Here is a 144179-nt window from a genome sequence, read left to right on the forward strand (position 1 = left end):
CAAACCAATAGGCGCTCAGAGATATTCCACAACTGTCCATAAAAATATATATCATATCTGCTGTTAAGCGATCCATAAAAACTAGTTATGCTTTAACACTGTGGCTTTCTTTTAGAGTCAATTATTCACAGTTTTGTTGCGTCTCTATCTTAGATAAAGAGCAGAGATTTACCTGAGGGTGACCAGGAGGATTATTTGACTGTATTTATTGACTGTAACTATGGTCTCATAATAATCTTTAACTGCGCTAAACGTTTTTTATTATTATTATGATTAAACCTTTGTTTATGCAGGATTCTCACTGGAACGTGAGTTCTCATTTCCAGGAAAAAAACTATGACAGGAAATGGAGCTGACACAAGAGGGAGCTGAAGAGACAGCTGAAAAAGGCCTGCTGAGGAAATGTTCCTGGTTTAAGCCTACAAGGGAATTTTAATCAATTAAAAGGTTGAAAAAATTTGGTCATTTAATATAAAATACTTGAATATATAGATTTATTCCACACAGAGTGATGCATTGCAACCATTTAATTATGTTTATCCAGAGGATCAGGATTTACAGCCAGTAACACCAACATTAATATTTGAACAGAAAAGCATATAACATAGACACAGAACAAAATTATTGAAATAAATTAACGATTGATGATATTCTATTTAGTTAATTTTGCCATATATGGTAACAATATGTGACTTAAGCCATTTTATGGAAGATAAACTCACTGTCGTAACATAAAAACACAGTTTCCAGAGATGCTGTTCGTCTCTGAAGCTCAGGTCAGCGGTTCTGATCCGATCCGGGGCCAAGATCATTCGGATCCCGGCGTGGGAAAGTCTCGAAGAAACAGAAGCCTTTATTTACTCGGCCTTCGGGTTAAACACGGCGTGTGTTTTACACTGCATAGTTACCACAGGTGGGTCTGGACGAGGAAACCGCCCTAAAGCACCAAACCAGTGTCTCTTTACTCTCCGCCGTGTATCAGATGGATCATTTCAGGCTTAACAGAGACAGAGAAAACAGAGAGTTAGTGTACAAAAGCTTTTTAAATACCACGAGCTGTGGACACAGATGGGTTTAGACACATTCCTCCTGGATCTGCCAGACAGGTTGGGTTTATTTACTCCTATCACAGCAAGCCTGGGTGGCACTGACAGCTCAAAGAGGCGTTCTCCTCGGGATGGGCTGAAACTGTAGGACGGAGATTTTTGGGAACTGAAGAGATCTCTTCAGTTCAACAGAAATTGGTCTAGACTTCACCCCCTTGATAATTTAAAGACCAATTTAAAGACCTGTGCAAACTAAAAACCACTATGCTCAAAAAACAGGAACATCTTGAACAGTCAAGTACTAAAAATCTGCAAGTAAATAGTTAAATAGTCATTAAATACGTAAAAGAAGGAGAAACCAAAAGGTTTGGTTGTAGCTAACAAGAAAAAGTAGCAAAACAGGAAGTATTCATAGTTGTAATTTTGACATTTAAAATCAATGTAAGCTGCACTGAAATCATTTTTTCTCTGGAAAATGGCATAAAAATAATTCCTGGTGAGGAATAACTTGGATTATAAATCACATCAGGAACACATGATACGTGGTGAAGAAGATTCGCCCGGTTTAAGGCTCAGACGTTTGTCAACTAGCTGTCAACACGTCCAGGTTTGGAAGCAAGTTCACCCTGAGAGTAGACCGCAAGATGCTGAAAGAAGCCTCCAAAGATCCTGACACATCGGCCGGCTCTTAAGGCTGTCTATGTGAAACCTGTCCAGTCAGACAGAGGACAGGGTTAAATCCAGGTGGAGGAAAAACATCCAGGGTCCAGGGTTTGGGGGAATAACGTCATTTGGACAGATGAGTCCATTTGAACAGCTGAACAGAGGACAGGTTTGGCAGAAACCAAACACGGCGTCATATGAACAGTGCCTCATGTTGGGAAGCATGGAGGTGTCACACTTTGGGCATGCTGTGCTCTAGGATCAAAATCCTGTTTATTTATGATGCACATTTCAAAACAGCCAGTTTGCCAAAGTGCTGGTGTTACAGCCCCCCCCCACCACCGAAGGAGGGAGGGTAACACGACAACCACAAATATGAGACGGGAGCCAGGTGAATGTTTTAAAATAAATAACGGGATTTATTGTTTATGCAAAAACAATCCCACCAAAGAAGTTTTACAAACCGAGGGGGGAAGGGGTGGGAGTAAAGAGACCATTAGACTGTGCCAAACAAATCAAAACAACCCTTACCTTCTACCATCTAAGCTAAGCAAAAATAAAAGTAAAAATAAACCTTACTATCCTAAACTAACAAAACAGCTCACAAAACTTTACATAGGTGGCACCAGCCTACTTACCTAGTGTCTCTAACAGAGATTTACCTACGTGCTGGAAATGTATGGGGTCCCCAAACTTACCTAGTCTCTAAACTCCCACCACCACATCTTACACAACCGAGAGCCAAGCAACATCAAAAGTTTGTGTGTTTGCTTGATTGTCAGCCCTCATCCGCCCCTCCAGCTGGCCTCAGCTGAACACCTTATATGGCGGTTGTCTTGAATCTTGATTGGCTCCTTGATTCATGAACCAATTTGGGCAAGTGGCTCCAGCCTGTACACCCAACCTGAGGAGAAAACAAAACAAGAGGGGGAGGGGGAGAAACACCACAAACATGTCCTGAAGACATGTAACACCCCCACCCTTTTAAATCCAAACCAAAACCTTTGGGAAATCCAACATCAAAACGCACGTGACAAGGCATCCGCCAAAACGTTCTCAGACCCTTTTTTATGACAGATCTTTAGGTTGTACTCTTGGGTCATTAAGGCCCATCGCATAAGACGTTGATTTTGATTGTACATCCTGGAAAGAAAGACCAATGGGTTATGGTCAGTGTTTAAATATTTAAATATTAAACATGTAACAGCTGGACACTCTGAGGTAAATAGAAAAGAAACGCCAGCTCACCAATCAAAGAATCAGCCGTGTTTCTGTCATGATCTCGGCACTGATGCTGGTCTTATTACCACCTGACGCACCTGTGAAGCTCCGCCCTCTCCTCATCTACGCTCATCAGATCCACCTGCTCCATCTGCTACATAACCAGCCCTCAGACCAGACACTAGTGCCAGATTATGTCGAGCCTCCGGTGAGTCTAATCCAGCGTTTTCTGTCTGCCTGCCTGCCTGTGATCTGACCCGGTTTTGTCTCCTGATTCTCTGAGCCTGCCTGATCCCTGTCGTACCTGATTACCTGCCTGTTACCTGACCTGTATCTGTGCCCTTCTGATCAGGACTGTCATGGATTTCTGATTGCCTGGCTCAGATTCTGGACTTTCTCCCGGTTTTAAATCTCTGGTGATCCCCTCTGATCTTCCTGCTGAACTCTGCCACCCCGATATTGGCTCTGTGTCTGCATTCTGCAGTTCACCTCCTGAAATCTCAACAGACGTAAACAATGGTGTGACGATAATAAATTATCAATGAACATTTCTAAAACTAAAATGATCATTTTTGGCAAACGACCGAAAGACACTCAAGTAAATGTTCAAATAAACAATATAAATATTGAGAGAGTTAATGAACATGCATTTCTGGGTGTGATTTTAAGTCATGATGTAAGCTGCAAACCCCAAATAGCAAATGTTCAATCAAAAATGGCAAGAAGTATATCAATACCGTCTAGAGTAAGACATCTGCATGATTATATCGCACAACATATCCTCTACATTTCATTAGTTCTTCCATACATTAGTTATTACATAGAGGTTTGGGGTAATGCGTACAAAGATAATCTAAATTCACTTATCAGACTTCAGAAAAAAGCCTTACATTTATAATGTTAGATTCAGAGATCATACTAATGCACTTTTCTTAAAAAACTTACGTAATGAAAATCGAAAACTTAATCAAATTTAAAACTCTTGCTGTAGTGTACAAAGCAAACCATGATCTACTTCCTGGCAATATACAAAAAATGTTCAACAGTAAAGGAGAGAATAATAATTTCAGAGGAGAACTTGTGTTGAGAAGATGTGGCGTTCGCACCACACTTAAAAGTCTGGGGCTCAGCCAAGCAGGAGTTATGTTGTGTAATGGGTTAGGTATAGAAATAAAAAGAATTACCACACTTAGACAATTTAAAAGCAGGTATAAATATGTCATCTTAAAAAGCATATGCAGGTAACCCAAACATTTAAACGTGATTATTTGCAACATTTTTGATAAGTACTACTAGATATCTTCGTCTTTCTGTACAATTGCCTTCAAAATAAGACACTCTGTATTCGTGTAACTGTGCTTTGACTTGTAATGCCTCCTTTTATCAAAAGACCTTATATGTTAAACGTAACCTGAATATTGTAATCTGGGGTAGGTTCTTATAAGTTGCTGGTGAAGATTCTCAGTCATCCAGGTCATGGTCATTCCAAAAAAAGTAAAAAAACTGGACTTTTTGAATTGAGAAATCTTCCTGGAGAGGAATCGAAACGTCTTTAACTACGAAAAACAAGTCCAGTTGCTTTGTTTTTTTACTTTTTTTTGGAAAGTTCTTATAAGTTCTTCAACTTCTACCTACTCATTTTGAGCACCACTAACATGTCTTAACATCTCAGTGTAAGTCTTGCTTTTAGTGTTGCTCAAAGAAATAAATAAATAAATAAACCGTCTTCTGGGTCCTCGGTTTCTGTTTGTGACATTTTCAGCTGTTTCTTGAGCAAAACGTGAGACAGTAGCTCCACAGGGCTGAGTGTCCGGCCACCCCTGCCTTCCCCTCGTCGTGTAATCAAACCTCTGGTGGAAATGTTCCTCCTCCTGTATTTCCTACCACAGCTCCCTGCCATTCGGTGCATCTCTCCCCGGAGGGAAAGCGGCTTTGACCCTCCGGGATTCACAAGCTGCCGCGCCCCCAGCCAACCTGCCAGGCTTGTCATTAAGTCCGCGCTCGTCTGGGATTTGGCATCCGTGCATCGTGTAATCTTTCCCTGGAAACACCACGAAACTGGAGCCCGCAGGAGACGCGTGCAAACCGAAAACCGACACCGACTGTCGGGCCACACCGTTCGTGTGCGGCGATCAGCTAACTACATAAATACAGCCTGCGTGTTCCAAGCCAGGAAACTACCACTTATCTTCTTAGGCCCAAAACTAGGTTTGAACGCATGGAAGGAAAAGCGTTTAAAACATGACGAGTTGTCCCAGGCCAGGAGCTCTGTGGAGTCAGCTTCCTGCTGTCTGATGTGACTATTATTCATTTAAAGAGCTTTCTGACTGACCTTCTGCCCCCAGAACACGTCGCAGAACGCAGAAAAGCAGCTTTTTGTTTCCCAGCCCATTTATCTGTTACTCACAGCCCAGTTGTTACGAATAGCCGCTCCACAGAGACGGAGGAATTTAGTCTGAAGCACGTAGCCGAAGCCTGGCAGCTGATGTAAAATTTGAATAATATATGTTTTATAACGGCATTCTGTCTCAGCTGATGTTGTTTCTCCTTTTTTTTATTTGGTTTAAGCTTTTTCTTTCAATAGATTCTGGTTTAAACTATAACCCCAAGCCTCCTTTAATGTCGTCGTAAACCCCTGGGAGAGCATCTTCCTGTCCAGACGGATCATCGTCTCTGATAAAAAGTCTGGAAACGACGGCAGACCCATTCCACCAAGTCTGGAGGACGCAGACGCAGCTTTCCTGTCTCGCTGTGTCCTCTGGGAGAGTCCCAGTTTAAATGAGGGGGTCACAGGCGTGTAATTAAACATGCTAACGACACGCTCCACGTCTCTGTTCTCAGTTTCTGGGCCGAGACCAAAAGCTCTGATCAGCTTTGCTTTCCTTGCAAGGCCGGCTGCCTCCAAACGTCCTTATTTTCCCGTCAGCGTTGCCCGGCTGATTTGATTTGCTTTGACAGCGGCTCAGTGGGAATCAGAGCTCGGCTGCCCACACGCAGAGAAGCACATCGGGGCCCATTTCTGTCGCCTCTGACGGCGCTGCAGCTTCACGGTCCAGCAGATCTGAGGCTCCATCCTGGTCCGATGGGAGTCCGGTTTCATGCCCTCAGAAAACACACAGCATACCAAGTCCTTCTAATTGACTGTTAAAATATTAGTTATTAACATTTAAAAGGCCTTTAGTCGTCAGTCCAAGAACATCTGGACTCTCTTCGGCTTGTTTTCTCCCGTCACGACTTTAGATTTCCTCTGGAGAAGGAGATAAAACGCAAAAATCAAAGAGACGATGCAGCAAAAGGTTTAAATAGTGAAATAACAATGATAACAAATATCAACATAAAAATCTAAATGAGCAGGGGAAAAAAAAGAATTTAAATCTGGAATTCATAAATAATGAAATATATACATACATAGTAAACACTTTTTTTTACTAAAGTAAAACACAAAACAGAAAATATAACAATTTAAATAAATTAGGTGTAGAATAAAGATCTAATGAATAAGTTAAACTATTCAATTCAATTTCAATTAAATTTATTTATATAGCCCCAATTCATGAAACATGTCATCTCGAGGCACTTTACAAAGTCAAACTCAATCATCTTATACAGATTGGTCAAAAGTTTCCTATATAAGGGAACCTATTTGAAATAACCAAAAAGAATGTAAAAATCCAAAGAAGTGCCTAAAATCAACGGAACAATCCGGAACCCTGATACATAAATAATGAAAAATCCAATACATTACAATAAAGCACTGATTCATAAATGAGAAACAAACCAAACAAAATGATGAAGACATTCTTAAAATTCCAAAAAGCTTTTATCATTTTACTACAGGTAAAAATAAACAACTGAATCTATGAACTACCAGCGAAAGAAAGAATTTTTTTCATAAATGAACAAAACAGTCCATCCATCCATCGTGTTCTGCTTATCCAAGGTCGGGTCGTGGGGGCAGCAGGTCGCGCTTTTACTTTTGGGTTTAATTCAGCATTAAACAAGCTGCTGGTGCTTCTCCCGCTGTCTTTTATTCCCTCCTGCCTGCAATTAAATTGATAGCAAGGTCTGACATCATGTCTTTCACCTCGGACCGTGTTTGTCTTAAAAGACTGAGAGCGGAGAGCTGGCAGGGGGAGCGGAAGGTCAGGAAACGTGCAGAGCTGGAGGCGACATGATCAGAGCATCAGCTCAGCTTCAGCGGCTCCTCCCTCTCTGAATTATCTCGGATGTTTATCCTAAAGCCTGCAGATACAGAACAACGCTAAAAGCAATGCAACATAAAACAGCTGTGCAACAAAAAAATAAAAACCAGTAATCATCAGAACATTCAGGATCTGAGCAGTCCTGAATGCTCTGATGATTATCTTCTAAACCCAGGAATGGGTCAGGATTATATCATGTGTTGCCTCAAACAAACAAATCTTCTCTGGATCGTCAAAAATCCTGTTGACTCAACTGACTTTTCGCCGCTTCTGTCAGCTACAGGTTGGGCGTGAGAGAAAAACACGCAGCCTTTACTGCCCTGAAAGCTTCCCTGATGCACAAACAAGCCCAGAAGCAGCATGGTCACAATCATCTAAGCCCCATTTTGTCCTGCTTAACTCACCAGCAGGAGTTTCAGCAAATCTGCTCAGGAAGGTCGACCAATCCATGAGTTTTAACGGGATGTATGGAAAATTAGCAGGAAACTACACATGCCTTTCAAGTTTTACATCCTCGGGTGTTTTGCTTCTTTAGTTTTTAATCAAATCCAATGCTAACAATCACTTTCCCATCACCCACAGGTGGAGCACCCCAGTGGCTAAGCATGAGGTGGCAGCATCATGCTGTGTAGATGCTACTGCTACTTTTCATGCCTACTTTTGGTTTGCCGTTTCACAAAAGCCCTGCAGGAAACCCTGCTCTGGTCCAATGGGATCAAAGCAAAGCTTTATTTAAAACACAATACCCTTAACACAGCACCCCCCCCCACCCCCCACAGAGACACATGGTGGCATCTTCAGCTTCACGAACATGCGCTGGTTTGTGTCGCTCCATCAACCAAAGTTCTAGAAACCTAGCCTCGTGAGACCATCCTGATCTCGCGAGCTTTCAAGGTTTCACTCGCAGATCAGTCTGGCTACCCTCCGTTAAAGAAAATTTGGAGCCGTTCACCAAACGAACGTCCAATCAGCGTTGGCTTTGAGGCGGGTTGAGGTGTGACGCAACGAGAAGCGCGACAGTTCAGTCTAAAGAACATGGCGGCTTCAGCCGATGAAACTAGCGTTAGCGTGGCTATCGAGCAAGTTTTATCAGAATTACAGAGTATTTCTTCACTGAAAGAAGAGCAAAATGCTGCTCTGGAGGCTTTTGTCAGAGGAAAAGATGTTTTTGCTCTTCTCCCGACTGGTTTCGGCAAGAGCTTGATCTATCAATTGGCTCCTCTTGTCGTGTTAGTACGTCATATGCTTCATTGATCTGATTGGTTTATTTGGCCCGTCTATCACCAACATAGGCCAATCAGCTAACCAGTATTTTCGCCCCTTCCCAAAATTACTTCAACCAAAGGTTTCCAGATGGATATGCGGAGCAAATCTATCTGGCGGAGTCAGGTTACTAGAAACCCCCCCGAGATCCACTCAAAGTTTCCCCTCAGAAATGAGTAAACACGCTCTTCCTCCTTGCGCCTGATTCACCGCAGGCACAAACGGCCCCGTTTCAAGAGCACACCGTCACGTAAACATCGTTCCTCCACCCCGCGGTCACTCTCTGACGTGACGTGGCCTTCCAGGAACGTGACTCCAGTAATTATGTGACTGGAGACATCTGGTCTGGCAACACGGTGGCGGCAGAAAGGTGTGTTTGGCGCGAGGCACCAACAAAGACCGCAAACATCTACTTCTGTCCTCAACTGCCTGCTATTTTCAGCTATTTTTAGGATTCCTGGTCATGATTCCTAAAAGAAAACAGGAAATGAGATGACTGGACATGACAAGAAGCTGACATAAACTTTAAATAGTTGGGTTATCAGTATGCGTACAAGCTTTTCCCCATCAAATTAATGCAATTTCAATGCTCCCGAGTACTGGCATAAAGTGTTTCTGCCTCAGAGAGAAATTAAAGTCTTACACTGACAACAAACAAGAGTTGATTTATAAAGACTTTAATCCCAAAAATACTATTTTCTTTTTGTACATTTTGGCACATAACACATAGTTTGGTCTCGCTGTATTTTGGCTTTAACACACTTCCATGGCGTTAGATATTGTCTGAAAAGAGCGGCTGTCATGCAGGAACGACCATGCCTGCCGTCGGGTGGGTTAGCTACGAGTAAGACGGGCTTTTTTTTTTCCATTCAGGGTTAACGGTCATTTGTGACCGACATGCTGTAGAGGAGTGGTCCAGGTACGACGGGAAAGCTGCAGAGATGCTTTCACGTTCTACCAGTTTACATCAAATGCTAATTTCTCAACAATTCTGCGAACTTCCTGAGAAAAAAGAAATGTACAGTTGGGTACGGAGCGTTCACACAAATGAAGGAAGTCTATAATAAAATATAGATGCATTAAGGGGGGGGGGGGGAGAAAACAGGTTCCAGCCTGCAGGTTTGCATAACTACATCATTATCAAAGGAAGACTCTTGCAGTCCTGACGACACGTTAAGTGACTACTTCTCACTTTGGGTGAACCGAATGCAACCTAAAATTAACTTTACACATCTGGACGACCTTCTTTTCCAGTTGTGCCATGCTCACACACAGAACCAGGCTAGAGTAAAACCCCAGAATACATTTCAGAGACTGTGGAGCAGAAATGAATCCAGACTGTGCGTCAAAGAGAATCTGAATTAGGTTCTAGGTAATTGCAGAATCACCCTGTATGCTGACGACGTTGTGATGAACAGCCCCTGAATTTGATCTGCTTAATGTTTCAATTTTCTCAGCTGCTCTTCTCCAAGCAGGCAGAAAATGATGTAATATGTTGTTAGTGTCGCTGTCAAACTCTTTTACTGTTGCTGTGTTTACTGCAGTATTTTAGATTTCCTGGTCATAAAAGCCCATCTAGGCATGAGCGCTGTTGTCCACAACACAATCCACTTATGGGACTACTGCTTTCTCAGTTTGCCTTTGTTTTTGTGTATCTGTCCCCATCAAAAAAAACAAAAAAAAAACCTCAACTGACTAAATAAACAAATCAATTAATTATCGATGGTGATAATTTTGAAACTGAAACAATATTGGGACAATGGCTAAAACAGTGCTAGGCTAAATATTGTCAGAAAGCAATTGTAGTTCATGTCTTCCATGACATCATTTTACATTTTTTTTTGAAAAACACTAAATTTAGTGAACCTTCGTTTAACTTTTCCGGCTTTATGCGCAAAAAAGTATCTTTATATGCCGACGACTTTGTGCTATTGCTTTTTAGCTGAATGGAATCTGGTAATTTTGTGTCTATGAAACAATAACCCAACCACCACTAAATGTATCTCTGTTTTTATATCTCACATTTATGGCTGAAATTAATTAAAAAGACCAAGATATGTTTTCAGTGGCCTGATTGGCTCAAATGAATGATAGACAGTTAGCTAGCAACGTTTCTGACTGCAACAGCATCACATACCACTTTGTCAGGACTGCTTTGGTGTAAACAAAATTAAAGCTGTCATTTTGTGATGGGTTTTAACCCAAAACATAAGAATTTTATCTGGTTTCTCAATGATGCTGTGTGAATAATATATTCAACAATGACGGAAAATTAAACAATGAACTATTAGGATCTTATGTTTCATTTCATATTCCCAGCGTTTTGGTCTACAAGTAAGAAATCAGCCAAGAGATCACCGCTGCCGGTAATTTGATGCCCAGATGACATGTGGGGAACAATTTCACGGTTTTAGTTACATTTCTCCATCTTTACCACTGAAAAATCCCACTTAGGTAAATTTCAATTTACATTCTCTATTAGAAATGTCAAATTTCAGTTAACTTTATTAATTTTTTTCTACGTCCGTCTCGAGTCTCGACAAAGCCTTATCTCTAAACTTGGAATCCATGTATATGTTGCACCTTCAAACCTGTATTAGAAAAGCTAAGAAGACATTCTGCAATGACTGAAGAACATTTGGTTAAAATAAAAATGACCTAAAATGTGCAAAAATAGGATAAATAAGTAGAAATTGTTACCTGTGGTCTAAACTTAGGCATCTGGTTGGATTTGTATAGTAGGACAATTACGGATGCAAAGGGTTGGAAAATGTCCAGAAACTGGAATTTTGGAAATTTAGTCCAAACCAGAAACATGAGATATAAGGGAAATTAGCTGGAAATTGGGGGTAATTTCAGCAAACTATTATATCCGAACATAAATATAAATAGCTAGACATTTATTTTGCATTTGCAAGTTAAACATTAAAGCCCCATATCTCTAAAATGTATTTTGACTTGTTGGACTGATGTTTCCTCTAGCCGGGCCTTTCTAAAGCCATCTGTGTGTAACTGATGGACGAACATTTCAGATTCATTCACATCAACATTTACGCTTTCATTTAAACAAGAAGCTTCCGAATCTGTGTAAAAAATCTCAGCAGTGACACCTTTAACAACCCAGACATGTCTCCCATGTCTCAGCCTGCAGTTTTTTTTTGTTTTAGACGTTCTCACCAGAGAGGAACCAAAAAGGCCCCATGAGCACAAAACAGATCTGAAAATAAGTCAAATATTCTTAAAGTTTGTGTTTCTGTCGTAGATTTGAGCAGGTAAATAAGATTATCTGCCAATGGAATGAGTATTTTGACCCCTAAAATGAGATAATTAGACATCCTGAACTTGAAATAAGATGATGGAGATGAATTGTTCCTATTTTAAGTGCAAAACTCTTATTCCATTGGCAGATCATCTTATTTACCTGCTCAAATCAAGGGCAGATACTCATTTTAAGAACATTTTTACTTATTTTTAGTTCCGTTTTTGCAGCGTGAGCACCCAGCCTGCTCCTCCCTCTGCAGCAGCTCCAACAGCAGAAGCTTTAGGAGGAAACATTCACATCCTTCTCCTCCTCTGCTACATTCTGACTATATATATGTCATGTTTTAAGGGAAATAATGGGATAATTTGTGTCCACAAACAGCGCCTCTCACTGCTTCTTCTTCCTCTGCTTCAGCGTCTTCCTCCTCTTCACGATCATCTCGTACAGCTTGTCCATGCCCTCGTCCAGCCCCTCTCCGATGATGGCGCAGGCCGGCTGGACGTGGTACGGCGTGGAGGGGCTGAGCTCGCGCAGGGCCAGCTGCCTCTCGATCTCCGCCACGTCCAGGGCCCGCGGCAGGTCCTGCTTGTTGGCCACCACCAGCAGCGGCGTGCCCAGGTTCTCCTGGAAGCGGGTGATGCGGTGCAGCTCGGCCCGCGCCTCCTCCAGCCGCTCCGCGTCCACGGAGTCCACCACGTACACGATGCCGTCCGCGCAGCGGCTGTAGGGCTTCCACAGCGGCCGCAGCTTCTCCTGGCCCCCGACGTCCCAGAAGTGGCAGCTGATGCCCCTGGAGGCCCCGGGGCCCCCCAGCCGGATGCGCTCCGTGTTGAAGCCGATGGTGGGCACCGTGTTGACGAACTCGTTGAACTTGAGCCGGTACAGGACCGTGGTCTTGCCCGCCGAGTCCAAGCCCAGCATGACGATGTGCAGGGACTGGAAGGCTGCCAGGCTGGACAGACCGGCCCCCATCTCACAGACCGGCGGGAGTCTGGAGAAGGCTCAGGCGGAGGTGGCGCGGCGGCACCCCGGCAGCCAGAGCATGCCCAAAAAAGCCGCTCCAAGTGCAGCCGTGCGCAAAAGAAAAAAAGGTTCAGATCGGCGCGAGGGCAGCGGCGCGCTCACCGAGGCTCCAAATGCGCAACGCGCCCCATCAGCAGCGTCCCGTCCGCTCACCTTCAGGCGTGGGAACATAAACATGCCCCACGGATGCGGCGTGACGCGTGGACCCGCCTCTAAGAGCGCGTCATGGCCCCGTCGGAGCCGCGCGTCGGGTCCGCATCCGGCGGCAGCTTCAAAAATAAAAGCGTTTGGTTTGGTTTTAATGCGGTACCGCGCACGTGACGTCACCGTCTCAAGAGCAACGCCCCTTTTGCCGCTTAGGTAGGGCATACAGGAGAGAACGCATACAGGAGAGAACGCACGGATAACAGATATGACCGACTTTACAGCCGTTAAACTTTCCCAAGACGATGTCCCAGGCGCACGGATTACTGGTCGCACTGTCGAAGAACACACCAACCTTCAGCTCAAACGATGGCTTGAGGTTCGAGGGCTTAAAAAAAGACTGGAAAACTGGCCGAGTTGATGAACGGTAAGCTTTGTTTTTTTTTTTTCCTGCGCGGCGATCATGGCAGCGTCGGCCGTTTTTTTTTTGTTGTTGTTTGCAATCACCGTCCAGGAATGGGTATATGTTTAATGTTTGTCTCATTTGAAATGTTTTTGAGTAAGCTATCCTGGTAGCAGGGTATCATGTTAGCGCCTGCTACCATGATAGCCTGTATGCTGTCATGGTAGCAGGCGCTACTTTATTAACATGTCGGCCACCAAAATACTCTTACCTTGACTTGATGTCGCTGGAATTGGGTCAGGATGTTCTTCGGTTGTGCCCTTTCCTCCGACAAAATGCTTGCTACATATGTACTTGAATTTGGTAACTTTTTCCGGGTTGAACTGTTGTGTAGGCCGACCGCCCCGGTGTTCCAAGCGCACACATTTCTCCTTGGCAGTCTTGAAGAAAACATCCTTCATATGCGGCCGATCAGCGTAACTCGAGTCGCTGTTGCACGTTCCATAGCAACAATGTTTAAAAACCATGGTCTTAGATTTGGAAAAAGCAGTCGTTTACCGAGTAAAACCAAGGGTAACGCACGTCTCTTTTACAGCGACACAGCGGCGGACTATGCAAGCATGCCCTACTGCGTACCACGTGATGTGACGTCATCGTGACGTTGTGTTTCTAAAAATAGCTCGCGCGCGGTACCGCATTTGAAAGACAAGCGCAACGCTGCCCCCTGGTGTCCGATCCTGGCAACCACAGGTGTAGGCAGGGGTGAAAGTTAAACTTAAATGAGATAAATTAGTTGATTTGATACCCAAAAAATAAATAAAAATAAAAAAATGATGCAGTTACTCATTAGAATCGACTTTTGTATAATTAGCATGTAAAAAACTGTAAAAAAAACAGCAAACATGTGGAAGAAGTGTCCAAAACCCACGGTCTCCACAGTGACATGGGGGTGGCAGTATCATGCTGTGGGAGGAGGAGCTGAAGAAAGACCAATCCTGCAGAGAAAGACTTGACACTGGGGTGGAGTTTTACCGTGGGATGTATCAGACCGTCAGGTGTTAGAACGGCATAGTCAAAGTCCAGGCCGCAGACCAGCTGTTCGCAGATGTTCTTCATCCAGTCTGAGCTGGCTGGAGTTAGGCTGAAGGACCTAAAGGGGCCAAAGTGTCGGCGTTTAGATGTGAAAAACTGTGAAAACCCACAAACTGGTCACTCAGGTGTTTATCAGTCAGCCACGAGATACGAATGTTTCAATATTTAATCCATGTAATTAATACTTGAGACACTGTGAATGCCAGTTAATGTCCTAAAACAAAAACTTTTGACTAAACCAGCGGCTCTTTGCTGCCCCCCCCCCCCTTTAGCTAAATATGATAAAGAATATACTAATGTTTTTAAATCCTGGTCTAATCATTTTTAATGGGATAATTGCACTGAACTTCTACCACAGCAGGACACAAACAGATGTAGTAGTAAAACATATTCTGCTCTATTTTTTTTTTGTTTGTCACTAGGATGGAAACTCTGAGCCTTTTTACATCCTTTTCCACAAACGTACTACAGGAAAACAATGTAGCAGCTTTTTACGTTTGCCTTTATTGTAAAACCTAAATAATAATAATAATAATAACACGACAGCTCTTTAAAAATGATCTCGTGTTTCCTAAAGTAGACACTGATCAAAAATGAGAACTTGCCTTTCCTCATCAGAGGTAATATTTGGGGCTCTAAATGAGTTTTATTCAGCTGGACTGAGGGCCACAAAGGCTCTTTGGACTAAACGGACCCACCTGCAGTTCCAGCTGAGCGCCTCTAGGTGGCAGCACAGATCACGACAGCCCGGCTTTCTGCTCTGTTCTCCACCAGGTCCTTAAAATCCAGCCGCTTTACATCAATGTTGTCCTTTAGATGCAGAAACCGGTGAATTTTCCTGATGAATTGTTGACTTTGCCTCCAGATGCAATCAGCTCTTCATTATTAATTTAGGCCAGAATGGGACTGCAGACCTGAGACAGGCCCGGCTTCAGCCACTCCTCAGTTTCAGACAGCAACCAGGCTTCTTTCTGCTTCTGTACCACCATGGACACTTTTCATTATTTTACATTCCTGGAAAAAAAAAACCTGTAAATTCTTTTAAAAAATGCTTGAAACGTGGTTTTAAGTTGATCAGCAGCTAGTTAGTAACCCGTGTCTTCATGTCTGCTGGGGGTATAAATACGATAAAAGGGGAAAGACAGGAGAACATGAGGGTTCATCATGTTCTGCTCATATCTGCAGACCAACAATTAACCATCTCTCTACCTAGAATGTGTATTTTGATGCATGTTTGTGTTCTTTCTTTGATATTTATTCAATTGCCTTGACTCAGATATGCTTCTTTCACTGGGACTAAGGGGCCAAGCGCTTTGTATTTCGGCTTGGAAGCAGCTGGAAACTCCCTCCATGAAGCTCTCTGCGCTGTTCCAGCTAATCTGAAGGCTGCATGAAGTCCGGAGGCGTGTAGTGATGCACTGAGTGATGAGTGAGTTCCCTGACCTGCGGACAGCGACCCGTTGTCTCACAAATGTTTATTAAAAACAGTCTGCGTGCCTAGGTGCTTGATTTTATACACCTGTGGGGCTGGAAAGGATTGGAACAGCTGATTCCAGTCATTCAGAAGGGGGAGATCTGTTTTAAATATATAATCAACACTAAAAACACTAAAACCCTGCCTAGTATATGTATATATTAGGGCTGGGCAACGATTAAAATATTTAATCGCGATTAATCGCACTGATTAATCGCGATTAATCGCGATTAATCGCATTGTATTTACAAACTCCAAGAATGAATTCAAAAGTAGTGTAAAGAGCACTTTTATTTTAATGTTCTGCTGCCATATGAACAAAAGTGTTGTAACATTTGTAGCACTTATCAGTAACACATATTTAGTGTAAAGCTCAACTTAAACATGTAAAACAAAAAATAGCAATAATAATAAATTAAAGCTTATTGCCACTGACAGGGAATTCTCTTTATGGGGAAAAAATCTACCAAAAACAGGCAATTTCTGAGGTAACAGCAGGGAGCAGCATTACCATTTTATGTTCAATACCAAAGTTTAACTTGGCAGTGGTTCCAACTAACTTGTTTCTGTCATATTCCATGCTGGAAGAACTTTAAACTGAAATGCTTGCGTTTATTTGACGTTGACACGCGGTTTTTTGATGTTGCTTTCTCGCGCGCATATAGTGAATGGCAGGGGGAAAACAGGCAAAAATACATGGATACTTTGAAACGAGAAGCGACTTCACCGACGGCGTCTAAGCAGACCCCCCCCCCCCCGCTCCGCTCCGCACAAAACTTGTTCCGGCCGCCAACTCACCGCCTCGCCTAAGCTCGCTCGCGGTACCTGCGGGAAACACCGCCTTCCGCATGTCAGCTGTGTTTTTTTCCGGCCAGCACCTTTCTTCCTCTTTGAATCTGAGGCTGGGCTGACAGCGAGGTTATTGGCGCATTATCGCCACCTACTGTTCTGATTCAAACCCCTACACCGCAGCAACAGACCTTCACAAAATAAAAGCATGTGACCAACATGTGTTAACGCGCGTTAAAGAAAATATCGCCGTTAATAGTCTAATGAGTTAACGCAAAATTAACGCGTTAACTTGCCCAGCCCTAGTATATATATATGTATATTAGGGCTGGGCAACGATTAAAATATTTAATCGCGATTAATCGCCCTGATTAATCGCGATTAATCGCGATTAATCGCATTGTATTTACAAACTCCAAGAATGAATTCAAAAGTAGTGTAAAGAGCACTTTTATTTTAATGTTCTGCTGCCATATGAACAAAAGTGTTGTAACATTTGTAGCACTTATTTTATACTGGATATTTTCAACCCATCTATTGAATTTAGTGCACTAGTTGATCTTTTCTTCATAAGAGAACAGCAGCACTGCAGCCAAAATATGGCCTTTTTTGACCTGCTGTATATTAGCCAGTCCCTAAGCTTGATGTATCATGAAACTGTTGACCTTTTGGGTTTTGTGGTTTTTATTTTATTATTACAATTAAATAATAATAATAATAATAATAATAATAATGTTATGTTCAGTGTTTTTTCGCTAATCCACCTCTTATATATTTCAATCCTTATGTAATTTTGTCTGTGTTGTGTGCACCTGCCTGTTGCTTTAATCCTATAAATTTCCCCGTCGTGGGATAAAAAAAGGATTAGCTAATGTTATCTTATCTTAAATAACACTTTTTAATATATGTACTGGGTTCTTTCAAGGTCTTGATTACATGTTATGTGTGGGCTCCAGTAACATCCATCCATCCATCCATCCATCCATCCATCCACTGATCTACCTGGATGTTCCCTGGAGGACTGAAACGCCTCAGTCAGAGACATCAGTCTGTGGGTCTGTCGGGGCAATGAGAGAAGTTTCGTCTCCTCTCTCCGTTTCTGGGGCTCGACGTTTTCATGTTTTTTCACGTGCTTAGATAAATTTGCTGTGTTTCCACTGAAATGAACCGGCTTTTTACAAAACATACAGCTTGATTTCATTTACGGTATTAAAATAAAGCCAAACGGTGCTACTTCCTCTGTTCATGTTTTTTCGCTGCTGCGGTCTCTCTCAGCTGTTTGTTTGTCAAGTTTGTGTGAGAGCTGAGTGGGCGGGCCAGGCTGAGCCTGCGTGCTGATTGGCTGGCGCCGCTGAGCCATGTACGAGAGGGGAGGGGAAGCGGGAGAGTGCTGCCGTGACAGCGCGCTGCAGTCAGCACGCCTGCTGACTGACACTGACTGAAAGCATGTGAGCAACATGCGTTAATGCGCGATAAAATAAATATCGCCGTTAATAGTCTAATGAATTAACGCGGAATTAACGCGTTAACTTGCCCAGCCCTAATGTATATATTTCTATTACTTTGTGTGGAACGTTGTAAATATTTATATAAAAATGTGTGTATATCTGAAGCATGTAACAAAAGTAATTTCCCTCTATAGTATGTCTGATTCTGATTCTGATAGATGTATCACCATGGAGAGATTTAAATGTCCTACATACGTTATATTTTTAAATATAAAAGAGCGTTTTTTTTTTTGCACCCTGACTGGTAATAAGGCACAAATACGCTCCTCAACAGGTTCGAATATTGCTGAAAATGTTATTTATTTTGGTTATTTCACTTGAAAAGCCAAACTCTTATACTGTTGAATCACAGGTGTCAAACTCAAGGCGCGCGGGCCAAATCCGGCCCTCAAGGTAAGTTATCCGGCCCTCAAGAGCCAAAAAAAAAGCATATCATGTCATAAAGTAGAGGCATATATCCTTTTAAAGTGTATAAAGTGGCTAAAACTGTGCCTCCTGTAAGTGTAACTCACCCCAATATCAACTTTTTTGCAGATAAACTGTATAAACTGGGCCTAAGGTTGCTACTTTTATGTCACTGTGCATTTTTTTATACTTCTATCTGAACTGGAATGAAATTATGAAATGAAAAGTATCGTCTATCCACGTGTAACCGGTCCTTTTCATGACTTCATGACGCCAAAGTGGCCCCATATAGAAATGAGTTTGACACCCCTGTGTTAAATAGATTAATTTCACACCTTTAACTGTGGAAGTGAGTATTTTGTCAGAATCCGAATTAATATACCCAAACTGAAGGCTGGCTTTTGATCAAATTCTTCAGTGTACGATTATGCTGCTGCAACAGAAACATCATTTAAGTACTCTTATGGCTCTCTCCTCCTAACTTTGTCTCATTTTTCTGCGGTTTCAGTTTGCCCGATAGAAAGGCTGAATCAAGCGGCCTAATTGCGCAGAACAAACGTTGCTGCGCGTCGTTCAGGAAGCAGCAGCGTTAGCAGGAGGAAGAAGGAAATCCACCTGAGTCATCACTGATTGTCCTCCACCGCCATCGATTCCTCTCCTAATCAGGCTGGCTGTGTGATCAATAAGGGGCTGTAGAAACAGGCTGAAAACGGCAAAAAGAAGAGGCTAAATTATTAACTTAATTTAAGCCCAAACCACATTTGAACCTGAGGTAAAAGCACTTTGCTCAGAGCCTGAAAATGGAAAGCCTTGGGCGCGTTTCGAGAAGAATTTAACCTCTTTAAAGAGACGGATCTCCTGGAGAGGTGATAACGTTTTATCCGTCAGAGCCCCCAGCTGACGGGGAAGGGGAGATAATCGTCACGTCTGAGCTGCTGGAGGCCCGGGACGTGAGAAACAGCAGATGAAGGGCTTTTCCTTTATCCTTGGAGGACCCTTCCTGCTCTAAAACCCGAGATGAAACGCGCTGACCGCTCGTCCCCGAGCTTTTCATCTCACCACCTGCTCTGCATTTTCAAAAGCTGCTTGAATTAATTAATGAAAAGGAAGGGGGGGGGTATGTTTTCTCTGTGTGTCTCCAGGCGAGGCGTGTTTTTTTTGTGTTAGATTCTGCTTCTCCTGCAGAAAACATCCCAATAAAGGGATGCTTCAGGTGGCAGGAACAGTCTGCTCTGATTCTGCCTCCCTAAGGGAAGCGCCTTAAGGATCTGGAAAAAAAAAATGAGCCGGATTCTTTTTTCTATCTCCCTAAAAATGTTACGAATGCAGAGAAAGAACTTCAAGGGTTTCTAAAGATTTGTTTCAGGTGCCCAGAAATGAACAGGGCAACCAGAAGGTTAGTCACTGCAGGTGCTTTGGGGGTATGTCTCTACCAGCTTTGAACATCTACAGGCTGAAAGTTTTGCCCAGTCTTTGTAAAATGATATATAATGCAGGTCTGGACTCATGAATCCTGACCCAGTCTCAGGTCTTCTGCAGCCTCTAGCAGGTTCTCTCCCAGGATTATCCTGGATTTAGCTCCAGCCGTCCTACCAGCAGCTTTGGCCAGCTTCCCTGTCCCTGCTGGTGAAAAGTTTCACTCACAGAACGCCGCCGCCGTGATTTAACCTTTAAAGTTCTGAACTGCAACCGTGTCCTAGATCTGCAAATTCCACGCAAATCAAGACACCGACTTCCCCGTTACTGGTCTGCACGTGAGCCAATGAACACGAACAAAGGGAGCGCCCCCGAATTCTGATTTGATCGAGAACAAATTTATTTTGGCGGAGCATCTCACTGTTCTGGTAGGGATAGTGTCATCCCACACAGAAGTTTATAAAGTCAGTCATGACATTTGTGTCCTCTCCATGTGGCTACGACGGGGCATCCCAGTCAATTGTCTCAAAACAACTAAAGGTTTCTTCAGGTTCCCGTGACCATCGTCTCACGGTTCTCTTGACTGCAGGTTGCCTCTGAAAGAGGGGAGTATGTTCTGAATCTTTGATATTTGCATAAAGCATGTCCAGAGTTTTGTTTGAGCAGGTGACAAACTGTTGAAAAGTTGGAAGAGTAGCACAGAGCAAGGCGCGATCACCAGATGTTGCCACAAACGTGTCGGGGTGTTGTGTGTGTAGCAGTGTTGGCAACAGCTGACGGCAGAATGTAGAAAATAACGCCGGTGAACCCTCTGGGTAAATAATAAGCCAAAGTCTCCCCACCAACACTTCAACGCCCAGGCTGCAGAGAAGAAGCTTCACAGTAACATGTCCTGAATGGCAGCATCTCTTGTTCACGAGCACTGCCAATCCACCACCTTTGCTTTTGCCACCCTTCTTTAAATCGTATGGTCAGAAAGCCTGGCAGAGAGACGCTGGAGTCAGGGATCTGATCCTGCAGCCATGTTTCCCCCTTATCTTCTGGAACTTTTAAAATTTCAGCCCATGTCCAGAACCCTACGTTCAAATAATCAGCTTTTACTAACAGTTTCTCGGACCAGACTTAAGAGGAAAGGAGATCGGGCTTTATCTGCTGTTGCTCCTTCTCTGTGGAACAATCTACCTTTCCACAGCCAGGATCATTTTAAATTGCTTCTTAAAACTTATTTTTATTCTTTGGCATTTAATTAAACTAGTGTTTGATACTTTGTTTTTATTCATTTGTGTTGTTGTCACTCTTGTACAGCACTTTGGCGCAGTTCTATGCCTGTTTTAAAGTGCTATATAAATAAATTTGACATTGACATTGACATGTTTCTGTGAAACACATAACGCTGCATTCCCTGTGTTCTGGCTGGGTCCTTGTAAAGGCTTGGAGTTCATCCGTGTTTCCCAAAAATGTCACATTATAACAAAAAGTCTAAAGATTGGATTTAAAATCGGCTGAGCAGTCTGCTATGTGGGCCATCTTTTGAGCTCAGGAGACTATTAGACTTGAATATTTTCTAAATGACAGCATGCGTGAAAGTGGTCAGACACTGGACTGCAGAAAAAAAACAGTCCAAATCCAAAGAAATGGTTTCAGAAGGCTTGAAGATCAACTAATTTCAGATACTCCAAACAAAACAAAAAAAGTGGTTTGGGAGCAAAATTGAAAAAAAACCCCACTTTGGACAAGGCTGTGTGTAAATCCAACAACAACGTTAAACCAAATCATTTATCTGTGGATTGACCCCACAAACAGAAACAGCCTCGGCGTTTAGTTTTCAAAGTGTATCCAGGAGACGAGCAGGAATGTGGAGGGTGAGTCATCGAGAGGCGAAGGACGCCTGTGAAGGTGGCCCGTCCTCTGAGGGAGAATAATTATCTGCTTTAATTAAGTCCATCAAACTCTCTGCGAGCGTTTGTGTGTGTCTGTGTGTGCGAAAGACGGGGGATTACTCTGCAAAATAAAGCATACGAGGAAGGATTCACGAGCGTTCATGTGCAACATCCCAACCCTTTGGTGCTTTTATGCGACGCTAAATAACAAAAACATCTGCATGGCGATGAACCCCGACATGCAGAGACAGAACCACAATAGGTGGAGGATTCACTCTCTTTGTTGCCAGTGATTGAAAAAGACACCCGGTGTGCAGAATAACAAGCGCTATTAGTCTGGGGGGAGAGTGAAACATGTGGCGTGATGGGCTGCAGGTAGACAGGATATAAATTCACTGTGAGGGCACAAAAATAGAAAACCTGCATTTTAATCTGTATTCAAATGCAGATAGAAATAAATGTTATTTTTAAATCTGTGCAATTTAAAGCTCAGTTCAACTTGTTTTAGTGTCATGGAATAAAATTAGACCTCAGCTGATGGCTGGCATGTTTATTGTTGACATGGGATTATGATATTTTGATTTCTTTTCTTCTTTTTTTTTTTTGGTTTGAAGAAATTTGGAAATATTTGCAACCATTGGTTTTGCAATGTTTTGTTGTTCATGACGTAATTCACCATGCCACGCGTACAGTAGGGGTTTAAAACACAGCTCAGAGGGGTTAAAGCAACCAGAACAGTTTCAGAATAAAACCAGGTCATCATCAAGTATTTGCATTCTAGGTTTCTGTGGAGGATCATCGTAGTAGGGGAAGATCTACTTTTCCCTTCAAACAGCTTTTGAGCTCTTACCTTTATTTAGAAATAGCATATTTAAGGATAGATACATGACTGTGTGTATGTATGGAAGAATGAGTCTGCCTCCGGAGCGGATGGAGAAAATGAAAACTAGTATGCACACATGTATTCATTACATTCCCATTTTATTGATACTTTCTAAACAGTAATACTGAACTGAATTCTGATACGCTCTCCATCACAGGTTGTTCTCAGTAAAAATATATAAACTTCTCACACATTTCCTCTTCAGATTGTGTAAATATTCAAAGCACTGCAGAGGTCACAAAAATACCAGGAGAAACATCAACATGACAAATCATATTACCAGTTAATAGACAATAAGCATATAAACTAGAAGATTATTGTTGCTGAAATTACATTCAGAAATGTATTACAGCAGAAAGTGTCCCTCTAATTGAAATTGTAACAAAGAATTAGCAACTTGTTTTGCCAATGTAGTTTTTTTAAAGGTATAACTGCACCCGAGTCAATAACCCTTTAACAATATTTGACAAGTTCTTATGTGAAATGATTGTGTCCCTGAAAGATTACAAGTCTATTCTAGAGACATGCTGTGTGTTCATTATGTCGTTGGTGTTTCTGTAGTTTTGACAGACGCTGAGTTCTGAAAAGCCACACAAAGCTTTTGCTAAAGAGTCAAAATTTTGGCTAAGGTTTTCTGTTATCAGTTGCTTTACCTTATTCCAGTACTGATTTGTAACTAGAAAATAGTGTGTATTTATATCATAATTAAAGGTTAAATAATCTGGAGAGCAGAAGATGTACTTGTGTGCTAGTTTACCAGCTAGTTGTTGTCAGATTGGCTTTTACAGCAAAACTGTAAAGCAAAATTGTGCTAACTATAAAGTTAGCATTAGCATTGTGCTAACTATAAAGTTAGCATTAGCATTGTGCTAACTATAAAGTTAGCATTAGCATTGTGCTAACTATAAAGTTAGCATTAGCTTAATTTATTTTAAATATAGGACAAAGCCTATTTCAAATACAATCAATGTGCTGATCTTCAACTAAAAGTCATGTGATTCAAGTCAAAATTAAGAATCATGTTCTGAGAAGTATATGGTGCATTTGCAAATAATCCTTGCTAGCTAACTGGCTAGCTAATTTTGATAAGCTTTCACATAAAAACTGGTTATCATCAACACAATTTTAGGGGGAATGAACTGTTTTGTCTTGTAGGGTGTGTCTACTGCCGACAATATAACACATATATGATTAAAATTTATTTAGTTGCATCAACTATAAATGTTGGTTTATGTTTTTATGTGATAAAGAATGACTATAACCTGGATATTGGATGCTATGCTCCCAATGCACCCCTGTTAGCTTACTAGCTAGCTAAGTGTGGATTTGCTTTCAAAATGTATTGTAATTCTCCATCAAAACAAACTTTGTCTCTTCAGAACACTGACGTTTTAAACTCAAAATTAAGTACACTCGTTCATGAAATAATTACACAAACAGACAGCAACTCTCTTACCACATAGATTCCAAATGCTAACGGTTAATGCTAACTGTAACATTACCCAAGCAGTGTTTGGCATTTTGGTTTCTAAAAAAATAATCTTAATGTTAATGTTTGAAATTAAGCTAAAATGTATTTATTTAATTGCTTATGGTTCATTTTGATCACATTTTTTTTTTAATATGGAACATTGCCTTGAAAGTCATTGAGTGACAATAAAACCTGCTCATAATGGGGGTTAACGTAAACAGGTATAAGTTCTGCTGGAAACTCAAATTGTTTTACACAGACAGTTTGCAGCGTTGTTTTCTTTTTTACTGTGGTAAGTGAGGTCTCCGATGTTCTCCTGAGGGTAAAGAAAGGGAAATATATTGGGACAAACAACAAACTGGTGTCAGATTGTGACAGGAGTTATTTACAAAGTAGAAAAAGGACACAAGTACACCAAAGGAAGAAGTAGTAATAAGTAGAAAACCAAGATGTAGACAGAAAATAAAGATGGGTTAGAAACAAATGCAGCAGGGCTGCTAGCTAAAGTTTCCGTATGTCCTGAAGATCAGGTGCTGATCAGAACCCTTGAGATTTGGACACATTTTTGCTTCAGAGCTGGGTTAGAGTAACTTCCACCATCCACTGGAGAGCTTAAAATGTTTTCCAAGGCAGAACATAATGTTCAAACTGCAAAGTCCCCATAACCGGTGGGACAGAAGGCGGCACTGCGGAGGCTATCGAGGCAGTTTACGAGGATCAGCGCACCGGTCAGGTGTTTCCACCTCTTAGTGATGGGGTTCCTCATTTTGTCCAGACCATGATGGAGTTCCTGGATCACGTCCCGGTAGCTGTCACCTACGTGGGCGGCCCACGTCAGCAGAAAATCGTAGGCTGGTTTCCACATAGACTGAAGGTTAAGAAAAAAAAGAGATGGTTTACCAAACATTGGACTTCTGACAAAGACTAGGCTTTAACTGAAGTTTCCTCACCTCATTGTCGAGGACGCCGTTCTTGTCACGATGTGGCGCCTCGTATGCCTCCATCTGCTGCCTGGACACCCGGGCCAGTTTCTCAGCCAGCTCTCTCCACCTTGACGCCACCTCCACCGCCGTGGTCAACAAAACAAAGTCCAGGACCAACTTAGCAACCAGACCCTGGCAGTCCATCTTCAGCAACGCCTGATGGGTGAAAAATGGACAGTATAAGCATGAAAGCACGTCCACGACTGCAATATATAAAAAAACTGACCCAGGAGCTGTTTTCAGAAGGTCATTTATTTGTTACCAATGATTGACAGACAAACAAAAGCAGCTTTTAGGATTGGATGAGGTTTTTTACTGGGGGGAAAAAAACACGTCTAGTTCATCTTGCAAAGTGTACATGACCCACCCTGAGATTAGATAAGCTGTGAAACACGACCACATGAATGGTTAGGGGGCCTCTCATTGTCACAAAGAGAAATTCAAGACTTGACATGCAACAGATCCCCGGAAAACCAACCGGAGGAGTTAAACTAAATGCCACAAACATCAGCAGGAGGATGAGCCTCAGATGAAATGAACAGTTCATGTATTAATCCTCCTAGACCCCAGGACATTTTTTAATTTTTATTTCTTATAATGTTGAAGCTTCAGCATAGAGGTTTGCCACATTGTGAATCTTGGGCGAAATTTTTATTGTCTTTATTTTCCTTCAAACCTTTCAGAAGCCTTTTAAACTAAACAGACCGGCCTATTTTTCTTCCACTGACTCCAATTCAAAAGGCATTCTATAAACACACTACCACTACAATTTGGATTATAAAACCTGAGAAGAAGACTGACAAATGATGTGGTATTATAGAAATAAATGTGCTCAGAACAAAATTATAGAAACAAAGCAAATTGCTGCAAATCTGTTGAAGTATAGTAAGAAAATTAAAGAATATTATCTTTAATTAATTTATTTTTTTATCCCTTGGTCTCAAAATCTTTTTAAAATATTATCTTTTAGACTTTTCCACCAGATTAAAATATTATGGAATCTAAAAAGCGACTTACTCATCAAGTAGTCACAATTTAATTTAGGTTGTATATTGTGCATTTTAAAATAAAGATAAGGTCAAATAAATCTACTAAAGTGCATTTAAACAATTTCTAGGATAAAAGCAAACCCTTCAAATTTTGGACAGCTTTTTAACTCCTTCACTCCCTCCACTCCCAAAAAATGTCGATTTGCATACATGGTACAGAGAAAAGCAATGTTTTAAACTGTCTCTAAAGATAAATCTATATATTTGTCCTATTTCATTTATATTTAAACGAGGTGAAGATATTTTTATGTACTATGTATCTACTAAGTTGCATACTTGGGATGTGGAAATAAAATCTACCATTTGTGTTTTTTTTCTTCCAGAACAAAGACTTGACCCACTAAAACTGGCAATTACGGGGTTAATTGTTCAAAGTATCCATGAAGAGTGTCGGTAATAATGACATTCGTTAAAGGTATACAGCCACGTTGTATGCTTAAAACAAGACCAAAAACCATTTGATCACGATAAAAGAAGGTTATATACACCAAGCATCCATCCTGATAGCGTTGTGATGGTTCTTTTGGAGCCTAAATAGCCCCAGCACCAGGCATTATGAGCAGATATAAACAGATGTGGCGCCATCTAGCAACAGTACTGCAGAACTATCAGAAAGCCAGGTGGCTTAATTTTTAAATCACCTGTCAATAATGCCGGACTGAGCCTGACCCTCTGCAATTCCTCACAGTAAAGCAGCAGCTCGGCGTGATTAAATACCAAAGTTATTAATTAAATAAACCGATCTACAGCAACTTTAAGAGCCTCATATCAGAACATTTACTCACGTCAGTCAACTCTGCGTCACATCTGAGCCTCGGCAGGGTTAGCACTAACACTGTATTCCCAGCGACATTCCAGTCTTTTCCCTCTTGGAATCATTTGTATTTTCTTTTTTCGCTGGATCTTGGACCGTTCTGCATTGTTTCGTCTGGAGATGCTAATAGCCGTTAGCCACTTCCTTGTTTTATGCCCTGCTGCGCATACGCGGTGATGCACCTCCGTAGTTATAATAAATAAAGACGAAAGGCTTTATTTACTAACAAATTGCACATAACAAAGCATAAAACACCAAAATAACAACTGATACGCCAGCAGGACGTGATAATCTTTCATAAAAACTTTGTATGCAAACAGAGTGAGCTACCGACGTATAAATAAAAAAAGAGTCAAATAACGTGGCTGTGCACCTTTAAGTAAAAGCAAAATATTACTACATTATATTTTTCATGGTGATTTCTGAACATTTTGTGTATCCAAGGGACAGATGGGGTTAGACAGAGCAAAGCAATCTAGATCGGTTCGTGATTTATACTTTACTTTAAAGGTTCTGACTAAACCATACCCCCTTCATTTATAAAGCACTTTAAAATAACAAAGGTCATAAAAGTGTTATAACTGAAAATAACAGTGAAATTAAAATAGATAAGTAAAACACAGACAAGCTTAAATAGAAAAACAAGATTATACTGAGTAATTAAAAATAATGACTGTGGACACATCAACTTTCCCAAATGTCCCTGTGACACTACAGATTGATAACGATGAACCTAATGATAGAAACAATTAACTCCGGTGTCGCTTCGTTAGTCAAAGCTAATTGGTGCAGAGAAGCAGGAGCGCAACCTCACACCCATTAAACACATTTAACAGGATTAAAGGGGTAGGTCATATTTTAAGGGGGTTAAAAGAGGTTAATAACTTTTAAAACCTGCTGACAGGAAAATTGGCTCCAGGAAGATAAGTTTTTCTAGAAAAGAAACAGAGTGGCAGCTGAGAAGGTTGTCCTCTCACTGAGCAGAACGATGAAATGTGTCCCAACCAGGGATGAGGGCACTACACTGCAAAAACAGAACTAAAAGTAAGTGAATTTTTCTTGAAATCATTGTAATATTCCTTGATTTCAGCAGGTAAATAAGACTATTTGCCAATGGAATAAGATTTTTGCACTTAAAATAGAAACAATTCACCGTCTTATTTCAAGTGCAGGATGTCTAATTATCTTATTTTAGAGATGAATTGTTCCTATTTAAGTGCAAAGATCTCATTCCATTGGCAAATAGTCTTATCTACCTGCTCTAATCAAGGAAAAATACACTAATTTCAAGACATTTTTGCTTATTTTTAGTTCCCTTTTTGCAGTGTACACAGTAACTGTGCAGATTAATATCCCAAATCATATTCCAAATTAAATTACTGGTTTTAGAGTGAAAAGTGAAGTTTAGAGACGTGGAGGAAAGTTTCATTAAATCCCGACATAAAACCAAACATTTCAAAAGTCTACAGTATCTAGAAAAATCACGGTATTAAACGAGACGTCTCTAAAAGTTTGTTTCCATTATTCAACGCTTCTGAAATTATTTTCTGTAACATTTTCACATTTAAAAACAAGAAAACACAGCAGTTGTTTACTAAATGCTCACCAACCTTAGGGGACTTTATTTTGAACATTTATGTAGTTTTTTGCACAATAAATAGTAAACAGCAACAGAAATAAACAGTTTATTCTGGGTTTTATATATCTGTGTGACAGTTTTATTTGCTATTTTATGATTATTGGCGTAACCGTGAAGCCGCTGGGTCAGATACTGTCGTCTTGAACTGCGCCATTTGACACCGACAGTAAGGAAACGTTTCTTTATCCTTTTTTTTTTAATGTGGTGTTTTGTCCAAAAAAAAACCCCAAAAAAAACTTTATTAGAAAATTTTGATTGCTTTTGTGTTTTATTTATTTATTTATTGAACATTTTTTCCTTTAAGGCTGATTTTCCAAAAAACAAACAAAAAAAACCCCAAATGTTTAGTAGAGATTAAAATCAGGTTGTAGATAGATAGATAGATAGATAGATAGATAGATAGATAGATAGATAGATAGATAGATAGATAGATAGATAGATAGATAGATAGATAGATAGATAGATAGATAGATAGATAGATAGATAGATAGATAGATAGATAGATAGATAGATAGATAGATAGATAGATAGATAGATAAATAGATAGATTGCTTTATTTGTCATTTTGTATGTCGAAAAAAAAAACAACTAAAAAAACTTTATTAGAAAATTTTGTTTGCTTTTGTGTGTTATTTATTTATTTATTGAACATTTTTCCTTCACGGCTGATTTTCCAAAAAAGAAGGGGAAAAAAAGGCAATGTTTAGTAGAGATTAAAATCAGGTTTTAGATAGATAGATAGATAGATAGATAGATAGATAGATAGATAGATAGATAGATAGCTTTATTTGTCATTTTGTATGCACAAAGTGTGTACAGAACAAAATTTCATTTGCATACATCTTGAAAAATCACAGTAGATTGCAATTATTTTCAGGATAAATATGCAGCAGCGATTTATGTAAACAATTTAAATGTAAAAAAAATTGTAACAATGTAAACAATGCATGGGAAATAGACAGTACATCCTTACAGAAAGGATGGACATACACGTGTAAAACAACAACGTTGACCTATAACGTGATGAACTTCTCCCTGGTGATAGAAACCGATCAGGAGAAAACGTAGTTGCTTCATATTGAACAGACTTTAAAAAGAGACCTCCCTGTATTAAAAGCAGCGTAGTTTGCTTTCTCCGCCTTTACGGCAACGCTGCAGCTGTAATCAGGGTCAGGGGAACCTTCTACGCTGCTGTTCCTGGAAACGCTCTCAGTGGCAGTCCAGTCATCTGATCGCGGCCGCTCGGCGGATTAATTATCCACGTCACGCGACACAGGAGTTCTTTTTACAACTCTGGCTGCCCGTGAAACTTACTGTCGAACCACTAAAGAGAGTAAAGTTGAACTTTCTAGAAAAAAAAAAACATCCATTTCTTCATATTGGGTAAAACCTCCAAGCAGAAAGTTCCCTGGCTGTGGTTTTAATCTGGGACCTTAATGCTAGCAGTGCAACAACGCAGCCCTAAACTATGGACACAGGTGGAGTAAACTGATTTAAAGCTGGATGCACGTTTAGAGATACTGAGAATGAGGAAAGCATTCAAGTCTGTATTCTCTAATATATTATTATTAAGGAACCCTGTTTATTCCTTCTTTTTTCTTTAATGCAGTTACTTGAAAATTACCCACACCGTCTTCACATCCAGCCTACCCGCGGTCCTCTTTGTCCAAATATAGACTCTTTGAAGACGAACCCGATCAAAAGGTGTCAGCTGCTAACGAACACGAGGGGCTCGCATGGAAATGAGAGGCGGCGGAGACGTGTCGTTGAAGCCAGGAGGGTTTACAGCTGGGAGGACCTCGGCCGGGGCAGAATAAAAGCCAAACGGGGTCAGCAGGGCAGACAGACGGGATGTCTGGAAGGAGATAAGAGCCGCGAAGCTCTGAGGTGAGAGCTAAAGCAGACGGGGGATCAAAGATCAGCGCCTTGCTTAAGAACTCTGTCCTCTGAGCGTCATATAAATCCTCAGGTGTCGAGACCCGTTTGAAGGCTTATTCTCATAATCGCTCTAAGTAGAGGCTGTCTTCTATTTTTCCACCTCGTTTCACACATTTATGAATTGATTCTCCTCCTCAAACTGCTTCTAGGCTAACAGAGGGAGCCAAGGCCCGCAGGATGACTCCTCCACCACCGTGCAGGACAACTGGAAACATCTGTACAGTAGAACAGTAGTAAAGGCGCCAAAGTGAGGTGAAATGGAACTAAAAAAAGTACAAATTTCTTGAAATGAATGTATTTTTCCTTGATTTGAGCAGGTAACTATGACTATTTGCCAATGGAATAAGATTTTTGCACTCAAAATTGGACCAATTCATCTCTAAAATAAGATAATTAGATATCCTGCACTTGAAATAAGACGATGGAGATGAATTGTTCCTATTTTAAGTGCAAAAATCTTATTCCATTGGCAAATAATCTTATTTACCTGCTCAAATCAAGGAAAATTACAATGATTTCATAAAAATTTCACTTACTTTTACCTCCCTTTTTGCCGTGTAGGTGGTATGTTTCTTTTTTGCTGTTGCGGATCATGTGGATGCACTGCAAAAGCGGAACTGAAAATAAGTAATATTTTCTTAAAATGAGTGTATCTGTCCTTGATTTGAGCAGGTAAATAAAATGATTTGCCAATGGAAGGAGATTTTTGCACTTATAATAGGAACAACTCATCTCCATCATCTTATTTCAAGTGCAGGATGTCTAATTATCTTATTTTAGGGGTCAAAATACTAATTTCATTGGCAGATAGTCTTATTTACCTGCTCAAATCAAGGACAAAAACACAAATTTTAAGAACATTTTACTTATTTTTAGTTCGTTTTTGCAGTGTAGATTTGGTGGCGGTTGGTCGTTTATTTGCTGTCTGGCTAAAATAGCGGGCAGAAGATTCTTCAGGGCCTGTCCTGCATGCATGCGTGCCTAAGTGGCTACGTCCTTAACTCCAACCATTCTGCTAAACCCGTGACTTCCTTTGGGTCGTAGCTAGATTCAGCTCCTCTGCACCTGCTCATGTGTGTTTTTTTCAAATCTTTAATCTTTTTACTTTGTGCTCTGGCCAAAAAAGGAACAGAAATACCTTCAGGAAACCCGGACAACCAATTGATCCGATCAGTTTAAAGGATTACTAGGAGGTGCGAGGGGGCAATGAGCTGTGGTTTAAAACCTGTGCACGGTTCTCTACACTGCAAACACAGAACTAAAAATAAGTAAAACAAATTCTTGAAATTAGTGCATCTGTCCTTGATTTGAGAAGGTAAATAATATTATCTGCCAATGGAATGAGTATTTTTACCCCTAAAATAAGATAATTAGATATGCTGCACTTGAAATAAGAAGATGGGGATGAGTTCTTCCTATTTTAAGTGCAAATATCTTATTCCATTGGAAAATCATCTTATTTACCTGCTCAAATCAAGGACAAATACACTAATTTCAAGAAAATGTTAGTTATTTTTAGTTCCGTTTTTGCAGTGTACTTGAGGCGTTTCATGATCTCAACGGCTCCATAAATCTGCTCACTGCAAAAACAGACTAATCTAAACTAAAAATAAGTACAATTTTCTTGAAATTAGTGTATTTGTACTTTATTTGAGCAACTAAATAAGATTATCTGACAATGGAATAAGATGTTTGCACTTAAAATAGGAAGAACTCATCTCCATCAACTTATTTCCTTTGCATTATATCCAATTATCTTATTTTAGGGGTAAAAATACTCTTTCCATAGGCAGATAATCTTATTTAGCTGTTTAAATAAAGGACAAATATGCTCATTTGAAGAAAATGGTACTTATTTTTAGTTCTGTTAGTGCAGATAAAATGAATGAACATAAAGGGCGAAGCGGAGAAATAGATGATCTGCAGCTGGGCTCGTGTGTTCAGAGGCGGCGGCGCCACAGAGGATCCCTTCATCTGTTTCCAGCCTGGTTTAGTCTCCCGCCTATCAAACAACAACACGGTGGGGATCTAAAAATAGAAAACGCTCTGCTGCACCAGGGGAATACAGCATCGGTACGAGATGATGCAGGAAGTCCCTGCAGCGGACGCACAGACGGCGCTGACAGCTGTCCTTTTCCACGACTGCGGAGAGGCTGACAGGTAGAAATGAGGCTGAGGAGGAAGAGGAGCAACACGAAGCAGAAAAAACAAAACAAAGAAATCTGCAGATTTATGATCTTTAGCTGCAGATTATTTTTTTATTTTTTTTCTGCAATATTTTCTGCCACTAATCTCAGAAAAAGGAAATTCACACATTAAATAGCATCATTACACACAGAGTGATCTACTCCAAGCCAAGATAACACAAACCTGAGATTCAGTGATTCAGAAAATGTGAAAACTGTGAAAAACTTTAGATTGGAAACTCATGGCGCCACACCCTCCTCGACTCAACGCCCCTAAAAAAGGTGTCCTGGGCCTTTAAACAGGCGGACACCGGGTCACAATGATGCAGTGCAAAAACAGAACTAAAAATAAGTAATATTTTCTCGAAATTAGTGCATTTGTCCTAGATTTGAGCAGGTAAATAAGATTATCTGCCAATGGAATGAGTATTTTAACCCCAAAAATAAGATAATTAGATATAATTCACTTGAAAAAAGGTGATGGAGATGAGTTCTTCCTATTTTAAGTGCAAACATCTTATTCCATTGGCAGATTCTTTTATTTACCTGCTCAAATCAAGTATAAATACACTAATTTCAAGAAAAATTACTTATTTTTAGTAGGGCTGGGCGATAAATCGATTTAATCGATTAATCCGAATTTACAATTCTTTAAGATTTCATTTTTGGAAAATCTGGATTTTATTTTGCCAATACACTCATTGGGTATCCATGAAGAGAACAGCATGTGATGCTGAATATATGTTTAGGCAAATATATTGTCAAAATATTGTTAAGTGGAAACTTTTTTTTACCATAATACAAGGTACTTCATTTACTTATTTACTTTTTTTTTTAACTTAGTTTGAAGTTCACAAGTGCAGTGAAGCCTGTTCTTAGCTCAATGTGTAATACCACTAGCAGCAAATGTTTTGTTATATTTTCATTGTTTATAATGGCACGGCTGCCATCTTGTTTTACAAGCATGTTTCACAGCTTGTTTTTAGTTGCACTTTGAATTCAGGTCAACTCCCTGACGAAATGCTTGACATAAAAAGCAAGGTTTTAAAATAAGTTCTTTTTATGAAACAAAAAGGAGGAAAAAAATCAATTAATCGGATTTGGTATGATAAAATCGGAGATTTATTTTTTAATCCATATCGCCCAGCCCTAATTTTTAGTTCCGTTTTTGCAGTGTGGGAAGACACACAGTTCTGTGTCCAAGCATATCAACAGAAAGTTGGGTGGAAGGACGAAGTGCCCTTAAGGAGTGGACCGAGGCTGAAGTCGGTGCATCAAGGGCCGCCACACACAGACGAACGCTAGACACGGGGGCACAAATGTCACGTTTGTCGTGTCGGACCACTCCTAAGCCAGAGACGACGTCAGAAGGTCGAACTTTGGCCAGAGAGAAAAAGAACTGGATTGTTGCTCAATGGTCCAAAGTCCTGTTTTCAGATAAATGTAAATTCTGGATTTATTTGGAAATGAAGGTCCCAGAGTCTAGAGCAGGGGTGTCAAACTCATTTTGGTTTAGGGGCCGCATTCAGCTTAATGTGATCTCAAGAGGGCCACACAAGTAAAGTCATTGCAAGATTAGATAGAACTAATAAAAGTGGACTTTTTGTTGACTTTTATATTAAATGAATTTCACTTTTACACAATATATTATGAATAACCTCAGCGATTTTAAGAAAAGTATGTGCAATTTCAACAATACTTTTACTCAGTTAAACATTTACTTGTGCATTATGCATAAGAACTGATCACAGTGATTGTACAATGATGAAAAACATTTATTCACATTTTTTGGAACTTAAAAACACTGTCCTGCATGACAAAATACATCAAACAGATAAAAATTAAGAAACGATTTAAAATCAATTTTCCACATCTGAAGCTCAGTGCTACCATCTGCTGATTAAAACACAGCGCCCCTCGTGGACAATATAGGAACTGCAGATTTTCAATTAAACGAAGTACATGTTTTTTTTCCAATAATTGTTTTATCATTCTCTTCTTTTTATCTCCTCTTTCTTTCACCTTTTCTTTTTTCTTCTTGTTCTTCCTTTCCTCTCCTACTTTCCCATTGTAGTGTCCATATCATTTGAGATATTCCCCACATGAATCATAATAAAACTATTCACATTCATAAATCAAGTGGAGCACTATGGCTAAAGCAGTACTGCTCCACTTGTGAAAGTCAAATCTGATGAGCTCTTTTTGGCATTAAGACAACAATTCTTATTGCCACATTGCCAGACAGGACACTGGGGGGGGGGGGGAAATTGTTTTAAATTTTTTTAATAATGATAATGCATTTAGCCACTGGGCCGGACAAAATTGTTCGGCGGGCCGGATTCGGCCCGCGGGCCGTATGTTTGACACCCCTGTTCTAGAGGAAGAGTGGAGAGGCTCAGAATCCACCCTGGTTGAGTTTTTCACGGTGATTTTATTTTCCAGCAGGGCTTTGCACCTACCCACACTGCCCAAGGTACCAAAAGCTGGTCCAATGACCACCGTGTGGCTGTCTCTGGTTGGATATTAAAGCGTCTTCTTCTACAGGCACGGCCTATTTTCTCGTAGCCACTTCCTGGCCTAAAGGCTAACAAAGGTGCTGAGTCGTCCTTTTCATGCCCCCAGAGAAACGACGAGTCATGGACGGCTAATTAAAGCTCCTACAATCAATCTGGGTAAAATGGTGCCGGTATTTGTTATAGCGAAACATAATTAATTGTATTTTTTCCCCCCCCGCTGATTAAAAGTACTTTGTTTAAAGATTGTTATTTTGTCCTCTAAAGGTTTTAGTGAGATTCTGCTGCTGCATAAAGGATTAATGTATTTTATTATCTCTACTGTATAATTGATTTAACACGCCCAAAATAATAATAATAATAAAAAAATGACCAAGCCATATTGTGAAACAATATAAATACCACATATATATGATTTTAAAGTCACCTGTGGATCTTTCAGTTTCTGTAAATAACTATTAAACAGGGATACGGTAAAAGTTATAACTATGAATTAACTGATATGTTTATTTCCAAAATGTATATATTTCAAATTTTAGCCTGAAGTTGAAGGTATCCATCTTGAAGAGTTTATATATAAATGTCTTCTAAAAATTAATAGTTCTTGATTTTGTTCAGGCTTGACTTTAATTTAGTTGACTGTCAGGTAAATAATAATAAAAAAACAACAAAAGTAAACGGATACATCTAAAAACCCTAAAGGATTAACAGAAACATAAAGAAAAACATTAAAAATAAAAAGAATGTTAATAAAAAGCATAGAGTAAGGAACAATTATTGACAAAGAGCATATTAAATAAAAAAATATTAAAAAAGGATTTATAGAAACAAAGAAAATTTAAAAACAATAAAAAGTTAAAAATAAAAAGAATGTTAATAAAAAGCATAGATTTAGAAACAATTATTGACAAAGAGCATATTTAATAAAAAAATAATTAAAAAAGGATTAATAGAAACAAAGAAAATTTAAAAACAATAAAATGTTAAAAAAAAGAATGTTAATAAAAAGCATAAATTTAGAAACAATTATTGACAAAGACCATATTTAATAAAAAAATAAATAAAAAAGGATTAATAGAAACAAAGAAAATTTAAAAATGTAAAAGTTAAAAATAAAAAGAATGTTAATAAAAAGCATAAATTTAGAAACAATTTTTGACAAACAGCATATTTAATAAAAAAATAAAAATAAAAAAAAGGTTTATAACCGTGATGATAATACAATAAAAATTAGTTTTCCCAGACGCCCCACATTCCATAGGTTTTTTTTAGCTATTTCTGTAAACTTTATTGTATTTTTATGAGGCTAGCTGTCTTCCTGGGTGGAGCTGAAGTCTCAGAAAGACTCCATAACAAAGATAAAGCATGTTTGGTTTACACTGCAGCCAAATCTGGATCATAATTGGTTAATTAGTGAGATTTAAGAAGCAGTTTGAGTACGCTAACTCTGTCTGAGCGTCCATCACATCCAGGAGTGACTCTCCCTGCCTCACAGCCTCCATCTATTATTAACGGCCTCTCCACGGCTGGCAAACACCAGCTTTCTTAGTCCGTCCCTTCGTAACCCGACACGCTGCGATGAAAGGATCCGCCGGGGCGGTGTCGGATGCCCCGCCGGGCCTCCGAGGCTGCCCTGATCAATGCCTGCTCCAATTTCACATGGGAGCACCTGTCGGCTGGTGGGGAGGGGAACAGCTCCTGCTTTTGGCTCGAAACGCTGCGAATCTAAGCGCTCGCTGGGAGAAAAGCTGTCCACTCTGCACTGCAAAAATAGACCTAAAAATAAGAAATTTTTTCTTGAAATTAAAGTATTTTTCCTTGATTTGAGCAGATAAATAGGACTATTTGCCAATGGAATAAGATTTTTGCACTTAAAATAGGAACAACTCATCTCCATCACCTTATTTCAAGTGTAGGATGTCTAATTATCTTATTTTAGGGGTAAAAATACTCATTCCATTGGCAGATAATCTTATTTACCTTATCGAATCTAGGACAAAAACATTCATTTCAAGAAAATTGTACTTATTTTTAGTTCTCTTTTTGCAGTGTGCAGCAGCAGGAAGAAACCCACCGATCCCAAACAGCTAAAATCTCAACTTTAAACAAGAAAACTTCACTGACGTTCCAGCCCTGAGAATGTTTTCCACTCTAATTTAATCTGTAAACCACATTCACACTGCAAAAACGTATCTAAAAATAAGTAAAAGGTTAAAATTTGTGTTTCGATATGAGCAGGTAAATAAGATTATCTGCCAATGGAACGAGTATTTTTACCCCTAAAATAAGATAATTAGATATAATGCACTTGAAATAAGATGATAGAGATGAGTTGTTCCCATTTTAAGTGCAAAAATCTTATCCCATTGGCAGATCATCTTGTTTACCTGCTCAAATAAAGGACAGATACACTCATTTTAAGAAAATATTACTTATTTTCAGTTCCGTTTTTGCAGTGCATCCACATGATCCGCAACAGCAAAAAAGAAACATAACCACCTACACTGCAAAAAGGGAGGTAAAAGTAAGTGAAATTTTCATGAAATCATTGTAATTTTCCTTGATTTGAGCAGGTAAATAAGACTATTTGCCAGTGGAATAAGATTTTTGTACTTAAAATGGGAACAACTCATCTCCATCGTCTTATTTCAAGTGCAGGATATCTAATTATCTTATTTTAGAGATGAATTGGTCCAATTTTGAGTGCAAAAATCTTATTCCATTGGCAAATAGTCTTATTTACCTGCTCAAATCAAGGAAAAATACACTCATTTGAAGAAATTTGTACTTTTTTTTTAGTTCCATTTTTGCAGTGTATTATTGTAAAGTTTAATAATTCAGTCCAGCTTCCCAATAACAGGCCGACCTGTTCACCTCACTTTGGCGCCTTTACTACTGTTCGCTCCCGTTTTCATCGCCACAGATTTCTCATTACAGAGGCCACAACTAATTAGGACTTCTAGAGTTCAGGCGTCATCAATCATCAGCCGCTGATCCTTTTAATCAGCACACAGAAGTGGTATTTAATGAAGTCAGGCTCTTCAGATCATATCTTTAAAGGCAACGGGGACAACTTATGGAGCTGCTCTCTGATTCACAAACTCAGATTATTGTGGTTCTGGCGTTGTGCCGCGGGCCTTTTTAACGGATACAGTGAAAACCAGGTCAGCAGGAAACAACGGCGTTTTCCTAACGGGCGACTTTACAGCCACGGCTTTCCACTGCTAGGAATGTCTGATTGGGTAACAACTGCAGGAGATTTCTTCTCGTTTGTTTAATCCGAGGCTGCGTGGCGTACCGGACTGCGACGGTCACGCCTCTCCTCAGGGAGAAACATTACGTAAGACCGGTTGAAGCAGGAGCGTTTAGATGTGAGCAGACGTGAAGTCAGGGTTAATCAGAACCTTTCAAGTCCACCTAGTCTTTAAAGAAAATACCCAGAAAAAGGAGCAAACCAGCTAACAAGAGAATACCTCAATATCAGTTTATTTTGATGCTTTGGCTCACAGGCCAGCGATGTTTGAGAATGGACCGCTGCACTGCAAAAACAGACTAAAAATAAGTAATATTTTCTTAAAATGAGTGTATCTGTCCTTGATTTGAGCAGATAAATAAGATTATCTGCCAATGGAATAAGATTTTTGCACTTAAAATAGGAACAACTCATCTCCATCATCTTATTTCAAGTGCATTATATCTAATTATCTTATTTTAGGGGTCAAAATACTCACTCCATTGGCAGATAATATTATTTACCTGCTCAAATGAGCAAACCACCGATTTGTAGAAAGTAGATTTATTTTTAAAAAATCAATAAAATTTAACAGAGAAATGTTACGGCCACGCTATGGTCGACACAACCACGGGAAACACTGCTGACTTGGATTGTCAGGAAGCTGGATGTTTACAGATTTATGGATCCAAGCTCGTTGGTGGAAAGTTTGGTGGAAGGAAGAAAAACTGCGACAGCGATAACTGTAGCCTGGAGAACATTGTCTGAGGGATCTAATCACCGTGCAGCCGGGTTCTACACAACCCCGCTAATAATGACCTTGTTACGGGATTCGGATGAGATGCATGTGACACCTGTACGACATGAGATTAATAAAACAAACTGAGGAAGAAAAAAAAACCTGAAATTGTTGGACATAAAATGTGTCGTCTTGAATATTGTGAAAAAAAAAAACGATCTAGGTCAACCCTAAGTAGCAAAGGAGTGGTTCCTGAAAAGGAGGAACTGCTAATAAAGAGCTTCCTCTTTAACGCTAAAATTAGAAAAACAGTTTTATAACAAGAGCTTCAACATATGTCAGTGTTTTTCCTTCTAAACTGTTTGAACTTATTATATTTTAATGCGTTTCTGTTTGTTTCTCTTTGTGTTTTATTTGAATTATTCAGCTCACTGGGTTGCATGTTAGTAGGTAGACAATCAAAAGACCATAAAATGAATTACACGAGCATTACAGCGTAAACTATAACCGTCAGTAACCTTTAATGTGATTTCCAGCAGCTCATACACCAGGAAATCTGCAAAAAACAAGTTCAGAGCTGCTGTTATTCAGGCTTAAACCCTTAGATGGGACGTAAACAACGACCGTACGGACATCTGCAACTCTTTGAACCTCATGAAGGTCAGCGGACAAAAACCTCGCTGATGAAAGCCTCTCTGACTTCAGAGGGAAATTACAGGACCAGGCTGGAGCATATCAGGCAGCAAACCTCATAAAACAGAGCAACCTCAGAGAAGCGAGGCACAGAGAACGGCTCAGAGATAGCAAGCAGGACCCAGAGGGTCAAAAAGCCTCGGCACAGCTGGCAGGATAAAAGCCGGCCTCTGATTATTAGACGGACAACAGGGAAAGGTGCGACGGTGGCAGGTGAGCGGCTCCGGTTAGCGCCGTGAGGGGAAAACACATCTATAGCTGCTCAAACCTGCACGCTTCATCAACCCCATCAACGCTCAAAGAGCAGTAACGCCGCTAAAGTGCTTCGGGATAAAAGCGTTGTGGAGAAAACTCATTCAGGATCACTTTAGCGCTACATGACGGCTTGTCTCGCCACCTCGGGGCTCCGAGATGAGCTGTTTACCGTTTACACGTTCACGTGACTGAGTGTCACGGCGGAAATCAGGTTGTTTTTACACAATGCAGATCCTGCTGCAAATAAAACACGTGATTCTAGGAGGAAATTAGGAGTAACTTCACAAAGCGTCAGCTTTAACATCCATTTTGACTCACCTTTGCTTCTAATTCTCACTATACTGGCCACTAAAAGGGGGTTTTGGTGTCTCCTTTCATAAAACTTCCCCATTTATTTGCTTGATTCCTGATTTTGTTAAAGCTCTGGCCTACTAACTGTAAGCGTTAGTATTATCTGGGTGTATTTCCTGTATAAAACAGCCCCCTTTAATTCAAGAGTTTTTCCAAAAGTTCTCTAATTTCAGCGAAGACTGAAAGTTTGAGCCAATGAAAGTGAAGAACTTAGCTTCGGCCTAAATGGACTCGGTTCTGACCGATGTTTAAGGTACAGCCCGCCTCTAACAATGACTTGTGCTTTTTCAGACTTTGTGGTTAAACACCTCTGTGACTTGACAAAAATGAAGTGGCTTCACTAAAAAATTAACCAAATTAAAAATAATTAAAAAAAAATTTCACATACCATTCAAAAAGCAGCCAAAGACTAAAGAAAGTTCAGGGTTTCCTGCCTGGCTTTACTCGGCCCCCCGCTAGGCTAAGCGTCGTTGGTTTATTTGAAAACCTCCTGGTGTAAATAAGCTAACGCGCTAGCTGTTATTAGCTTGACGAACACCGAGGTTCATGCTACGCCCCTTGTTCGAGCTGCATGACGTGACGCTCGTTGCGCTTCTCCAGTTCCGCAAACAACATCTCCCCAACCCAATAGCCCCCCCCCCCCCCCCCCAAACCCCTTACCCCCCACGGTTACCTGCGGACCTCCCGCAACTCACCACAGCACCTACTGCCAGGATTACCCCATTTTCTGGGGGCAACCCCGAAGATCTTCTGAAATTATGAAAAACTGTTGACTAAAACCATTTAAAAGTTACAACCATTGATTTAAAGCAAAACCTAAGGAAACCGTAAAGGAAGTGATTGAATGACATTGTAGAAGCTCTGGCTGTTTCGCCCCAACACACTCAGGTCTGCAGATACAAAAGGATGTCTCACCATCATGAGTTCCCGCTGGAAGGACTTCCTCTCCTTGTTCTCCATGTTAGTGCACTCCTCCTTCAGCTTCTCCAGAACCGACGCCACCTTCTCCGGCTCGTTGTCCAGCTCGGTCCGACAAAAGTAATTCAGCGGCAGGTTCCCGTATCCAAGAGCGTCCGCAAACGCCCTCCAGCTGCCAACGTTCTCCATCAGGACGGTCCTCACAGTCGCGTAGATGTAGGTGAGAAACTTGCAAGGCTTCAGGATCTGATCCAACAACATCGTGGTGGTGAGGTCTGGCCCACACCAATAAATGGGCTTGACCTTACCGAGAACTAGAACGTTCTTGGCGTGCACCAGCCCCATCTTTCCCTGGTAGTATCCAATGTACCACTCCTTGGTCCTCAGCTGCCCTCGCAGTTTGATTTTCTCCTCGCTGAGTAAAGCGATCACGTCCCCCTTCTTGTACTCCAGCAGGTACGTGCTCTTGTGCTGCCTGATCACCGTTTTAATCAGTTTACCAAACTTCAGGTTAGTAATGCACCGATCCTGAAACTTTGGGTGCTTTGACGTGACGGCCAGAGGCGACAGTACGATCTTATCGACCTCGCTCTTTTTCAGAAACCTCCGCTGGCCGGTGATCCTCGCCCCGGTTTTCGGTGGCGGCTGTGGAGTCTGGACACAGAACTGGGTCAGGATGCAGTCTAGAGCGTCCTTAACCTGGACCCTGAGAGTGAAGTCTGAGATACTGTCGGGGTTGTGCGACGTGATCATGAAGAGCAGCCTGCTAACCTTCCCCAGTTTTAGCTGGAATCCCCGAATTATCCCGGCTCCTTCGCTCGGCTTCACCTGGTAGTTGGACATGTTGGAGTACAGTCCAATCTGCAGGTCCTGCGGGAAAGTCAGCACGAACTGATGCTTCCCCCACAGCTGGAGCGCCACTGGTGGAGTGGAGGCCCCCTGCCATGTCACGTCATTCACCAACAATGTCTTGGGGGCGCAGTCATGCCCAAACATGGCCACGACTGTCTTGAATGAAGGGTGGATATGTTTGGGTCCGTATACCCCCAGAGTGACTTTTCTCTGCATGTGGTCCCAGACCGTCGTGTTGTGGCTGATGTATTGTGATTGCACCACGACAGCTACGTACATGCAAGGCTCCAGACTACCCAGCTGCACCTGCACTGTATCTTTGTAAATGTAGGCATTGGGTATTGGGGTGTAAGGCCCTTCTTTGCAATCACTGCGAACACAAAGCACATCGGCAACGTGACAACTCTCCTTCCTCACAGCTACCGATACTTTTATCTCCAGTGTTATAAACGACTTTGTCTCCATATTGCTGAGCTTGAGCTCCACCACGGGACTTACGGTGGAGCAGTGGTTGCCGTTCAGCTCCAGAGGAGGGTCCAGTAAGGCTTTCATGGAGATCTGCTGGAAGTCACCGGGACTGACGTGCCCCTCAGGGATGTGTACGCTGATGTGGGTGTCGGGAAGCTGAACCACGCCTCCGTTACAGTCCAGCCGGCAAACGATGTTGGTCTCCACCGGTTGGGTCTGACCCCATCCGGGACTCTGGCCCAAAGAGTCGAGGTCGTGGCAGGACCTCGCTAGTTTTCTGTGGTTCAACCAGGCGGTCCTGAAGTCCTCTCTGCTCTGAAACTGTTCCGGTAAAGGAGCTGTCAGGCCCGTAAAGAATCCAGACGACGGTAGAGTTGGATTTGACTGTTGCTGCAGGACGGACAGTTCGGACAGACTGTGCGAACGTTTGCTCTTGAAAAAGGGATTGTCTCTCTGGAAGTTGGGTGAAACCTCTTGGTTTGGGCTGGTTGAGTCGAGGTCATTGATATGGAAGCTGCTAAACCCATTGCTTGTAATTGTGCAGCTGTTTGAACAAGATGACGGTGATGCCAGAGAGTCCAAGTAAATAAGATCCGCCGAGTTCCTCACACCCACGTCTTTGGAGTTTTGATTCAACGGACAGACAAAGGGGTTCACTGAAAAAGGAGTGTTGTTGTAAATGCTGGCGGGCTTCAGGCTCATCCCCATCCACTCCCCAAGACCTCTAAACTCCTTCCCCCCGTCCTCATACCCTTCCCCGAGGCTGTCGATCATCCCGCTGTCGCTTAGCGAAGAGTTCCTGAGGTTGAGCGGCGTGACGTAAGCGGCTGGAATGTATCCCATCTCCGTGTTGTTGTGGGCGTACCACCACTCTCCCCCCGACGTGTCCAGCACGTAGAGGCGATCCCCTTTGGAGAACTTCAGTGTGGTGAAGCTGCTCGGGCAGTAATCCTTGATAGCAACCACCTCCTGTGCAGCTCCCAGCGAGTCTTGAGTGTCCAGCTTTAAGGCACTGGAAGATGGCACTGAAAAGAAAGAAGAGCACAATCAAGTTTGTCCCGATTACAGACAGTTTTGTCTTTCTTAGGATAAATCCACCTTATCTGTGGATCATTTAAAATGCTGCAGTCCTCCTACCATATTCAAACACCAGCTGAAGTAATGAGTTGGTGGTAATTTGGGTCGCAAAATACTTTCTTGACATAATGCTGATTATCAGGACACAATAATAAACATTCTCTCTTCCAGCTTTTAGCTATTTCAATCTAACCTCAATCATACCAAACAAATAACAGATCCACTTTTGTTGTCTTTAAAAAGCTGAAATGAAAAAGCTATATGTGAAAAAATAAGTGCACCCATGACTCGACAGCTATTAGAACCGTCTTTAACAGCAATATCTCTGAGTGGTTGTTTGTTTCACACATCGTTGAGGAGGATTTCTGTCTCTTAACCTCTTTCCAACTTTGCTTCAGTCCATTAAGGTTTGAAGACATTAGTTTCCCTTCACAGTATTTCAACCAGGCTGAGGTCTGGACTTTGGCTGGACTAAAGACTAATCATTCTGTTGTTGGTGACCCTGTTTGGACCAAGCTTCAGCTGTTGGACAGATGGACTCAGATGGACTCTAGGATAGTTCGGCATGCAGGAGACTTTATGAGCGACTCAACTACAACAAGAAGACGAGGTCCTGTGGCTGTAAAAGTAGCCCATGCTTGACAGATGTGTTTTAGCTGATTTGCTGTCTTTAGGTTTCTTAACATATTCTCTCTGGTCTTGCCTGTGCATAGTACATTTTTCCAGAAGTTTTGTTATTTATTCAGATTCTATGTTGCAAACCTAAGTCATGTTGCTATTCTTGTTTTTCTAATGGTTCTGTCATAAGATTTAATCTTTCACATGCAAACTGTGTTCAATAGAGTCTGAGATGGAGCTCTTGAGTTTTTTTGTCCTTTCTCTGAGACTTTTCACTGTTTGATCTTGGAGTTTATTTTCAAGGACGTCCACTCCTGGAAGGATTGTTAGCTGTCTTAAAGCTATAGTTGGTAATCCTGCTCAGAAACACTTTATGTTAAACCGGATAAAATCATTCTTCCATCCTAGTAGTGATTAATATATTATGTAATACATAATGCCAGTGTTTGTGCTTGTTCCTCGTTAGTTCCGCTTGCTGGCTGCTCATGCGCATTTCTAGTGTTTATGCATCCAGTTAGCTTAGCGGTTAGCTTAGCAGTTAGCTTAGCAGTTAGCTTCGGTGTTAGCCTTTCATTGAATCTCCACTACTCTCACCGTATACTTTGAACATGGCTGAGAGTCGCAAGAAGCAAACCGTGTTCATGTTTATGAGAAGAAGCGGAAGGCCTCAGTAGAAAGAAACAAGACCAGAGTGGATTTGGGAGATTTTGTTTCACGCGAACCATTAGTGGAGCGGAAGAGCATGTGCAGTTATTCACAAAGGGACTGGGGAAACTTCCGGAAAAATCGCAGACTCTAGCCTTTTTGTTAACTCTCAATGGGTCGAGGCAGATGAGCGTTCACACTGAGCCTGGTTCTGGTTCTGCTGGAGGTTTTTCCTTCCCGTTAAAGGGGAGTTTTCCTCTCCACTGTCGCTTCATGCTTGCTCAGTATGAGGGATTGCTGCAAAGCCACCAACAATGCAGACGACTGTCCACTGTGGCTCTACACTCTTTCAGGAGGAGTGAATGCTGCTTGGAGAGACTTGATGCAACCTGCTGGGTTTCCTTAGAGAGGAAACTTTCTGACCAACCTGGAGAATCTGATTGTATTCGACTTTGGAAAGTGCCTTGAGATGACATGTTTCATGAATTGGTGCTATATAAATAAAACAGAATTGAATTGTTTTCCGCTTGTGAATAAGTGAAAAAATCTAAATAAGACGATTGGCTTCAAACATATTTTAAAAGGCCTTCAGCAGCTGCTTCTCTGAGGTTATTGCTGCTGCTGTTCCTTTTTGGCATTGTGTTGCTGTTGTATGTTGTTTGAATCATTTTAAAACTCCTTCAAATCATGTTTCTTTTGTACGGAGACTGAGTTGGGAGAACTCTACACGGGGATTATTTTCATGTAAAAAAATTACTTTTTCAGAATCAGTTTCCACGAGTTCTCTGTACTTTACATTCATTATAAAATCTAAAATACTAAAATTCAGGAGGAATTAGTGGCAGATGTCCCACACAAACTGTAAGTAAAGAAGGACACAACATTTAGTCAGTGAAACATAGAATAAAGCGTTTTTCCACACCTATCCAGATCAGGATGAGACTGAATTAAAATTCTAGACGTTTCCAGACTACATATGAACCCTGGCTATAAATCCCAGAGCAACTGAGGTGGAAGTGCAGCGAGACACTGACCTTTAACATCATTGAGACTGGCCCCAGACACTCCTTCACTGAGGTCGATGAGCGTCCCCTCAGACTTACAGCGAGGCAGGATGTGGTTGTTGCTCACTCGGACGATTCGATGGGCAGCCATGGCCGCTGCTTATGAAATCATGGGCTCATTGGCAGCTTTCAGCCTGGAAGGGGACACAAACACACCGAGAGTTTCAGGGTGGCGGTCACGTGTGCTGGAATTACTTCCAAACCCTGCTGCTGATTTCCTAGATCAGCAACGATATCAAAGGTCAAAGCTGCGGCACTAGAGAACAAGATTCGGAGAGAAATTAGTTATTTCTGAATCGATGGAAAGAGCAGCAGAGCTGAAAGCAAAGAGGAAAGCAGCGATCGAAAAGCAACCGGAGGAGACTAATACCCTGAAAGAGCAGTCGGGAATGAAATAAACACTGAAAATACTGTCCAAATACCAGGCAACTAAAAACACCACAATCATTTAGGCGTGCAATGCAGACTGTGGAAGTTGCAGCGGTATTAAAGTTAAAACAGCGCCATTAATTTCAGTTAAATGCCCAAACTGAGCTCCATCTATTATCCTTTAACGGCCCAGACTCAGGGCATAAAACAAAGACGCTACAGTAAGTCCTCAGCTTTAGAAACGCACTCTACACCTGTTAGTTTAAATCACCTGTAATACAATCAGGGATTGATTAGGAGACCACCATCCATAGTATACTAGATCATTAAATGATCTTAGCCAACGCCTGGATATGCAAAATGTGTGTTTTAGACACCAAGCTGAAGCATAAAACCGTTAAACCCGTTCATTTTACATCTAGGACCGCATTAAGCTAGTCAACAACTTCCTGACTCCACTGAGCTGTGATTGAATTCACACACGACGCCGCAGTCAGCGGAGCACTTTAACGGCGTCAGAAACACAGCGAGAATCTGTTTGGATGGCAAACTTCCCCCGGTTGCCTTTTATTGCGCCTGCAGGGCGCGGCCAGCATGAACGGATGTGTATTTGCACACATAATGACGGCGTTTTAATTTGATTAGAGCGACGCAGGCTGGCGGAGCTGCTGTGAAAAACCCTTCAGCTGATTATCGTCATTAGAGGCATAACGTGGGGAGAGGAAAGACTTTCCTTCACACGCAGGTGCTTGTTTTCACAAAGCAGTGATTTACAGTTAATATTCAGGGCAGCAAACAGTGAGTTAGAAACTAAGTAACATTTGCTCTGAACCTCATGGTAAAAATAGTCAGGGCTCCACTTAGATCTCATTATTTTTACTTTACTTTACTTTTACTGCAAAAATGGATCTAAAAACAAGTAAATGTTCTTAAAGTTAGTCTATTCGTCCTTGATTTGAGCCAGTAAATAAGATTATCTGCCAATGGAATGAGTATTTTTGCCCCTAAAATAAGATAATTAGACATCCTGCCCTTGAAATAAGATGATGGAGATGAATTGTTCATATTTTAAGTGGGAAAATCTTATTCTATTGGAAAATCATCTTATTTACCTGCTCAAATCAAGGACAAATACACTCATTTAAAGAAAATGTTACTTATTTTTAGTTCTGTTTTTGCAGTGAGAGTTGAGCCATTAAAATGAGCAGACCTCTAACTCAGTGTAGCTCTAGGCTGTGAAGGGTCAGTCATCAATGCCCGAATAAATGCAATTATAAGCTCTTTACCCTTTAAGCACAGATGTTTTGACTGAAAGGACAGGTTAGTTGCTCCGCTTTATGAACTTCCACTGCAGCCGACTTTAATTGAAGTTTGTCCTGCTGCCAGAATGACAGCGATGTGCTGCAAGTTTTGACAAAACAGAGAAGCGTAAATCCGATGCTGCAAAACGTACAAACCAGGTTGATAGCAGAGATAGTCCAAACACGCATTCGCCCTGTCAGTCTAAGTGGAGCCGATAGATTTAGGACTGGAGATGGTTTTAAATATTCATGGACTGACTATTTTGGGAATTTTATCAGGCCAGACAAGCGCAGTCCAGTGTCTCAGGTCCTTCATCTCCGTCTTTGCAGAGATTAGGTTATAGAGGTGGCAGGTTCAGGAGGGAAACTCAGAAATCCCCTTTCCCTGCAACATTCTCCAACTTATCATGGGTGATACTCAGGGATTCACAGAACAGAAGAGATTGAAATAGTTTAGTCCCTCAGATGAGTTCTAAGTCTGTCCAAGACCCTCCTCCCAGAGAACATACAAAGGAAAGCACCCAGGATGCATTCTGCTTTACCACTCTCTAGCTACGTTTACACGGACAAAAGTAATCGAAATAAATGTCCGATCGGAGTAAAAATGCGTCATGTAAACAAGTCAATCGGAATATTGTGATCAGATTAAGATCAATCAAAATTAAATTGTATCCGGAATGAGAGGGGTGGTTTATGCCTGATTGATAATTCGATCAACGTTCATATAAATGCTTTTCAGGCTCAAGTAATTCCGAATGTGGCAAACTGACCAGAGTGCACATGTGCGCCCAGACTTAATGTGACGTGTTTCCCCGTTGTTGAGTGGTGGAAATAAGTATGACGGGAAGTAAGACTGTCAGAGCTCCCGATACAACTTTTCTGTTTAAAAAAATTAAAGAGCTCAAAATTATTATTTATTCAGTACCGTTTCAACCGTAATTAGAAGTTGGTGCAAGTCCAGCCTGGGCGCTCCGAAGACAAATGAACTCATATAATATAATAATACTGATTTGTTTACTATTTTTTGTTGTGTAGCAAAGACTGAAGCACTTCTTCTGTGGCTTATTTTAGGGCAAATTATATAACTACATGTCAGAGTGGTTCAATTCTGAATGACGCCAGGTGCATAAACACGCACATTATGATCGGATTGATTGATTGAGTGCCCATTTAAATGGTACTACCCGATTATTTAATCCGAATTCATTTTAATACGATTGTGAAATTTTGTTCATGAAAACATAGCTAGTGCTTGGATGATGGAAGGATGGATGGAAGGATGGATGTACAGTTGGATGATGGATGGATGGATGATTGAAGGATGGTTGGATGGATGAATGAATGGATGATGGACGGATGGTTGGATGGATGGATGATGGATGGTTGGATGATGTATGATGGATGGATGGATGATGATGGAAGGATGGTTCGATTGATGTACAGTTGGATGACGGATGGATGATGGAAGCATGGATGTACGGTTGGATGGATGGATGGATGGATGATGGATGGAAGGATGGATGGAAGGATGGATGGATGATGGATAGATGATGGAAGGATGGTTGGATTGATGGATGGATGATGGAAAGATGGATGGATGATGGATGGACAGTTGGATGGATGAATGGATGATGGAAGGATGGTTGGATGGATGGATGGATGGATGGATGGATGGAAGGATGGATGATGGAAGGATGAATGTACGGTTTGATGGATGGATGATGGATAGATGATGGAAGGATGGTTGGATGGATGATGGAAGGATGGATGGATGGATGATGGAAGGATGGATGGACAGTTGGATGGATGAATGGATGATTGAAGGATGGTTGGATGGATGGATGAATGGATGGAAGGATGGTTGGATGGATGGATGATGGATGGATGGATGGATGATGGAAGAATGGATGTATGGTTGGATAGATGGATGGATGGATGGATGGACGATGGATAGATGATGGAAGGATGGTTGGATTGATGGATGGATGATGGAAGGATGGATGGATGAATGATGGATAGATGATGGAAGGATGGTTGGATTGATGGATGGATGATGGAAGGATGGATGGATGAATGATGGATAGATGATGGAAGGATGGTTGGATTGATGGATGGATGATGGAAGGATGAATGGATGATGGAAGGATGGATGGATGATGGATGGATGATGGATGGATGAATGATGGAAGGATGGATGAACAGAATCTGAGGTTTTAATCTGTGCTGCACTGGATTAGAGCTGAACCCATTAACTGTCTCTAACAGTTCTGCTGGGTGACTTTATTTGTTGCTCTTTGCTTTATAAATAAACTAAACTTTTTAAACACACATTTCCTCCCACAATGAAAAAGATCCAGTGAGGCCATCGATCACACATCTCCTTCTGAGGGGAAAATGAGCGCCACTGGTGTGTGATCAATGAGCCCGACTCAGACAGAGATGTCGCCTCCCGCCTTGAAGCGATCAAAGGTAAATACAGGACAGGTGAGTGCAGCATTTATCAATACAGCAACAAAGGAGCTGCTACCTGCAGTCTGATGGATCCGATCGCTGGTGAAATTAACTCCCTGAAAAAAGATGAAAACTTTCCTGTTTTCTCTCATCTGTGGAGGCCCGTGCAGAACGGCAGCATGGACAGATTTCCCTTTTGTTTCCATTACTAGGGCTGGGTATCAATCTAGGATGAGCAGATTCGATACGGTTCTCGATACACAGTTCACGATACAATATGATTCTCGATATACAGCTCACAATCCAATACGATTCTTGATACACAGCTCACATTACAATATGATTCTCGATATACAGTTCACGATCCAATACCATTCTCGATACACAGCTCACGATCCAATACGATTCTCGATACACAGCTTGCGATCCAATACGATTCTCCATACACAGCTCACGATCCAATACGATTCTCCATACACAGCTCACGATACAATACGATTCTCGATACACAGCTCATGACAATACGATTCTCGACAGATAGCTCACAATCCAATACGATTCTCGATACACAGCTCACGATCCAATACGATTCTCGATACACAGCTCACGATCCAATACGATTCTCGATACACAGCTCACAATCCAATACGATTCTCGATATACAGCTCACGATCCAATACGATTCTCGATATACAGCTCACAATCCAATACGATTCTCGATATACAGCTCACAATCCAATACGATTCTCGATATACAGCTCACGATCCAATACGATTCTCGATACACAGCTCACAATCCAATACGATTCTCGATACACAGCTCACAATCCAATACGATTCTCGATATACAGCTCACGATCCAATACGATTCTCGATACACAGCTCACAATCCAATACGATTCTCGATATACAGCTCACAATCCAATACGATTCTCGATACACAGCTCACGATCCAATACGATTCTCGATATACAGCTCACAATCCAATACGATTCTCGATATACAGCTCACAATCCAATACGATTCTCGATACACAGCTCACGATCCAATACGATTCTCGATACACAGCTCACGATCCAATACGATTCTCGATACACAGCTCACGATACAAAACGATTCTCGATACACAGCTCACGATACAATACGATTCTCGATACACAACTCACGATATATCACGAGTCTCGATACACAGCTCACGATCCAATACGATTCTCGATACACAGCTCACGATATATTACGAGTCTCGATACACAGCTCACGATACAATACGATTCTCGGTACACAGCTCACGATACAATACGATTCTCGGTACACAGCTCACGATACAATAGGTTCGATACAGTTTTCGATACAATACGATTCTCGATACACAGCTCATGACAATACGATTCTCGACAGATAGCTCACGATCCAATACGATACTCGATACACAGCTCACGATACAATACAATTCTTGATATAGCTCAGCTTGATTTGACTCCAATATCGATATTCATTATTTAATGCTCAATGTCATTCAATCAACACAACCAACCAAATATTATATTTATATTCAATTTGTTGAACACTGATATATTAACAGGAAAATAAAGTGCATTTGGTTTAATACATTTAATGTATCACAGAAACCAAAAATGTGCCCAAACGTCTGATTTTAGGGACGAAGACGCTTCTAATATCCTGTCGGTCATTCTGCAAATTCGTCTTGCACTTCCTCGCTATGAGCAGTAATGGCGCGCTGTAACAACACCCCCTACGGGTTGGGAGGTATATCGATATTGACAGCCAGAATATCTTTTTAAAACATCAATATTAATCTTTGTATCAATTTTTATGCACACCCATCCATCACATCAGCAGAGACATTTCCACTACAGAGGAGACACGCTTTGCAGCACGCCGCCAGGAGAGCTGGTGGGGTTTGACTCGGTTGAAAAATGCAAACAGGGCTCACATGCGAGTCGGTGCGTTATGAACTCATTTCCAGTCAGGCTGAGAGAGCCGAGGAGCGGAGAGCATGTCGAGGAGTTTAATTAACCACGAGTCGGCTGGTCCTAATCCCCGAGTGACTCTTATTACAATAACTGCTTCTAGGAGCCAGAAGCCGGTGGAGAGTTTGTCCTTCTAGCCGCTTCACAGCTGGAAATGAGACACCGCAGCAGATATCACCGTTATTAGGCAATATCTTGAATTCCCAGAGCTACTTTATTCATCAATCCATCCATCCATCCATCCATCCATCCATCCATCCATCCATCCATCCATCCATACATCCATCCATCCATCCATCGTCTGTATCAGCTCTTCAGTGCAGGTTCACAGGGTCTACCCTGGATAGGTCTGCAGTTCATCCCAGGGACACGTAGAGGCAAACAGCCATGCAAAGACTCACACCTCAGGGCTCATAAGGAGACAGATTAACTGAACAGTCGTGTTTTTGGACTGAGGGAGGAACCCGGAGTACCCAGAGAGAACCCACACAGGGAGAACATGCAGAGATAACATGTCCTTTTCACGACTTTTCCCTATTTAGCTGTGTTTCGGCTCGTAGTTCACGGGAGTTACATTGATTTCCATGTTCGGATTGGGAAATATGTAAAAAGTAAAAAAGAAAAAGACAGCCTACAATCCATAAAGCTGTAAAGTTTACATTACCTGTTTGACAGAAATAATTAGATTTTAGGCTCAAACAAACAGTTTCATGTTTGATTCCTTCCTCTCTACAACCTGCAGTACTCGTTTAGATTGTCTGCGTTTGTTCGATTAGGAAAGCTGAATCATAAAAACTAAAGATCGGTTTTCATTTTTTCTGTCAGAGCACAGTTGTTGCCCCGCAGCAAGAAGGTCCTGGGTTCAAATCCTAGCATGTTCTCCCTGCGCATGCACCCTAAATAGATGCTAAAATATATTTAATGTTAATAACCAGTCAGAACGATATAGTTATGGACATAAAGGTCCTTTAGAACGGCTAATGGGTGTTTATATAAATAAAATGTACTTTACTATATTTCCTGCATAAATCTCTTTTTGCTTCGATAACAAAGATGAGAGTATGAGCTGCTTCAAAGAGAAATGCCTCGGTGCTTGGATCTGCCCTCGCCTAAAACCTGCAGCAATAATAAAGCGACAAATAATAAACTTTCATCATTCAATTTTCCGCCCGATGCCACCAAGAAGGTTCCCTCCATCACAGCTGCTGCTGCCCGTCATCCCAAGGCTGAAAATACCTCCAGGCTACAAAAGTGGCCCGCTCAGAGTTTATCACTGCGGCTATTTGTCAAGTTAGATTAGGTTAAATCGGATCAAGCCGGGAATATTATTTCCTGCTTGCATTTACATTTTCGTTTTCCCTCCATAAGCTGATGGTTTCCACCTAAAGAACTCTGCAGCAGCATCCTGGAGGAGGAAGGAGGAACCAGAGGGAAGGGGTTGGAGAAAAGGGAAGAAATGACAGATAAAGTCGAGGATAAAATAAGAGAGATGTAGGCAGAGTTGTCTGCAGGATTTAGGAGGAAGCAGGAGTCCTTGGGTTGGAGAGAGAAGAGGACCAGGGGGATGAAGGAGGAGGAGGAGGAGGTGGAGGAGGAAGAGGCAGGGGATTTTCAGCTTATCAGATGACCTTATTGGCACAACTGAGAAGGCTCTGGACCATTGTGTTCACAGACATTATCCTGCTGCTGTCAGCGCAGCCGCTTCTCCTCCACCTACATCTGCTGCTGAGCGTTTCTGTCACAAACCTTTCAATGTACGCAGAAAATAAACACTGGGTGGAAATTATTGCGCGTGTTACCTAAAAAAATAATATATATTTATTTACACAAAAACAGCACAAGTATTCGTGGAAAACAAAATGATTTACACCCCAACCACCGTGTCACTATCAGGATTCCAGACGCGCACAAAGTGGATAAATCTATTATTATAGGCGCCGGTGCAGAGAGGCGAACACGTTTAGCGGCGCCGATTTGATCCGAACCAGTTGATCTGTTGAACGAACAGAGCAAACGGAGGCGGAGGAGAAAGCTAACTAAGGGAGGAGAAGGAAGCTGTTAAATTGCCGATAATTTGAACTGACCTCTGGCTCGCTGGAAGCGCTCCCGGCTCAAAGTGTCGGGACCCGGCGGAGAGGAAGACCGCTACTCCTCTGCCTCGCTTTTATGGTTTCTCCCCGGTCGGATTGTCTTCAGGAGGGAGGATAAAGCAAACACCGGACCAAAGTGAGGAGTTTAGTACGCGAGAAGTTTGTTTTTTAACGGGGACAACTGCGCAGACGCACCTGAAGTGGCCATCACCGCTCCGCTTTAACGGAGAACTGAACGACAGACGCTCTCTCTGCTGGAGGAGAGTGAGTGATGTCACGATGGGGGGCGGGGCCTGAACACAGGTACGTCAGCACGCATGCAGACGGCTATGTTTAAATTAAAACGTATTGCTAATTTAATCACGTCTAAAGTATTTAAAAAGAATACTTTTAATTTAGTTCTGTTTGTTTATATAGCATCGACTCTGACGTCCTCTCACGGCGCTTTAAACAAAGTCGATTCGTAAATCCATCAAATCGATCCATCGGACAACGCCGATAAGTTCGGTTTACTCTCCCAGTGGGTTAAAACGTGTACATCCTCCTGGATGCATGCAGCCACAGTGGACAGGTGTTTGTGTCATCGTTGGTTTTGCAGCAACGCCTCATACTGAGCATGCATGTGGCGAAGGTGGAGAGGAAAAACTGCCCTTTAACAGGGCTGGAGGGATGGAGACTAGCAACATAAATGGAGCTGGACTAAGAAAGAAAGAAACCACTAAAGTTTTCCTCTTGTGGCGTGATTCTTGCTGGATATTTGTCAACTCTTCTTGGCATTAATGGCAGAATGTACTTAAATTAGTGGATTTCCTGGCTCACCGGCAGATATATAAGTATAGTCTACAAATTATCAGCACACATGAGATCAGGGATCTCCAGGAGCTTAACGTTTGCCTGCCTGATTGTCCTAAACCCTGTATGTGTGGGTTTTGGGTCATTGTCCAATTGAAGAACCCAGTTACGGTTCAACCATCTGACCCAAAATGTTATCATCAGGTAAAATGTATTAGCTCAGCAGGTCTTGGAACAAAGCAAACAGGAAAAATCAAGAAAATATCACGAAGCAACAGAGTAACCGACGGGAGGATCAAGCAAAGAACAATGACAATCAGAGAGCTTATCTACTGAGGGACGAGTGGAGAATGGCATTGAACGAGTCAATCCAGATGATGTGGAGCAACTGAGGCAGAAGAAGAGCAGGGAGGCTGAGGGATGGAGACTATTAACATAAATGGAGCTGGACTAAGAAAGAAAGAAACCAGTAAACCAGCAGAACATAACTAACAGAGATCCAGGGGAGATAAATCCAAATATAGAAAGAACAGAACACGAGAATAAACTAAGACACAGAGGAATGAACAAATATGGCAACATGTTACTGGAAACAATTAACATAGGGAAATAGACTCAATAAGGCAAGAACTTTAGAACATAAATAAACAGCAAGGAAATAACATAAAATACATAAAAGTAAACCCAAACACTTGTAAGTCAGAAGATTTATGGTCGGAGGAGACAAAGACCTTTAACATTTTCTTGTTTTGATGTACAGCACTTTGGTCACCCATGTGGTTTTTAAACTGTGCTTTAGAAATAAAGCTGATTGATTGAAATATTACATCCGCAGGAGTGTGTGTGTGCAGGTTGTGTTTTTAGGGAGGTTGTCTTGCCTCCTTTGATTGCAGATGCCTCACACCGAGCATGCATGTGGCAACAGTGGAGAGGAAAAACCGCCCTTTAACAGGAAGAACCAGGTGTTTCAGTGTGAAACGGAGACAAACAGAACACAGAAGCACTGATCTAGGGATACTTTCAATATGAGGAAATAAAGTAAAAGGGTGTTGGCAGTGGAGGCGCCTTTAGAGGCTTCATCTAAACCGAGCCAATTATTTATCCTCAGGTAAAGATTTCCAGATATAAATGGCTGGCACAGAAAAAGGTTTTAGGAAAAGGTACCTTACAGTTCTTGCTCCGAGTTACTGAACCTACAGATCTGAGAGGAACTGATGGTCATTGAACACCTTTTGAAAATTTAGAGATTATGAACACATTACAACATTTAAAAAAGATGTCAAACTTCATCACATTCATTATTTTTAAGAATAAATATTTAATATCCCTTCTTTTAAAAACAAATAATCACATCAAGGAGTCATAGATTTTCAACATCCACTATAGAAATCACTACATGATAGTAAATTATGAATAACATAATAAAAATAATCGCGATACATTCCCAAAAAAATGTAAATTACTGCATGAATGCAAATGAAATTCAAGATTAAGAAGTCATAATTGATCCCATCAGAAAGTCATAGGTATTACTGTAGAACATCTGTAAAATCAAGACTTAATAAAATAATATCTAAAAATGCCAGACCTGCTTTGTCTTGAGTAAAACACTGCAACAGTAAAAAAAAAAAAATTATTTTGCTAAATTAATCAAAAGAAGATCAAATTCATGATAAAATAAATGACAAATGTAAATTGAATATTGACATTACCAAAACACCTTTAAGTAATTGTGTTCCAATAAATAATAAGAAAACGTTTTGCGATAAAAATGATATAAAAGCTCATAACTGATGTCATAAAATGAATGATCTGTTCTGCTTTACCTTGATGAGCAGAAAGGGATTTTCATCAATGCCTGGTGCTGAAAGAAAGCCACATGTTCTGCACGTTTAGTGACAAATGCTGCACGCGTTTCTCGATAAATAAAAGGGAAAGTTTAATGATGTGTGCAGCTGGACGGTCCAGTTAATGAGCCGTGGTTCACCGAGGGTCAGGTGATTAAACGCTGTCGGCCCGCTAAACTCCCCGTGTGATGCCACTGACGAATCCAAAATGCAGCAGAAAACCACCAAACATCTCCGGATTCTTACAAAAGCAGAAATGCTTGAATTTTCCGCCGCCTCATAAAGTAGGACCTACATTTATATTGTGAGTTTTTTCTCTTATTTGGGGGAAATGATTCAAATCTTTTGGTGTGCCTTACGATAAAGTCACACATCTAAAAAAAGGCATCTCCCGTTTGCCAGTTTTGACTCCTATTAGACACTGGATCCACTCTAAATAAATGAATGGTATTTTTACTTCTATAATAGGTTGATTCATCAAAGATTTGGCAGAAGTTAGTTAAAAAGGCCTGACAAATGTAGGATCGGTCGTGTATTTTGTTCCTCAGACTGCAGCCTTACGAGATAAACAAGATTTAACCCTTTTTCTGATGATGAAACCATAAAAATTGGTGAATGAGAGCAGCTGTTTTGGGATTTCGCCGTCAAAGATTACAGTTTATGTGAGGAAAGAGAACAGGAGAGAATAAAACTGATGCTCAGCAGCTTCATAATCCACTAATCTGTGATTAATACGCACACAAACACACACAAATCAATTTGTTTTAACCCAGCTGAACTGTTTTAGGAAAAGTTCTTCCTAAGGATGAACTTTCCCAACGAACCCCGTCAAAACTGCATGGTTGCATTCCTCTAAGACAAATGAAAAAATCATTTGAAGCTTCTTTCTGTTGTCCTTCACACTTCTGTCACATCTCCAAAAGTGCAACATCTTTTTCTATCCGTACGCAGATGGTTTGATAGATTCTGCAGCAGCGTCTCCATTCTGACAGAGCGCTGTGATTTATTCATTTTTCTCTGTCAGGGGAACACGATGAATACCCACCAAGGCCAGCAATGAAGAGACCGCAGATAAAAGCGTGACTCCGATATCTGCTCAACAACCTGGTGTCACCTTGGAGCTGCTCCTCTCCATGTGACACAGCTAAATAATAAGAATAAAAAAAAATACATTTTCAATTACTCCTCGGGATTAAAAACATGAACCTGGCTGAGATTAATATGATCAGATACAACAGCTCATGTTTGGTTAAAAAAATAATAATCGCTTAATAGAAATACAGCAGACATTTACCACACGAGTAAAATATAGCTTTAGAAAGGGAAATCTCACATGAGTTAACTGAAAAAAAAAAAATGCTTTCAGTGTTTTTGGATGACGTGAATCTAATCTACAGATCGGGTGAAACGTTTCCATCTGCTCATCGTGTGCATGAATATGAAATTAATTTTAGCCAATTAATGATTTATACAAGAGTTGAATAATTTTGCAACAAATAAATGCAGTAACCTTAAAAACGCGTAAATCTTTGGGTTTATTCTGGGTTTACTCCACATTTGGTAAAAGTTTTCCTCTTGTGGCGTGATTCTTGCTGGATATTTGTCAACTCTTCTTGGCATTAATGGCAGACTGTACTTAAATTGGTTGATTTCCCGGCTCACAGCCAGATATATAAGTATAGTCCACAAATTATGAGTACACATGAGATCAGGGATCTCCAGGAGCTTAACGTTTGCCTGCCTGATTGTCCTAAACCCCGTATGTGTGGGTTTTGGGTCATTGTCCAATTGAAGAACCCAGTTACGGTTCAACCATCTGACCCAAACTGTTATCAGGTAAAATGTAATAGCTTAGCAGGTCTTGGAACAAAGCAAACAAGGAAAATCAAGAAAATATCACCAAGCAACAGAGTAACAAACGGTAGGATCAAGCAAAGAACAATGACAGTCAGAGAGCTTATATACTGAGGGACGAGTGGAGAATGGCATTGAACGAGTCAATCAGGGGATGATGTGGAGCAACTGAGGCAGAAGGAGAGCAGGGAGGCTGAGGGATGGAGACTATTAACATAAATGGAGCTGGACTAAGAAAGAAAGAAACCAGTAAACCAGTGGAAAATAACTAACAGAGATCCAGGGGAGATAAATCCAAATATACAAGGAACAAAACACGAGAATAAACTAAGACACAGAGGAGTGAACAAATATGGCAACACGTTACTGGAAACAATTAGGGAAACAGACTCAATAAGGCAAGAACTTTAGAACATAAATAAACAGCAAGGAAATAACACAAAATACATAAAAGTAAACCCAAACACTTGGAAGTCATAAGATTTATGGTCGGACGAGACAAAGACCTTTAACCTTTTCTTGTTTTGATGTACAGCACTTTGGTCGCCCGTGTGGTTTTTAAAACTGTACTTTAGAAATAAAGCTGATTGATTGAAAGATTACATCCGCAGGGGTGTGTGTGCAGGTTGTGTTGTGTTGCCTTGCCTCCTTTGATTGCAGGGTAGGATCAGTAGGTGTGTCCTCACAGCCGGTGCTCATCATGGTCTGATTCGGAAGACCTTTAAGAGGAACACATCCCTTGATGCAGATGCGTACGGTTCCAACCCACTGAGTGCTAATCAGGTTTCTTCCTAGCTTAATGTTCTCTTCCAGGAAATCAGAATCCAATCTATGGTCTGCTCCAGAGGTCCCGGTTCTTTGGCTCCTTGTTCCTGGAGGTCACAAGAAAACCCATCTTAGGATCCCTTCAGCTGATCTCCTCACCACACCTCTGGATCCGATGTCTGGACTCACCTTCACTCCACCACTAACACTCCCCTGCCTGTCCAGTCCTAGTGAAACAGTCCCACAGCATGATGCCACCACCACCATGCAAAATGTATCTCTCCAATATCGGGTTGCTGATGCTGATTTTAGAGATAAAGGTTTGTATGATTTGCAGCACTATTACTACTCTATCATTTACGACTCACACTGTGAAAACATTTCTCTTTTATGTAAGACATAAATCCAATTTTAAAGAAGTTTGTGTTTAGCCGAGGTATTAAAATTAAGATAATATGGCATTTGTGAGGGAATCTGGAGTAAGATCCTTGCCACGAAGTGTTGAACATTTCCCGCTGGATATAAAATGCTTGAAACAGCCGTTGTTGACCCCAGAGATCGTCTCTGATTAGAAACCCCAGACTAGTTTGGAAGCATCTATTCATCCAGGCTGAATGGGGAACTGTGCGACGCATAAGAAAAAAAAAGCGGGGCCTTCTATTCATCTCTTTATCAAGGAGCCTCGCTATCAGCGTGCCTCACTTTGCATCAGAATAACTGGATGTTTGCTTGTCAAGCAGGTTGGTTATGGGAAAGAACACCAGGAATTTGGCAGGGTGCAAGCCTAAAAAAAAAAAAAAAAAAAAAAGAAACCCCTTAAAAGCGCAGAGAAGAAGTTGTTCTCCCAAGCACAGCTAAGCATTTCTTGTAATTCCATGAAAATTAATAAAAATGCAAAAAAAGAAAAAAAGACTTGCACCATGAATAATTTATCCAAACTTTGCAACACTTTCCCTGACTTCCTCTGCTACCCCTGTCTAACTCTTCTGCTTATGCTGCACAACCTGTTCATCTGAAATTGGGTATTCATCACTTAGGCTGCTAAAAAAAGATTGGATTGGAGGGCTGCACATGTTTGCTCCTTATGCAGCATTTTCTAGGATTTCCCGGTAAATCCTGATTGCAAATTTGCATTTTAAGGAGAGCGCACTTAATTCAGAGAATGCTTCAAGCGTCGGGACGAATTACTGCCAGCTGTATTTTTGTCAGTTCATTTTAGATTTCAGGGTGTTTTCTTTAATCTTCTCCAAACGAGGCTTGAGATAACCCAGTCGATAACAGGCAGCAGCATTTAATTCTGCAAAACCTCTGGATGTCTTTACAGTTAAGGTGAGGTGGATTTGGTGCTTCTCCCAAGGACTCTCAGTTCAGATGCTGATACAAGAGCAATGATGTGAGATGGATATATTCATTCACAGCTTTCTCAGATCCTACAGAAGTTAATTTCTTGTAACATTTTTAATTATTATTTAGAATGCACTCTTGTTGCCTTTGGGTTTCAGGTTTCCCACAGCTTCCATCGTAGACAGGTATGCCAAATGCACTTCTTTTACTGATTAGAGTCAAACTAACAGGCACCGTTCAAGAGAAGTTATTCTCCGTTCATAAAATCCATTCTTCCACCTATCGTCTATTAATTTGAACTAAAAGCATTTCAATATTTCAAAAACAATGAGCAGGTAATGCAGTTTCTTTTTATATTTTTATGTTTTTCACCATTTTCTCCACCAAACATCTGCATTGTGTTACAGGTCAATTGCTACAGTAAATGTATGTAATATACATACTACTAAAACAACTACTGTGGACCAGCTAAATCATCAAGGGTATTGACTATTAATTGACATGATTATCTGTTATTCTACCTTTGTTAATCTTCTTGCTTGACTTTAATTAGGCGGAAATTTTGGGTCTGGTTAGTAGTAGCTTGACTCAAATGAACTTTCAGCTTGAATCTCTTGAGGTATTATTTTTATTCTGATTACTCCTTAGTTTACCCCAATTAGCTCTGTTATCTTAGCTCTGATTACCTGCTAGCTTAAGTCTAATTAGCTGTTAATTTGGCTCTGCTAGTTTTAAACTTGACTGTGTTAGTTTACCTTCGATTACTCCTCAGTTTGATGCTAATTAGCTATTAGATTGACTCAAACTAACTTTTTTTCATATGTTTAGCTGTTACCTTGACTTTAATTAGTTGTTAGAATTATTCTAAATTGTTACCATGATTTTAATTAGCAATTAGCTTAACTCTGACAAGTTCTCATCTTGACTCTGATTAGCTATTAGCCTTAATCTGATTAGCTATTAGTTGGGGGCCGGTATGATGGCGCGCTAGTTGCAACAAGCTAGCATAATAGCTGTTGTCACACACATTTTGACCTCATTCATAAAACACTGAAATCATGGACATTTCTGAAGACAGTTTTAGCCGGGGACAGATTCTCCAAAATAAGGACATCTGGTCACCCTACTTTAAATTGATTACTTGCTAGCTTGAATCTGATTAGCTGTTAGCTTAACTCTGATTACTTGTTAGCTTGAATCTGATTAGCTGTTAGCTTAACTCTGATTACTTGTTAGCTTGAATCTAATTAGCTGTTAGCTTAACTCTGATTACTTGTTAGCTTGAATCTAATTAGCTGTTAGTTTAACTCTGATTAGCTGTTAGCCTGAATCTGATTAGCTGTTAGCTTAACTCTGATTACTTGTTAGTTTGAATCTAATTAGCTGTTAGTTTAACTCTGATTAGCTGTTAGCCTGAATCTGATTAGCTGTTAGCTTAACTCTGATTACTTGTTAGTTTGAATCTAATTAGCTGTTAGTTTAACTCTGATTAGCTGTTAGCCTGAATCTGATTAGCTGTTATTTGGGGGCCGGTATGATGGCGCGCTAGTTGCAACCAGCTAGCATAATAGCTGTTGTCACACACAACATTTTGACCTCATTCATAAAACACTGAAATCATGGACATTTCTGAAGACAGCTTTACCTGGGGACAGATTCTCCCAATTGGGGACGTCTGGTCACCCAACTTTAAATTGATTACTCTGATTGATTAGTCTGATTACTAGTTAGCTTGACTCTGATTAGTCTGATTACTAGTTAGCTTGACGCTCAGACTGTAATGCAAAAGTCATGATTAGTGTGATTCTCAAAACTTGGACCAATCTCGCTACTATCTACTGTAGGCAACATGCTGATTACTCATAAAAACACCAACGCAACACACCTTATACATATTCATTTGAAAAATATCTCCAAAGTTCTTGGACAACAAAAACTGTATTCTTTTTTTGAATGTGAGAATTTTGTTAACATGTAAGTTCCTTTGAATCTGCAATGAAAAGGCTATGATTCAGAGATTGGCAGCCTGTGTGATTATAGTTCTTATTTACTTGAGTTAAAGCACCAACACGCTCACTCAGTCACTTTTTGCACTATTAATCTAAAACCCGCCCTGATGCTTTCAGCTAAATTTATTTTGGCCACAGTCTGCCTTAGACCTTCCCCCCATCGATCACAATTATCAGCCTTGATTGATGAAGCTGCTGAGAAAGCAAGACATCTATTTCACAAGGGCGGTCACTTTCAGTGTAGCAATCCATCTGTAAATTCATCAAGAGAAGAGTGTGGTAAACCAATGTTTGACTCCCATAAATCCCTTTTACTGCCGTCTTGAGTGATCCGGAGGTCAGGATAGAATTAAAGCACTATAAAAAGGTTAAATGGTTGGTCCATACTGTAATCAGGCATGGGGGACAAGGCTGCAGATAGATGATGGAGAAGTTTGAACATGAAATTTAAAGAAATGCTGGTGAAAGCAGTTATCATACGTCAAAAGTCACCGCTAAAAGAAAACGTTTGCCCATTAAAATCATGTTCATAGCAGAAGTGACAGTGATTGTTGCCTTTTTTCAAGAAACATGCTGACATTTAAACTGCTGACATGATTATATTGATTTTTCTAATGATATGTTTGTTGGTTTTCTTTGAGCCGGATATCAAGGGAACTCGTAAGTGCAGATCAGTACTAATCCCTGATGACGGCTGCCGAGGTGCCGCGGCATCGATGTTTCAGCTGTAGGAGTTTGAAGATTTGCTCTATGACCTGTTGGCAGATTAGTGTTCGCCATATGTTGTTGTTGTTTGTTGCCAGGAACAGCTTTAGGTCACAGAAGAAAAGATCAGCTCTGTGTGGTCCTCTGCAAACGCCGGGGAGAAAAATGCAGATTAAAGTGACATTAGGGAGATGAACTGCAAAAATAAGGGCTTCAATCAAAATAAACAGAGCAAAATCTGGAACTGAGTCTCCCAGTAAATATTGAAATAATTCAAAGACTCATGACAATGGTCAGATGAGACAAAAGTCTAGCTTCTTGGCATCCAAGCAACTCATCTTGTTTGGAGGACGAAATATGCTGAATATGACCGAATAAGCCATTTCTTACAGCCAAGAACAGGAGTGAAAAGATTATGTTTGGAGCTGCTTTTCCAGCTAAGGGTAGAGGATAACGTCGTCACAATGATGGGACCTTGTGTCTTCCCTCAGAGAGAATACTAAGGGATTGGTCTGGTATGACAATGACCCAACATATAGCACCAACGTAAAGAAGTGGCTTTGCTCGGTTGTGCATCTAGGATGCAGTGGTCTGTCACTGAAGTAGCTCTCCAGCGTCATGCATGGGGTGTGAGACATTGTCCAACGTTGACGTTATTTTCGCCACGGTCTCAATGTCAGTTCCCTGGATGTTCACCTGTGTCGGTGTGGTGGGTCTACACCTGTGGAAATCCTCGTCTGTTTTTCCTGGCACTAGTCCACCTTTAAAGTCCTGTGTCCACTGTTTCTACTCTGGGTTGTCTTCGCCTGTGATGAGGCCGACTATGGCAGAGTCTCCTGAGAACTTGTGTGGATGGAAGACTGAAGAATGGACTGAGAAGTCTGGAGTTTAGAGGGTGAACAGGAATGGTGGCGGCACAGGTTTATTTGTGTAGCACGTTAGCAGCAAGGCGGTTCAAAGTGCTGTACATCATAAAAACATTAAAACATCATAAACACATTGGAATGGTTACTAGTTGTGTGACCAGTGACAAACATTAAATAGTATAAGGTGAAAACATGGATACACATGAAATATGTTGGTCCGTGTTCCTGTTATTATGACTGAAAGCAACTCTAAACAGGTGGTTTTCAGTCTGGATTCTAAAGGAACTCAGTGTCTCGGCGGATTTGCAGTTTTCTGGAAGTTTGTTCCAGATTTGCGGAGCATAGGAACTAAATGCTGCTTCTCCATGTCTGGTTCTGGTTCTGGTTCTGCAGAGTAGGCTGGGGCCAGAAGACCTGAGTGGTCTGGAGGGTTGATACAGCAACAACAGGTCTTTAATGTATTTTGGTGCTAAGCCGTTCAGTGATTTATAGACTAACAGAAGTATTTTAAAGTCTACTCTCTGAGCTACAGGGAGCCAGTGTAAGGACTTTAGAACTGGGACAATGTTCTCTATCTTCATGGTTTTAGTGAGAACACGAGCAGCAGAGTTCTGGATCAGCTGCAGCTGTCTGATAATTTTTTTTTAGGGCAGACCTGTGAAAACACTGTTGCAGTAATCAATCCGACTAAAGATAAACATATAGATGAGTTTTGTAGATCTTATTGGGACATCAGTCCTTTAATCCTTCAAATGGTCTTCAGGTGGTAGAAGGCTGACTTTGTGACTGTCTTTTTTGTGTCCTTGAAGGTTCAGGTCTGAGTCCATCACTACACCCAGATTTCCGGCCTGATCACTAGTTTGCAGCTGTTATAACTGAAGCTGCGTGCCAACTCTAGTTCGTTAAGATATTAACTTCAGTTTTGTTTCTGTTCAGCTGGAGAAAGGTTTGCACTTCCATGAATTGATTTGTTCTAAACATCCGTTCAGTGAATGGATGGGTTCATAGTCACCTGGTGACATCGTAATGTAGAGCTGAGTATCATCTGCATAGTTATGGTAACTAATCTTGTGTCTTGTGATAACCTCAGCTTGTGGGAGCATATAAAAATAGAAAAGTAGTGGTCCCAGGATTGAACCTTGGGGTACCCCACATGTGATTTTTGTCCTCTCTGATGAGACGTTACCTACTGACGCAAGGAAGTCCCTGTTCTTTAGGTAGGATTTGAACCAATTGAGTAAGGGGGAAATAGTTGGGTGAAAATAGAGAGATCCAGAGGGCTTGGGTTTTAATCAGTTCCCACAGTCCTGCTGCTCAGCTCAGCTCAGCTCACAGGGAAATGTTTGAAGAGCTATTGTTGTTCAGGCTCAGAAGATAACCCATAGCGGAAGGCTGTTTCTGGCTCAGTTCGTTCTATGTCTCAGTGGTTTCCTACTTTAGACGCTGCCTTAAAATTTTATGAAATTATCAAAGCGCATGATGCACAAAAAATACATTAATTGCAAGTTGATTGAGCTTGATACTTAGTTGGGTAAAGGCTTCTTGATGGCTCCATGTCTCTGTGGACTCTGAGTCTCTGCACACATCTTCATCAGGAACAGGCAGCATTCGGGGAAGGAGACGTCACAACAGCTGGATCAACCAATCAGACGAGCCCTCCTTTTCCCAGCCAAACGGAGGATACAGAAGGATCTTGTTCCATGTAGAATACAACCAGTACCAGAGATTCCCGCGGCTCCTTCGGTGTCGCCGTTTGACCTCCTGGCCGTGTTTCTCACCAAAGCTTTAAATGCCAACTTATACCCTTTATTCACTAAGAAACGCTTTCACTTCACCGTTGCCATTTGTATCAAAATGCAACTCAGTTGTTTTTGCTTCCTTCACTTCGCAGAGACCTTTGGACAATAAGATCCTTTGTAACATCCGAGCAAACACCTGTTGTAGCTAAAGCCATGCTTCTTAAACTGGTGCACAAGTCCCACTGGTACCACTGGTACTTGGGCTGCCATCGATGGCTCTGAGAAGTAATTTAGGTTTTCTAAAGATATATGAAAAAAGTAGAATAAGCATATTTATTCATATTTGGCTGAGGCCTGTAGAATGACTGCATTGAATCTCGCATCTGGAAATGAGAAGTTTACAAAATAGTGGAATTTACCCATTGACTGTCGAATGACCGTTCTAACTACAAGCAATACAAACCAATTTTTCTGCATGTTGTCCATTCAAACTCTGCAGTTTATTTTTAAATTTTAATTAATAGGTTTCTTTGCTTTTCGGTTGTGCTGTCAACAACGTACGTCACATTATAGGTGGATTTCTCCTGGTCTCAGAATGATTTAAATCCCACCGGCCTTATAATTCAACAGGCGTCTGTGCTGTACACTTGTTGTTTCAGTCTGTGAGGAGGAAGCAGAGATCCAGGCCAGCAGGTTTTGGCGCTGGGCGCGCGTGGGTCTGTGCGTTGAGGTCAGCAGCCTTTAATCCGATCGTGGGGGGCGGTGAGAGTGCAAAGCAGGAGAGGATTACGGGATTAGGCAAAGATGCGACATGAGATGGCCAATCTGCAGCCGCGGCCCGTCGCACGCTGGCACGTCTGAGCCGGCGTTGTTTCCACAAAAGCAGGGAGCTGAAATTCAGTTAGCCGAGTTAAAATGCAATTTAGAGTGCTCTGTGGGAGCAAATGCTCTTTCTGTAAAATATAATGACCAACAAAGTGAGTTAAAGCATAAAAAAACAAGCAGTTTTCATCATTTTACATGCACACAGCCCACTTCTCTGCTTAATGTCGTTGGTTTAGATGAACGTTGTGCCTCGTGATTCCTAAAACAAAACACACGTGAGCCCCAATTAGAGACACTTTTTTTTCCTATATTTGGTTAAACATATTTAGGATAAAGTGTAATATGAAATGTTTTTGCTCAAAGCTTCACCTCATTGATGCCTTTAGCAGCCACCGAGACGTCTCTGGCCTTACTCTGTCACATTTCGGACCATCTTCTGATCAGAACTGCTACGGTTCATTTAAACCAGGGGTGTCAAACATACGGCCCGCAGGCCGGTTCCGGCCCGCCGGACAATTTAGTCCGGCCCGGTGGCTAAATGCATTATCATTATTCAACAAAACAAAACAAAAAAATATTTTTTTCCCCCAGTGTCCTGTCTGGCAATGTGGCAATAAGAATTGTTGTCTTAATGTCAAAAAGAGCTCATCAGATTTGACTTTCACAAGTGGAGCAGAACTGCTTTTGCCATAGTGCTCTGCTTGATTTATTAATGTGAATAGTTTTATTATGATTCATGCGGGGAATATCTCAAATGATATGGACACTACAATGGGAAAGTAGGAGAGGAAAGGAAGAACAAGAAGAGAAAAAGAAAAGGTGAAAGAAAGAGGAGATAAAAGGAAGAGAATGATAAAACAATTATTGAAAAAAACATGTACTTAGTTTAATTGAAAATCTGCAGTTCCTCTACTGTCCACGAGGGGCGCTGTATTTTAATCAGCAGATGGTAGCACTGAGCTTCAGATGTGGAAAATTGATTTTAAATAATTACTTAATTTTTATCTGTTTGATGTATTTTGTCATGCAGGACAGTGTTTTTAAGTTCCAAAAAATGTGAATAAATGTTTTTCAACATTGTATAATCACTGTGATCAGTTCTTATGCATAATGCACTTAAGTAAATGTTTAACTGAGTAAAAGTATTGTTGAAATTGCACATACTTTTCTTAAAAACGCTGAGATTATTCATAATATATTGTGTAAAAGTGAAATTAATTTAATATAAAAATCAACAACAAGTCCACTTTTATTAGTTCTATTTAATCTTGCAATGAGTTAACTCGTGTGGCCCTCTTGAGATCAGATTAAGCTGAATGCGGCCCCTAAACCAAAATTAGTTTGACACCCCTGGTTTAAACCGACTGGTTTCCAGGCACAGTCGGCACATTTTCAGCCGGGCAGAGGGAAGGCCATTCACAAAGCTCATGTTAAACCTTTTTTATCCAGTCCAAAACCTGTTCTGGTGTGTTTTACATCACTGTCTTGTTAGAAACCCCGTCTAGTGGTCAAGTCTGGAAGAATTTGTAGACTTCCCTTTTTTCATTATTCTATCCACTTTATGCAATGCACCAGTCCCACTGACAATGAAACAGTCCCACAGCATAACGCTACCACCGCTATGCTTGACAGTTGGTACAGTTTCATGAGAGAAGTAGCTTGATTCCTCCAAATTGAAGTAAATTCTCCCTGCTGTGGTCAGACATGTTGATCTTTGTCATGTCTGACCATCAAACCTTTCTGCACAACACATTCGTGTGGGCAGCTGCAGTATACGGTGATTTAAAACTGGCTTTATTGTGGATTTTTTTTTTTTTTTTTTTTTTAATGGATGAAGCTTGTTCCAGTGAAACTAAAAGAGGTTTGGTCAAGGATTTACTTAGCTTGAGCTAATGTTTTTCTCATGAATATAAATAATTAAGCTTTAAAATGTTAGTGATGAAGCTTGCTCCAGTCAAACAATGAAACAAATGAAGGTATTCTAGCTGTAGCTTTAGAAATGTTGGACAAAACTACTTTAGATCAGTTATTATGAATAGAAACAATTAGGTGCTGTGATTTTGTGCTTGTTAATGCATGAAAGATGTCTAGAAGAGGATTTACTTAGCTTACTCCTTTGTTACTGTAATGTTTGTCTTTTCCTGTGCAATATTTCCCTCTGTAATGCTTTTTTTTGTTTAGTACAGCACTTTGAATCGTCTTGTTACTGAAAAGTGACTAACTATTTTTTCCACAACATCAATATTGTCTGAGCTCCAAACCGATCCGAGTATTTGGAAAATCTGGGATAATTGCAAGAAATCCCTCCGTGTGTTTACAGCTAGTACTTACCATAAACACAACAATGAATAAAATGTAGATGCATCATAACACAAATGATCAAAACAGGCTCACGATGTTGACCTGGAGACATCAGCGACATACAAAGTGACTTCACAGGGACAAAAACCGACTATAAAAGACCAAGAAAAGGACAGAGAGGTGCTATAAATGGTCACAGAATTATTCATTTAAATGCAAAAGAGAAAAGAAATTGCCTCAAGGACAAAATACAACAAGCGCCAAAGGATTACGAGAGAAAATGACCATTAAAAGACGAGGTGTACAAGGACACAAAACAAATCACCACAAGACACACATGCTCTATAAAAATTTAATAAAATAAACACAATAAAAGTTAAAAGAAAAATAACAAAGCGGCTTTAGATGACCACAGGTGCAAAAGCAGCACCCAAAGGCAACTAAAAGGCCACAAAACGGTCAGAAAATAACCAAATATTGCTCCAACATTAATAATTTGACATAGTTTATAGTAAATTCTCACCTTTGAGCAGCCAAAATGTCCCGTGCAGGTCAGAGCCATCTTTCTGGCCTGTTTGTGTTAGCGTGGCGAAAGAAGAATTTCATGTCTTCTCTACTCCAGTCGGCCTTCACAAATCATCTGAGTGGGTGTTTTGATTGCAGTCGTAACTCTGCGTTTATGTTCTGCACAGCCCCGGATCTCTACGGGGGGGAAAAAGATTGGAAAGCATGAGTGTCTGAGCAGCAGGAACAGCAGAGAACTGTAAGCATATCATAAAATTCAGGCTTCTTGGCCTAAAAATGTCCAACAAATTCAGATCAGATAGAAAAAGGAAGGAAATAGATAATAACTGTGAACGTTTTAAACAATCTAACACATTAAAATCATACTGCCAACAATACAATCGGTGGAGATATGACAAACCCAAAATAGAAAATTATCCAGAAGGGCTATCAAAGATGGGCTGAAAGTAGAAAAAGATCACAAAAGTAGCAAACAAAGATACAGCAGAAAGATTCATGCAGGCAAACAAACACAAAATCGAGGCCAAACAACCTAAATTAGCCACAAATTTGTGCAAAAACAATCCCCCAAAGATTTAAAACCAAGACCATAAGATTCCAGCTGAGTATAAGACAAGAAACCACCTGGAAAGCTGCTTAAAATGCGACCAAATCTGTCAGAAAAAGGTTTGAAGCGACCAAAAATTGTGATGTGGGACCAAACGCTGCCCCCTAGAGGCCAGAAACAGAAACGACTCTAAACAGAGCCAACGTTTCCCAGTAGAAATACTTTAGTAACAATAGTCCTCATGAAAACAAATCTGCAAACTAACTGATCAGATACCCCCCCTGTTTAATATTTTAATCATATTCACTTACAAAATAAAATAAAAAATCATTAAACTAACGCAGGGTGTAAATAGTAAGTAAAATTGACTTACTTTGGGTCAGTTTTTAGGATTTTACTATAAAAATGGGTTAGCCAGGAGATGTTTATACATCACACTGCTGCCCCCTACAGGTAGTAAATGACAATGACTTTTATACAAGTTTTATACTTTCTATACAAAATTGCATGAAATAGACTGACTCATGTCCTGCAGAGATGTTGGTTAGAAGAAGGATGCCGAGTTTAGGGGTAATTTTCTTTTCTAACCGTAGAATAAAAAGTAAAATAAGCCAGAAGAGCAGCAGGTTTTGTCTGCTGGCCCCGCGATGACTCAGCTGCCTGGTGGACCTTTTTCCAGCCTGGCAGGAGATGCCAGCTGGCTGCTGTGGAGACGGTCCAGCTCAAGGAGGCCTCGGCTGTTTCCCAGGAGAGAAAATCCTGAAAGCGACACAAAACACAGAGGAACAAAGAGGAGCTGGGGCTAAAAGGGTTTTGGCTGCAGGCCGAAGAAGAAACTGGAATGAGCCGCCGTGTAAAGAACATACTTCAACACTGCAGCCTTCACTTTGCCTTTTGCTCATTGCTAAACCACCCTGAGAGGAAAGTTAAGCAATCCGAGGAGCATCCATAGCCAGCTTTTTAAAAAGAGAGGGAGATGCAATGATATAATCATGCAGAAAATTATTAAACAAGCTGAATTTTATCCAAAATAAAATGTTTATGACATAACAATTTACTTTTCTTTGAGTATTTCCTGTCATTTATATTTTCAAGAATAAACTTGAATATATCTATCTCTCTCTCTCTCTCTCTCTCTCTCTCTCTCTCTCTCTCTCTCTCTCTCTCTCTCTATCTATATATATATATATATATATATATATATATATATATATATATATAATTCTAGATAAAAGTGTTGAATTTCTATAAGAGAAAGTCAAAAATTCTCATCTAATTGGAGAGAATTGAAATGGGTTGGATTTTATTCCATGAATCTTTTCAAAATAAAAAATAAGATGCAAAAAAATTCTACGTGTCGGGTGATCTAGTTAAATATTAAATGTAATATTAAACATAATGGTTAATATTGAATGGTTAATATTAAATATACAGTTAAAAGGGAGGTCTGCTGGTCTTTCATTACGATAACACTGAAAAGGCTGTGAAAGCAACTAAAACAAACATGCACTGAATTGTTCATTATGAATTTATTATTAATAATTAACTTTATTAATGAAATTTATTAATTTCTGATTTAAACATGGAAAAACACTTCAGGTCAAACTGAGTTTTGTAAAATGCTTATATATATATATATATATATATATATATATATATATATATATATATATATATATATATATATATATATATATATCAAGTTATTTTAAAACTGTTAAATGACTTAAATTTGGATAATAATTGTTCCAGTTGGAGAAAAATAAGTACATAAATGTTTTTTTTCCCGCTGGCAAACAAATCGTCGAACAATAGCCATGCTGCCACCACTAGGAAGAGTTGAGAACGCTCCTCTATAAGCTCCTCCTAATTGGCCTTGATGAGCTCCACAGCTGTAACGGTCCCACCCTGCAGAGAGCCCTTTAATATATAATATTTAATTAATTTAATATATAATATTTTTTTCAGTTCTTTAAATCATTTTGCTTCAAATTAACTGCTGATTTATTTCTTGGTCACTAAACTAAATCAAAAGTTTGCTTGTATTGCAAAACTGATTAACACTGTATACAAACCTAATTTAAGGCAGCCTGAGTAAAATGGAAAGAAAAAAAAAGCCAAAATTACAAATCAAACTGTACTGGCAGCATTTTGATTTAGATTCTGAAAAAAAAAAAATTCCATAGGTTTAAACATCATTTTGTCTTTCTTCTCAGTCAGAGTGAACAAAAAAAAAAAACAAAGTGTGACACTGCTACTTCTTTCCAGTAAATTGGTCCGGTTTCCTGCACAGAGTCGGATTGTTCGAGGCGAACAATGAGACAGCCGGCGGCCCGTCTGCGTGAGCCGCGCGTTTATCACCCAACAAAGGCGCCGTTTGTGCCGAGAAAACAGCCGCGCTTCTGCGACAAAGGAGGAAGCCTCGCCAAGAATACCTGCTCTGTCAAAATGCCCACAGATCTTGTGAAAGCTGGCGGCTTTCTCGCTGAGGACCAATCTACGTTTTGGCCCAGACATATCTTTTTAATGTAGCCGTTTATCATTTTGTATTTTAATTAAATCCCATTTCTGTCTTTTATGTTTGTTTAATGTTTGGTCCCTTTGGTAATTCAAAGCGTTTGATAAATAAAATTGGATCGGTGCGTATCCTTAATTATGGCAGGACCGGTCCGCCGTAGAAACTCTCTTTTTACTGCATGTGTGGAGGAAAACATGTCGCCTCGACGCCTGGCTGCTTGTTTCTGTTGGTCTGCGCCTCTCTGGGCGGCGGAGGGCGCGCGTCTGGCCAAGTCGAGCCGTGAAAAGAGCGTCTTCATTAACATGCACAGCGAGCAACTTCCCCTGAAACGAGCCTTTGTGGCCACGGCAGATGCTCAAACACGTCCAGAAGCGGGCGGAACTGGATCAAACAGAGAGGAGATTAAAACAAGGCCTCAGCCAAATATGAATAAATATGCTTATTCTGCTTTTTTTTTCATATATCTTCACATCTATTAAAAGCCAGCCTGTTTTGGACTTTTCAGAGCAGCCGCTGGCAGACAGCTCAGAAAGCAGGTGTGAGCGCAGACCTCTGGACAGAGGTGGCTTTGACGGAGGCCTCTGGGTGCGCTGGTCTGTGCCCAGATGCGGTGGAGTGAGGGGAGGCGGTGAGATGGGATTGGTCAGCAGTTTGACCGACGGGACGGCTGACCTCAGGTCTGCACAACGCTGCCCACTCTCTGCTGCTGTTATAAAGCCTGCGGCGCGTCGTCAGCCTCCACTATCTGGAGACGCAGCATCGGTTTGCATCTGCACAACGGTAAGAGCCTCAAACCCACATCTAGACCATCATTTTGGAAGATTCTAATGCTATTTCTCTTCTTAAATGACACTGACTGCAGAATATACGCCTTGTAAAGCCACAAAAGGATATATTTGCACTTTAATGTGCTTTAAAACTTACTTTTGATGAGGTGTCTGGATGTCAGCTTTTGTCTGCCAGGCTGGGTTTTTAGGTGCTTCCTTTGTTGGGGCCCAAATTTGTACTTTTTCAACGTTGATCTGTTTAAAAATCTAAAAATCATGAAGTAGCCGATACTTTTGCTTTAATCATTGATATTTTCTGAAGGCTGACATTTGCACCCTGCAAGATCAAAACAATTAAATTAATCTCAAGTCATGTCATATAGTATTATTTCTAATATGTTATCATTTTACATGCCCTGCACTATTACGCTGCATAAAACTGTCATATTATATTTTGTTGTGACATATTGCATGAGACCATAGTGAATTGCATTGCATCAGGTCTGATTGTATCGTATTGCACCAAGTTAGTTTATATACTGTGTCTTATAACATTGTAGGATGTTGGGTTTACAGTGTATAACTTTATATGATAGACTTTACTGCACAAAATGATCTTACTTTATTGTATAATCAGATGTTATGTCATTTACATTTTATCATATTGAATAACATCTTAGATATCATGGTATTATATCTCAGAGTGTATTGTAGTGGATTGTATAATACTGTATCATATATTACTCTATTATATTAAATATAAGAAAATATATGTATCATAATCTATTGTGTTCCACATATAATATTGTATGATTTTATCATTTTCTGTCATCATGTATCAGGCTGCATTGTTTTTGCAGTTTATACCAAACTGTATCAAATCAAGTGATTTTATCATCATGTTGTGTAAATACAGCATCGCATTGTTATATCAGGTTTTTACATCGTATCACATTGTCTGATATGTGGTATTTCTCATCGTACGTCACAAGATAGTAATATTGTATCATGTTGTTTTGTATTGCACCAGAAGTAAAAATTACCGTTTGCAAACATTGCAATAAACGACACATTATATCATGCTGTATCGTCTTGTTTATCAGTGTCATATTGTATCGTATCACGATATATCGTATTGTATCATATTGTTGTATATTCTGATGTACTGTATCAAATTGTATCAAAAGCATATTGTATGATTACATGTTATAATTCATTTGGCAGCGTATTATACTATACTGTATGTGCCTACGTCATATTGTGTATCAGATCATGTACTGTGGAGAGTATATTTCCTATTGTATCATTTTCATTAAGGTTACCATATAATCATACAAAACCCATTTGAACCGCGATGAAGATCAAAAATGAATCCTCATAATGGTTTTCAGGCTGATACTACTAACTTTTAATTTCAGGACTTTCCTAGAGTTTCTCTTTAAACATAAAAAAGGGGGCTTGGTCAGTTCAATAGTTTCTCTTGCCCGCTTTGCCAGGTTGAAGGCAGCAAGGCGGACAACGATGACGGACCTGGAGACCTCGATGGCCACCATTATCTCCGTTTTCCAGAAGTACTCGGAGAGAGAAGGCGACAAGCACAAGCTGAAGAAGAGCGAGCTGAGGGATCTTCTCAACGAGGAGCTGCCGGACCTGATGGGGGTGAGACGAACTTTGCTTCGACCCCGTGAGTAAAAAAAAACGAGAAGAGGTTGCCGTTGAGGGCTTTGACCCAAAAAGCTGTCCCCCGCCCTCCTTTGCAGCACGTCAAAGACCAGTCCACGCTGGACGGCCTGATGGAGAGCCTGGACGCCGACGGCGACGCCGAGTGCAACTTCCAGGAGTTCATGACATTCATCTCCGTGGTTACCGTCTGTTGCCACGAGTTCTTCGAGCACGAGGAGGAGTGAGGAGGGCGAGACAAAAGGGGAGCTACGGTGAAACATAGAAACCGAGGAACCGACACATCTAGTCAGCACCTTATCGATGAATTTACTAAAGTAGCAGCAAATAAAATGTAGTTCAAATTTTAAACCACTAACGACATTCAGAGCTTTCTTTTAGTAGTTTAGATCGCTAGGCGTTGGTCGGAAAAGCAACATGGCTGCCAGATTTTGGTCATTCCTTCACACTCTGACCGATCTTTAGATACTATTCATCATTTTATACGTCTGATTGGGTCAGAAAAGTTGGGATTGGCTTTCAAACATGTGAGCTGGTGGTAAAATCATAACAGTAGCTCATCAGCTGGCAGACAGTGTTTATTCAGGATAATCCGATTGCCGAGTCAAACCACTGAACGCGCTGCTTTGACAGGGAAATGCTTGACAAGATGCCAGAAATCCGCCGGTTGCATCTACAGCTATTAAGGTTTCATGGAGATGTTTCTTCTGTCAGGGAAAACAGGATAAAACCAGACTTTTTAAGTGGACGCTGGGTTATTTAACTCCGACGTGTCCCCACCCCGGGTCGGACCGCGGTGCCATCAGCGAACTTGACGGGTCCGATGAGGTGCCAGACCTGCTAGCTTACACCTTTACGTCATGAATATTGAACCATAAATGAACTGCTTTCCATTTTAAGTCAAAAATAAGTGTACTCATTGTTTCCTTCTCAGAGGTTTGTGCCATTTTAAGTTCTCCAAAACCTAAAACTGAACCAGCAATCTTAAATGAATTGTTAATCAATTTTAGACCCACAACCTTCTGTCAATAGGTGGAGAAGCCCAATAACTGCAGATTAATTGGTTATTTTTGATTTATTGTATATTTATACCAAGGAGATGACTACAGAGGTATCTGTACAATGTCCAGTATTTTAATCCTATAGTAATGAGCCTGGATGTCTACATTTCTCATCATTTAGGGGATCAGGAGCACCACCTGCTGGACAAGTTCAGATTACATATATATGGGGGAAAAAAATAACAGTATTGATGCAAATATATGTGAAGGCTGGGGGAAAAGGGGGGTTATGTGTAAGGGGATAAATAGATACATGAAAGCATGGGCAAGAAAAGTAGGACATAATTCAAAATGGATCAGGAAGTGACAAAATGAAACCACAAACCAGAAGTGTTTCTTTGCCATCTTAATTTAGTCCACCAAGGGATCAAAAGTTGAATTTCAATGAGTTTATTTCAAGTTTCACCTGTTTCTGGGGTCAAAAGACGCAGCCCTGGGATTCCGACTCTGGGAAAATCTGCTCTGGAAAACGTGAAATGCAGTTTCCTCCTGGGGACATCCTCCAGGCAACAACGACTCCAGCGTTTGGTTGCGTAATGAGGACGTTCAGCGTTAACGTGCAGGCTGGAGATTAACGAACAGGGATGATGCAAGAAAGCTGTCAGCTGCCCGGTTTTTAGACATCTGCAGGCCGTGGACCGGCACAGAGGTGGAGCCGTCTCGGTGATTGGCCAGGAGGGGGAAAGATCTCGACCCTGGGGAGCGACACCACACCCAACTGAGTGTCGTCTAAAACATATTCTTCTCTTTCTCTCTTTCTTCTCACTGGAGATTAAACGGCTGACGGCTGACAACTTGTAAGTTTCTGACTTTACTTCTTCTTTGCTTCACATTCTTTTCCTTTTTTTTAGCTCATTACAGACAATTTCAGCTTTGATATTCATAATTTACATAATGAATGCATTATGTATCCTAAAACATGATGCTAATGCGGTAAACATCTATTAAACCCAGTCATACGTATAGTTTTGTTTCTTAAAAACAAGATTTATGATCAAATATAACCACAACAGCAGCATTCAGAGCCTCATTTGTTGTTGTTGTTTTTTTATCTTACTGTTCTGCAGCTGTGACAGAGTTAAGTGAAGCGTGACACATTTTGACAAACATCAACACTCTGGGTTAATTTTGCTGTCATTCTCTCTAGTTTATGACTCAGGAATGGAAAAGAAAAACTTTGTTTTTTTAAAAGACTGGATTATTTCATGACCCCTTTTGCCCAACGAAGCAATTTCGCAAGACTTTAGTTTCCAGGCTTTTGCTCCAGGCGACTCAAGGAAGTATTTACATCAGCATTTAAAAAGAGAGCGAGAGAGAGAGATCTGCAGGAGCTTGCAGCTTTGCATATATCAGCTGCAAGACAACAACAACAAACTAGACTAAACATCTGCAAGATTTTATTGAAAACTATTTCAGATAAAGGAAAAGAAGATGTTTTTTTGTGTTGATTTATTCTTCACTTTTCCATTGATCTCCAACTTAATCCCCTTTCATTTCCTCTCCAGGCAAAGATGACTGAAAGACCAGACCCCGATACGACTTTTTCAAAGACGACTGAAACACCACCTGACACCTATCCGACTTTTTCAGACCTTGTGACCAAGATCGGGAAGAAGGGTGTGTACCTGTCCTTTACAGACGCTAACATTTGTTACACGTCGTGTTTCTTAAATGCATGAGGAATTAAGAGAGGAGAAATTGCTTCTGTCTGCCATTTTGAGTGCAAATAAGCATAAAGGTTTCCATTAGGTCACATCTGCTTCCTCCAGATGTTACTGCCAATATTTCAATTTAAGTATGGAATAGAATAAACAGAGTTAATATGGCGGCGACAGCAGAGTGCAAAACCTGTAGCCGAACAATTTGATTCGTTTACTGGTGAAACTTGGGCAAATAAAGTTAACCGAGGAAACCCGGTAATCAAACCACAATAACAACTCGGATCTATCTGCATCACAGTGAAAACATTGAAATGAAACAGTAGAGCCAAGAGGGCGAGGAAATGCCATGGGTGGCTGTAGAGAAAAGGATTAGTATAAATTTTTTTTTTAATTATTTTAATCTTGATTTTTCTCTCAAATTTAAGAGTTTAGCCAGTATTCCAAGGTAAATTTAATAGCAGCTAGAATGTAAGGTTTTCATTTCCATTTCAAAATTATTAATATGCTGAGCTAAACACTAAAAGCTGCGGAGCTATAAGCTGCAAAGAAAAGTGATGCTAAAGCAGAAGATAAATGTGGCCAAACTAAAAGATCCTAGCTGAAAGATAAACAAAATGCTTCCCTTAGGGTTAGGGACCTAGAGTGACAGATTGAGTTTTGAACCTCTGATCTTAAGGGCCTCTCCAAGACGCAAACACCTGGATCTCCAACCACTAGGCCTCCGCTTCCAGAAAGACGCTATGCTAATCGTTTCTATGCTAAATACCAATTAGTATTCAACAAGCAGCATCATTTCAGCTTGTCAAATGTAGTTATAAAGGATGTAAAGATAAAACTTAAATGTTGCTGGGCTCAAAACTACCAAAGTTGCTAAGCTGAAAACAACTTAATCAAAACCCAAATACTGCCTTGCTAAATGCTAAGCTAAAACGTAAAGGCTTAAAGCTACTAAAATCTGTAAAGCAAAAACGCTCCTAAGCACTAGCTAAGTAGTGCTAAGCTAAATGTCGCTTATTTTAAAACTACAAAGAACTGCTCAAGAAAAAAGGTGTTGATTGGTTAGCTAAACAAGCTCAAGTTGTAGAGTTAAAATCCAAACATAGGGCAGCTAAAAGCTTCAAGACTAAAAACTGCTAAGCTAAATATCATTAGAGCTAATGTTGCTGAGCTAAAAGCTGTTAAGGTTTGCTAATGGTAAAGTTACTAAGCTAATTCTGCTAAGTGAGAAGGGTTTAGCTACATGCATGTAGCTTAAACGCTGTTGCGTTTAAACCCCACACAGCTACAGGCTGCTGTGTTAAAGTTGGCTTAAAACTGCTAAGATGATAAATGCTCAAATTGCTCAAACTAACGCTTGATAACTGCAGCGCTAAATGCTTAACAGGGTTCAACTTAGCAATGCTAGGCTAAATATAGCTTAGCTAAAAGTTACCTTACCTAAAGGCGACAAGCTGAGCGTTGAAAAAATGTGCTGAGCCTTCTCTAGGATGACCTGACCAGTTCTGGGCTAAAGATTTATTAATAAAGCGAGACAAAAGATACATAAATCTAACTTGGCGAGCTTATGGCTTTTAGAATTGTTAAGATTACTTTATGATCCACAGAACTTTCAAGCTCTCATTTAACTTTGGCCACACAGCGCAGAAACTTATTATTATTACGTACTTTGGCTGCAGTTTCTTAATTTAATTAGTTTCAGCACAAGTGCTTTGGTTGTGGCCTTTGTTTCACCTGTTTGTGATTATTTCAATGGTATTTTACTTAAAGCTGCAAAGTCTATATGATTATTTGACTAATTCTATCAGGAATTAATCCACCTGTGCACAGATTAACATTAAACATTAAATTGACTTTTATGCTTTTTATAAAAAACTAATTAAAATCAAAGTTTCTTTTGAGTATATTTTAAAATGTACAACGAAGAAAATAATCTCAATTTGTTGCACAGGGAATAGGTGAGAAATTAGACCTTATTCACAATTAACTTGTCTAAATTTGCAGTTAATGTCAGAAAAGTCTCATTAAATTAATTTAACAGAAAGAGAACTTTTAAAAACCTAAAAAAAAACACTTTTTAATGCATTTAAGGGCGTTGTTTTAGACCGTTGACCTCTCAAATACAATTCAAACCAGATGTGATGACATCCTGCATCAAAGGCAGAACATACATGATTATACATGTATCATGTTGAGTGTTCAATAATTTTAGTTTATGTGACATCAGTCATAAAGCCCAGGCATGCTTTCATGGACTCATCTTAGAAGTATAGGTCTATGTGGTTACATCTGGGAGTGTCTTATCAGCATGACGCCTCGGGGGGGTGTCGCTGTGGAGATAAGGGACAAAACACGGGCAAACTGCAAATTGGCCGTGGTTTCCACAGCAGGGTCAAATGGGTCCAAGATGGGCTAAAAGCAGAGATGTCCCTGAGAAATTAATTTGTTACTGAAAAAAGAAAAACATGGCTACTGTCCACCAACAATAAAAGATGGAGAACAGGTCTCTAAAATAACTTGAAAACATGCTAAAAAGCTATATGTTTATAGATTTCGCTTGATCTAGGGGTCTGTTTTTTTTCTTTTTAAATGATAAACTGTAGTAAACAGTGTTACATGTTGAAAAATGTAAACATTATTTCTGCATGGAAAATAAATACCTGTACCAGGTAAATCAGTAAAATTGTGTGCTGGAGCTTTAAGAGAACATTGTTACATTTCTATTTATTAAAGCTCATCCTTATTTGTTAGTAATAAAACTTTTCATGGCATGAAAATTTTCACAGAAACCTTTGAATAATTTCGTAGAGCCACATAAATTGTAGAGACAAGCTGTTTGGAGGCGATGCGTGGTTGATTAAAACCTAAGGAACTAATAGAAAAGACAACAGTTTTGAAGCTTTTATTGTGAAAATGTACTTTTATGGGATTAAATCGATAAGTGTTAAAGTGTTGTGTCTTCACAGATATCTACAACAGCACCGAGGAGTTTGCAGCCTTAATTGGAGGTGAGAAATAAAGTTTTTTTTATATATCGATGTTAAAAAGAAACTGAGAGAGAAATAAATAAATGCTGAAAGAAATTCTTCAGCAATTTGAATTGTCTGTAATGTAATAAAATATTTAAATAGCCCAGCTTTGGGTTGAAGATCAAGTGTGTCAAAAAAATATCAAAGGGAATGACGGAAGTCAAAGTAACTCCAATTATTTCAGTTCCAGCTGTAAATTAGAGTAAGAAAATGTTATATGATGATATATTTTTTTGTTTTTTCTCACGTCTTCATTTCTTCATTTCTTCTTTTCCTATTTTTTTTTTTAAATCTGAAATCAGTGTGTTAGAAAGAAATGTGAAAACAGGATGTGCGCCTTTAAGCTCAATCAGAGGCACTGTTCAAATTAAGTCGAATGTTGCAGTTGAATGCTATTTTCATGTTTTAATAAATAGGCCAATTGCAAAAATTGTATTGTCTTTAAAATAAGACCATCCTTCTGATTGGAGAACAAATTGGCCCCTTTCAAAAATCCCAATGCATTAAAAGAACCATCAGCGCTGGCAAACCCCACTCATCCTGGACAAAATATGTTCAGACTTCCACCTCCAGGGCGGCGCTGCAGAGCGCTACATACAAAAATCAGCCACTTCAGTGGTAGTTTCCCCACCAGGAACACTTAACAGGAACCAGATCAATACTGTTGTCTTTCCCTTTTGTAGAAACATGTATGCATACATACTTACACAAAAAAAATAACTTTTTTGTGTATTCTTACAAAAATTTCTTCGTTGAGAGGAAATAGTATGAACCGACTTGAGGACTGAAGCCAATTCGTTATCTTCTGAATATACGCCAACCCTGGGGAGAGCTCATTAACCTGACTCCGCCAGATAGATTTGCTCCGCATATCCATCTGGAAACCTTCCGTTGAAGTAACTTTGGGAAGGGGGCGAAAATACTGGTTAGCTGATTGGCCTATGTTGGTGATAGACAAGCCAAATAAACCAATCAGATCAACGAAGCATATGACGTACTCGTCAACATGCTTCGTCGTCGCTCGAAAACACAACCACAAGCCAAGCTACTCTTGCTGCTGCAGGTAAAGGCTCGTTAGCTCAGCAAAGAAATACTCTGTAATTCCGATAAAACTTGCTCGATAGCCACGCTAACGCTAGTTTCATCGGCTGAAGCCGCCATGTTCTTTAGACTGAACTGTCGCGCTTCTCGTTGCGTCACACCTCAACCCGCCTCAAAGCCAACGCTGATTGGACGTTCGTTTGGTGAACGGCTCCAAATTTTCTTTAACGGAAAGTAGCCAGACAGATCTGCGAGTGAAACCTTGAAAGCTCGCGAGATCAGGATGGTCTCACGAGGCTAAGAGCTCATCTGATTGGATTAGAAAAATACAAGAGATTTAAAACAAAAGTATAAAAAAGTTATTCACACCACTGGCTGGTATTTTCCGTTTGACACCACTTTGACTGGATATTACCGTTTAGGCAGGACCCAGCCAGATTTCCTGACCTGAATCTGTGGGTGTGAGTTTGAGATGAGGGTGATGGTTAGGAGGCCTCCCAGCCTCACAGACCAAGGAAATTGCTCCTTGTTGATCATGAAGTTCAGTTGAGTTGACTTGAAACTGTCAAAACACCAGTGAAGACGAGCGAAAAGATGGTTATAAGGAGTTTATAAAAAATAAGTGATGTTTAACACCCCACTTTTCCTCGGTTCCTGCATCATTCTTTTTTTTTCCTGGATCGTTTCTGACGGACTTCAGCGTTGACAAATGTTCCCTTGCACTTCACAGGTATCATCACCGTCGTGCTGCTCGTCTTCCTCTGCACAATCGCCATTTTGCTCTGGTGCCTGTCCAGACAGAAAGGCTCCTACGACACCAACGAGACGGACGACAACGACGACGAAGACGAAGAAGACGACGAGTCCATCGGCTCCGGCGTGCCGCTTCAGGCCAAGGAGCCTCTCAACGCGAACAAAGACGACTGAAGGGGAGCGAAACATGTCTTCCAACTCAAGGACTGACGAGATTTATTTTTTGATTGAAAGCGTCATAAATCAAACTTTTTTTTTATAAGTAGCTTATTTTGTAAACCTGTAACTGTGCACATCAACCTCTATGGAAGGGCGATGAAACGTGAAAGATTGTAATGTATTTTTCAGCTATTCAGTTGTTGTTTTGTTTTGATTTATTCGCTGCAGCTATTTTATTACTGGTGATTTAACTCATATCTTATAATTAAATGGGTTACTTTGAGACGTTGGGTGACCCAGAGGAGGTTAGAGGAACTAAAAGGCCTTTGTGTACACTGCAAAAAGAGAACTAAAAATGAGTCAAATTTTCTTGAAATTAATGTATTTGCCCTTGATTTGAGCAGGTAAATAAGATTATTTGCCAATGGAATAAGTATTTTTTACCCCTAAAATAAGATAATTAGATATATTGCACTTGAAATAAGATGATTCAAATGAATTGTTCCTATTTTAGGTGCAAAAATCTTATTCCATTGGCAAATAGTCCAATTTACCTGCTCAAATCAAGGACAAATACACTAATTTCAAGAAAAAAATTCTTATTTTTAGGTCTATTTTTGCAGTGTAGACTCCTTTGTGATTAGAAAATGAAGCAACTCAAACTCATACACTGCAAAAACGGATCTAAAAATAAGTAACATTTTCTTAAAAATTATGTTTTTGTCCTAGATTTGAGCAGGTAAATAATATTATTTGCCAATGGAATGAGTATTTTGACCCGTAAAATAAGATAATTAGACATCCGGCACTTCAAATGAGATGATGGAGACGAGTTCTTCCTATTTTAAGTGCAAAAATCTTATTCCATTGGCAGATCACCTTATTTACCTGCTCTAATCAAGGACAAATATACAAATTTTAAGAAAATGTTAGTTCCACTTTTGCAGTGTATCTGGGAAATGGTTAGGCTTTAGTTTCACATGCGTGCTCATTTACACGTTTAATTCCCTTTTCTACAGGACCCAGACTGCTTTCTGGATTTTAAATGGGAAATAGTCAAATTGGTTGCGTGGCTGCTTATTGGCAACACAGAAAAAAGGAGGGAGGCAGACATTTCTTTTTTTTTTTTCTCTTAAATCAAAGATGCAGGATGTTAGCGTTTCAGCAGAGTAAAACACGAACCTTTGATGGTAACAACAACCAGACTGTACTCTCCCTCGCTTGCTCCTAAGTTGCCTTTTGGAGTTTTTCTTTTGTAAATAAAAGTGTAGGAGGTAAACTTCCAGCTCAGACACTGAAGTCTAAATGCATCTTGATCGCCTTTGAATAAATGTCTTTCTTTGTGCGTTTCTGAAAAGGACTCCAAATAGTTTTCACTGCAAAGTTTCCCCTCTGCTTCCGGCTCAGATGTTAAGAGACGTTAATCCTCTTTTAGGAAATGCTTAAAATCTAAAGTTCTTCAGGTTTACAACATTGATCTCAAGCATCAAAACCTGCTTTCGGTGTGGATAAAGCCAGCTACACTGCAAAAAGGGAACTTAAAGTAAGTAAAATTTTCTTAAAGTATGTATATTTTTTCCTTGATTTGAGCAGCTAAATAAGACTATTTGCCAATGGGATGAGAATGTCTACCCCTAAAATAAGATAATCAGACATCCTGCACTTAAAATGAGAACAATTCATCTCCATCATCTAATTTCAAGTGCAATAATCTTATTCCATTGGCAAATATTCCAATTTACCAGCTAAAATCAATGAAAAATACACTAATTTCAAGAGGATTTTACCTACTTTTAGTTGCCTTTTTGCAGTGTAACGTTGAGCCTCTGAATGAACCTGACTGAAGATGTGTGGAAGCACGCGTAAAAGCCCGCTCTGTCTCAGGACAACCAGCCTAATCATATAAAACCTGACATTTCTACCACAAAGAGCCGTCGTTTATCCATCCAGAAGGAGCAGAGGGGCCAGCTGATGGTGACAAAGCACTAAATCCACAGTAAATTCAAGCTTAAGCACCTAATTCTGGGTTTACAGACGATTCCAGATGTCTGTTGAATGGTTCAAGTATGTTAAAAAAACAAAAAAAGTTATATTTGATGATGAATGAACTGACTGCTCTTCACCCATTTGATATTGTTAGGGTGAAATAAATATTTTTTTATCTTAATTTCATAATCTACACGCTTTGCTTTGAAAACGGATTTAAGTTTATTTGTTCTCTGTCGTTTTTCTAACCATGATTGATGACATTCATCCAGTCACTCATTCCAGGAAGTGAATTTAGGGAGTAAAGTACATTCCTGTTGCAGAAAAATGGTAAAAACAGGTATTTAGCTGAGAGCTTGATTTAACGACAGGAGATTCTGTCAGTGGAAACGTGTTACCCCAGAATAAAGGCTTTTTAAATTCTCTCACGGTCATGACTTTTGACCTACAGACATCAAACATTTAATCCTCTTTCAAGTGAAATCATTTGTTTTGACACACAGCTCATGCAACAATTGTTTCTATTTGGTCTCTGGACGTGAAATAAGAAAGAATGCCATGCATGCTCAGTATGAGGGATTGCTGCAAAGCCATCAACAATGCAGACGACTGTCCACTGTGGCTCTACGCTCTTTCAGGAGGAGTGAATGCTGCTTGGAGAGACTTGATGCAACCTGCTGGATTTCCTTAGAGAGGAAACTTTCTGACCAATCAGGAGGATCTGATGGAATCTGACCATTTAAAGAGCCTTGAGATGACATGTAGGATGAATTGGCGCTATATAAATGAATAAAATTGAATTGAAAATATTCTGCTTTCTGACGCTGTGTTTCAAATGTCGGCGACCAACCTGAGCGCCAACGACCGTCGTCTTTTGCTGGCTCTGTCCGTGTGACCACTCAATCGGCACATTAGTTTCATTCCTAGACAACAAAACGATTGACAAAACCAACAAATATGCTCAGATTTTATCGTGTTCGAAGCCAGATTCTGTAATGATCAGAGGGAAAGGACCCAGAATTCAGCCAGACCAGCAGAGGTTTCTTTTAAAAAGAAGCTTTTTAATCACAAAATCAAAAGAACAGGGGACAAATCCAAACAGGCTGTCAAAACAAAAAGATGACACAAAAAATAAACAAACGAGCAGGGCAGACAAGGAAGGAACAGGCCGGACAGAATGGCTCAGGTTTCTGGAGGAAAAGGGGTCAAAAATCCAAAAAGCAAACCAACATACAGAATTTGCAGGAGGAGACTCACCCATACTCAACAGGACAACCTGGCACTGATGTCTGGTCTCAGCAGTTTTTATGGAGGTGGAATCAGGTGAAGCCGGTGAGAGGTGATTGCAGCAGGGGTGGAGTTAGGCAGGTGTGCAGAGTAAGTAATTAGACCAGACATCAGTGCCGAGGCTCAAAACAAGAACAGATAAAAAAACAAAAACAAACCAAAACTAAGAAACTTCTGAAGACATAACAGAATAAACTACAACAGTAAACACTAATCTTAACAAGAAACCAGACAAGACAGAACTCAAAACAGCCAGATAATAAAAGACAGGAGAGAGAAGGAAAAACTAAAACTAACATAAACCATAACAGAACTCAGAATATTACAAGATTCATCAGATTCACTGCAAAAACTAAACTAAAAATAAGTCAAATTTCTTAAACTGAGTGTATTTGTCCTTGATTTGAGCACGCAAATAAGATGATCTGCCAATGGAATAAGATTTCTGCACTTAAAATAGGAACAACTCATCTCCATCATCTTATTTCAGGTGCATTATATCTAATTATCTTATTTTAGGGGTCATAATACTCATTCTATTGTCAGCTCATCTTATTTACCTGCTCAAATCAAGGACAAAGACACTAAATTCAAGAAAATTTGACTTAATTTTAGTTTTGTTTTTGCAGTGTTGATTTACTCTGTTAGCACCGGATGGAAGGATTTGAAATCACAACAAAGACCGTATAAAACAAGACACCAGGAATGTACCAGAGTCATAACAGTCTGACTGCTCCGGGAATAAAAGTCCTTCTCGATGGGTCGGTAGTGCCGTTGTCCGTCACTGCCTTGGGTTTGTCCAGTGTGGCCCTCTCCACCACGGTTTGCAAGGCCTCCAGCCCTTTGCTGCAAACTTATTCTTAACATTTCTTTTTGCTGTCCACCTTCTTCTGCTTCGGCCTCTTCTTCACCTTCTCCTCGTCCCCTTCCCCCGATGTTTGCCTTTCCCTGATCGAGGCGAGAACTCAGAGCTGATGGTTTCTGAAAGCGGCCTACAGCCCTAGCTGCCATCACAACATCCCCAGCAGAGGTTGATGCAGCTCGTAACGACGTCCGCTCTCATCTCCGTGTCCTCGTCTGAGTTGTTCTCCGGCAGGTCCGGCGGCGCACGACAATCTGTACGCTTAAAACAAAGACTCACTGGCCTCTGTGTGTGTGGACCTAACCCCACTCAGTGATGTGCTCATTGTGTGGAACACTGCAGGCTTTCAGACGATCATTCCAATGCAGCTACTGGGACCTCCAGCCACACTGGAAGATCATTGTTATATGAGCTTTGGAAGTGTGCTCCTCCCCAATTTTTAATCTCTTTTATTTTTTTTTGTTGTTGTGTTTTTTATAGATGCTTCTCAAATGTTGGAGTTGAAACGTAAATTTTAGAGTTGAAGTCAAAGTTTTGGTGATCTAACACTGCCATCTAGTGGCTGCTTTATGGTACTGCGCGTGGTCTTTTTGCCCTCTGGTGGACACACTGCTGTACTGCACGTTTAAAAACCCTCAACTGTATCCGCATTTCTGTTAAAAAATAAGGTGGATAAGACATGTTTAATTCTCCTTTGAGTCAGTCACTGACTCCAATATAGCCTTTATATAGATTAACATGCACATAAGTTGCAGAAGTTTGTTCTGCTCCAGCTCTCCAGGTTCAGAAGAGAGTACACTGCAAAAAGGGAACTAAAAGTAAGTAAAATTAGTGTATTTTTCCTTGATTTGAGCGGGTAAATAAGACTATTTGCCAATGGAATGAGTATTTTTTACCACTAAAATAAGATCATTAGCTATCCTGCACTTGAAATAAGATGAGTTGTTATTATTTTAAGTGCAAATAACTCATTCCATTGGCAAATAGTCTTATTTAGCTGCTCAAATCAAGGAAAAATACACTAATTTCAAGAAGGTTTTACCTATTTTAATTCCCTTTTTGCAGTGTATAAATTCCAATCAGATGCTCCTGGCTCCTCTGTGCTGATTGGGCCTGTCTGCTCAAACATTATGTGAGTGTTAGACATTTCTGTCCCTCAAAACCGTCAAACGGTGAGCAAAAGGCATGTGGGAACAATAAGCTGACAGAAATGTGTCATTGTCGCATCAAACATGAATTAAATGGCGAAGAGAAAAGTAGATAACGGCATTACAAATTAAATTACATCAACTTTATTTGGTCAAAGCACTTGGTGCCTTTGTGAGATCTTGTGCAAAGTGAATCGAGGCAACAGACTCTGACATTATGAATGGCAGTTTGAAGCTTAATTGGTTAAGATTTATTGAAATCAGCATTAGTAATAAACATTTAATACGCTTGTAGGTGATCTTTTGAGATTTTGGGTTGAACAGATACCCAGTGAAACTTTCAGATTTTCATAAACAAATGGAAACTAATTTTTAATCCTAATTTAACACCATATAAAACCCCAGATACATTATGAGAAATTTATTTTCCAAGGGAGAGTGAGTAATTGCCCAATGTATGGACAGCAAAGGAAATATTTTACACTATCAGGATGTCTATTAACCTAATTCACAGCACTAAAATAACTATTAACAACTCTAAAAGCTATTCCATTATTCCTTTACCTTTAAGATGTATTACACTCCCCCAGACTGAGGCAACTTTCTATTGATGGTCTTCCTTTCTCTGACTATCGATGTAACAATACATTTTCAAGATGCATCTAATGCATCATCTCCTAATCCAATTAGGCAGGAATATATTCTGACAGACCTCAGGAATAAAAAGATGAAAAAGATCAGAACTAGATATATATGTCCTGTCCAGTTCCCCCTGAAGCAAAAGAAATTCATTTTAAAATTATAAATATAATGAATTACTAATGACTCTCTAAGGATATAATTTAAGATAGACATTTTATTATTGATTGATATTAGAGAGAAAAACTAGAACATCTTTTTGTGGTTGTTTAGATTGTCTGGCTTGATTTTTAGATGTGCATCCAGTTCGGAGGAATTCAACAAGCTGCTTTTACTGCAAAATAAATCAAACGTGGAGTATTAATTTAATAATTTTATCATATTGGCAAAACATTATTTACGCAAATGCAGTTTCTTCAAAATATGACCCACTGGAGGAATGAAATAAATATTTATGCATAATGTTTAACTTTTTTAAACGGAAAAATGTTCAGGCAAATGTCTTATTTCTTTTTTAGCCCATTTCAATGTTAATAATGCTGAATAATGCTCTTTTTTCTCCCCAGTGATAATGTCTAACGTAATGTTTTCCCTTTGTTTTCCTTCTGTTACTGTATGCTACGTTTTCTTGTGTGCATTTCTCTATTATAAGGAATCTGTACACCGTTTTCTCTTGTTGTTTTGGTCTCTTTTGTGAATTAATAAAGATTTATCCTGGGATGTTTTGTGACCCAACAGTGCCACCTAGCGGATACTAAGGACGTAGAATCAAGGAGAATAAAAAGTGAAACCATGACTGCATTATTTGCGTTATTGTCAGAAGTCAAGGGAATTCCCACAGAGGACAGAGCTGAGCGTTATGTCCGTGGAGCACAAGACCACACGGGTAAGATTAAAAAATCCCCGCTGGTTAAGTTAAATCTTTTCGCTGTCTTCGCCACCGCCTGCTCCCATATTTTACAGGAACTAGACGAGGAGCTTTCACGTCAACTTCTGCGAGGACACGACACAGGTTGGTGTTCTTTACTGGAACGCTGTAAAGTCGGAGCGATGTTTTATCGTCTCTAATTAGTTTAAAACACCCCCAAGAGACGCTTTGCTAAACCGACTAATTCATTTCTGTGCGCCTCGAGACGGCGTCCCTACTTCCGGTTGTCTCGCGCCGTTCGCAGACGCCGGCAAAAGCGAAACTTCCGCGTTAAAGGTAATTTTACTGGTGTTTTGTTGTGTTGTCGACAGAAGTTTTTGTTTTTTTTTTCTTCTGTGACAGAGAACGAGAGACGTGCTGTATCCACACGACAACAATAGACGACCATAAAAGAGCTGTAGGCATATTAATGACAAGTTTTGTGTAAAACATGTATTCTCTTTGAAAAAACAGACAAAACCATTTTCGTTTTGATTACATCCCTTCTTTTTTAACTAAATGTGTCACAGATCACGTGCTGTGATTTTAAGAACCGGTCTTTGTAGTTTAATTCACTGTCGTTTTAAATATTAGGTCATGTATGGCGCTGAGCATATATATATATATATATATATATATATATATATATATATATATATATATATATATATATATATATATTATAAGTATGAGAAAACATACTTTATAATATAGCCTAGTCAGTGCTGGGCACAGCTAATCAAAAAGTTAGCTTTGAAAACTGAAGATTAGTGTTTTCTTGGACGTTTTGTTCAACTTGTGTTGGATACTGTGCTGCCTGAAGGATTTCTGTTGGTGATTTATTTACTTTGTAATTTTTGGGACATTTGTTATGATGCATAACCAGTGGTGGTGGGCGTATCTGAGTCGCACAATCATCCATAAAACTAGTTATCCTATGTTCATTTTATGGGGTTCCAAAGGGCTGGTAACTTTGCAATGCATTGTGGGATGCGGTCGCCATTTTCCGGGGCAACGGCTTTTGTTTACATTGCGAACTCGGATGCTGTGTTGTGAGAGACAGAGACACAAAGTGCTTGATCGTACTAAAGAGATAAGTAATGGACTGTACTGAGACAAGCTAGATCCTGTTCCAAAGTTTTCACTATCTTGAAAAAATCACTAGGATCGATGAGATTGATCCATATGAGCGTAATAACTGAACAAAGGACTTAGACGACACTCCCCTGCCCACCACAATTCTCAAAACCTGAGCTTGTTTTCTCTCTCTTCAGTAGAATTCGTTTTCATACCAGAGAATAATTTAGAAATGTTCATAAAAAGCAACTTTGGGTGGGTCCAGGATCTCCAAACTTTTCATCTTAAAGAAAAAAACTTGTCATTTCGGGGGCACATAAACAACTCCCCTTTACCTCACAGTGCTCCTGCTCCGCTCCGATCTCTGCCGGACAAATTTGTTTAAAATAATTCCAAGTCTAGCATCCACTCTGTATTTATGTTGGACATATTTAGGGGCTTATGGAATTAATTTATTTAAAAGCAGGGAATATTCACAAAGTATCTCCTTTACTTTCACTTGGTTTGCTACCCTTAGCTGGCTAGGCTAGCATTAGCTCTCTAGGCTAGCCTGCTAGAGCTTTGAAAAACAAACATTCCCATTAATACTTTTAAAATTACTTAATGAAATATCACCGATAACCTCCAAGGAGTGAGGACAATCTATGATGTGATTTCTAAATTAATCTCCTATGCTGTGGAGGAAAAACGTTTTTTGCTAGCCTCAGCTGGTTAGGCTAGTGTTAGCGGCCTGCTAAAACCTCCGTGTAAAACAGCAAACAAGCTTTGATTCAAACTTACATGTCTGAAAATGTCATGAACACACACAGAGTGGAGACAGGCCCACCAGGAAACATGTTGAGGCCTATAAATAGAAACAAACTTTCTTGTGATATTGGTGTATTTTTACTTGTCTAATAATCTTAAAGGTGCATAGCCACATTATTTGACTTTTTTTATTTATACGTTAGTAGCTCACTCTGAGTTTATATGAAAGGTTATCATGTCCTGTTGTTATTTTGGTGTTTTATGCCTTGTGTTTTTTCATTTTTTTTTTTTGTAAATATAGCATTTGTTTTGTTTATTTACGATATTAACGAAAGTACGTACTGCACGTGCGCACCAGGGGTTAAAACAAGGATGCGGCTAACAGCTATTAGCATCTCCCATCGAAATAACGACACAAGGTCCAAGATCTAGAAAGAAAAAAAACCGCAAAACAAAAAGATTCCAGGAGAGAAAAGACTTGAAAGTTGCTGGGAATACAGTCTGAACGTTGGTGTTCACTGAAGCTTACGCTAAACCTGCCGAGGCTCAGATGTGACCGTAGAGTTGACTGACGAGTGGAAATACCAAACTCATGACACATCATTATTATGACCTCAAGGCTGAGAAATTAGCAAAGGGCCATGAGAACATTTTACCTTACCAGTATTTTAAATTACATTGTAAAATTTCCACAATATAAAACGAAAGTAATAAATGTCCACAAGAGTTTGCTGATGAACGATGGGAGAAAAGAATAAGATAAAAAGAAAACTTACCTAGAATAAAGAGGATATTTATGCGTAACAGACAAAAACATTAATTTCTTTAAACTAAATGCATCTCTAATGCAAATTAGCAGCTTCACATCTTTTGGCAAATCCTAACTGGATTCAATCTAAATTATATCTAAGTGTAGAGGGTGAATGATGAATAATAGCCTAATATTTGGGTTTTACATGAACATTTCTGTTCTGTTGAGTTTTATATATATATCAGCTAATAAAACAAAAATATTTAACTACCTAACTAATAAAGACAAGTTAGTGGAGCACTAAGATCACTATAAGCTACATTTCTGAACGGCCTACATGGGACTACTGACTGCAATATAAATTAGCAAACACAACAAATGTAAACTACACCAAAACATGATTTATATCTGACCTAGGTAGACTGTTGTTTATCACTGCTTTTATTTATATATATATATATATATATATATATATATATATATATATATATATATATATATATATATATATATATATATGTATGTATGTGTATTTATAAATTTTAAAAGGGCCCATTGTATCACCACAGTGGGATGCATATTCAACTAAATATGTCTTAAATATTTTTGTAAAGCTGGCAATAAATGTTTTTCAGTGAATTCCTTGATGGATGTCAGTTTAATTTGGCTGTCCAACAATGCTTTGTGTTTTCATGACCAGAGAAAACAAGCAAGCTCACAGATTTCTTTCTTAATGTACTCCAGGTCGGTTTATATTCAGTAATTTTCTTGTTTCCTTAGTGTTCAAAGGTACTGAACAGTTGATGGAGTTCATCATCGTAGGAAACCACAAACTTGCTGAGTAAGTCGTTCTGTTCATTAATGCCACCTCTGAGAACTTGTACCTTAAACTAGTGTTTGGTCTTTCAGATTATTGAAATCCTGTTTATGTGCAGAACTGAAAGAAGTCAGGAGCCATGGCTGATGCAAACATGTCTGCCAAAGATTACGTCAGCAATACCAGAGCTCAGCTTCTTGGAGGATTGCGGAACCTCTCAGTAATTGCTGAGAATTTGTATCAGCAAGGAGTCCTGAATGATGAAGAGTTCAACGAAATAAAGGCAGAGAAGGATGACTATGGCAGAACCGAAGCAATCCTGGACTCAGTTAGTAGAAAAGGTGAAGCAGCCTGCTACAAGCTACTTAGGATTATTTACTTGACAAGGAGAAGGACCTTAAAGAGACCAACTCCTCTCTTTAAGAACGGTCATGAACCTTCAGCAGGGGCTAAAGAGTTCGACCTGCACCACTGGATCAGCTGCTTTTCTTTCAAAGAGGACCCAGAAATGAGCTCAAACTACATACAGGGTAATTGTTACGTCACATTTTTCATTTGTTGTCCTTGTACTGATTTCATGGTAGCATTTGTGATAGCCTGCCTGTGAGATTTAACTATTGTTCCACAAGTGAATGCAGCAAACAATGAAGCCCCGTTTCCACCGACCCAACTCGATTTGGCCGGCCTAGTTTGGCTCCTCCCCGCTCGGTTTCACTCTGCACAGTTTGTATTTAAACCGGAACTAGAAAAGTCTGGAAGTGACGCAATCATGCTGTCCCCAGCCCCTTAGCGTGGGTCCAGCTAGCTACCGCGGCGCAAGATTGTGCTACTCCTTTGCGCGGACCGTGTGCGCAAGCTTCATTCAAAATGGGGGGGAGGTTTCAAAGGAGCCCTCGCCGCACAAGTTTGCCTGTACTGACATCAAATAGCCCAATTTTGTTAAATGCTCTGTATCTGAAAACAGCATACACAAGATACTGGCATATTTTTTGGCCAAGTTTGTGGGTACATACAAGGTTCCACCACCTGCAGCGCAAATAAAGTCTGAAACAACTACCCACAGCATGCAAAGCAATCAGCTTTTATTTAGTAAAACAAACTTTGTCTAAAATGGGCTTTACAGACAGGCTGTTTTCCCCCATCTTGAAGTCTTCACATCTTCCTGTAGAACAGGTGAACAAAACGTCTTCTTCTACATCTCTAGCCCTCCATTTATTTCTGTTTGGCTGCCATAAACACACCAACTACTCTTCATGATTGTTTCTAACAATTGTTTGCGGCCGTTTTGGAAGTGGGACGTCAACGACTGTTTCTTCTCGTTTTGCTGCATTTCCGCTGGTTATGATGCACACTGCCCCCCTATGTTTTAGGCGAATACTGCACGTACGGCCGCGTCGCGTATAAACGTCTCCAGCGCTTCAATGGACTCACAAGTATAACTCAGCCTTTAGCCCCCTTTCCCCCATGACCCACGTCTTGTTGCTCTGTCATTGACACTTTTTTTGCAACAAATGGTAAACAAAAACTAAAAAAATCATTATAAATAAAAACAAATAAAAGAGAAAAATACAAATAATGTTTGTACAATTGTATATCTGAAAGATTTTATATATATATGTATATATATATATATGCGTGTGTATGTGTATGCAAGATTGTTTCGGATTGTTTTACTCATTTCAGTAGTTAAGTGAAGCCCTTTTTTTATTTCTCACTTTTTTTCTGGGCTAGGGGTTTAGTTTCACACTAAATAGTAATATTATATAGTTTGACCCACTCTATACCACGGTCTGAGTGAATACTGGATTCTGATTGGCTGCAGTAGGTCCATTGAAAAGCGTTATAGGACGCCTATAAAAAAAGTTCAGGTCTAATAGCCTGATTGTTCTAAATTATTGCGCCACCTCAAACGTTGGCTGCTAACGACAAGACAGTTGACGCTGGTTCTCTCAGCTTCTGCTTATAAAAAAAACATTAAAGTATTAATAATTGGTTTAGTATTTATTCATTTCAAAAGTGACCATTGTATAAGCGGGATGATGCCCTTCGAAGTGTCCATTATCAGAAATGCATGCCTCTGCGTTGTCCATTAATTTGTGATAATGGACATCTCGTCGGGCATTCTCCCTTACTTCTTCATGGTAATCCTTAATATTAAGGTAGTCACTCTTCAGTTTTTCTGGACTTCCTCCGTAAAAAACCTGCTAATTTCTCCCCACCTTTGGCCGATCACTAAAAAGTGGCGTGTCCACGTCAGAACTGCGCTCAAGTCCACTCGATTGGACCCTGCTCTTAAGCAGTACCGGAGAAACCTTGGCTGGCCCTGAAAAAAACTGTTGCTGAAATGCTTGCAAAGTGGGCGGAGCTTAGTAGAGTGTACCAAACCAAGGTGATGGAAATGGGGCTTTAGTCACTACTTGAATGTTTCTTCTTCTTGTTTATTTTCTAATTTTAGGACCAAAGGTGTGCCACAGATATCAAACAAAGTTGAAAACAAAAGCAGCAAAAATATCGAAGGATTTTTGGAGGGAAAGCAAAAATCTTTTTGGAGAAAACAAGAAGCCCAAACTGTCATTTTACCCACTTATCTTAGACACAGAAGGGACAACTTCTCCATCCAAAATAAAGAAATTTATAAGCAAGAAAAGCAAGATGCATCGACCTAGCACCAAGCACAAACCTAAAGTCTCCCCAAGTGATTTGCTGAAGACAGATAAAAACATACTACTGGTTGGGAATCCTGGTATTGGAAAGACAGCACTGAGCCACGAAATGTTGAGACTGTGGTCAAAAAGAGACAAAAAGAAGCTGGATTACATGTTTTACTTTGACATGAGGGAAATAACCAGCAATTCACCAACAATGGGTTTGGAGGATCTTCTTTTTACTGCATACTGTCAACCTGATGAGGGCAAAGATGAAGTCTTGCAGGATATAGAGAGGACCTCTGATAATGTTACAATCATTTTAGATGGAGTCACAGCACTATCTTCATTGGTTGTGCAGAAAGTTGTGAAGAAAGATCTGCTGCCTGATGCAAAAATCATCATTACCTGCAGACCAGACGATGAGGAAGACCTCTGTCTTGAAGACTGGCTCAGAGTGGAGGTGAAGGGCTTCAGCGAGGAGACAATAAAAACATATTTGTCTACAACTCTGGGTGACGATCACAGGGAGGTTCTGAATAACACGCAAATGGTGACTCTTTGTCATGTTCCAATGTATGCACTGATGGTGGCCGCCAGCTTTTCGTCAGGAGACTCTCTGCTGCCCAGAACTGTAAATGAAATATACATCAGTGCTGTTCGGCACCGTCTCCAGTTGAAGGGAAACAAACTATTATCGTTGGCTAAAGCTGCTTTTTATGCAACTCAAAGAAAAACTGTGAGTCTGGAAGAACTTTCCTGTGAGGACAGCTGTGTCCTTTCCTTCCTGAAACCGCACCATGTAAAAGTGGCTCCCGCTGAAACCAGAACCGTCTATGCTTTTCTCCATTACACCATGCAGGAGTTTTTTGCAGCTCTGTGGCTGTTAAAGAATCCCAACAAGATCCGGGAGGTTTTCCAGCAGTGCCTCGCTAAGGAGATGAAACACATGAGACCTCTGATCCCTTTCGCGTGTTGTTTGTTGAACGAGAAGAGGCCACGTTTGATGAGCTGTCTGATTCCAGCCGAGGAGCTCAAGGAGACATCTGAGTGGTTCTTCAAAGAGATGATCAACACGTTTTCCAGTGACGCTGCTGTTGGTGACAGCGAGCCTTACATTGATATACCGTTCATATGCCAGTGTCTGTACGAGTCCCAGAGCTTGGAAGCCTGTATTTACTTTCTGGACAAACTTGACTTCCATCTTGACCTCAGTGGGGAGAACCTGGACCCTTATTCTTGCTGTGCTGTGGCCTATGTGATCACTCAGTCAACGGAAAGGAAAATACGTCTGAACCTTCAGGATGTGGTCATATCAGATCAAGAACTGAATCAACTGCTGGGATGCCTTCAAAATGTCCAGTGGTACGAATTAATCTACCTTTTTTAGTGTCACATACAGCAATTTGCAACATTTACTGGGGTATTTTATGGCTGAGAACTTATATAAACACAAATACTGTCTGGTTTTTGAATGACAGGTGTGATGCCCTCGGAGAGAAGCTGTGGAAAACGTTCCTCCTCAGTGAAGAGCGGATGGATTACTCCACCTTACTGGGTCTCTGTGGGAACACGTTGTACCTCCCGGTTGTGGGGAAACGGCAGCTGTTTCACAGAGCTGTGGAAGTTATGCAGAAGATGACAGCAAAGGTCAATGTCTGCCTCTACGGGGACAGAAAAGCTCCTCTGTGTGAGGTTCTGTGTGAATCCCTTTTACAAGCTTTGCCGCACATCGGCTCTCTCAGGTCAGTTTATTTGTTTTTACAAATGTATGGAAACTTTCTGTTGAATTTTGTTGAATGGTGCTTTAAAGTGTGAGCCATAATTCCAGTTTAAAGCACGTAAGTCCCAGTTGAGATGGATTCGGTTAGGTCTGCTGGTTCGTTCTGCTCTCACCGCAGATCACAACGTCATCTGCAAACATCACAGTCAGTAGAGATTTATTTCTATCCTTATCTGTAAACCTGTCCATTACAACAGCAAAAACAAACTCTCTTTAGGCCTCAGTGTCCCACTGCTCCTGTACAACCACCATATGTCCTTCTGCATTCCTCTTTTGGACGCCAAACCAAGCTCCAACGTGGCCATTGAAATTCACACCAGTCACCACGTTCTCTAGCCTCGTGAGACCATCCTGATCTCGCGAGCTTTCAAGGTTTCACTCGCAGATCAGTCTGGCTACTCTCCGTTAAAGAAAATTTGGAGCCGTTCACCAAACGAACGTCCAATCAGCGTTGGCTTTGAGGCGGGTTGAGGTGTGACGCAACGGGAAGCGCGACAGTTCAGTCTAAAGAACATGGCGGCTTCAGCCGATGAAACTAGCGTTAGCGTGGCTATCGAGCAAGTTTTATCGGCATTACAGAGTATTTGCTGAGCTAACGAGCCTTTACCTGCAGCAGCAAGAGTAGCTTGGCTTGTGGTTGTGTTTTCGTCGTCGCTCGTAACAGAGCAACGACGAATCTGATTGGTTTATTTGGCCCGTCTATCACCAACATAGGCCAATCAGCTAACCAGTATTTTCGTCCCTTCCCAAAGTTACTTCAACGGAAGGTTTCCAGATGGATATGCGGAGCAAATCTATCTGGCGGAGTCAGGTAACACGTTCTCACCTCTGGGAATATTCTGCATCGCTTCTTCTAACTCAATTCAGAATATCTCCTTCATCTCTAACTCACACCCACCTGTGAGGAGTACACATTTAAAACATTGAACATCAAACCTTAGATTTCTAGCTTCAGACTCATCACTCTATCTTGTATTACCTTCTTTTCTCCTCCTAAACATTCCTGACAAACTCCTCCTACACCATTTCTCTTCCCATCCACACCACGGTAGAACAGCTTGAACCTTGCTCCTAAGATTCTAGCCTTGCTACCTTTCCTGAACACACCAGCTTCCTCATCTGCATCATATCAGTTAGTTTTTCCTGTCATAGTTTGAACATTGAAAGTCCCTACTCTCAGTCCTAGACTCTTTCCTTTCTGCCGACAGACACACCGTCTTTTTCTCATTTCTCTTCTTCTTTAGTGACCCAACAGTAGCCAGATTTCCACTGCTACCCTGACGGTCACCAGCACCAGTAGCGGTCGTTGTTAATCCGGTAGTCTATCAATCCATTATGGGGATCAAGTTCTTGACTCTCACGGTAAATTGGCAAACGATTTAATGCTGATTCCCCTTTCTGACGCAGTCATCTGCGTTTATCCTTGTTTTGCACCAGCCCAAATAGGACACAGGACACTGTACCCCCTTTAAGGGTGCATTGGGGCGACGGTGGCTCAGAGGTTAGGGGGTTCGTCTTGCAATTGGCGGGTTGCCGGTTCGATCCCCTGCTCTGACTGTCTCTGTCGTTGTGTCCTTGGGCAAGACACTTCACCCGCATTGCCTGAGAAGGCCCAGTGGCGCTGTTGTATGGCAGCCTCACCTTTGTTAGCCTACCCCAGGGCAGTTGTAGCTACTAACATAGCTCACCACCGACAGGGTGTGAATGTGTGAATGACTAAACTGTGAAGCGCTTTGGAGGTCGTCAAGACTAGTTAAAAGCGTTATACAAGTACAAGCCATTTACCATTAAGCCGGGAGAGACATTGTAGCGAACATCAAAATATGAATTCTATATTTCTGTGTGGAAAGCTTTTATTTTGAACATTTTATGGCCGTAAATAAAAATACAAATAATGTGGAACCTTTGCTTACGAGAAACCCAACTTGAGAGTTTTTCGAGATGGGAGCCATTTCTCACATGACGTTTTTGCTACCACCTGAGAGTTAAAATTTGCTGTAAGAGTCAGTGTCATGGCAAGGCAAGGGAAGGCAAATTTATTTATATAGCACAATTCAGTACAAAGATAATGCAAAGTGCTTTACATGATTAAAATATAGCAAAATAAAACAGAATAAAAGCAAGTAGGAATAAAATGTACATAGAAAAAAGAACAAAAAAGTGGTGATTCAGTTAACTAGGACAGTTGAAGGCAATCCTAAACAAATGTATTTTTAATCTTGATTTAAAGGAACTCAGGCTTTCAGCACCTTTACAATTTTCTGGAAGTTTGTTTCAGATAAGTGGAGCATAGGAACTAAATGCTGCTTCTCCTTGTTTAGTTCTGGTTCTAGGTATGCAGAGCAGGCTGGAGCCAGAAGACCTTAGTGGTCTGGAGGGTTTATACGCTGATAACAAGTCTGTGATGTATTTAGGTGCTAAGCCATTCAGGGATTTATAGACTAACAGAAGTATTTTAAAGTCTATTCTCTGAGATACAGGGAGCCAGTGTAAGGACTTTAGAACTGGGGTGATGTGCTCTACTTTCTTAGTCTTAGTGAGGACGCGAGCAGCAGCGTTCTGGATCAGCTGCAGCTGTCTGATCCACATCATGGTGAACGCTGCAACAAAGCAGCTATAGATACAGCAGCAAACAGAGGTTTTTCTAGAAAAAGGACACATGGAGGAGTTGGTTATCTTAAAAAGATAGATTGAATACCTTTATTAGTCCCCCAGGGGGGAAATTAAGTTTATATACAGCCCTGCCAAGGGTAGACAGGTGCCTGAGGCCGCTGCCCAAGGAGGTAAACATTGGAAGAAACCCCCTGACAAAGTTGCAGCACAGCATTTTTCTCGTTTCAGAGACATTCTGAAAGGGAGGAAGAAACAGATTAAATTAGACAGGTTTTCATTGAAAATGAATCTGGTTATTCTGTTCAACTGTCTCCACCACCCCCCATCTGCATTTTTATGCCGTCTGATCTCCAAGGTAAATGCTGGACATTATACTGTAACTGTCCATAATAAAACCAATTAATATATCTACATTAATTGTGTTTTAATATAAGATGTTGTTGTGGTTGTTATTTATAAATACATTTTTCTTGTAAAAAAAACATGGCCTACTGGTTTTGACGTGGATAGGAAGTGTTGGCGGAGAAGTTTTGAGATGCTGGTGAAGAGGTTTCAGATAGACACGTCTTGGAGTTATAGTATATTATTGATAACCATTATAAATAGGGCTGGGTGTCATCTAGGATAAGCCGATTCGATACGATTCTGAATACATAGCTCACGATACAATACGATTTTCGATATAGCTCAGCTTGATTTGACAAGATTTTTTACTTTCAAATTAATGCAAAGTCAAAGTCATTCAATCAACGAAACCAGCCAAATATTATATTTATGTTCAATTTAGTGAACACTGATATATTAACAGGAAAATAAAGTGCATTTGGTTCAATGCATTTAACGTATCATAGAAACCAAAAATGTGCCCAAACGTCTGATTTCAGGGACGAAGGAGCTTCTAAAATCCTGTCGGCCGTTCCGCAAATTCGTCTCACTTGCACTTCCTCATGTGAACAGTAATGTGCGCTATAATAACGCCCCCTAGGGGCTGGGAGGTATATCGATATTAAATTGTATTTTAAACATCTACATTAATCTTTGTATCGATTTTTATGCACAGCTCTAATTATAAGTGTGTACATAGTAATTATAACAATAGATTTTCATACCACAGACTTGCTCTGCTGCAGTTACTGCCTTTGGTTTTATATCACTACATCACTCTTGTTCTGTGTTCTTATCTTAGCCCGACATCTCGTGGTACCTTCACAACAACCTTTTTAAAATCAAATCACAAATGAAAAGCTTTAAAAATTGCTTTTTGAAAAACTACGACTGCTTATCAAACCACATGCATTGCTCAAATGTTTATAATCCAACAACTATATCTTTGAATCTCACCTTACATCTTGTCTTTCCTCATTTTTCAGTGTTGCGTTAGGTGCATTAGTTCAGATGGGACACATTAAAGTAAATCCGTATGTTTATTACATGTTCTGTATATTTCTGTCATCATGAATCTTCAGGATGACCCACAGAGCTTTACTGAACCAGGAAGAACGCAACGACGCGGTTGAAGAGGATCAGAAGAACATGTTCCTGGATTTATGCCTCACAGCAGCACTGCACAGCAAAGAAAAGTTTCACTGCGTAATGACTGACCTCGCGTCTATCAGTCAGATGAAGACGGATGTAGTAAACACTCTCGTTGATTTACATCAACATGCAATGAGCAGATGGCTTTCCACCGGCTTCCCAACTCTGCAGTCAGTTTTCAGAGCAACCCCTGCAGTCTGGACCGTAGACCTCTCACAAAGAAACATCTCCGCCCTCCTGGAAGTTCTCAAACTCCAATCAGAGAAGAAGCAAGTGATGCTGAGAGGCTGCTCACATGAAGAGAGCGAAGTGAGGAGTTTGCTACAGTGTCTGCCTTATATCTCACAGCTCAGGTGCATTATCTTTTTAATCTTCAACATTTTAATGTTTTGCATCCTTTTTTCATCTTATTTTCAAATTATTCCCTGCTTTTTGCCTTTTTATCAGTGTTTGGACTGCGTCATCTACGTCCTCAGAGGACATGGGGTTCTTGGAAATGTTGGTCCGTGCTGCAGCAGAAATAACGCAGCAGAGAGGAGTGAACATGCTGGAGACGTTGTTGTCAGTGTGCACATACCAAAGGGTTCCTCTCCAGTGGAAATGGTGCGATTTCCTTCTGGACCTGTACTCTTCCAAGTCTGAGGCAAGCCTGAGTGTTTCGTCGTTGCAGTCAGCTCCTGCTGTCTGGTTCGCTAACCTCTCGAAAAGGAAGACCTCCGTTTTTGTAGAAGTGCTAAAACGTGAATCGGAGAAGAAACAAGTTAACCTAACTGGATGTTCACACGAAGAGGATGAAGCTAGGAGTTTCCTACAGTGTCTGCCGTACATCTCACAGCTAAGGTAAATTAACATTATATTATTCAACTTAACATTAATATTTGGAAACAAATCCTCATATGACATCCTCAGCCACTGTCTTTTAATTCACCAATTACACTGAATGAAAACAGAGTTTTACTATAATACATTCTGGACAAAAAAAGTAACAGCATAAATATGCTAAGCCATTTTTATTCACTTCTTACATGTTTTATTGCTATGCAAAGCATATCTATATGCTGTATATAGATATATATATGTGTTAAAATTAAAGAAAATAAAAGCCGGCGACACTTGGATAAACAGCAAAAGCAGTTTAGGTTTACAAATTTTGCGTAGAAATTTTAATTTTGACATGATTTATTAGAAGGAGGACCCAAATGCATAGTGGTGACAAAAGGTGAGCAAATGATGAGGAATCATAAAAACCAGAACAGAGGCAGCAAAACAGGAGGGACCAGTGATGTGAAAATGAAACTGAACAGTTTAAGAGGCAGAGCAGAAAGAGAGGAAGCAAGGAAAAAATTACAATAAATACAAAAAGAGCCAAAAGAATTCAACTATATCACAAAGAATAATCAAATCTTAAAAGATAAATAACTCAGGAGGAAATGATCTAGGAAAAAAAATCAAAAACGCAAACAACCACGGATATGACAAATTTTGCTAACATTTTATTCATGATGAAGATTTTAGTGATTACCATCAGTATTTATACTAATTCTGCTTTGTGGAATTACAGCTGCAGCATTATTTTGTGTTGACCTTTTAAACAATTTCCCAGTAAAATTATTACTTGTATTAATGTTGTTTTGTCATTAATAAAAACATACTTACTGGTATGTTTTTGTTACAAGAAAATAAGATAGAAAAAATTGCTTTTTCCTGTAAAAAAAAAAATGCAATGAGAAGGCCTTGAGGTGAATTTTTCGACTAAAGACGGCCAAATAATTGGAAGTCCTTGCTGTTGAAGTAATGAGTCCTTTAAAGCATTCATGATACATCTCAAGGCACTTTCCAAAGTCAAATTCTATCAGATTATACAGATTGGTGAGAAAGTTTCCTCTCTAAGGAAAACCAGTAGATTGCATCAAGTCTCTCCAAGCAGCATTCACTCCTCCTGAAAGAGCGTAGAGCCACAGTGGACAGTCGTCTGCATTGTTGATGGCTTTGCAGCAATCCCTCATACTGAGCATGCATGAAGCGACAGTGGGGAGGAAAACTCCCCTTTAACAGGGAGGAGAACCTCCAGCAGAACCAGAACCAGGCTCAGTATGAACGCTCATCTGCCTCGACCCACTGGGGCTTAGAGAAGACAGAGCAGAGACACAGAAAGCACAGAAGCTCACATTGACCCAGGAGTACTTTCTATGTTATATGGTAATAGTGGATGATCTGCCTCGCCTGGATGATGTCACAGCTAACAGAACGCCAGACCAGGTGTACCTTCTATGAAGAGAAAACTGACAGAGAACAAAAAGTTAAAAGTTTAAATGACAACAAACAATGCAGATTAGAGAACATTAGAAGAACAGACTGAGAAAAATAGACCCCGATGTCCTCCAGTAGCCTAAGCCTATAACAGCATAACTATATAGCTCAGGGTAACATTAGCCACTCTAACTATAAGATTTATCTAAAAGGAAAGTTTTAAGCCTTTCAGGATCACTGTAGTGTGAATGCTTATTCAGCATTCCCTCAACTAGAGAAACTGCATTTCCCCTGGAAATTCACTGTAAATGCTGAAAGTCTCATGTTTCGGTTTAGTAAGGACCCAAATGTAGACAAACGGACAAATTAGGGATTTTAAATAAACTGCCTTGCCCTCCCACCAGGCAAGGCAGTGGTAGAAAATAATGGCCACACATAATATGGACCCTTTGACACAATTTTTATATTTTCATTTAGGGGTGTAATCACTTTTGTTGCCAGCAGTACAGACATTAACGGCTGTGTGTTGAATTTTAGGGAATATAACATTTGCTGTACGCTGACTACTGTACATTATATCAAAGTATCATATGCTCAGTGGTGTCCTAGATAGAATGAGTCTGTTTACAAAAAAATATTTATTCACTGTATGTATATCTGCATATAAAGTAAAATATTCTTGATATTTTCTTCTTCTTTTTGTTTTTGCAGTGTGGTTCCTCTGTGTTCAAAGTCTGTTGAGCAAACCGGATTCCTTGCCAACCTTTTCTGTGCCGCAGCAGAAAGAGAAAAACAGACAGGAGAGAAGACACTGGAGCTGGTAGCATCGGTCTGCCGCTATAAACACTTTCCTTTCAATAACAGATCCGTCGATGAAACGTTTAGGCGTAATTTCCTCCTGGATTTGTGCGGCCAGTTGATTGACCATGGGAGTAAAACGGGTTTGAGTCTCCTTCCGTCGTTGCGGTCGGTTTTTCAGTCAGCGCCTGCAGCCTGGACCATAAACCTCACAGACAGAAAGACCTCCATCCTCCTGGAAGTGCTGAGACTCCAAGTAGAGAAAAAAACAGTGAAGCTGACTGGTTGGTCACATGAAGAACGTGAAATAGGGAGCTTCGTACAGTGTCTGCCGTTTATATCCAAGTTCAGGTATATCAACTGTATTTAACACCATCCATCCATCCATTTTCCTACACACTTATCCCTCATGGGGTTGCGAGGGGTTGCTGGTGCCTATCTCCAGCTGTTAATAGGCGAAAGGCGGGGTACACCCTGGACAGGTCGCCAGGCTATCGCAGGGCAACACAGAGACATGTTTTATCTATATCATTATTATAATTTATGACATTAGTTTATGATGGATCAATGTTAAAATCACCCTACTTGAAACTATTTCAGACATTTCAAACATTTTTTTTTATTTCACCCTTGAAAGCACCCTCTTGAGCCCTAAGATTGAAAGCTAACCAGTCTGTGACAAAGGGAAATCAGGCCTTTGCCTCACAGTTGCCAGAATGTGTTACTGAAGTGTTTTAAATCATCGTCCCTTTTTGTAATTGACACACACAACATTTTACCTGTAATCTCTGCCAAACCTCTGCCTCTGTGTTCGTTCAATGAACCTTGGGCGTCCGAATGCAAGAAGTTGCTCCAGGCTGAAGCTAGTTCAGGCCGAAGGGGTTAGCTAGCTAGCTAGCTAGCGGCTAGCTAGCTGCTAGCTCAGGGGGAAACAACCATTGTTTGGGAAACCAGGCCTGGGCGAGCTATACACGGGTTCTGGTGGTCTAAATGTTTCTTTCTTGTTCCAGGTTTGTTCCTGAGTGCTCACCTCTTCATGAACAAACCAGGTTCTTGGTGAATCTGTTCTGTGCAGCAGCAGAGAGAGAACAGCAGACAGGAGAGAAGATGCTGGAGCTGCTAGCATCAGTCTGCAAATTTCAGATAGCGCCTGTGAGTGACGGTGAAATGAATGAGCAATCTCAAAGGACTTTCCTTTTGAATCTGTACTCTCAGGTGGTGGCCTGTGAATCTAAAACAGGCCTGAGCCTCCTTCCTTTGTTAAAGTCCGTTTTCCAGTCAGCTGCTACAGTCTGGATCATCGACCTCTCGGAGCAAAAGACCTCCAGCCTCGTTAAAGGGCTTAAATTCCAATCAGAAAAGAAACAAGTGGTGTTGAAAGGCTGCTCACATGAACAGAGGGAAGTGAGGGGTTTCCTACAGTGTCTGCCTCGTATCTCACAGCTCAGGTACAGTTATTAAAGGTTTTAGAACTTGTATTTAATAATTTTTTTTCGTTAACTAGTTACATTTCAGGACTGGAGAATGGGGTTTTGTGTATCGCCAAAAAATGAATAAAACATTTTTCTTTTCCCTTTATAACGTTTATTTAGTTTTGAGCCTTGGATATCAGAGGCCTCTGAAGAAATCAGCTTCCTAAGAAGTTTATTCTGTGCAGCAGCGGAGAGAGAGACAAAAGAAGCAAAGAAGATACTGGAGCTGTTGGCATCAGTGTACATCTTTAAAGCGGCGCCTCTTAAAGAGAAATTGACTGAATTCCTGCTGGAGTTGTTCTCTTATGAACTTAAAACAGGCTTGGGTGTCAAATCATCATCACAGACCACCATCTTCCTGAAAGTGCTCAACCTCCAGTCAAGGAGTTTACTAGGAGCCAGGTAGGTCAACTGTCCCTTTCCTAAACAGGAATATATCTCTAACAAACACTAGCTCATTTAAGACACTAAAAAACGTTTCTTTCCCACTTCAAAAGAAGATTTTTTTAAAACATAGATACAATTTAAACCTTAAAGTACACATTTTTTCAGACCATAAGGTGCACCGGATTATAAGGTGCACTAAATATTCTTCCCAAGTGTGTAATATCACCCCTCCACCTCCACAGCTCTCTATCCGTCTCTGTCTGTCTCACAGAGTAGCTGGACCACACTGCCCTGTTTCTAACATAAAGCAAAAATAAACTTGACGTTTATATTGATTTAACTTACTTGGTTTATTGTTGCTAGCATGTACTCTGAGCGCAGGCTGCCTTACATGAATGCACTTCCAGTTTAGACATTACAGTCAGGCAGCCTTGTAGATAGCTCAGGGGTCGTATCAGGTATTAACACAACAGTCAGGTATTAACACAACAGTGTACCGTAATGCTCCGAATATCCATTGTTTGGAGCGGTTTACCAAAGTCGTACTTTTACATTTTAACTGATTTTTAAGTGCATTGTACAACATAAAATTGGTCAGTAAGCACAACGGTAATCATATATAAAAAGCACCATCAATTTTTGTTAAAATGTAAGTATTTTAAGTGCGCCTTATAGTTCGAAAATACGGTATCTTAGACCCACGCAGACAAGGGGGCTGGGATGAGAATCAGTGCCTCCAAATCCAAGACCATGGTCTTGAGCCGGAAAAGGGTAGAGTACCTTCTCCGGGTTGGGGAGGATGTGCTGCCCCTAGTGGAGGAGTTCAAGTATCTTGAGGTCTTGTTCACGAATGAGGGGAAGATGGAGCGGGAGATCGACAGGCGGATTGGTGTAGCGTCTGCTGTGAAGCGGGCGCTGTACCGATCCGTTGTGGTGAAGAGAGAGCTGAGCCAAAAGGCGAAGCTCTCGATTTACCGGTCAATCTACGTTCCTACCCTCATCTATGGTCACGAGCTTTGGGTCGTGACCGAAAGAACAAGATCCCGGATACAAGCGGCTGAAATGAGTTTTCTCCGTAGTGTGTCTGGGCTCTCCCTTAGAGATAGGGTGAGGAGCTCAGTCATCCGGGGAGGACTCAGAGTAGAGCCGCTGCTCCTCCACGTCGAGAGGAGCCAGTTGAGGTGGCTCGGGCATCTGGTCAGGATGCCTCCTGGACGCCTCCCTGGTGAGGTGTTCTGGGCACGTCCCACCGGGAGGAGGCCCAGGGGAAGACCCAGGACACGCTGGAGGGACTATGTCTCCCGGCTGGCCTGGGAACGCCTTGGGATTCCTCCTGAGGAGCTGGCCCAAGTGGCTGGGGAGAGGGACGTCTGGGCCTCCCTACTGAAGCTGCTACCCCCGCGACCCGACCCCGGATAAGCGGAAGAAGACGGATGGATGGATGGATGGATATAGTTAACAGGCCAACAATACCATGCAGTTTGCAGCAAGATCAGGTTTTCCTGATGTAAAAATGCGCTTTCGCCTAGATATTGCTCAACGTAACATGACTTAGTATGTGTACATCAACAGGAACCACTTTAATTCTATGAATCAACAACCTTGACTATGTATGATGTGTAAATGTTTTTAAGCAACATTTTGGTGAGGTGTCCTGGTATGATTAATTATTTTAATGGATAGAAGTGTTGGTAACAGAGTACCAAATGGAACTGCTGAGATCAAATCATTTCTTGGTATTTCCCTCTTGTGTTTCAGGTTTTTTCATCAGAGCTTAGCTCTCAATGAACAGACCTGGTTCTTAGTGAATCTGTTCTGTGCAGCAGCAGAGAGAGAGCAGCAGACAGGAGAGAAGATGCTGGAGCTGTTAGCGTCAGTCTGTAACTATAAAACAGTCTCCTTTAAAGACAGAGAGGAGAAATATGGCCTTGACTTCCTGCTGGATCTGTACTCCCAGATGAAGAGCCATCAGACCAAAACAGGTCTGAGTCTCCTTCCATCATTACAGTCAGTTTTCCAGTCAGCTCCTGCAGTCTGGACCATAGACCTCTCAGAGAGAAAGACCTCCAACCTCCTGGAAGTGCTGAAACTCCAACCAGAGAAGAAACCAGTGATGCTGAGAGGCTGCTCACAGGAAGACAGTGAAGTGAGGAGATTCCTGCAGTTTGTTCCTTACATCTCACAGCTCAGGTAGAGTCATCTCACTTCACCCTGTGATATTTTTCTGTGTTATGGTTCACACATTCACATGTTCAGTGTAGCCTTGGGCAGACTGACATAACTGAGGCTGCCAGACAATAGGCAGGACCGTCTGACCACCGACAATAGATAATGAGAAGACAACGACTGTGACGGTTGTTGCACGGCTTTGAACCGGCAGTCATTTCACTTATTTTGGAAATTGATCCCATTTCAAAAGAGCACGTTGTTCTAATTGCAACACATGATGCTTTTGTTTAACTTCAGTTTCTTTCTTATCAGACTGAGATTGTTTATAGATTAATGATCAATTTCTTAAACTGAAATCTGTTATGTATTAACCCATTAAGTGGTTCCCCCAAATTTAAAAAACGGCTGAAAAAATATACCCAAATTAAATTAGATGCTGCTCTTGAACCATTTGTAGTAGAGGCAAAAGCATGAGGTTAGGTAAGGTAAGGCAAGTTTATCTATATAGCACTTTTCAGTAACAAGACATTCAACGTGCTGTACATGAACAGAACAGAACAGTGTATGTGTGTGTGTTTGTCTGTGAACTGTGCCAGATAGCACTTGCAGCCATTAGTCTTTGATAGTGACTGAACTTTATCAGGCACTTCAGTTCAGTGCACTCAAGGTTACAGATGTCACAGGGCATCATGTTTACATAACATCCAGGAAATATTAAGATTGTAGGGGAGCAAGTTTGGATAGCAGCATTTGTTTTGGGCAGGCAGACTCTTGTTTATCGGCGATTCCAAAACAGCCAAAATTGTGGTCATTCTGCCTGGGTCCAGCTTCCAGCTTTCTCCAAGATCGTTCCCATTATGCCAGCAAGTTCCGAAAATCGCAGCTGGCCTGCAGTTCAGCTTACACAGCATTTCAGTCTGAGTGCTGGTAGTGGCCATGTCCCTCACATGTTCAGACAGCCTTGACATTGGCTGAAACAGCTGCCGACGTTTTCAGAATTTCTCGATACTCCAGGTAACCATCAGCTCCAAAAAGCAGAAATCCTATTATCATAATTCCAATTTTGAACACATTTTCAACATCCCCGACTGACAGAATGGACCGACACACGATCCTCCTGACACCATGTGCTGCACATGTCCCATCGGGCACAGGGGTACTGGGCACAGGCTCTCCTTCGCCCAGTCTTCTCATTGAGAAAATGTTATCAATTGCGTTGAGAGTCCAGCTGACCAAATTCATAATTTATAGTTTGGAAGATATGTAAAACGAGGTCAAAAAAAGATTGATAGAAGCAAGCAGGAAAGTGGGGGAGGGAGAGGGGAAGAGGAGAGAAAAGAAAAGTAGTGTCTCTGTAAAGGTAACACTTTCAATTTTAAAATTAAGAAGTCAGCTGCAGGCTGATGCAAGGAGATTCTAGCTGGAAAATAAGGGACCTGTGTGACAGGTTAAAGTTTTAATACAATGCCCGGCATCTGCTGCCTCAGCCGTCTCCAGCAGAGTTGTTCATGTTCAGCACCAAGACTCCGGCTGTTGGCATTATCTATAAATTGTTTAAACACAGCACGGAGTCTGGCTGGAATATTGGGTTCTGCGTTGCATTACATGATGATGGGGATAAACAGTCAGATAAAATCCCAGAGATAAAGATGATTCAAAGATCTGATCAGTGTTTGTGTCTCAGTAAGAGTCTAAAAGTGTTTAGCTGCTTTAAACGAGCATTTATTTAATATTCATAGCATCTTTGTATAAAACAGAGCCCATCAAACATGTGGTTGTTTTATGCAGCTGAGATCAAAGTATATTACATTGGATTTTTTGTCCTATCTTCTAGGTTCAGTTTTGATGAGTGGGATGACGGGAGTTATGATCCTGATAAGCAACCCAGGTTCTTAGTGAACATGTTCTGTGCAGCAGCAGAGACAGAACAGCAGACAGGAGAGAAGATGCTGGAGCTGTTAGCGTCAGTCTGCGGATATGAAACATTCCCTTTTAATGAAACATACTCTGATAATAGAGATCGGAGTGACTTCCTGCTGGATCTGTACTCCCAGATGAAGGACCGTGAGACTAAAACAGGTCTGAGTCTCCTTCCATCATTACAGTCAGTTTTCCAGTCAGCTCCTGCAGTCTGGACCATAGACCTCTCAGAGAGAAAGACCTCCATCCTCCTGGAAGTACTGAAACTCCAATCAGAGAAGAAACCAGTGATGCTGACAGGCTGCTCACAGGAAGAGAGCGAAGTGAGGACTTTCCTACAGTGTCTGCCTTATATCTCACAGCTCAGGTAGAGTCGTTGTTTTTTTCACTTTCGTATTTAGTGGCAGTTTTTCCTTTGCCTTCAAGATAGGGAAAACTAAAACTTAAATATGACTGAAAAATAAAAAGCAAAAGTTGACATATAATATTTAAGTTCTAGGCAAAAAGTCCATATTCCTGTTTTTGTAACTGAATCAAGGTTATGGTAAATGACTTGTACTTGTATAGTGCTTTACAAGATGTGTAAAGTGACAGCCAAAGCTAATGATAGGGTTTTTCTGGATAGAAGTGAATCTGTAAGCACTTGGATCCAAGCCCAGTAGGTGTTTGTGAGAATGTATTTGTATATGTAACGAATATCCGTAAGAAAAAATGCTCAATAGTGTTAGTGAGGAGCCAAAGTCCCGCCCACCCAGAATGCCGAGGCAGACACTGGAGAAACCAGAACCCCAGATACCCGAAAGGTCCCCCAGAGCAACGAGCCTCAGAGGGTCCAACACAGGGAAAGCTGCCTCCCCCATCCCAGGGAAGTGCAGAGGAGAGCCCCAGGAAACCCTGTAACAACCACTGTACCAAGGCCACCAGGAGCTGCTGTGATAAGCCTGCGGGCTCCGCTAGCAGCTACGCCAGAGCAGATCCAGCCATGGGCCCAGAGACCCGAGGTCCAGGGGAACCACAAACTTCAATGGGGCCCCAACAGAGCCATGGAGCCCAGGCCCCACGAAGCAGCCACCAGGAGTGAGTCAGCACACACCCAAGCACTTAGCCCCAGAGACCGAGGACCACCAATGCACCAGCGGTTCAAGATGCTAGCCAAGGGGATGCTGTTTCCGGTTATAAAGTTCTGTTCAACCCGCAATGAATCATGGGATAGGATTAGCAATGAAGGATACACCGGACCCATCCTTCTCCTGAATCTTCCGGCGCTGTCTCCTCCATGAGGGACATGGTGACCAGTTTGAGGTTATACTCAAATCACTTCTTCTATTTAGTGACAATACCCTTAGTCCAGCTCTGCAGTGCCCCCTGAAAGCAGTCAAAGCATGGAACGGTAACTTTGTCCCCTTTTCTGGATTCCTGGCCAAATTTGTTGAGCTCCCAGGAGATCAAGGTCGCTCCATAGCCTCTCTGAATTCCTCCCACGTCTGGTTTTTGGCTTCCACAGCCATAGAAGCAACCGTTTCTCAACCCAACCCGTTAGTTGCTTCAAAGGTCTTGGAATCAAACGCCTCGTTTTTCAGTGTTCATTTTCATGACCACTGGTGTCCAACAGTGGGCTCTCTGCTTACCACTGAGACAGCAAACCTTTTGGGTTATGCTCTTGAACGCCATATCTGCAAGGGAGTTCCTGAGTGTTGCCCATTCAGATTTCCTGACCTCAACTTCCCTTAGGACCAGGGAGAAGATCTCCAAGAGGTGTAAGTTAAATAATTACATTCACATTCTCATTTCACCCTCATCACCCATTTGTGTTGTCTGGTAGCCTCCAGTGCAACAGCATGCATCGCACTACTAGGTGGTGATCAGTTGACAGCTCTGCCCCTCTTTTCGATCGAGCTTCCAGGATGCAATGTCGCAGGACCAATGATACAATTACAAAATTGATCAATCTTTGACCCAAGGAACTCTGGTAATATGAAGCATTCCGGGCCCTGACATGGTGTTTCTTAAGGACATCATACAGAAGTTCAATAACAAAACACCACTCAGGTTGATATCGAGAAGGCCAATCACACCCTTCCAGCTAACACCCTTATTGCCTATTTAGGCACTGAAATCCCACAGGAGCACCATAGAAGCACCAGATGGTATACCGTCCAGGACACCATCTAGAGACTTTGGGAAGGTCAGCCAATCTCAACTCTTGTTCAGTGCATAAGCACAGACAACAGTCAGAAGCTTTTTTTTTTCTTGCAACCTGTAGTAAACCAAGGCACTGCGGGTAGAGAGCCAACATGAAGATGTTGGCCAAACCCACAGAATCTAATGGTCGACCACCAGATACTCAACGGCCTCTTTTTGTCATCAGCGACATCATGACAATCAAGCAACTGCCATAAGTCTGATCCATTCAAATAGGGCAATTTACCATGGGAGACCCCACAAAGAGCTGAAACCCCAGACAAGCCAGTCCTCAGGATCATAGGGGCACATAAACCGCAGCACAACATGGAGGTGACAATGCAACTGAGAGGTTGATTTTAAGTAATTCATGTAATAAAAACTAGACGGTGAGGGTTCAAGATCCTGCTATCTAACAGTAAATCAAAGCTACCGAACAGGTTTCGACTGTTTCTCTTAAATTCAGATGGAGGTTTATGCCAAGAGTCTAAAGCAATCTTCAGCTGCTGAGATCAAACATGCCTGTAACATGATCACTAAACGACTCCTCCTTATTTCAGTTTGGATGACTGCGAAGAGGAGAGCTGTGATTCTGATGAACAAACCGGGTTCTTGGTGGATCTTGTCTCTGCAGCGGCAGAGAGAGAACAGCAGACGGGAGAGAAGACGCTGGAGCTGTTAGCATCAGTCTGCAGATTCGAAACATTTAGTTTTCGACACGAAAAACTGGATGATGATGACGATGACATCAAATATCGCCTAAACGCGCTGCTGGATCTGTACTCCCAGGTGAAAGACTGTAGGACTGAAACAGGTCTGAGTCTCCTTCCATCATTACAGTCAGTTTTCCAGTCAGCTCCTGCAGTCTGGACCATAGACCTCTCAGAGAGAAAGACCTCCATCCTCCTGGAAGTGCTGAGACTCCAACCAGAGAAGAAACCAGTGAAGCTGACAGGCTGCTCACAGGAAGAGAGCGAAGTGAGGAGCTTCCTAAAGTGTCTGCGCTACATCTCACAGCTCAGGTAGAGTCATTTTACTTCATTGTTTTAACTTTTCAAGAACTCGTTAGTCCTGAGTACGCGTTTTAACAGTTATAAATAGCATCCGCATGGCGATATATTATAGTTATATTCATACACTGACACATTTTTCACATGGGGTCGTATGTCAGTTAATTTAACTGATCCCATTGTTTTCATTAAATCACTTCATGGCTGTTTCAGTTCTCTTTAATTGTTGGTAGCCTGAGATTTTTGTGGCTCTATGATCACTTTGTGAAACTGGGATCCTGTTACAAATGACACAAAGATGGGGAAAAATGGGTAATTATAAAATAGTATACTGGCTCTGATATAGCTACTTGAATAGATAATTGCAGAAGGGATCACGCGTTCTCCATCAGACTTGTTGAAGATGCTGAACGTCTTGCAGCAAACACTGAGGGACCCAGGCTTACTGAAGATATATTCATTTGATTTTTTTGCCTTCTTCCAGCTGGTTATCCAGTTGTGTCCCAAGTCTAGACTCTTGTCAAGTCCAGAATGTAGGAAATGTAGGTTTCTTCTTCTCGCTGTGGTTGTTCATCATAAAGACTGTCCGAAAGTAAAACATGTATCAGCGAAATTCTTTCTACAGCATGGTATTCAGAACCAGAAGGAATAAGGGTGCAAGAAAACACAATGTTTTAGTAAGTAAAGGATATTTTGAAGTTTTTAACAGGAATAAATCAGAAGGAGAATTACAGATCTACTTCAATAGAAGGCCTCAATGAGCATTGCTGTTCTAGCAGCACAATTGTAGACCAAGAACTGGACTTTGATGGTTTGTAGATGGACATGTGAACCATTACCCCCACTACTGAACAGAAATCTAAACATGACTGGATTATTTTTTTATCCTAAACTCAGAAACAATCCCACAGATATTCCCAGAAAAATCTCAGAGATGATAATAAATCAGTAATGCGATGCTCAGGATCGGCGTTAGAGTCGTTTTAAGTAACAGGTGTATTTTTCATGTGTTTTACGTCTAATTTCATCACATGCATGGACAGATATGTACACGAGGGAGTCCATCAGAGGTGTGTGGATGTATTTTTGCTGCTAAGATAAAATCGGCTGTAAATATTTATTTTTTATTGTTCCAGGTTTGATCCTCAGACCTCAGATCTTCCTGAACAAACTGGGTTCTTGGTGGATCTGTTCTGTGCAGCAGCAGAAAAAGAGCAGCAGACAGGAGAGAAGATGCTGGAGCTGCTAGCATCAGTCTGCAGATATGAAACATTCCCTTTAGATTATAGTGGTAAATATCAGAGTGACTTCCTGCTGGATCTGTACTCCCAGATGAAGGACCGTGAGACTGAAACAGGTCTGAGTCTCCTTCCATCATTACTGTCAGTTTTCCAGTCAGCTCCTGCAGTCTGGACCATAAACCTCTCAGAGAGAAAGACCTCCATCCTCCTGGAAGTGCTGAGACTCCAAACAGAGAAGAAAGCTGTGCAGCTGACAGGCTGCTCACAGGAAGAGAGTGAAGTGAGGAGTTTCCTGCAGTGTCTGCCTTATATCTCACAGTTCAGGTAGACTAGTTTTTCTATTTCTATTATGTTGCAATTTTTTTCAGTGTCTCTCTGTGGACAGAGACAAATAAACGTGAAGAAATTCAACTCCCACGTTTAACTTTTGCATTATTATATTTGCAGTTTTGTGTCTGAGGCATCGATCGGTCCAAAAGAAAACAGGTTCTTTGTGGCCATGTTCTGTGCAGCAGCAGAGAGAGAACAGCAGACGGGAGAGAAGATGCTGGAGCTGTTAGCATCAGTCTGCGGATGTTCGAGATTCTCTTTCTATAACATCTCCAAAGCAGATCAATATCAGAGTGACTTCCTGCTGGATCTGTACTTCCAGATGAAGGAGCGTGAGACTAAAACAGGTCTGAGTCTCCTTCCATCATTACAGTCAGTTTTCCAGTCAGCTCCTGCAGTCTGGACCATAGACCTCTCCGAGAGAAAGACCTCCAACCTCCTGGAAGTGCTGAAACTCCAACCAGAGAAGAAACCAGTGATGCTGAGAGGCTGCTCACAGGAAGAGAGTGAAGTGAGGACTTTCCTGCAGTGTCTGCCTTATATTTCACAGCTCAGGTAGAGTCGTTTTAATTTTTGTGACTAAATGAACAAAGAACGAGATGACCTTTGTCTCTAAATAGTTTCTGGATCTAGATGTTGTTGTGCTATTACACACTGTTTAAAGTTATTTAATGTTTAATAAATAGATCTCAGTCTGTTAGGTATTGTCTGGTGGATATCAGCCCAAACAGCTAATATCAGGACAATGGTTAAAAGGGATGAATTCGAGCACTAACGGTCTGTTAACAGCAAACTCTGCACACATATAGAATAAGGAGTGAGAACTTCTCTTTAAGTTCAAGAATTTATTAACAGAAATAAAATGAACACCCAGAGAACATCACTATATAATGCTGTTTATCTGAATAACACTAGATTTCAGTCAACAAATCCTCTCTACTAGGCTAGTGAAACTTAACTAAACTACTAAGCAAAATTAAGATTAAAAGAAGCTAAAGGAACTATGTACACACAAAAGAAACAACAATACAAAATAAAATGGTTGATCACTATCAGAATGATTTAGTGAATCCTGGTTCACTGCAGATCCAAGTCAAAGAACCAAAGTTCATCTTAAAGAAAGTGAAATGAGGTTAAATTAGCTTAACTAATTCAGAACAACATTTGGCATGTGTTTCAACCCTTTCGCAATGAATAAATCCTGTGTTTACCAAAACATTATTTGATAAAATAACATTTCAAAGAACTTTAGGACGCTCGATTTTATTAATGCGATCATACCGCTGGGAAGCTAGGGGTTGATGTAGCGATCGGTCGCTAAAATCGGGTAATCCTAAAGTTATATACAAAAACACCATAAAATCGACACTAATGTTCCATATTAATGTGATAATAACGCTCGTAGCACTATCAAACGATTGCGGAGCAAGACTAAACAAACCTTGTGTTCGAAACGAACTGTAGTTGTGTTTCTGGGAAAAACGGATGTTATCCGGAAGCTAATAGCATTATGCTAGCGGACATTCTGCGCTAATTAAAAAAGGCTTCAAGTTGTATTTTGGTAATAATGAGCGGACCGGACAACACAAACATCAATATCCCATCAGTGTATAAAACCCTTATGGAAATAAAGTTTGTTATAACCGTGAAACACACTAGAATTACATCAGCATGGCATGGTTTCAAAGAAGCTAGCAGGAGCTATTCTGCAAGTGTTTTAAAAACACCGTAAAAACGTATTAAAGTAAACCATTTAGCTGTCCCTGTTTATTTCTCTGCCAAACCTGACGGTGCCTCTGCGTCAGTTCGGTTCACTTTGGGCATCCAGTTGGAAACAGCTGAATTACTCCAAGGCTGTTTATCTCTGAAGCCACAGCGGCTAGCTCGAAACGTAGCCATGGGGAAACGGCTCCAGGTCCTAGGCGGCCTGTGAGGGGGACCCCCTGCTGAGGGGGGCAGTTCCTTGGTGCCTGTAAACGTCTCAAATGTCACGTTGTTGCCAAATCAGCACTGCAAAAAGGGAACTAAAAGTAAGTAAAATTTTCTTGAAATTAGTTGATTTGAGCAGGTAAATAAGACTATTTGCCAATGGAATGTGATTTTTGCACTTAAAATAATAACAATTAATCTTCATCATGTTATTTCAAGTGCAGGATATCTAATTATCTTATTTTAGGTGTAAAAATACTCATTCTATTGGCAAATTCTTGAAATACACTAATTTCAAGAAAACTTTACTTACTTTTAGTTTCCTTTTTGCAGTGAGCCAAATATTTCCTCATGTTTTCGATATGTAATATATTTACAAATATATTAATTCGCATAGAAACCATCACACTTCATGCTGATTTACTCTAGTTTAATTTGCTTTCTCCTTTACAAGCAGCTCATTTATATTCATGTCTAATATCAGGTTAGAAAAAGGTCAGTTAAAGAAGTAGCTGATCATGTGTCCTGATTTTAAAACAGTTCACCAGTGATTTACGTGGTTAATGAGGATGAAGGTTCATCTCCTCAGACACACAGAGAAAAATATGCGGTCAAAGCTGCTGCTGGTTGCTTGAATTTCTCTGCAGCTAAAAACTAAATCCAACTTCATCACTAAATGTTTCCTTCTTGTTGTTCCAGGTTTCATCGTCAGAGATCAGGTCTTCCTGAACAAACCAGGTTCTTAGTGGATCTGTTCTGTGCAGCAGCAGAGAGAGAACAGCAGACAGGAGATACGATGCTGGAGCTGCTAGCATCAGTCTGCAGATATCAAACATTCCCTCTTAATGAAACATGCTCTGATTATAAATATCAGAGTGACTTCCTTCTGGATCTGTACTCCCAGATGAAGGACCGTGAGACTGAAACAGGTCTGAGTCTCCTTCCATCATTACAGTCAGTTTTCCAGTCAGCTCCTGCAGTCTGGACCATAAACCTTTCAGAGAGAAAGACCTCCAACCTCCTGGAAGTGCTGAGACTCCAACCAGAGAAGAAACCAGTGGAGCTGAGAGGCTGCTCACAGGAAGAGAGTGAAGTGAGGAGTTTCCTGCAGTGTCTGCCTTATATCTCACAGCTCAGGTAGACTCATTTAACTTCACCCATTTTTAAGTATTCAAGAACTTTTTTGACTGCAACATTCATTAACAGCATCGCCAAAGCAATATTTTATATCATACTGGGATGTTTCTCAAGTGTTGCATTCACACAGCGGAACATTATACATAGCAAGTAATATTTCACCTACTTAATAAATAAACTGATCCCATTTCAGAAGAAAACGTTGTTTTGCTTGCAGCATGTTGTGGTTCTGGTTCTGTTCAGTGTTTTCTCATCGGCCTGCCGTCATTTCTTGACCTATGATCAGTTTGTTGAAAGAAAAAGTGCTTTATACTTTCCGTGTGGTGCTGAGACATCTGTACTTCTTGTCATCTGGGGGGGATTTTCTGTGGCTCAATGACTGTGATGGTTTTAAAAAAGTGTTTTTTCCTCTTTGTCTAATCTTTCCGTGGTTTCTGTCTTTCAGCTGCGCTCCGGGCTTCTTCCAGAGCGTGTGCTCCTCCGTTTCAGTGAGGTCCGGAGAGGAGGTCCACCAGCTGGGGTCTCTGCTGCAGCTCCTGGACTTCAAGCTGCCGCTAACAGGAGAGTTGGACGGGGAAACCTGCAGATCTGTGGGCAGAGTCCTCCAACTGTGTGGATCTAAAGTGGATCTGGTCCTCAAAGCCAACAAGATGTCTGCCAGAGGGGCGTCTGTCCTCTTTGGCTCTACAACACACCTCCACAGTCTCAGGCAGGAACCTGGAGGACGTCGGCTCTAACCTGCAGTCGTGTTGAACCATCGGTTCTTGACGGTCTCTGTTCTCCTCTCTGATTTCAGACTTTCCAGCAGCCTGGCCTTGTTCCTGTCTCTGTGGGTGAGAAGAGGCAGGGTGGCCTCTCCTCTGGTTGTTGAAGAGCTTTCTGTGGTCTCCACCGAGGTTCGACCTTCACAGAGAGTCTTTCTGAAGCTTGGCAGCAGTTTGGCGTCTCTGCTGAGGTTCTGGACCGTCAGACGGTTGGACCTGACTGAGTCCTGCCTCCCTGCTCAGAGTCTCTTCAGTCTGCTGCTTCATGATGCTCCTCTCACAGTCAGGTAAATGTCTCTCCTCGCCTCCATCAGCTGAACTCATTGATCCTCAGTAAGGATTTAATCTGTGAACCCTGCAGACTGGGTGAGGAGAGTCGCCAGCAGCTGGTGGTCCTCCTCCATGAGGTCCAGGACCAGGAGTTGACGTTGTCCTCCCTGAATAAGCTTGGTGGAGACCTGAGCTCCTGCAGGCTGAGCTGGGAGGTCCTTCACTATCTGCTGCAGCAGCCGTCAGCTCAGACCATCACCGTGAACCTGAAGGAGAACCGCTTACAGGACAGAGCTGCACAGCTGCTGCCCTTCCTGCACAGGCTGCTGCTTCAGAGGTGCAGGTTTAGTCTTCTTCTCATAAATAGTCGGTCTGATCTTCCATCTATAGCAGGGGTGTCAAACATACGGCCCGCGGGCCGAATCCGGCCCGCCGAACAATTTAGTCCGGCCCTGTGGCTAAATGCATTATCATTATAAAAAAAATTAAAAAATTGTTTTGTTTTTTTTTTTTGTTTTTTTTTTCCCAGTGTCCTGTCTGGCAATGTGGCAATAAGATGCCACAAAGAGCTCATCAGATTTGACTTTCACAAGTGGACAAGATAAAAGGAAGAGAATGATAAAACAATTATTGAAAAAAACATGTACTTTGTTTAATTGAAAATATGCAGTTCCTATATTGTCCACCAGGGGCGCTGTGTTTTAATCAGCAGATTAAGCTTCAGGTGTGGAAAAATTTAAATCATTTCCTAATTTTTATCTGTTTGATGTATTTTGTCATGCAGGACAGTGTTTTTAAGTTCCAAAAAATGTGAATAAATGTTTTTCAACATTGTATAATCACTGTGATCAGTTCTTATGCATAATGCACAAGTAAATGTTTAACTGAGTAAAAGTATTGTTGAAATTGCACATACTTTTCTTAAAAACGCTGAGGTTATTCATAATATATTGTGTAAAAGTGAAATTAACTAAATATAAAAATCAACAACAAGTCCACTTTTATTAGTTCTATTTAATCTTGCAATGAGTTTACTCGTGTGGCCCTCTTGAGATCAGATTAAGCTGAATGCGGCCCCTCAACCAAAATGAGTTTGACACCCCTGATCTATAGCCTCTGGTTCACTTTTTCACTTTATTTTATTTTTATTTTTTTTAGTAAATTATCCAACATACATTAAACACAGGAAACAGTAAAAAAAAACCAACGATAAACAAACAAACCCACAATTTACCAAAAAAAAAAAAGGAATAGGATGAAGCAAAGCTTATTATTGCCTTCCCTGTTTTATACTTACAACCTTTACAATCTACCAGGTTCTTTACAGTACATATATAAATATTCAAATCTACATAACATAGGATTTTATCATTTTACATTTTAAAGCCCTTTTGAAATTCACCATGAAAGGACATAACTTTAAATCTTCATTCAGTTCATTCCACAGTTTCACACCAATAACTGAAACACATCTAGACTTTATCTGGCTCTTCTCTTTTGCACATTCAAATATAAACAAACCTCGCAAATTACATTTATTCTCTCTTAACTTAAATAGTTTCTGAATACCAGAAGGAAGACTTTTGTTCACTGCTTTATACATTATTTGCAGTATTTTTATATAAACAATGTCTTTGAATTTTAATGTGTTGCTTTGAATGAAGAGTTTATCAGTTGGTTCACGGTATCCCACCTTATTAATAAGCCTTATAGCTTTTTTTTTGCAACTTAACTAACTTATCAATAATTGTTTTATTTGCATTTCCCCATACTTCTGAACAATAAGACAAATAAGGCATGACCAAAGAGGAATATATTATATGCAGGCCTTTGATATTTATTAAATCTTATTTTAAACCAGGGGTGTCAAACATACGGCCCGAGGGCCGGATCCGGCCCGCCGAACAATTTTGTCCGGCCCTGTGGCTAAATGCATTATCATTATTAAAAAAAAAATTATTATTATTTTTTTTTATTTTTTTTTTTCCAGTGTCCTGTCTGGCAATGTGGCAATAAGAATTGTTGTCTTAATGCCAAAAAGAGTTCATCAGATTTGACTTTCACAAGTGGAGCAGTACTGCTTTTGCCATAGTACTCCGCTTGATTTATAAATGTGAATAGTTTTATTATGATTCATGCGGGGATTATCTCAAATGATATGGACACTACAATGGGAAAGTAGGAGAGGAAAGGAAGAACAAGAAGAAAAGAAACAAAAGGAAGAGAATGATAAATCAATTATTGAAAAAACATGTACTTCGTTTAATTGAAAATATGCAGTTCCTATATTGTCCACGAGGGGGCGCTGTGTTTTAATTAGCAGATTAAGCTCCAGGTGTGGAAAAATTCAAATCATTTCTTAATTTTTATCTGTTTGATGTATTTTGTCATGCAGGACAGTTTTTTAAGTTCCAAAAAATGTGAATAAATGTTTTTCAACATTGTATAATCACTGTGATCAGTTCTTATGCATAATGCACAAGTAAATGCTTAACTGAATAAAAGTATTGTTGAAATTGCACATAGTTTTCTTAAAAACGCTGAGGTTATTCATAATATATTGTGTAAAAGTGAAATTAACTTAATATAAAAATCAACAACAAGTCCACTTTTATTAGTTCTATTTAATCTTGCAATGAGTTTACTCGTGTGGCCCTCTTGAGATCAGATTAAGCTGAATGCGGCCCCTAAACCAAAATGAGTTTGACACCCCTGATCTATAGCCTCTGGTTAACTTTTTCACTTTATTTATTTATTTATTTATTTTTTTTTAGTAAATTATCCAACATACATTAAACACAGGAAACAGTAAAAAAAAAAAAAACAACGATAAACAAACAAACCCACAATTTACCAAAAAAAAAGGAATAGGCTGAAGCAAAGCTTATTATTGCCTACCCTGATTTATACTTACAACCTTTACAACCTACCAGGTTCTTTACAGTACATATATAAATATTCAAATCTACGTAACATAGGGTTTTATCATTTTACATTTTAAAGCCGTTTTAATTTTCACCAAGAAGGGACATAACTTTAAATCTTCATTCAGTTCATTCCACAGTTTCACACCAACAACTGAAACACATCTAGACTTTATCTGGCTCTTCTCTTTTGCACATTCAAATATAAACAAACCTCGCAAATTAAATTTATTCTCTCTTAACTTAAATAGTTTCTGAATACCAGAAGGAAGACTTTTGTTCACTGCTTTATACATTATTTGCAGTATTTTTATATAAACAATGTCTTTGAATTTTAATGTGTTGCTTTGAATGAAGAGTTTATCAGTTGGTTCACGGTATCCCACCTTATTAATAAGCCTTATAGCTTTTTTTTTGCAACTTAACTAACTTATCAATAATTGTTTTATTTGCATTTCCCCATACTTCTGAACAATAAGACAAATAAGGCATGTATATTCCTCCAAAGAGGAATATATTATATGCAGGCCTTTGATATTTATTAAGTCTTATTTTAAACCAGGGGTGTCAAACATACGGCCCACGGGCCGGATTCGGCCCGCCGAACAATTTTGTCCGGCCCTGTGGCTAAATGCATTATCATTATTAAAAAAAAAATAATAATTATTATTATTTTTATTTATTTTTTTTCCCCAGTGTCCTGTCTGGCAATGTGTCAATAAGAATTGTTGTCTTAATGCCAAAAAGAGCTCATCAGATTTGACTTTCACAAGTGGAGCAGTACTGCTTTTGCCATAGTGCTCCGCTTGATTTATGAATGTGAATAGTTTTATTATGATTCATGCGGGGAATATCTCAAATGATATGGACACTACAATGGGAAAGTAGGAGAGGAAAGGAAGAACAAGAAGAAAAAAAGAAAACGTGAAAGAAAGAGGAGATAAAATGAAGAGAATGATAAAACAATTATTGAAAAAAACATGTACTTCGTTTAATTGAAAATATGCAGTTCCTATATTGTCCACACTGTGTTTTAATTAGCAGATTATGCTTCAGGTGTGGAAAAATGTAAATAATTTCTTAATTTTTATCTGTTTGATGTATTTTGTCATGCAGGACAGTGTTTTTAAGTTCCAAAAAATGTGAATAAATGTTTTTCAACATTGTACAATCACTGTGATCAGTTCTTATGCATAATGCACAAGTAAATGCTTAACTGAGTAAAAGTATTGTTGAAATTGCACATACTTTTCTTAAAAACGCTGAGGTTATTTATAATATATTGTGTAAAAGTGAAAATAATTTAATATAAAAATCAACAACAAGTCCACTTTTATTAGTTCTATTTAATCTTGTAATGAGTTTACTCGTGTGGCCCTCTTGAGATCAGATTAAGCTGAATGCGGCCCCTAAACCAAAATGAGTTTGACACCCCTGTTTTAAACAATATTCCAATAGTTTTTGCAACTTTGTTTCGAATATATTCTGTGTGAGGCTTCCAACTAAGTTTATGGTTCCTGTAACTAAACAAAGTGTCTCTCCTCTGCCTGCCTTCAGGCCCAGCCCCAGCTTTGTGAGGACGTCCATCAGAGAGATCCACAGAGGTCGCAGCAGTCACATGATCCCCGGTCTGCTGAGGTCACTGGGTCATGTGATCAACCTGAGCTGCACGGAGCTGGACTCAGAGGACGCTGCTGCTCTGCTCTTCATCCTCAGACACGGTGATGGAGTTAAGCTGAAGCTGCTGTGGAGCTCCATCCCTACAGAGGGAACACAGTCCATCCTCAGGATGCTGCGCACAGTTTCTGATCTCAGGTCAGATATTAGAGCTCCTTCTAGGGCTGAACGATTTTAGAAAATAATCTATTTTTTTATTTTTTTATTTTTTTTTCTCCTTTTTTTTCTTCCTTTTTTTCTCTCTTTTTTTTCTTTTTTTTTCTCTTTTTTTTTCTTTTTTTTCTCCTTTTTTTCCTTCTTTTTTTTCCTCTTTTTTTTTCTCTTTTTTTCCTTTTTTTTCTTCTTCTTTTTTTTTCTTTTCTTTTTTTTCCTTTTTTTTGCCTTTTTTTTCTCCTTATAAAGGAAAAAAAAAGAAAATAATCTAATTGCGATTTTTTTTTTTCTTAATATTGCGATTTAATGCGATTTTTACCCCAGTTTAATTTATCATGTGTTTTAAAATATATACAAACAACAAATCAATTGTTTTGATGTTTTTGTTCTTAGCCGTGTGGATTAGTTGCTAAAAGACCCGCAGCATCTAAACTCAGAGCAGAAATTATTGCGTTCTGCCTACAATATATTTCAACCAAAATTGCAATTTTGACTTTTCTCTGCGTTAACCACAAGCAACAAAAATGACCTCTAGATAAAGATGTTTGTAAACAAGGACTATTTTAAACATGAACTTTTAATGTTTCTATTAATCAGAATATTATTCAAGAGAACAGCTTTTAATTTAATTGGACATCAATCCTTGTTGAACATAAAGTGCAACCAACAAGCAAGTCTATGTATTAAATTGATTGACCTGTACTTAATGCTATGTATGATTATATAAACTCTAAAACAAGTAATAAAATTAGATTATCTCACTGCTGCAACTGTCTTCCCTTCCATGTGGAGGCAAACCCACTTTAAACATTTTACTGACAACTAATGGACGTGTCTAATTCCCTAATTGTGACATAGCCAAAAAATTGCAGACCTCTGCGATTTGGAAATTGCGTTTTTTTTTAATCAAAATTATATTGAAAATGCGATTAATTGTTCAGCCCTAGCTCCTTCCCCTGATAAAACGTTCCCTCCTGTTTATTAACTGGTTGGCTCTCTTCTCTGTTCCCACCAGCGTGGACAGGAAGCAGCTGCTGAGCTTCATCCGCTGCTGCGCTGCCTCTGACGGCCAGCAGGAGGCGTCGGACCTGCTGAGGACTCTGCAGCACAGCGTGGACCTGTCCCTCTCCTCCTGCATGGAGGTACCAGAGGAGGATCAGCCTGAGCCTCTGAGGGTGACGGCTGCCGACTGCAGGGCCGTCTCCAGCATCCTGAGACGCAGCAGCAGGGACACACAGCTCCACCTGAGGGACTGCGAGGTGGAGGACAGCGGGCTGGACCTGCTGTTTCCTGTCCTGGACAGGGTCCGTCTCAGGTGAGGAAGAGCGCCGCTGAAGATGAAGCAGAAGCTTCTTCACTTTGATGATCTTTGCTCTGTTCCTCCTGTTCAGAGTCAGTAAGACGGTCCTGGTCCAGCTGCTGTCCCTGCTTCCTGTGGACAGTGAGAGGGACACAGTGAGACGGGCCGTGTCCCTGTGCAGAGCCCTGGGAGGAGAGCTGGATCTAAGTCACGTCCCACTGGATCAGAGGCTCTGTGGATCTCTGGTCCTGATGCTGGACCACTCTGAGGGTCTAACAGAGCTGGACCTCAGTCACTGCCAGCTGACAGACCAGCTGCTGCTCCAAGTCATCGCACATCTGCACAAAGTCCAGGTCCTGGAGTAAGTGTCCCACACCGTCCCCTCTGTGGGAGACAAACACTTTTATTTACACTATTATGTTACCGATCAAAAGCAAGTAATCTCTTTTAAAAGTAACCTTGGCTAATACAGAAATTGCTTTTCAGTAGATTAAATCATTTAATGACGGGAGGAAGCTGCCCAAACCAACCTGGCCCTGTGTGGAAAAAAGCACTGACGTTATGTCTTGCTTCAGAAAGCAAGTGTGCTTGAGTTAAACACCACAAAGTGATGCCCGGGCCTTTATCCTTCAGTGTTTTCTGGCAGAGAGCAGAATTTGTAATTTCATTAAATACAACAAGTGGCCCAGGACTCGAAGCAGCAACACGGTGTTAAATAAATGCCAGATGTAACTGCATGGATACTACAAACAGCCCGACCTTCGTCTCTTCAGGCCCCAGAATATTTTAATGCGAATCATTAAGATGTTTTTATTTATTTATTTATTGTAGCAAACATGGGATGGACCTTTGTGTTTTTTACGCTTAGCAGTGGTTTGACACCCGAGTTATTTAGCTGACGTTGTAAGTTGTTATCGAATAATTGAAATTTTTTGTCAAAATGGGATCCTACCAAAAGTGTTTTTGTAACTACTGTAATAAAACATTAAATGAGTGTGAACAAATATCTAATAACTGGTGTGGAGTGGACCCAAATTAATTGGTAAAAATGAAAGCTGACATAAAGGAGATTAACACTGGCGGCTGGTCATGTAAAGACTTCCTTCAGTCCAACGCTGTCAAGCATTGTGTGTGTAAAGTCTGACCAGTTGGATGGAAATCATTTCTCATTCATTCACTGGGGTAAAACTACATTTTTCTTCAAAGTAAAGGCCTCGCAGTAATAGTTGCAGTTTTCACAAAACGTGTCGAGATAGTTTGAGCCAAACAGAAACCGAGGTATTGGTGAGACTCTTTTTTTTTAAATACCTTTCAAAAAGAAAGACTCAGTCTAATCTTAGATATACTAAAATATTTTAGTCAAATTGATTGTTTCTTATCCCATATAAACATGGTGTATTTATTTCATGATTTTGTTGATTTGTGTAGATCCAAAATATGCTGATCTACACACAATGGCGTCCGACCCAGTGTTCCACAGATAACTCAAAGATAACTGTGGAGTGTAAACGGTCAGCAGACTGAACCGGATCGCGCTAAATGCAGACCAGTTCCCTAGTAGGTCTCGGACTGTTTTTTTTATCCCGGTGTCGGTTCGTGGCCTTTTGAGGCTGGAGTTTCAGCAGGAATGATGACGAAGCCGCAGCAGGTGGAAGTAGTAATATATTTATTTGTTGGTAGCAGCATTCACTCTGACAACCAACTAACAACCAACCTGGTATACAGACACAATCACTGCCTTAAATACCCTCTGCTGATTAAGGGTTAAACCATTCTGCACTAGACAATTTACTACTAACTTTACCTATAAAATACAATATTTACATTATACAAATACACAAATACACATTCCCACCTATTTTTTATAAATATTTTATCTTTTAAACCCACACCTAAAAACCCCTTAAAACAAACGTGCAAAAGTTCCCCCCCCTGCTTTTCCCATGGTCTCTCCCGGAACCTATAAATAGTGTCTGGACCCCTGGGGAAGCATTTGTCCAAACACCCTGGAGAGGACATAGAAAACAGGTAAGTCACCACATGCTAACACTCTGTCTCATTTCACTTCTCACAGATTCTATACCACCATTTGCTTAAGTTTCCTGACCTTAGCTCTAAATAACAATTCTTCTTTCCACAGACATCCACACCATTTCCCAATGAGGAGCAGCTGTGCAGAGCCTGAAACAAAAGGCTACATGCTAATTATTAAAATATCCAATAAATATTCAATAAATAGTTAAAACTTCTTGTGTGCAAATGGTTATTTCTGTGCAAAGTCATGCTTAAAGTGCTGTGCTAAACAAAGTGCTAATTAAGGTGCATGTTTACAGTGCAAAAGTATTCTTAAAGTGCAATACCAGTTACTTTTCCTAAAAACAGTCCCAGTAATGAAGACCTCTTCATTACACCCGGTTATCTGATAACGAAGAGTGCATGAGCAGACCGCGTCATCCCCTTACAGTCAGCTGACTGTCCGCGGGTTTTTCCGACATGTTTGGCTGCACGTCCCGAGTCACACTCCATTCAGACAAATTTCAGACATTCATAAAAATACTAGCTTCCTTACCGTGCCACACGGTTTCCAGTGATGATTCTGCTTAGCAGTGTGATGAACCTCAGCGTCTGTTGTTGTTTCCTGCGTCTGTAAATCCTTATTAGACGTTCGTTTGTCTCATCCACGTCCCAAAAGCCGACTCTCTCAAGTAAATCCACCAATGGTTGCCTTCTTCCCTAACCTGGGTGCCATTCCGAACTCAGTCCCGCCCACAACGTTTTAGGTCGGGAAGTTCGGTCTGGCATTGCTCAATAGTAGCGCGGGTATGCTGGCCCAATATCTGGCGGGCCAATCAAATCGTCAGGGCGGGCTTTATACGATGATGGACAGATGATCAACAGTAACGTAATCAACCACGTCACCAAAGCGCTGCTTGGGTTGAATTCGTTTACAACAACGATGGCTGCCGCTGGAGAGTTGAGGTGTGTAGATTCTGCTATTAGGTCTGTTCTAGAAGATATCGACAGGTTCGTGTGTTGAAGGACTCCTTGGATCCTTACATTCTTTTTGCAACACCGGCAAAAAATCGTTAACGCTCATCTTCTTATGCTAGGCTAACAGTTGAGTTCCGTTCACAACAACTTTGCGTGGCTTAACATACGTCACACACTCCGTTGCTCTTATTGGTTGTAGGTCTATCCAATAGAGTGCAGAGGAATTTTTTTTCCTGGTTCGTTCCAAACACGCCCCATAATCACAGCTCTACGGAGCAGTATCAGACTCAAATTCTGACTAGAATTGAGTATGACCATGTCAGGCTACTTCTTCCCCTGACTCTCCCCAAACACCGAAATATCACAATAATAGTCAACCATAAGATCCTGAAGGTTACGGGCGCCGCTGTTTTGTTTTGCTGCTTCCGCCTTCAATCCCAGAGAGCAGCAGTACCGCAGATCGTCACTAGGAGGCCAGGAGCAACCAAGAAGCCGGGATAAGCTTGGTGTGTAAACGGTCGTCTCGGCTGGGTTAACAGATCCAAGCTCAGACTGGTCTCGACATGGATCAGTTTAACAAGGGTAGTGTAAATGGGGCTATAGTCAGACATCAGCCAAGCGTGCTTCAAAGAGCCGCGACACTGCGTCCGGATCCAGCAGAGACTCCTGTCCCCGTTAGCGTCGGTTCTTTTCTCCCCACAGGGTCCCTCCCATTGCTTCCTTTGGACTTCTAGCAGCGTCCCGCCTCTAACTTCACAGCTCACCTTTTGTTCTGCATCTCTAAATCGCTAATTAGACCAGCTTTACCTTTTAGCAAACGATTACGCAACGTAAAACACACCACAGCCTGTCTGCATGAGGACAGCCTTGGTTCTTCTTGCTTTGTTCCCGGTGGAACCGGACGTAACGCAGAGTGTTTGTCCTTGTGTTGCAGTCTCAGCCACAATCAGATCACCGACGCTTCCACCGCGCCGCTGCTCCAGCTGGTCTCCGTCAACCCCTCCGTCGGTCCTGTGAGGTGAGCGAGCGTCCATTGGTTCACCTTCAGTGTTTAGCTCTGGTTTTATCCCTGGAATATTTAGGTACCGACGTTGCTTCTCTTCGCCCAGGAGGGAGAAGATAAATGAAGCGATGCTAAAGGACACTGGAGGGTCACTTAAAGCAGCGGCCCTCAAACCTGGGTCCCCGGACCCTCGGGGGTCCGCGAACCATGAGTTGGGGGTCCGTGAACCGCATGTTGTCGGGCCTGGAGAGGCTAAGTAACACAATGGACAAATAATTAACTCCGTCCACTTCATCAAATAAGGTAAAAGCCAAATGAGCTAAAATTAGGACGTAAGACAACATCGAGAATGAGGATCTAATCTCCACCAGATCTCTAATATTAGGTGTATTTATATACAATTTTAAAAACATACATCATTCCCAATGTATGTAACAGTACAAAGGGCTGTTTAAAAAATGTTATCAGCATGAGGAATCTAAAGGGGGGAAAAGTTTTACCGGTGCTAAGGGCTCCCTGGTCATGAAAGGTTTGAGAACCCGGGACTCAAAGGTCAGGGACGTCACGTCTTTGGAAAAGATGATAGATGTTGCCTGAAAGACAGCATCATAAAGACGTCTACTGGTGACTAAATGTTGTTGAAAGTTGGTTTACACGGATCAAACTACCAACCAAGAAGGACGTCCTGTGTTGTTGTGTGGCTAAAAGTCTACCAGGTTTAGACTTTGACTAGGACTCTCCATAGGAAGTGATCCTGAGCACCAAGTTGAAAATTGATGGCTCGAAACTGAGTTTCTGCTAAAGTTCCTGGTTCAAATTCACGGTTTGATCCGTCACAGCAAGTCATCCAGGTGGTGAAGCAGCCCCAGACCATCACACCACCACCACCATGTCTGACCGTCAGGGTGGACATGTTTCTTAGACGCTGGTACTTTACATCAGCAGTGGTTCCGGCGGTGAAGCTCTTCTGTTTAGTGCATAGAGAGCTTCAGATGTTCGGCAGTGTTGTATAAAGTACTGAAATCTCAGAGTCAAGTAAAAGTATAGGTACCTCTCCAAAATATGACTTTGGTAAAAGTCCAAGTCACTGACTGAAATGTTACTTGAGTAAAAGTATCTGAAATTTCTTGTACTTAAGTATGAACATTACTGTAAAAATAGATGTACTCAAGTAATGTAATACAAAGTACAAGTAAAAAGTAAAACAAAGCAAATGCAGTTTGAATGACATTTTTTAGATTTTGGTAAACTTTGAAAGTAAAATTCCCTTAAAATAATATAAACAACCAAGTGCAGGAGAAATTTAGACCAAGTTTAGACAGAAAATGCATCATTTTGTAAGCTTTCAGTTTTCCTTCTTTAAGTAAGGTCAGTGCTAAGCACTTTACAATTATACACAACCAAGTTCAGGTAAAATTTAGACCAGGGGGTGTACACTAAGAACATGGTTAAGTGATAAACCAGGCTTAGTTAACCTACAGGAAGTGGTAAACCTGCTAATAGATACAGCTGCAGGTTGTCATTTAGTTAAGAAAATTATGACTCTCTGCTATTTGATGCTTTACTTATACCACACGGTTAATTTAACCTGCTTTACCACTGAACCAGCTTCTTATCCTGTTGGTGGTGATGAAACGTTACCTGACTCCGCCAGATAGATTTGCTCCGCATATCCATCTGGAAACCTTCCGTTGAAGTAATTTTGGGAAGGGGCGAAAATACTGGTTAGCTGATTGGCCTATGTTGGTGATAGACGGGCCAAATAAACCAATCAGATTCGTCGTCGCTCGTAACAGAGCAACGACGAAAACACAACCACAAGCCAAGCTACTCTTGCTGCTGCAGGTAAAGGCTCGTTAGCTCAGCAGAGAAATACTCTGTAATTCCGATAAAACTTGCTCGATAGCCACGCTAACGCTAGTTTCATCGGCTGAAGCCGCCATGTTCTTTAGACTGAACTGTAGCGCTTCTCGTTGCGTCACACCTCAACCCGCCTCAAAGCCAACGCTGATTGGACGTTCGTTTGGTGAACGGCTCCAAATTTTCTTTAACGGAGAGTATCCAGACTGATCTGCGAGTGAAACCTTGAAAGCTCGCGAGATCAGGATGGTCTCACGAGGCTAGATGAAACGAGTAACTAAACCAAACATTTAAAATGTATTGGAGTAAAAGTATGTAATTAAGTTCAGAAATATAGTGAAGTAAAAGTAAAAGTTTTTAAAAAAATGTTATACTCGAGAAAACTATAAAGTACCCCAAAATGTACTTAAGTACAGTAGTGAAGTATTTTTAATTTGTTACTATACAACACTGGTTCGGGGTTCTCCTTTGACCTCGTGGTTGAGTCGCCCAACTACTCCTTAGTTTCTAGTAATTCTGTATTTGTTGTTATTGAGGTTTTTTTTTTTTTCCAAGCAGGGCTCACACATTTCTTTCAATGAATGAGTGAGTTGTCTCTCGTTCATCACACGTCCCAAAACGAAGCCTGTTCACGTTCTCCTTGGCACAAATCATAAATCTGGAGCCTATAACTCCTATAACACCTGCGGGCAAAGCAGAGATTTATAAATGTAACGTGTAATCTGTGTTAAAGAAAAATGTATGGCATCATCATAGTGTTGGTAATGTGTCCCTCACAGGCATCCTGTGGTCCCACGTTTGTTTTTTTTGTTTATTTTTATTATTTAGATCTGGTAATTCTGAGGTGAAGTTATGTTGTCTGCTTTGCTCCGTTTCTAGACTCTGCAGCAACGGCATCCTCGACACAGCTCCTTATAAGGTCAACAGGAAGTGTGAAATCTGGTGAAGCGGCGTTCCGTCAGCTGGTCATGTGACCAACAGGAAGTCCCCGTCTCCTGGTGTCATCAAGGACGTCATCAGGTTGTGCTGCTAACACCGTGAGGCGGTCAGCAGCGGAGTCGAGCCGTTTTTTTCTTCTGGTTTCCGTGTTTCGGTCCAGATGGGGAGGGAAACCAGTTTGGTACTTTGACTAGGCCAGGTGGGCTGGGAACGGGAACATGGGAGTCGTTTCTAGTTAAGGTTTGGAGTCATTTTCTCTGCTGCTATTTCCTTCTGTTTAGACGAAAATGTTCCGAAATGTTACACAAATAAAAAAGATGCCTAATGCTAAACTGCAGAGAAACCTCAGCTTCCATTGGCTTTGTTTAAACCAGTTTACGGCTGGATGTTCAACTAAATTCATTGCTTTATCTGGAAGGAAAGAGCTGCTTTACATATATTTATCTTAAAAGTTATTTTCTGTACAAACAAATAAGGATTTTATTTCGACTGAAGAATTTGTTTTCATCTCTAAATGATGAGGTTTTATATCATTTTAAATTATTTTCAACTTTTTAAATATTTTTCAAGTTGTAGTGGTACTTACCGTCATATTTCAGGTTCTAACTTTAAGTTTACTTCTGAATTCGAAGACCTTTAGGGGAACTCGGGGATTCATGTGCCAAATAAGGGCAATAAAAATGTATACCTCAGAGATTGTGATAAGTTAGTAACATCTGATTGGCTATTCATTTTTTTTTCATATTTATTGTAATAAATGCTGTTTTTTTTGTGTTTAATAACCCGGCAATTAAGTTTTTAATAATATTCTTTGTGCTTTTTGTATGCAGTTGTGTAAATGCACCTTTATTTTAACATGAAGTTTAGCTTATTGGTTACAGATCGACAAAGAAACCATTCAGTTTTTAATCTCTACGTTTGAAATCAGAGCATTCACAATTATTGTCCATTATCAATATGTTTTATTTAGTATAAACCAAAACATCCTATTAGGTTGTTTAGCACAATATCTTTTTATAGCTTCTTAATAAGACAGCAGAGACGGCATTGAGATTATATTGCACTATTCAGAAACTAATAACAAATGTCAATCATTTAATTTATTAAACTGTTCGCTTCCCTCCTTACTTCTAACTTCAGCTGCTTAAACAGTTTTATAGTCGGTGTTTTACTTTGAAAGCGCCAACAGGAAGTGTAATTCTGCTGCGTTCTTTCTGGCTTTAAATGAGTGGTCGTTACCACTTGTGGCCACCAGGGGGCGCAGTGTAATGTGAGAGTTTAGCGCCTTAACTGACTGGTTTCCGGCTTCAGATTAGCGAGTTAACTGCTTCCCAGATGGATAAATGAGCGCAGATGCCGCCCCTGGCCTCACTTTAATGTTTTTTCTGTTTGATTGAATCAGAAGCAGCTGAAAACAGCCATGCGGAGACACTTTAGAGGTTGTTATTTGGCTCTGAAGCTGATTTTCTGCTCCGTTTTACACACAAACCCTGATTATCTGCAGATCTACTGGTGCTGAACAGCAGCGTCTGACTTTCAGTACAAAAACAATCACTTTTATACTTCAAAGTCTAATTCATTAATAATTCAGCTGAAAGAGTTTGCTGTAATTACAGACTGCGACCACAAGATGGCGGTGTAGATTGCTCAGAGGCTAAATGTTTGCTTCTATTTCGGCATTAATTAAGTATTCCTTTACACTTACTTACTTTATTCAATATTTCTATGATCTCAAGTTCTTTATAGCAAAAAGTATTTGCTTGTAGTTTTTCTAGACCCTGATTATTACATTTTTATTTATTACCATTTTAGTTTTAAGGGTGTATCACCTTATGGTGTTTATGTTTGTGTTAATTATAAAAGTTCCTCTCTAACATTCAACAGCAGCGTAAACCTTTTAGATGTTTATTTTGGAGAATTAATTCAGTTGTCATTTATTAGAAAATATGTAGTAAATATATATATATATATATATATATATATATATATATATATATATATATATATATATATATATATATATAATAAAGTTGAAACGATTTGAAGTATATACTTCTGGTGTTGAAATAATGTAGCTGCATTTATTCTTCAAACCATTTGTGACCGTGTAATTTATAAACATAAGTGTAAAACATATTTTGTCCTGTTTTATTTAACATTCACATGGTTTTAATGCTGGCATATAATTGTGGACGTGGAACCTCGGGCATCTGGAGAGTGTATCTGAGGATGAATAAGACTTGTGGAGGCGGAATTAAAAATAATAATATAAAACACTGTTTAAACACAAATGTCATTTTTCTGACATTTTGCAAAATATAAATAAACACATTAAAGATAAAAATGTTAAGTTCAGTCTAGTTGTAACTGGAGGTCCCTCTTCCTGGTTGCCAGTCTGGACGGAGCCAACATTTGGGTAACTGCACTGAGGGAAGAGTGGAGAATGACATCAGTCAAAGCCACTGGAGAAGAGGAAGTCTAGATGGATTAAAATAAGTCATTTGTGCTTAGCTATAAAATCCGCTATCAGTCAGCAGGCGAACACTCTGCAAACAAATGTAGTTGGTTCTTGGCTGGAGAATCTTCTGGATTCAGGGAGTTACCAGACTTCTTGGAGAAGATCTTAAAAAAATAATGTCCAGTTTAGTCCAACTCAGACTATTTCCCTTCAAATGCACAGCTAACATTGTCTGAGAGCTGCTAAAGTACAAAGTTGGGTTCCAAGACATCTTCATGGTGGTTTATTTAAGACATTTTGGGTCTCCTTTCTGAAGTGTTTAAAGCTTTCAACCACTTTCTGATTCCATCAGACCGGCTTGGCCTTCCTGAAGTTACCCAGAGCTCAATAAAATGGCTATTTTATAGTTTTTAATGGAAACTGAACTAAAATTGATTTTCACTTTTTCAACCAAACTAAATAGTTTTTTACTTCATATTAAATCAGTGTATTGTTAGATATCTATCTATCTATCTATCTATCTATCTATCTATCTATCTATCTATCTATCTATCTATCTATCTATCTATCTATCTATCTATCTATCTATCTATCTATCTATCTATCTATCTATCTATCTATCTATCTATGATTTATTAATTCTGATTACATTACAAAGCAGGATTCCTGCACAGACTTGCTTAATAAGTTGTTTCCATCCATCTACCATTTAAATATGTGATATAAGCCACACCATATAATCCGTTTAATACGTCATGGATGTCTTAATGACTTAAATTATTTATTAAGCTCAGTGATTTCAGAAAAAACAGCACACATTTTACTAAATCAAAAGGTGAACTACATCAAAAAAAAATTATTCCAGCAAAAAGTTTTAATCTGGGACTTCCGTTGCTCATTTAAATAAGGTTTTGTCTTTAAGACAACTGTACTTACATGTCATGTCCACCAGGGGGGCATAAAGGGCCCTGCTCCACCACAAAGACAATGGCTCCATCCCAATTCCTCTAAACTAGCTCCTAGTTATCACCACTTCCCGTGGTTTGTTTCTAAATTAATAACTGGGAAGAATTAATGTTGCTAAAGCATTTTAATTAGAAACTCAGCACCAACAGAGTTTAACCACCTTTGAGTGAATCCTACAAATCTTCATCAGTTACGATGACCCAATATCCTAATCTATCATCATTCTGACAATTTTTTATTCTCTTTGTGACAAGGAGCTGGAGTTTTATGTTAAACATAATCATACAGAACACAAGGTGTGCAAACAGGTAGATTTGAAATAAGAATTTTTTTAAATTAATATTATTACTTTACAGTGGGAAAACAAGCAATTCAAAAGTTTAAAACTGACTTTGATAAAATGCATCCCAGAAAGATTCATAATCAATCAGGGCCTGGGAAGCTATAAACATGGTTAAAATAATGGATTTCTGTGGTTTAAGAAAACTGAAACCTGCAAAAGATCCACTGTTTAAAAGCGAATTATAAAACCTCTTTAAAGCTTACACAACTGCAGTTAATAAAATATTGTTTAGTTTTAGTATTTATTTATTTATTCTGTCCTCCTTTGGTCCCAGACTGTGATAAAAAAAAAAAAACGTCCTTTCATTGCCTTCAAAATGTGATAAAAAAAAAAAACGTCCTTTCATTGCCTTCAAAATGTAACACTCCTGTCTGAATTTATCTGTATGTTAATGTCCAACACAAACACAACATTATTACTGCTACTGGTGGTCCTGCCTGTTTAATTTATTAATTAATTGATAAGGAAACGTGCAACTTTACCCTCAGAGGGGAGGGGGAGATGTTTTTTGTAATTTTTCCACAGCTGTGTGTACCAGCTTTGTCCACCAGAGGGCGTAGTCCGCCATGTTTTTGCCTTAAAGACATTGTAATGTGTCTACAGATAAAACACCTCCAGGCCAATAAAGTGTGGATCTCTGGGTTCAGCTGCTGGCTCTGGGACACGTTTTGCTTTATCATGCTGAGCATCACGTTAGCTTTTAAGGTGTAAAATGCACAGTACACACCACATGAGCCCGATTTTACCAACGATTTATGGTCAGGGCAAGTTTCGAGTCAGGCTACAGGGCCACATGGAGGTGAAAAAAAAAAACAAGGTGATATCTGTTGTGCCTCTGCAGTTCCAGTTCACAGCGGAACTCGGTGGTCCTTGGGTTCTCCTTAAACATGCTGACCAGTTGTACTTCTGGAGGGGGACGGTTCAGGTCGGATGGTTGAAGCTGAGAGATTGTTGGCTGTTCCAACGGCACAATCTTTCCACATGCAAATCAGAAGTGGTTTCAGAATTAATGAAGCATGCGAATGCTGGTCGTCAGTGGAGTTCCTGATCTCAGCACTGAGAAAAATCTGTAGACAACCAGTTGTGCCCACATGTTCATTTTGGACTAGTTTTTTTTTTGTGGACCGTCTAGTTTATTAATATTTAATGGGTTCTTTATTCTGTTGAGTTAAATCTGTTAGCATCTCTGTCTGCCTCTATATTTACCTCCATTGTTCCCAGCTGTGGCCCATTCTAATCATCTGATTGTTTTCATTTGCCCTCCATGCTTTTCTCTCACCTCCTCCCCTGTACATAAGCTGCCTGGTCATACCTCCCACTTGTCAGATTCACCATCATGGTGTCTCCGGACTGCTGCTTACGCCTCGTATCAGCCGTCCAGTCAGGATTAAGCCAGCCGATAGCTGTAAAAAAAACATGTCAAAGGTCAAAGTTAAACATCTGAATTACATTTATCTGTATATTAAACCCTGTATGGATAATTCTGACATTTTTCAATTTTGTTTTGATAATTTCTTTATTGGTTATTTATTCCATATGGTCTTTCCATATCGGTGTCAGAAAAGTCTTGCCGTACTACTTAATTCCTTTAGGTTTAATTTCTTAATCATTTATTGCGACCCACTCAGTATTAAGTCTTCTCCAATAGGATTTCTTAGTTTCTGTTGTGTCTAGTTTAGTTTCCTCCGTTAATTGTCCTCCATACCCAAGTCTGGCTGTTTGTTCTCTTCCACAGCTGTTCCTCATCCCCTGAATAACTCACCTGTACTGTCAGATCTTGTTTTTCCATGTTGACCCTTGAAGCAACAAGCAAGGAGGCAGGTGAGCAGTTTAAGAGTTTTAATGAGAGTTGTGCGTTGGATGGTAACGGGTGGCTGGGCGATTGGGATGGTTCTGGTCACTGACTGTGGAGAGAAAGGAGACCCGGCTGAGCACCAACAACAAGCAGGAGAGTGACAGTTTAAGCAGAGGCTGACTTACGGAGAACGTGGATGTGGGTGTCCGAGGGGAGGTGCAGCAACAGACAGTGATCCACAGACTGAAGTTAGCGCGTTGGTTCTGGTCCAGTGGTGGATCACGTTGGACAGATGGTGGTCCGTTGGTGGACGCTGAGGACGCCAGTGGGAGTAGTACTGGTCTGGAGTGTCTGAAGGCTCTTGGGATTCAGAACTGGAACTGACTCGGTGGATCTTCTACCTAGGGCAATGAGAACGGTCCGGGCCAGGTTCCAGACATGTGAACACCTTGTGATAGAAGAACGCTGATGTTAGTCAGGGAACAAGCACTTCAGGAAATAAAAAGGAGCTTAGAGTTTGGTCAGAAGGCAAACTCTAAGCTCCAGGAAGACATCAGAGCTAGCCAGGAAAGCCTCAGAGCTAATGATCTGAGGTCTTCCTTTGGTCTCCAGCCTCGTTCAATGCTCCTTGTAAATTGGTGATGATGGTAAACCTCTACGGCAGCCGTCCATCTATTGCACCCTGCTGGAGAAAGGTAAGAAGCACCACACAACCAGCAGAGTGTGTGCACATAACTGAATACCTGACATGCACTCTCTGTCATTCTCCACTCTTCCCTCAGTATTTAAATCCCGGGGTTTTTCACTGTGCACAGCTGGATTCTTCCGTTAGACTTTCCCTCTTTCTTTCCTTTTTACTGCCTGTACTTCATGACCTGCTCCTCTTGCAATTCTGCCAGTTAACTTTTCATTTTGCTCTTTGTTAAATCACTCTGTTTTGCCACAATCTGTTTTTGCACTCTGTGATTTACAAACCACACCATGGCCATATCTGTTTCACTGAAACGGCGAGAGTCTGTTTTTTCCGATGATTTAGTAACTTAAACAAGTTCTGATCTAAGATTTCTATTATTAAGTGTCTCCTGTGTAAAAATAGAGCACTGAGGACACTAAGAAGAAAACAAAGTATGTTTTATGTTTGAAGCCAAACTGTCCTCAAAGGTTGGTCCCTGAATCTCGGCCAAAGAAAAGTTCATCTGTGACGAAAAACTTGTTTGTCAAATCGGTTTGGGTGTTAAGTTAATAGTCTTGTCCGTGACATCAGATCAGCTGCGGCCAAAAAAAAACAAATGAGTCGGGGTTGCTTTGAAGAGAGAAATCAAAGAGATTAGGCTGACTGTAAGGTTTCCTGCAGCGCAGGGTTATTTCCCAACAGCCACGGCGTATTTTCCACAAGAGCAAAGGTTTGGCAGCACCTAATTTCCCACAAGATCGTTAAAGGACTGTGAAATGCATCAGCTTCAACAAGAGATTTATTTAACCTGCTGTTATGTCTGTTGCGGTTGTTTCAGAAGGTACTTGGAGACTGTTGATGGTTTCCCAGTTTGCAGGAAACTTGCAGGAAACAGAGACCACAAATTAGAATAAATTCTGCCATAAACACAAAATCAATGTTGTTTTCCATTTTATTCAAACTGAAAACTTTTAATTCAGTGTTGTGATCAATAAATACCTTAGACTGAGGGATATAATAATAATAATAATCCCTTATCTGGCCCTCAGAGGAGAAAGGAAGACTATCAAAAGTTAAGTGCAGCACAGCTGGCTTCAAGCAGAAATTAGAAAAGCAACTGTTTGAAACTCAGATCGCTTCAGAAGCAAAACAAACTCTCAAAACATTGTTTTTGTGTCGTATTGACAGAACCACACAGAGTTAATTGCTCATATTAGTCAGTCCCTGATAGATTGATGTGTGTGAACACCCATTTGCAAGTTATTTTCATCCGATCAGAAACCTGTGTGACCAGTAGTGTTTGTAACATGTGACAGATTATGAACTGGGTTGGTGGTTTGCTGATTTCCAGTCGTGGGCAGTAGCCTTATAACTTTGGCAAAGAAGCTGTTTTTAAGGCTGTTAGTTTTTGATTCAATGTTCCAGGATCGTTTCCCTGATAGAAATGGGACAAACAGTCCATTACCCAGGTGGGTGGGTCCTTTTTCTGGACCCGTGCTGCACAGACTGTGTCTAGGTCCTATAGACGACCTCCCACGATTCCCTGTGCTGTCCTCACCATTCGTGCTAAATCCTTCCTCTCTTGGACTTTGCAGCTTCCGTACCACACTGTTACGTTGAGACACAAAATGCTTTCTATGGTAGCTCTATAGAAGTTTTTTAACATCTTAATGGAGATTCCAGTCCATTTACATTTCCTGGGAAAGAAGAGCCATTGATGAGCCTTCGTTGCCAGGTAGGAGATGTTCACAGTTCAGGGGGCAAAGTTTTATAAATGAGATCCCAGGAAAAGTTGGAGGAGATGTGAATGCCCAGGAACCTAATGCTGTCCACGCGCTCCACCACCTCTCCCTGTATGTAAGGAGGAGCGTGTTCTGTCCTCCTGGACCTACTGTAGTCTATTATTACATCCTTGGTCTTACTGGTGTTCAGGATCAGGTTGTTCCTTGGGCACCACTTTGTGAGATTGCTGACCTCATCCCTCATCTTTGTTGGAGGTGAGACCCACCACAGTGGTGTCATCCACAAACTTCACCACTGTGTTTGTGGGGTGGACAGCAGAACAATCCTGGTTGAAAACGGTGAATAGAGCTGGACTGAGGACACAGCCCTGTGGTGTTCCTGTGTTGAGGATCAGTGGAGCAGATATTCCCTATCCTCACCACCTGGGGTCTGTTGGTGAGGAAGTCACTGATCCAGGAGCAGAGAGGTTGTTGTGGAGCTTCAGTTCCAGCATGTCGGGGAGCACGGTGTTGAATGCTGAGCTGAAGTCCATGAAGAGCATCCTAACAGGATGAGAGGCTGATGGTGCTCCTCTGGCTGGGGGAGATGTTCAGGCTTCCTGCAGCTTGGAGAGTCAAAGAAGGTTTTTAAGGTGTCGGGTAGAGTCGGGTCGTGAAGCCTCGCCACATGTCAGGTGGATCATTGCAGCTGAAGTGCTTCAGTGCCCGGAAATGCATTTACTCCCTGCTGTGAAATATATTTGTTTACGCAGTTTCATTACTGTCCCATGAATGTTGGCGTCGGTGCTGTTCAGTGGTGCGGTTTGGGTCAAAAGTACGGCGAAAATGTGTGTTTGTTTTCCAAACTTGTCTTGCGGTGAACAAATGTGTATCTTTACACAGACATCTCATGACTATCTCTAAATTATCCCCCTGTGTTTGTTTTGATGCCGATTTGCTCCCATTTCTGTTCGGTTTCCTCTTTCCTGAGTGTCGGCCATGTGACGACTTTTCGTGGTTGTGGACGTATTGCGGTCACCTTTTAACAGAAATAGATCTTTTAATGGTTGCTTGTCCCAGACGTGTTAGCTTTTTGCTCCCCTCGTGAACCTGCAGATTGTTTTTTTTTCTTTCCGCATCTGAAGTTGTTGAAACCGGAGCTCATTTACGTTTTCCATCCACCTGCCTCTGCTCCTCCGAGGCGTGCGAAGGTCTTCCTTTAATCTCGCTCCGCTCCCTCCACCTTCTCGATGGCGAATCGAGGAAACGAGGAGCGGCACGAAACACCCGAACGCCAAAGCCGTTTGTAGGAAATCATTTGAGAGCAGAGAAAGGAGATGTTTTCAAGAGGTGACTGGGTTTAAGCCGTCATCACATCCTTTAATGCGTGTGTGTGTTGTTGGAAAGTGGGGATGCTAATCAGTCCCAGATGGCGAGCAGAATCCCGTTCTGCCTGTGTGTGTGTGTGTGTGTGCGTTGCAGGAGTAAAAACAGTCTGGTCTGGCTCGCTTCGTCCCAAGGATCTCGAGACGACGGGCGAAACACACTCGCAGTGAATGCGAGGAGGGCCCAGGCGTTGCGTGAGAACGATGCTCACCGACTCTTATTCAGAGAGGAGGAGGCGGGGGGGCGGCTTGCATGAGTGTGTACTTTACTAACAGACCCGGCTGCCAAGCGCTTGGGCTCTCAGACTTAAAGTGAGTCATGCATTCGAGGTCAAACAGAACCGACTGCCGTAATGCACTTAAATGTTGTTTTCCTTGCAGTCTTGACACAGTAGCTAAAGGTTTGACATGAATTTGGGGCTTAGAGGTACTTTAACGTGATGCCAGGGTGGTAGGGCACCGGCAAGGAGCTCTGAGAAGCAACGGCTGCTGCCCATCACCCTGGAAAGACTCCATAACGCCATCCAAATGACCATAAGATGACCGTTTTACACACAAGACCACCGGCAGTCGTTACAGGAGCGGACATCCCAGCAGATTCACTCCAAGACTGGAAACTACGATGTTCAGAAAAACCCTGAAAGTCCTGCAGGCCTTAGTTAGCGTGCTAAATGTTCGTGATGGGGAAAATTTAAAGAAAGACTGAAAAAGACTGACTTTTATTGTCGTTATGTTGTCATAATGACGTTTTGGTGAGATGCCAGCTCAGTGGAACGCACCGATGACCCTTCCTCAGACGCTAAAAACGTGCAAATAGTCTTTAACATCTGATAGACGTAAACGTTTAAGTGTTCGGGTCTAAAAGACAGAAGCTACTCTCCATGTTGGACGCGTTGTTGCGCCAAAACGCAGGCCTTCGTGGCTCAGAGCTGTGGATTTCACGTTAACGTCTTTGACAATCGTCCTGACAGAGTGAGTGGTCTGAGCCAGCTTCATAACTTTAGCCGAGGGTTTTCTTGTGACTCGAAGGGTCGTCCAGCTCCTCGGTAGGTTTCAGTTAGCATGCTAAATGTTTATGATGAGGAGAATTTAAAGAAAAAGACTGAAAATGGGGGGCTTATTTTAACAATCAAGAACCTTTAGTGTCGTTATGTCACCATAAGGACGTTTTGTTGAGACCCCAGCTCAGTGGACACAGTGGAACGCACCGACAACTCTTCCCGAGACGCTAAAAACATGCGAATAGTCTTTAACTAGGACTGGACTATATAGAGAAAATAAGCATATCGATAAAATATAAATCATATTGATCGATATCGATAATTATCAACAAATTCAAAACATATATTTTAAGTGCAGTTTTTACCAAAACTGCAAGTTTTAAAAAATGCTCTCTGAACTCTTTGAAGGGGGCGGAGCTTCGGGGGCGGAGCGTTCCTGGCTCTGCGATGTGATTGGTTGGGAGGATGTAATGACTGTAACATTAAACTACATGATAGAATGCAAAAGGAAGAAAAACTGTTATTCAATTGAACTTTTTATTGACCCTTTTTTTATATCATGGATATATATCATTATTGAATTATCGTCCAGCCCTATCTTTAACATCTGATAAATTTAAACATTTAAGTGTTCGAGTCAAAAAAGATAGCAGGCCCTTTACAGTCCATGTAAACTTTATTAGACAAACAGTCCCAGAGAGTTAAAAGTGTGCAGACGTTAGAACAAAAACTGAATTTTCAAGTTAAATAACAGGACAATTTGCATGGATGTCCAAACAAAAGACAAAAGGGGGTTGAAGGAAAAAACCTCTTGAAGTTTACATCAACAACCCTTAATGCTGTCCTTTGGACAGATGAGAGCAATATAGTGGACATTAGAGCTCAGTCAATCAATCGATTGGTCTGTTTTATCAACATAATAGTCCAATGACATGCAAATACACAAGAGCTACTGTTAGAATGCAGTAAATCAATCATTAAACTAATATATAAAGAATAACCCCACCTAACACAAGGGGTAAACAACAGAAACAATCTAAGAAATATATGGATTTGATGTAATGAACGTTCAGGATTCTTATAATTCAAACCTCCAGTTGTTGCTTAGGCCTCGGCAGCTTTTTGTAAAACAGTTTATTATTTTTTTTTGTCTTATCTTATCTAAGAG

General features: G+C 40.6%; 7 protein-coding genes and 1 long non-coding RNA gene across 9 annotated transcripts; 5 read left to right on the forward strand and 3 right to left on the reverse strand.

Annotated features, from left to right (window-relative positions):
- Window positions 1–6904: 6904 nt before the first annotated feature.
- arl4ca (ADP-ribosylation factor-like 4Ca) lies at window positions 6905–12882 on the reverse strand. The gene is made up of 2 exons (XM_036128030.1): window positions 12049–12882; window positions 6905–7172 (listed from the first exon to the last, which is right to left on the reverse strand). The coding sequence occupies exons 1-2, from the start codon at window positions 12627–12629 to the stop codon at window positions 7166–7168; spliced, it is 588 nt and encodes a 195-aa protein (XP_035983923.1). The 5' UTR covers window positions 12630–12882; the 3' UTR covers window positions 6905–7165.
- An 11461-nt stretch (window positions 12883–24343) lies between these two features.
- Window positions 24344–54655, reverse strand: sh3bp4a (SH3-domain binding protein 4a). Of its 2 annotated transcripts, XM_012851688.3 has the most exons (5): window positions 54376–54655; window positions 46150–46313; window positions 41453–43800; window positions 25096–25284; window positions 24345–25013 (listed from the first exon to the last, which is right to left on the reverse strand). In XM_012851688.3, exons 2-5 carry the CDS (start codon window positions 46268–46270, stop codon window positions 24789–24791), a joined length of 2883 nt encoding a protein of 960 aa, XP_012707142.2. In that variant the 5' UTR covers window positions 46271–46313; window positions 54376–54655; the 3' UTR covers window positions 24345–24788. The 2 variants fall into 2 exon arrangements, with proteins under 2 accessions (XP_035983894.1, XP_012707142.2); XM_036128001.1 differs by lacking the exon at window positions 54376–54655 and having other exon boundaries at window positions 24344–25013; window positions 46150–46297.
- A 14807-nt stretch (window positions 54656–69462) lies between these two features.
- LOC110366824 lies at window positions 69463–71054 on the reverse strand. Its single transcript, XR_002427005.2, has 3 exons — window positions 70578–71054; window positions 69952–70130; window positions 69463–69579 (listed from the first exon to the last, which is right to left on the reverse strand). It is a non-coding gene; the product is annotated as an uncharacterized LOC110366824 (long non-coding RNA).
- Window positions 71055–73378: 2324 nt separating this feature from the next.
- Window positions 73379–75820, forward strand: s100b (S100 calcium binding protein, beta (neural)). Its single transcript, XM_036128032.1, has 3 exons — window positions 73379–73798; window positions 75282–75444; window positions 75546–75820. Exons 2-3 carry the CDS (start codon window positions 75307–75309, stop codon window positions 75690–75692), a joined length of 285 nt encoding a protein of 94 aa, XP_035983925.1. The 5' UTR covers window positions 73379–73798; window positions 75282–75306; the 3' UTR covers window positions 75693–75820.
- A 438-nt stretch (window positions 75821–76258) lies between these two features.
- LOC105917017 (S100 calcium binding protein, beta (neural)) lies at window positions 76259–83362 on the forward strand. Its single transcript, XM_021310119.2, has 4 exons — window positions 76259–77323; window positions 78032–78143; window positions 81151–81192; window positions 82985–83362. The coding sequence occupies exons 2-4, from the start codon at window positions 78038–78040 to the stop codon at window positions 83179–83181; spliced, it is 345 nt and encodes a 114-aa protein (XP_021165794.2). The 5' UTR covers window positions 76259–77323; window positions 78032–78037; the 3' UTR covers window positions 83182–83362.
- A 10031-nt stretch (window positions 83363–93393) lies between these two features.
- Window positions 93394–98151, forward strand: LOC110366826 (protein NLRC5). Its single transcript, XM_036128509.1, has 5 exons — window positions 93394–93411; window positions 93480–93917; window positions 95843–97397; window positions 97514–97777; window positions 98013–98151. Exons 2-5 carry the CDS (start codon window positions 93527–93529, stop codon window positions 98149–98151), a joined length of 2349 nt encoding a protein of 782 aa, XP_035984402.1. The 5' UTR covers window positions 93394–93411; window positions 93480–93526.
- Window positions 98152–111250: 13099 nt separating this feature from the next.
- LOC118557972 lies at window positions 111251–118418 on the forward strand. The gene is made up of 5 exons (XM_036128510.1): window positions 111251–111327; window positions 113702–114163; window positions 115288–115442; window positions 116096–116277; window positions 118351–118418. The coding sequence occupies exons 1-4, from the start codon at window positions 111251–111253 to the stop codon at window positions 116230–116232; spliced, it is 831 nt and encodes a 276-aa protein (XP_035984403.1). The 3' UTR covers window positions 116233–116277; window positions 118351–118418.
- On the forward strand, window positions 117620–133070 carry LOC105917014. The gene is made up of 9 exons (XM_036128511.1): window positions 117620–117651; window positions 119234–119497; window positions 119585–119839; window positions 119914–120159; window positions 124304–124561; window positions 125592–125891; window positions 125968–126237; window positions 129802–129885; window positions 132610–133070. Exons 1-9 carry the CDS (start codon window positions 117620–117622, stop codon window positions 132674–132676), a joined length of 1776 nt encoding a protein of 591 aa, XP_035984404.1. The 3' UTR covers window positions 132677–133070.
- The last annotated feature ends 11109 nt before the right edge of the window (window positions 133071–144179 follow it).

This window comes from Fundulus heteroclitus, chromosome 24 (assembly GCF_011125445.2).
Source record: "Fundulus heteroclitus isolate FHET01 chromosome 24, MU-UCD_Fhet_4.1, whole genome shotgun sequence".
Taxonomy (NCBI): Eukaryota; Metazoa; Chordata; class Actinopteri; order Cyprinodontiformes; family Fundulidae; genus Fundulus; species Fundulus heteroclitus.

Excerpts from the sequence above, each read along its gene's own strand:
- LOC118557972 (XM_036128510.1), top strand. The coding sequence starts at position 111,251 with ATGCTGACAGGCTGCTCACAGGAAGAGAGCGAAGTGAGGACTTTCCTA. Across the intron at positions 111,328-113,701 it reads CCTTATATCTCACAGCTCAG|TTTGGATGACTGCGAAGAGG; the intron begins GTAGAGTCGTTG and ends TCCTTATTTCAG. Across the intron at positions 115,443-116,095 it reads ATTCCCTTTAGATTATAGTG|TCAGTTTTCCAGTCAGCTCC; the intron begins GTAAATATCAGA and ends CCATCATTACAG.
- s100b (XM_036128032.1), top strand. The coding sequence starts at position 75,307 with ATGACGGACCTGGAGACCTCGATGGCCACCATTATCTCCGTTTTCCAG. Across the intron at positions 75,445-75,545 it reads AGCTGCCGGACCTGATGGGG|CACGTCAAAGACCAGTCCAC; the intron begins GTGAGACGAACT and ends CCTCCTTTGCAG.
- LOC105917014 (XM_036128511.1), top strand. The coding sequence starts at position 117,620 with ATGGGGAAACGGCTCCAGGTCCTAGGCGGCCT. Across the intron at positions 119,498-119,584 it reads ACACACCTCCACAGTCTCAG|ACTTTCCAGCAGCCTGGCCT; the intron begins GCAGGAACCTGG and ends CTCTGATTTCAG. Across the intron at positions 120,160-124,303 it reads CACAGGCTGCTGCTTCAGAG|GCCCAGCCCCAGCTTTGTGA; the intron begins GTGCAGGTTTAG and ends GCCTGCCTTCAG.
- LOC110366826 (XM_036128509.1), top strand. The coding sequence starts at position 93,527 with ATGGCTGATGCAAACATGTCTGCCAAAGATTACGTCAGCAATACCAGA. Across the intron at positions 93,918-95,842 it reads GAGCTCAAACTACATACAGG|GACCAAAGGTGTGCCACAGA; the intron begins GTAATTGTTACG and ends TTCTAATTTTAG. Across the intron at positions 97,778-98,012 it reads CCGCACATCGGCTCTCTCAG|CAAAAACAAACTCTCTTTAG; the intron begins GTCAGTTTATTT and ends CCATTACAACAG.
- LOC105917017 (XM_021310119.2), top strand. The coding sequence starts at position 78,038 with ATGACTGAAAGACCAGACCCCGATACGACTTTTTCAAAGACGACTGAA. Across the intron at positions 78,144-81,150 it reads GACCAAGATCGGGAAGAAGG|ATATCTACAACAGCACCGAG; the intron begins GTGTGTACCTGT and ends GTGTCTTCACAG. Across the intron at positions 81,193-82,984 it reads GTTTGCAGCCTTAATTGGAG|GTATCATCACCGTCGTGCTG; the intron begins GTGAGAAATAAA and ends TGCACTTCACAG.
- sh3bp4a (XM_036128001.1), bottom strand. The coding sequence starts at position 46,270 with ATGGCTGCCCATCGAATCGTCCGAGTGAGCAACAACCACATCCTGCCT. Across the intron at positions 43,801-46,149 it reads CAGTCTCAATGATGTTAAAG|TGCCATCTTCCAGTGCCTTA; the intron begins GTCAGTGTCTCG and ends CTTTCTTTTCAG. Across the intron at positions 25,014-25,095 it reads ACGGCGTCCTCGACAATGAG|TCTATGTGGAAACCAGCCTA; the intron begins GTGAGGAAACTT and ends CTTAACCTTCAG.
- arl4ca (XM_036128030.1), bottom strand. The coding sequence starts at position 12,629 with ATGGGGGCCGGTCTGTCCAGCCTGGCAGCCTTCCAGTCCCTGCACATC.